The 111,791-nt window shown below is 39.9% G+C and overlaps 2 protein-coding genes across 3 annotated transcripts; one reads left to right on the top strand and one right to left on the bottom strand.

The window, feature by feature from the left end:
* Positions 1-15,408: 15,408 nt before the first annotated feature.
* SYDE2 (synapse defective Rho GTPase homolog 2) lies at positions 15,409-63,887 on the top strand. 2 transcript variants are annotated; one of them, XM_081325854.1, is made up of 8 exons: positions 15,409-17,540; positions 24,849-25,553; positions 36,461-37,548; positions 40,171-40,297; positions 49,251-49,432; positions 54,732-54,963; positions 58,653-58,707; positions 59,127-59,347. In XM_081325854.1, the coding sequence occupies exons 1-7, from the start codon at positions 15,935-15,937 to the stop codon at positions 58,661-58,663; spliced, it is 3,951 nt and encodes a 1,316-aa protein (XP_081181980.1). In that variant the 5' UTR covers positions 15,409-15,934; the 3' UTR covers positions 58,664-58,707; positions 59,127-59,347. The 2 variants fall into 2 exon arrangements, with proteins under 2 accessions (XP_081181980.1, XP_081181979.1); XM_081325853.1 differs by lacking the exon at positions 58,653-58,707 and having other exon boundaries at positions 59,127-63,887.
* A 1,935-nt stretch (positions 63,888-65,822) lies between these two features.
* Positions 65,823-99,972, bottom strand: DNAI3 (dynein axonemal intermediate chain 3; the record flags this gene model as incomplete). The annotated part of the gene is made up of 22 exons (XM_081325880.1): positions 65,823-66,016; positions 68,499-68,621; positions 69,451-69,542; positions 73,122-73,326; positions 73,895-74,025; positions 78,991-79,054; positions 82,435-82,571; positions 83,610-83,697; positions 85,718-85,865; positions 87,499-87,572; positions 89,266-89,394; positions 90,500-90,583; positions 91,548-91,637; positions 91,769-91,893; positions 92,661-92,851; positions 93,436-93,552; positions 94,285-94,484; positions 95,931-96,071; positions 96,232-96,336; positions 96,687-96,868; positions 98,005-98,046; positions 99,702-99,972. The coding sequence occupies 22 exons, from the start codon at positions 99,970-99,972 to the stop codon at positions 65,867-65,869; spliced, it is 2,889 nt and encodes a 962-aa protein (XP_081182006.1). The 3' UTR covers positions 65,823-65,866.
* Positions 99,973-111,791: the final 11,819 nt, after the last annotated feature.

Below are 111,791 nucleotides of genomic sequence, written 5' to 3'. Positions count from 1 at the left end.
CAGAAAAAAAACTGCAATGCAATGCTTGTCCCTTATCACATAGTTTTGACTACAAGCAGAATACAGTAGAATGTGGTATTGTAGGTGTGAAGCTGAATGGAATGAAGGCTAGCCAGGGTGAAGTCGTAAGAATTAGGTTTTCCTTATTGGTCTTTGGATAGCAGGGAATTCTCACATTTCTTAAGACACTTGCATAGGTATTTGTAATCCATTAAAACCTGCCATGTTGCTTTGAAGAGGGTGCCCCCTGCAGGCTTGGGAGTGCAATCAAAGTCTTCATAGGATTGTGTCCTGAAACCAAATTAGTTTCAAATTGTAGAGATGGAGGGTGAAAGTTGTGTAGATGTGCAGTGGAACTCTGTAAATACAACTATAAAGATAAATCCTAGCCCCAACTAATTTCTCTCCTGGATGAAAACTGTGTTACATACATTTAAGTTAAGCTTTTCAGCCCATTCTATTCCCCCTGTGCTTAATGTGTAAAATTAATCCCTCTGGTAGGGACGCGGTGGCTCAGTGGGTTAGGACGCTGAGCTTGTCGATCAGATGGTCGGCAGTTTGGCGGGTTGAATCCCGAGTGCTGCGTAACAGAGTGAGCGCCTGTTACTCGTCCCAGCTTCTGCCAACCTAGCAGTTCGAAAGCACGTAAAAATGCAAGTAGAAAAATAAGGACCACTATGGTGGGAAGGTAACAGTGTTCCATGCGCCTTTGGCGTCTAGTCATGCCGGCCACATGACCACGGAGACGTCCTCGGACAAGCGCTGACTCTTTGGCTTTGAAATGGAGATGAGCACTGGCCCCCAGAGTTCGAAACGACTAGCACACATGTGCGGGGGAACCTTTACCTTTACCACTCAAGAGAATACCTGAATATATTGTGGGACCAAGTTTTCTTTATAGAACCTTAATAGTCCTCCTCTTCAGCTCTGCAGTAAGAGGACTTTTTAACAAAAAAGAAGAGGACAGCAGAGGATGAGATGGTTAGATAGGGTCATTGATGCAATGAACTTGAATTTGGGCCAAGTCTGGGAGACAATGGAGGACGGGGGTGGGGGTGGCATGGTGTGCTATGGTCCATGGGTGCTGTGAAGAGTTGGACACAATCCCACTGAACAACACATTTACATTTTAAACAAACTGATTTTTTTGACTATTTCTTTGACTATTCTATTAACTTTCTTCTCTTTAGAAGGCCAGATCCTGAAGTTGAAACTCAGATACTTTGGCCACCTAATGAGAAGGAAGGACTCACTGGAGAAGAGCCTAATGGTAGGAAAGATTGAGGGCAAGAGAAGAAGGGGACGACAGAGAATGAGGTGGCTGGATGGAGTCACTGAAGCAGTAGGCGTGAGCTTAAATGGACTCCAGAAGATGGTAGAGGACAGGAAGGCCTGGAGGAACGTTGTCCATGGGGTCGCATGACTTTGCAACTAACAACAACAACAACAACATTAACTTTCTTTTGCCTAACTTATCGACTATCTACCTACCCTACCTATTGATTTGTCTTGGCCTCACCCATTTATTGAAATGCAACCCCCACTTTGTTTCTCAAGTCAAATTTGTGCTGTATCAGTCAACAATTTCAGTATTATGCAAAATGAATAGTATTTCCTGAGCTATTCCTAGACATCTCTGTGCAATTTATGAAACAGATTTTAATTATTAGGCTTAACAGCAGTTCTACAAATATGCAAGCTTGAAACAAGCTATTCACCAATGAAGCCATCTGGATTATTTGTAGTTAGTGGTTTCTGGATTGCAGCCATTAACCTTAAAATGGCACTAGTTATAAATATTGAATTACTACATAACCTGGGCTACACAGCACAACCCCTTTAAAAAATTATACCAAAGTGTTGCAGGTTTTTTTAGGAATGAATAGGAAAGATTATGCTGAAAGAGGACTGTGAAATCAAACTCTGCTAGAAACAACATTAGAATAAACCAGTGTTTCTATTCATAGGGGAAATAAAAATATTTTGAATATCCTTGACCTTTCAAACACTGAATCCTCACCAGCAGAGCAGGTTTAGTGTGACAATCCTAGGGGGTGGTGAGTAGAGAATCATACACTTGGTTTTCTATATATGGCTATTTGTGTGTGAATATATATTGGGGCTTAAATAATGATCTAAATGACCTTCCTCCTGTTTAAATGTTTTATGAAGACCAAATGAAAAGTAATGCCTCCAATGTTATAAATTGCCAACAGATGGCAGTACTGATGTGCTAAAATATCTGACATGTTCTTTAGCATCTGTTCTTTCATTTGAGATGATGAGGAGTTGTTACAAGAAAAGATTGTGTAGCTATTGTTTGTGAAACAGAAGCCTGCAATAACTTGTCACAATGCTTTAAGCAACATGCCATGATTGATTTTTTTTTAAAACTCTGGGAGTCTTTCCAGCTGAAATTTACCACACATTGCATGCTACTTATGGTGATGGCAGCAGACATGAAAGCTTCAGAAGCTGAAATTTGCCAGTTGTCATGCTATGAGAATCAAGGTATGGATTGGGACAGCTAGTGAAACATAGGCTCCTCATTATGACCCAGAAATAAAGTGGCAGTCCATGGAATATTATCACAAAGCTTCTCCTACAAAATCAAATTCAAAACCCAGGCTTTAGCAGAAGAGTCAAATCTTCTGAGACATGGATATTATTCATAAGGATTTTCTTGAATCTGGCACCATTATCAGTCAGGGTGCTACATGCAGCTGTGAAAACTTTGAAAACATGATTAAGTAGATTTTAGAAAACACAACAAGAAAATTTTGCTATGACATGACAAAGTTAAGCCTCACACCCCACAAGCCACCCAGGAGGCAATTGCAAAATTGACTCTCATTATCTTACTCCATTCACCTTTTAGTGCAGACTTGGTGCTGTGTGACTTCCACTTTTCCAGAATTGAAAGAATCACGGATGCCTGTTTGTGACTCAAACGAAAAAGTGGAAATGACTGTCGGGACTTGGCTGAAGGGACACAATGTGTGGAGTTCTTTCATCACAGCTTTAAGTACCTCGTCCATTGTTGCAGAAGTATGTTGCAAAAGGTGGCGATTATGTGGAAAAATAAATATAAGAGCACATTTCAAGGGCAATTTTCTGATTCATTTATTAAAATACACATTGGAAATCTTTCTGCACAGTCTTCAACTGGTGCAGAATGCAGCCGCGTGAGTTGTGATGGGAGTCTCCCGATACTCCTGTGTAACACCTCTTCTCCGTGAGCTGCATTGGCTTCCGGTTGCCTTCCGAGTGAGATTCAAGGTGCTGGTGATGACCTATAAAGCCCTAAATGGCTTGGGTCCGGATTATCTGAGGGAACACCTGCTGCCAGCATCAACTTCCCATCGTCCTGTGCGCGCCCACAGGGAGGGCCTTCTTAGGGTACCACTGGTGAAGGATTGCCGGCGGGTGACTCCCAGAGAGAGGGCCTTCTCTGTGAGTGCGCCTGCCCTTTGGAACCGACTTCCGATGGAACTTAGGACTGCCTCCGACCTCCACTCATTCTGCCGGGGACCTGAAAACTTGGCTCTTTGAGCTGTCAGGCCTAGACTGAGGGGTTTTAATGTTTTAACTTTTTAAATTTTGGGCTTAAATTTAGTTAATTGTTTTAAATTTTTTAACTTTTGTATGGTATGATTTTAATTGCCCTGTAAACTGCCCTGAGTCCTACAGAAATAGGGCAGTATATAAGTCAAAATAATAAATAAATAAATAAATAAATAAATAAATAAATAAATAAATAAATAAATAACAAACAAACAGTTTGAAGTTAATGAGCCTTGCATATGCTGTGTTTCAATCCCAATGACTTTGCTTGAGCTCTCAGAGGAAAAAAAAATAAAAGGCAAACTTTCATGACTTCAGGAAGACATGCATACAATTTTGTTTGCAACAAGAGGGAAGTGATTTACCATTCCCCTCTGGGATATCTTTTGTTGTTCCAGACTAGCTTACAGCAGTTGTATTTCATAGTGATCTGCTCTCCGACTATTAATCATTCCACTAACTTCACCTAGTTTACTAATGAAGATGATGACCATCAACACACATTTTTTATTATTAACCTTCTAGCCATATCATAGTTATGGCTATGAGAGGTCCACTGTTAAAACATGAAAGACATTTGACATAATCATACAGTATGTTAATGGACAGATTCAGCTTTTGCACAGAAGCAGCACTGCCTACAGTCAAGGAATGAATAAGGTCTTCTGCTTTCAGTGAAAGAATAGCTTTAAAAAAAAAGAACCTGTGTGTGTAACTTAGGGGTGACTCACATGTAAAATATTTCATTTGTTTAATTGCACAGCAGAGTAAACAGACCTAGAATTCCACATGCCTCCAGGCAGATGAAGTTGAAGCTTTGGACTTTGCTAGCTGGCTTTGTAATTCTCTGTCTGGTTTAGCATCCTTGTGTGTGTGGGCTGCTGAAATTGCCTCTAAACCAGCCCTGATTGAAAACGTTCCCTATTTAATAAAATGGTGAAATATAGAAACAGAAATACGGTAAAGGAGGCATTAGACACTTCAGGTGTCACCTTAAACCTAGCTGACCAGTGTTAACATAAACAAGGTAGGGAAAAGAAAAAAAGAAAGGAGCAAGCTATTACAACACAACACTGATCCCTAAATTGACTTCACTTCCAAAAGCCTTCCCAGAGCAAAGTACGTATTAAACATAACAAGGTGTCTGACCTATGTCACCTCTCAATCACAGAGGACATTTCTTGTTTTTATGAACAAAGCCTTTTAAAGGGCCATTTACAAAGTGCCTCTCTCATATCCCAAACAGCAGCACTTTTGTTGGCTCAAGCTCAGATTAAGGCACTAATGCATTAATCCTGTCTTTTGAAAATTTACAACATTAGACTTTTCTAGATTGGATCTTTGTTCTAAGCCTCTTCTGGTAAAATTGGATTACTATTTTTTCCCCCCAATTCATTTATTATCTAGGAAACTCTAGGACCATGTTGGCGAACCTATGGCACGTGGCACGCAGAGCCCTCTCTGTGGGCATGCGTGCCGCCCCAATCCTGGGCCTTCAGCTGGCTTTTATAAAACCTTTTTGCTTTAGGCCTCCGCCACTGTGTGGGGGGGAAAAAAGGTTCAATCAATCAATTTCAACTTCTTGCAGGGGAAAAAAAAAGATCTCGCAAAGTTGGAATTGATTGATTGAACTTTTTAGTCCCACCCAGTCTGCCGTTACCACCGCAGCCACGCCCACCCAATTGGCCACACCCACCCAATGGGCCACACCAACCCGGCACCCGACAATACATAAGTGGGTTTTGGGTTGCACTTTGGGCACTCGGACTCTAAAAGGTTCGCCATCGGATCACTTTCAGGTCCAATGAAAAAGGTCAGGGTTTGCTATCCCATAGAATCCTCAACAAAATTATTGTATTTACTAATAAGAAATGCAGTCCCTGAATGCTAATCTTCCTATACCAGGAATACCAGCATCCACATAAAAAAATAAAATAAAATGAAACAGGCGTCAGGACAGGTAGTTACAACAGTTCATTTAGTGACCATTCAAAGTTACGACGGCACTGAAAAAAGTGACTTATGATTGTTTTTCACACTTACAACCATTGCAGCATCCCCATGGTCACATGACCAAAATTCAGACTCTTGGCAACTGATGTATATTTATGATTACGGTTGCAATATCCAGGGGTCATGTGATCAGCTTTTGCGACCTTTCGACAAGCAAAGTCAATGGGGAAACCGGAATCACTTAATAATCCTGTTACTTAACAACGCAGTGGTTCACTTAATAAGAAAGGTCGTAAAATGGGACAAAATTCACTTAACAAAGGTTTCACTTAGCAACAGAAATTTTGGACTCAATTATGGTCATAAGTTGAGGACCATCTTTATGCATTTTATTTTAAAAGACGTATATAGCAGCCCATATTATAACAATAAATCTAGGCAGCACACAAAATAATAAAAACAACAGAACAAAACAGGGTGGGAGTCCCCAAAATTAGGACTGAACATGCTTGGCACTTATACCACAGTGAACACTTGTTAGGCATGGGGAACAGAGTCCAACAGAAGGCATAGCTGTTGGGTTGGCATACTAACAGGAGGATGGGGAGTAGTAATCCATGCTGCAATATCTTGGACAATCCTTAATGGCCTATCACTATTTATCATGGAACCTACACTATTCAACTCATCTATGTTGGAATGAACTCCATTGGATCACATTTGGACTGAACATGGACAAGCTTGTTCAGTAAGCAAGGAAGAACATTTGTTTTGGTCATGGTCGTTACAAACCCTGAATAACCATGTTAACATTTGGATATGAGAGAGTAAAATAAATGAGTTAAAGCCATCAAAATTCAACAGATCAAGTTTGTCCTCTGCATCTTTTTGTTAAAGAAATCACAAAAAGCCTACCATGGTCATGTTAAGATGTGATTGAGTTGCTGAGCTAATCCAAGTGTCTATTTGGACCTACCGGTAATTCAAATAAACCACAGTGACTAGATTCATATACAACGAATCTAGCCTAATTTTGGGTAAACTCACTACAGAAAAGAAAAAGCGGGTAACTGCTAGAAGGTGAAAAATACTTTGGTGTATTTTCTCCTGCTCACCCCATTCCCCAAATTTCCTAAGTATAATGTATGCCAAAAGAGAAGAAGAAAAAGCCAAGAGAAGCTAAACCAAAATTTAGCGTTGAGTGGCTGAGTTTCTGCAATGGTGAATAAGTTGCATGCATGGGGGGAAAAAAACACTTTTCTAGGATTTAATTTTGATATTGCCTGGCTTACATCAGAAATCATGGGTAAGACAAGCTGTGATTAGTTAAAGAAGAAACAATCAAAGGTTTATAGGGGTTATTTCATAGTTTTAATTCTACTAATTCTACATATTGATGTGGAAAGTCAGTCATTGTTGTATCCTCTTTTCTTGGCACAGTAGAAAATAAGAAAGAATGGACTAAACCACAATTCAGTATTGGCTTGTGGCTTATGGCTTAGCATGTTTTAGGAATCTAGTTATTATCTTTCTCAACCATACTTTAGGACAGGGGTCTTCAAACATGGCCCTTTTGTGACTTGTGGACTTCAACTCTCAGTATTCCTCAGCCAGGCACTGGTTGAGGAATTCTGGGAGTTGAAGTCCACAAAAGCACCACGTTTGAAGACCCCTGCTTTAGGATTTAACGTGTTGAACCTAGCTAACTTTACCTGATTCAACCAGTCATCATTAGTCCAATTACTGGTTAGCCCAATGGGAGAAGTAGAGGTATACTGAGTGCATGTTGAGCTCTGGTGCATCAATATTTGAAGATATAGAAGCAACTCTTTGGAAAACTGCGGCAAGCCAGCCTGTTTGCTTTATTGGAGTGTAAAGCTGAAGGCACCCATCTCTATAGACAACCCTCAAGCCCTACATCCAATGGCGTTTCTTCATTTTTCCAGTACTGGGGAAAAAAAAGTACAGGAGTTCGATTCTGACTGGCTCAAGGTTGACTCAGCCTTCCATCCTTCTGAGGTTGGTAAAATGAGGACCCAGATTGTTGGGGGACAATATGCTGACACTGTAAACCGCTTAGAGAGGGTTCTAAAGCACTATGAAGCAGTATATAAGTCTAAGTGCTATTGCTATCGTTATATCCAGGATCTCTCCCAAAGCACCCTTTCCCTTTGCAGCAGTGAAGGTCTGCTTGGGACTGCATACCTAACGTATGCAGTCTGTTTCATGTTCCCACTGATGAGAAGTTTCCTGAACTTTTGCCTCTGAAACATCCCCTTCCCCTTCCCCTGGTCTTTAGAGAACCTTTGAAAATGTCAAGTTCAGTCCCCTGTCCCCCTCATCGCCAACAATCACTCAGAGGAGTTTTTGTATTTGGTCAAACAAATGCCTACCACCACATGCTAATTCCACTACATGTCAAACACAAGGCCCGGGGGCCGGATCTGGCCTATTAAGTGGTTTCATGTGGCCCGTGAAGCCATCCTGGAAACAGTGAGGGAACGGCCCCCCACTGCCTTGGCCCTGGCCCAGAGACCCTCCTTCTGCCAGAGACCCTCAGATCTGTCCCACTCCTGCCCAGGGCCCCATAGGCACCCTTGATGCGAATGATGTAGAGCTGGCCACGCCCACCCAGTAGGCCATATGCACTCTAGCCACACCCACCCAGTAGGCCACACCCACCCTGGCCATACCCACCCGGCCCCCTGAGGGCAACCGCAATGCTGATGCGGCCCTCAATGAAATTTCAGTTTGACACCCCTGCACTACATGATACCCTCCTAGGAATTGATCTGCCTTGTTTCCATTTTGCACAACTATTCTCAAGAGGGGACGCAGTGGCTCAGTGGGTTAGGACGTTGAGCTTGTCGATCACATGGTCGGTAGTTTGGCGGATTGAATCCCGAGTGCTGCGTAACAGAGTGAGCGCCTGTTACTCGTCCCAGCTTCTGCCAACCTAGCAGTTCAAAAGCACGTAAAAATGCAAGTAGAAAAATAGGGACCACTATGGTGGGAAGGTAACAGCGTTCCGTGCGCCTTTGGCGTCTAGTCATGCTGGCCACATTACCACGGAGACGTCCTTGGACAAGCGCTGGCTCTTCGGCTTTGAAACGGAGATGAGCACCGGCCCCTAGAGTCGGAAACGACTAGCACGCATGTGCGGGGGAAACTTTACCTTTACCTTTATTCTCAAGAGGGGCTAGATCAGAATTCTATCTCCTCTTTCTGCAGGAGCCATCTGGCTGCAAAACACCAGGCTCGAGGGAGGGAGGGAGGGAGGGAGGGAGGGAGAGAGGGAGGGAGGGAGAGAGGGAGAGGGAGGGAGAGGGAGAGAGAACAAGGGCCAATTACTGCTTTGGGACTGTCTCCCCAGAAAAACAGTAGTTTTAGGGCTTTTATGTAAATGCAAAGAGAGAAATTGTGGCTTGTGTACTTTGTTGCTATACTTTTATAGCAAATGTGTTTGCTTTTTGCAAAAGGTCAGACATACGCACACAGTATGTTCTGGAAATGTGCCATATATTTATTTATTTGCGTGGGAAGGGGTGTGAGCAGATTTTTGTTGCTTCAGGGACCTGCAGTGCGTTTTAGGTGGAATGACTGAATGTTTCCCCCCCCCCCCACACACACACATTTACAGCGAGGACTCTGGCTAATTGCCTGCTTGTCTTCTCTATTCTGAGACTTCGGAATGAAAATGCTTATATAAAGCCAGCTTCAAAATAGCTTGCAGACCTTGGGATGTAGAAATGATGCCACAGGAAGAAAAAAAAACCTAGAAACGAAGAAAATCCCTATTAACTTTTCCTTCTAAAAAAACTGAACTTGGTACACGTAGCTCCTGAAATTTCTCTCTGCTTAGAGTTGCTGGAAGTGCGCAACACTATCAACTTTCCATTCTAAATTAATGTTTACAGTGCTCAACTGCAATTTAAACCTAGTTTGTAAGACTGAGGTGTTGGCTCTGTTTTTAGATGAAACTTTAATAGAATTAGACCCTTGTGTAGCATTTTAAAAGTTTCGTATCTCAAAAGTGTAACCCTAGTATAGTTGGTTTGCTTTGTTTTGTGTCCCAAACAGGCCTATTACAGTCTAACTAACCAAACTTTAGTTACATTAGAGTGCAGAATATCAACCTATTTTACAGTTTGAATCAGATGATATGTAATAGAATATTCATTAGCACTAAAACGGTAGAGAATATACTTTGGGCAACTACAGTATAGTAGCTGCTTGGATCCCAAGTCCTAACATTTGGTCCTCCCATTTGCTAGTTAGTCAAGGTCCAAGGGCATTACTATCGGTATGTAAATTGGGCAATTACTTGTGGAGCATCTCTCTCTGATGTTTTGTTAGGAGAATCTTCATTCAGTTTTATTTTCCTTGGGGTTCAAAAGCCATTGAACGATAGAAATACCCAAATGTAGAGAGGTGATGAGAAAGAAAGCATATTAGCAATCATCCCAAAGAATCATTCCCGAGTGTTTGAGCTGAAATCTTAGGCTGTAATTTGAATGCATGAGTTTAGGTTGCTCCTGTGCGGCTGGAGTTTTGTTTTATGAGGGAATGTTATCTATCACTCACGTGTCTTGAATCTCTTGCCTATGGGCAGTCATTAGTATTCCCACTTGATTACTGCATATCTGGTAGCTGAGACACTTAATAAATGCAAGCTGAGATTCTGGTTGAATCTGGCAAGGCTCGATCTGCAACTTCTTACAAAAATATGTGACTGAATATGCATTTAGATTTTTAGCATTGCTGTGTTAATGTATGAGCGAATTCAGTCCAAGCTCCAAACAGTGTTTTTCAAACAGCATCCAATTTGCCTTTCAGGATATTAAGCTTTTTTGTTTGCACAAGCTCTATCAAATATGTAACAATAAGATTCTGGATTATTTCATTCAAATCAATTTAAGACTAGTTTTCGGTATGATCTGATTTCTATAAAACATCTGCAAAAAAAGCAAAGTAAAACAAAGTAGTAATTTTATTTTATGTACTGTTTTTCCTGTGAGCAATCTATTGAAAGAGAATAGAATAGAATAGAATAGAATAGAATAGAATAGAATAGAATAGAATAGAATAGAAGAGAATAGAAGAGAAGAGAAGAGAAGAGAAGAGAAGAGAAGAGAAGAGAAGCTGGAAGGGACCTTGGAGGTCTTCCAGTCCAGCCCCCTGCTCAAGCAGGAGAACCTATACCATCTCAGACAAGTGACTGTCTAGTCTCTTCTTAAAAATCTCCACTGATGGAGCATTCATGATTTCTGGGGGAAGCTGTTCCACTGGTTAATTTGTTAATCAATCTAAAGTTAATTTTTTTATGATCGATAGATAGATATTACCATCACAAATCAGAGGGTTTTTTTTAAGGCTGAGTCGAAATAATTTAAACGTGCTGAACTTTCTTACTGGAATCAAGCAAAAATGCTTAACTTTACCTGGATCATGTTCTTTTTTCCCCCCAGACAGCAATTCCTTCTCAAGCTGTATTCTGTCAATGTAAAAAAAAAAAAAACAATCTAACTTTCTGTTTAGTTGAGGCAGCCTAGAATCATTTTTAATTGTTCTGGTTTGGAAAGAATGTTTTTCTTCTTCTCCCAGCACAAAACGTCCTATCAGGGCAATCTAATGAGTTTTCAGGATAAGCTTGAGATACTCTGGCTATCCTGGCCCTTTAGAACAGCTTCTTCCCCTGAGATTCAGAGTCCTCCTCTATTTCACTTTCAGAGGGTTGTGAAGACCTAGGATAGAAATGAACCCAGCAAATGTAAGAGCATGACTGTATGATGTTCCAGTGCTGAGCTTTGAGGTAAGTGAGGTTGCTGGATTAGTTTGCTGTTTTTATTTAATGTTATTGTGAGCTGCCATGAATTATCTGTTGTAAGACAGTTGGCCATATACATTTTTAAATACCGGTAAGTAAATGATGGGACAATAATCTACTGAGCTCCAGTTGGCCCAGCAAGTATTTTTTTTTTGGAAACATCCCTCCATGAGTATTTTGATTGCAAGACATACCATTCTGTTTACACTGGCCTATCAAAATCCCAGAAGACTGAGATCTGTCAGCTTGAAATCCCATGCTGATTTTGTGTGTGTGTGTTTGTGTGTGTTGGGAAGACCCTAAAGCAGGGGTCTTCAAACTTGGCCCTTTTATGACTTGTGAACTTCAACTCCCACAATTCCTCGGCCAGGCACGCTGGCTGAGGAATTCTGGGAATTGAAGTCCACAAGTCACAAAAGGGCCAAGTTTGAAAACCCCTGCCCTAAAGTATGGAAAGTACATAGGACATACACTCACAAGCAAAACACACATGAGGAAAAATGAATCCCAGGGAAATTGACTTCAAGAGGAAGATGAAAAAAGAAAAGAAAAGGACATAGGGCAGAATAATATTGCAGGATCTCTGTTTTGGGTTCCTCTGCTTTCTGAGGTTTTCTGATAATTCAGGCAGATTTTTTTCCTGGAGGGGGCCTCTTTAATATGGGTTTATCAATCTATTTATTTATTTAAGAGAACTATCAAACTCCCAGGCCCTGCAATAATCTTGATAATCTGTAGATTTCAGTTTCCAGAAAGTAATTTCATAGGACCCTCAGTCTTATGAGAGATCAATAGTTGTGTCAAAATAAGCATGCAAAAGTAAAAATTAAGGCTTGGAAGCCCAATCCTGCTGTAGCACATATTCAGAAAAACCAATTCTTACATTTGGTGACATTCTGTGAGTAGGTGAAAAAATTGGCAGAGAATCCACTAATTGCAATCCTGACCTTCCCCACATTAAATTGGGTGAGACCAGCCACACTGCCTACTTTCATTGTGCAGGCATGGTAAAGACAGGCTCTTGGACCAGCACAATTTATATTTATATATTTCCTATGACAGGAGAGAAACACCTTCAGGTGGCCACCAAAAACATCAGCTTCAGCTTGTAGGTCTGCATGATTGCTACTCATTCAAATTATCATTCTTTCACATACATATGCATAACTATTTTTCCATGTACTGTATAGGGTTAAAAATAAGTTATCCGATCTCATGATTCCTCAGTGCAATTTGCAGTGGTTTATTTTCTCATTTGCACTTTCTATGTTTTTTTAAAAAAAATCCCATTCAAGAAGCATTCAATGAACTCAGGCAAGTGAATTGTTCTTTGTAGCTGGCACTTTAGCTTATATTAAAAGTTCCAATCAGATGAAGATAAATCAGCAGGCTACAGGGTCTTCTGTGAAGATGTTGTGTTTATAAATGGCTTCTATAGCCATCCATTTCAAATAGGGGACATCTGGTACCCTGGTTCAAAGTTGTTTTCAATCAAATGATCTCCCATGATGAAGTTGTGTCAGTGGGAGACAACTGACAGAATTTTTAAGATAGTTTGTGAAGCCTGTTCAAAAGGTTTTTCTTCCAAACCACATTGTGATCAATTCCATGGCACATTTGCTGCTACACAAGGCCAGCTGTTGCATCTGTTTGTCTTCTTTGTTAGTATCCTCACACAAAAGCAAACAAAAAAAGCGCACACATTCTGAAACTCCATGATCACCTGATGATTCTTTCTTTTGTGCAGTTGTGGGAGGGAAAAGCTGGCTTGAAAGTTAAATACCAGGAAGAACTAATTGTTGCATCATGTTTATAGTACACTGTGTACTAGGTTTAATTCGTTACATTATATTGCAACAGGTTTACCAGCATTTATGGATATCTATGCATAGTGCATTAATGAATATGCCACTAAAGAAAGGAGAAAATATTGGGGGGAAAACCAATCTCAGCTCCTTTGCAACATTCTTTGTAGATGTTAAAAGAGTATAAGACTAGTCATATATTTTTCTTGATGTATGTTGTTTTTTGTTTATTTATTTTTCCGGATATGCTGTTTCCCCACAAAAACAACATTCCAAATAGAAAAAAAAATCAAAAATACATGTCTGTACATAATTTTATAGCCCTGACAATTGCCAGATAACTGTTTCATTCTAATCTTTTCGTAATTTTTGAGGTCAACTGGAAAACAGTTTTAATTTAATGAGAGCAGCGTAGCTTCTGAACCTTTTTTTTTGGAGCCTGGTCCTCATAAAATGACCTGTTAACATTTGGGAGTAATGATTTTCCCCTAATTTGGCATAGGAAAACAACAAAGCAGTAACAATTACTGCAAAATAAGAGGTTTTTACTGTAAATAGTCTTCCATTTCAACCCTACACACACACACACACATATCACAAAAGCCTTGTCCTGCCCACTCCTACTATTGTATAATTCACTTCCTTTTGTAACTCAGTTCAGTCCTTACCTTGCAGTTTCCTCTGGCACAAGGATCCCAGTCTTTTGAGATGCTGTCTAATCAACACAGTGTCCTTACTTAACCTAGGAAGGGCCAGGAGACAGTAACTGCCCCAGCCAACTCCTCTGGTTGGCCAGCTGCTTTATCAATATGAAAAAAGGCTTTCTGGCAGAACCAAAGGCAGTTGAGACCCTTTTCCTGATAGTGATTAATGAGAAGAGGATGTTGCAGATTCGCAGTGGATTCCAAAGTATGAGACCGAATATAGACTATGTTTAGGAGCAAAAAAGGTGATTTCAAAAGCTGGCTGTTTTTTTAAAAAAAATTGGAAATGTAAGAACTATGATTCTATTCTGATTTGAGCAGCTGGGTGGGAGAGAGAAATCTGGCTTCCTCTTTCTCTATATTTACATTCCTTCTTCAGATGTATTATGTGAAGATCCAGCTGTCTGGAAAAGGGTCCCCGGCTGGAAAATGTGAAAGGAAAGAGAACAGGACAACCAACAGCAAGTGGATGGACACAAGAGTGGCGATCCCCATCGAGAAACTTGCAAGAACAGGTTAGGGATAGATTGTCACAGAGAAAATCCATATGGAAGTTAGGAATCGAAACTGATGGGACGCAATCAAATCTCTGTAGTTGGAAGAAACCATCCCCACTTTCTGAACCGTACCTCTTTATTTCCTGCATAACGCAAGTCCAGAAATCTTCTGGGTCGCTCCAAGCAAGCTGAATAAAATGGTCGGGAAACAAATGTCCCATTTCTTAATTGCAGTAGCGGGAGTCTCATTGGAGCACATAGATGGGTTGTGTGAGGGAGGGTACATGTAAGGTCTTATCCATGGAACAAGTTGCCTTCTCCAAGACACTTTGGCTGTTTTAACGATCTCTTGCCCTGATCCTCTAACTCTCATTCCCTGCCGTATAAGAGGCAGGTATTTCGTCAGCTTGCACATTTCAACTTTGAGAACTTTTTTTATTATTATTAAATTTATTATTTAAAACATTGGACACGGTACAAACGGACTGACATACCTTCTTGTCTACCATATTCATATATGTATGTGTACACCTAAAATACACTTAAGATACAAACCAATGATATATATAATACAATACTTAGAACAATCAACCAATCTATAAATTCTAACAGAGACCTTCCTTTTGTTCCCGGCCAAAGATAAAATTTATTCCAAATTTTGTAGTAACCCGATTGGTCTTTATTTTTAATTTCCAAACTTTGAGAACTTTTGAGTGCCGGCAAGGGGGGGGGGGAGGGGGAAGAAGCTTCTCGAACCGAAAAGAACCGGGTTTAATCCAACTGGCTTCTCTCGGGGGTTTCAAGAGCCGGCTTTAATCCAACTTGGCTTCTCTCGGGGTTCAGCACCCATGGCTTTATTTCAGGGGTCTTCAAACTTGGCCCTTTTGTGACTTGTGGACTTCAACTCCCAGAATTCCTCAGCCAGCATGGCTGGCTGAGGAATTCTGGGAGTTGAAGTCCACAAGTCACAAAAGGGCCAAGTTTGAAGACCCCTGCTTTATTTGATTATTCGAGGGCCGAGGAAAGGGTTAAGTTTGGAAAAAGGGAAGCGAGAGAGGGGCGAAGGCTGGAAGAGTCGTCTCAGCGCCCCGCCCCCCCCCCCAACCCGCGCGCGCGCGCGTGTGTGTAGAAGTCGCGCGCGCGTGCGCGCGCGTGCGGGGAGCCGGGCAAACCTGGTCTCTCCTGTTGTTCTCCGACGTCTCGACTCCGGCTGGACAGCCTCGGGGGCTGGAAGGCAAGGCCGCGTGCGCTCCGGTAAAAAAGCGCTCCAGCCCAGCTGCTGGCCGTCGGACATGCGCATTGCAGAGCGCCCTCTCACCCCGCTCAGTTATGCCAAGTATGTGAGCCCCAGCAGCAGCAGCAGCAGCAGCAACAGCAACTGCAAAGAGCGAGAGGCGCTCAAGGACCAACTACTAGATCATGGCGTGCTTTAGCCAGCCGCGCACCAAGCTGTTGCTCTTGTCGTTGCCGCCGCCGCCGCCGCCGCCTCCGCTTTGCTCAAGGCGCCACCAAGCAGCAGCAGCAGCAGCAGCAGCCCTAGCAGCCCTGCGCTCGACGGCAGTGAACTGAAGGAGACGACCAGGCATGGCTGACCCTCTGCGTAGGACTTTCTCCAAGCTGCGGAGTAGGAGGTCGCAGCGACTAGGAGCCACGGGCGCCGGGGAAGCTGCCGGGGAGAGCGGTGGCCCGGGCGTCGGAGCCCTTCGAGGGAAAGCCCAGCGGAACCTGCCCCTCCATCACTCCTCCCGGGAAAACGGAGCGGCGAGCGAAGCCTGCCCTGGGCTGGGAAGCCAGGTGGGCGGTTGTGAGGTGCTCCTCGTGTCCCCGCTGGAAGAGCCGGGCTTGCGGGAGTCGGCTGCCTGGTCCCGGCGGGGCAAAGCGGAGATGCCTGGAGTAAAGTTCCCGGGAGCCGCCGTGGCCCGCGCTTGCCCTCCGAGAAAGCCCGCGGAAGGCACGGCGCTGCAGCCGCCGCAGCAGCCGCCGAGCCCCCCGGAACTCCGCGCGCCTCCGCTGGCCGCCGAACTCTGCTTCTCCTCGTCTTCCTTTTTCCCGAGGGGCGCGGAGCCTCGGCCGGCCCTGGAGTGCTCTGGCGGGAGCGAAGACGACGACTATTACGATAACCAGAGGCTGCCTGGCTGGGGCTGCCAAGTTACGGCCCGAACGGCCGAAGAAGCAGCGCGGGGGAACAAGCAAGGCAGCGCGGCCGCCGTTTCGGGTGCAGGCGGCGGCGGCGGTAGCAGCAGGGCCAACAGAGCGAGAGAGAGCACCGGCAAACTGCGAAGCCAGCTCCAGGAGGCCTACTACCTGTTGATCCACGCCATGCACGACCTGCCTCCGGCCAGCCCCACCGCTGGAGGTCCCTCGGCCCAGCCTGCTAGCCATCACCTGCCCGCCTCTGAGGTTGCCGGGAGTGATGCTTTACGCTGGTCTTTCTCTTGCGGGGACGGATGCTCCCAGTTGCAAAGATCCGATCCCGGCGGGGCCCGAGGCTCAGCCAAGCATCCCATCTGGCGCCAGGGCATCAGCAAGAGCCTGGAGAGCCTCTGCTTTGCCCAGCCTTCCACTTCCAAACTGCTGCTCCTGCCCAGATGTCGGAGTGAAGGTGCGCTCCAGTCTCTGCCTCAAGAGCCGCTGGAGCCCCTTGGCCACCTGCTGCTCGAACCTCAAGAACTTGGCCAAGAACTTGGCCAAGAACTTGGCGCCAGCCGGGAAACCTGCTTCCTTGCAGCTGCCGCACACGGCTCTGGTGACAGCAGCTGTGAGAAGAGCCTCAGCAGCCAAGAAGCTCATCCCTCAGGGCTCCGAGAAGACCTGGAGGAGCTTTTGGCTCCTGAGCTGTATGCTGCCCAGGGCAAAATGGTGGATCCAGCAAGAGCAACCAGGTGTAGCCATGAGGGAAGTCCCCAGCACCCCCCAGCAGATGCCTCCCCAGGCCCCTTCAAGCCACCTGCTGTGACTGTTCGGAAGCTACAGAAGTGGATGTACAAAGGACGCCTGCTCTCCTTGGGCATGAAAGGCCGGGGTGGAACAGCTGGGATGTCCCCCCCATCTTCCTGCACCAAGGTCACTGGGAGCTGCAGGCCACTTCTTAGCAGAGGAGAGGGGCTCACACTTTCGCCCCCTGCTCACTTGAATGGCCCAGGGTCCAAGGCCCGAGTATCACCTTCAGACCAAAGAATCTTGCTGGCAGGTAATATTTCTGTGGGCTCTTGTTTTCCTTTCAAGGGCCTTGGAGCCTAAGGGCTTTGTCTCACTTTTACTGTTAAGATGTTTTTCCCACTGTCTTGCTTCTCCATGGTTGTGAAAGACTTAGCTTGTTGAATGTCTGCTACGTCTAGGAAACCAGCCGTTTTGAAAGCTGATAACCATATCAAAGCCTCATGTACCTGTGGTCTTTTTTCCAATTGGCTTATCTCTTCAGTAGCTTCCAGAGGCAAAAGATAGCTTCACTTTTCCAGCCTGGAATACAGGATTTATGCAGTGAAAGTGATTGAATCTTGTTTACACAATATTATACAATCCTCCTAATTTTTAACCTAGAAGGCATGCAAAATCCTATGCCAAATCCTAAAATGTAAATAGCAGGCTATGTTTGCAGGAGAGAAGAAGTCTCTGTCCATGTTTGTAGAGCACAGCTAGACATTTTCCATAGGGAACATACCACAGTTGAGTTCCTTTTGGCATAACCTGCTGCATTATACAGTCTGGTTAAATGTTGATACTTGTATAAACCTCTGTTCAATTTTGACAGTTTAAATGTGTGTCTTTTTTGTTGCATTATTATAGATTGAAACATATGGTGTCATGCTTCTGGAACTCCTATTGTTAAGAGTGCAAGTGAGGATGAGAAATCAGCATATTTGACAATCTTTATGTAGTTAGTATCATAACCTGTGAAAAATTGCCATGACAACAATGTATACTAACATGTTACATGTAATATAGAAGTTGCTGTTTAAGGAATTTGGATACCAGGTGGAGGGAGTTAGGGGTTTCCACATGGTATTTGCTATGCACCTACTTCTTATTTCCCCCAATTAATATGAGTTCACCAATCAATATGGATATTTCGACTTTCTCTATTTGAATGATCTCTAGATTGAGCATACTGTAGTTAAATGTGACCAGTAGCCAAAGTGGCTAGGAATTCTCTGAGCTGCCATCCAACACACTTAGGACAGTAAATTTAAAAATGGATGAAGCTAATAAAATTGGACGGGGTAATGAGCATGATAGTCCAACACAGCTAGACTGTATTTGATACATAATTAGGGAATTGGTTTCAGAAGTTGAAATAAAGGCTGTGTGAATATTTGATTTGCAGAGTCAGTTCAAAAAGCTGATTTGGGTAAACTGATTTGAATTGGTTTTGGTTATTTTGGATATTTTGCATACCCACATAGGAACTTTTAAAAAACTGAATTGACTATTTGATTTTCATAGACTCCTGGAAATATCTGACATATAAATACTTTTCTCATCTCTTTCAAACCCCCTGCTTTCAAGCAGGAGCAGAAGTTGTATGTCTGGTGAAATGTGTCTGGTGAAGCCCTGTGACCTCATTTTATTCTGTCTATTCTGAGGGGTGAAATATTCTAGGAAGAGCTGCCAACTCAGCATGGCCATTTCTAGAAAATGGCTTCCTTTGTATATTAATTGTGCATGTGTGGCTAAAGTGAGTTAATAACTCACTTATTTCAAGTACCCATATGTGAAGCAATCTTTCTAAGTCTCATTCCGTTTATTTCTTTTTCCCAGCATTACAATAATTCAGCATCAGCCTGAATCTCACTAAATATTAATAAAGGGGTCAGGGAGGAAGATGGGGCAAAGTAGAATGAACTCTCTGTCATCTTTTAATGACAAAATTACAATGCAGGGGAAAAAATTGGGGGAGAGCTAACTATGCCTTGGCTCCAGACCTGGTCTACTCTTATGTGCGGAAATTAGAAATTGTAGATTTTTAAAATGGCAATCTGGTTAATTACTTGTTGGGATAATGATTTTTTTAAAAAGAATTGTGCATGTCTATCTTATCATCGTCCTGAATCAGTTCATTACAATATGAAAGCATCTTCATTAAACATTATGGACCAAATCTATTGGTCTGTTTCAGTTTTTTTAGATTTTATAGGCTAGGTTTGAGAGAGAGTGACTACCCCAAATCACCCAATCAGCTCCTGTACCTAAGGAAGGACTAGAACCTACACCTCCATGCTCCCAACACCTTAAGCACTGTACCACATTGCTTTTACATGCCTATATAGTAGGCAAGAAGGGTTATCTCAGAAATATGTGGCTTTACCAAATCTTTAATTCGATCACTTGCATTATTGAATGATTCTGGATCGGGTAAATTATTTTTGTTCTTTAATAACTAAACACAGTCTTTTTACATGAATGGTTAGTGTGAATGGTTATGGAAACAAGTTATGTGTTCAGAATCCACTCTTCAGAATCACAGGTATTGTAGGTATAATGTAAGAATAACCATCTTCTGTTTTAATACCTTCTGATTTGTAGATTGAGAGTTAGTTTGGTACAGTCCCACATTAGGAAGGAAGCACTGGGTGACCTTGAGCCAGTCACTTTTTCTCAGCCCTAGAAAGGAAGGAATGCCAAACCACTTTTGAAGGACCTTGCCAAGAAAACTGCAGTGACTTAACCAGGCAGTGTTCGAGAATTGGACAGAATTGAACTGTAATAAAAAAGGATGATTTCTATTGCTACGTTAGCCTTCAAAAACAGAGATATTTATCATACTATAGAATTAGGCAGTTTGGTGGCTTCCTTGTATCTTGAACTTCAATTCCCATGAGTTAGCATAGGTAATAGTCAGGTTTATGCATTTGTGGAGTTTATGCATTTGTTAGATATGTCTCCTGTCTTTCATTCAGGAGCTCAGAGTGAAATAGTATTCTCTTCTCCCCTTTTTTCTACAGCAGTCTATCTGTGATATAGGGTGGGCTAAGCAAGATGGAGTGGCCCAGAGTTATTTAGAAAATTTCCATAGCTAAGGGTAGACTTTAACATGGGTCTTCCTAGTGCCAATCCGGCACATTACCACAACACGATGCACGCAGAATTATATGCCCACACTGAATTTCACAAATTCAAAATACCTGGAGGACATCAGGTTGATTGTCCACATCTCAGAAGCATTCAAAGTTGCATTTGTTTAATCTACCATGCTTAATCATAAAATTGGATAAGTGCTGCATGGGTGTTCCATATCCACCCTCTGATTCCTTCTTTGAGTGAAAAAATATGGCTTCCAAGCTACCTTATCTTGAGTTGATTAAGCGCTTTATTAATGGTGTGGGTGTGGGACAATACAAATATTTGCTTAGCCTCCCCAGATTATGCATACTTTCTTCATAGATGAATTGGAATCAATACCCAATGATTTCAGCGAGGTCTTCCAAATAAAGGTGCTTAAAGTTCTTGCTATAGGGTTATTGCACTGACTTTAGCCTCTGTATAAAAATTAATAATTTTATTTAGGTGAGCAGCTAGAAAAAGAGGCTAGGGACAAAAAATTCAGCTAGTACAACTGCCTACAAAGTATCTTGAATTTCCAGGAATTTTACATGTCTTTGTATAAATTCTCTCTGGGTATTGCTGGAAAATCCAAGAAGGTCCCATCCCCCAACATTACTGTGTTCAGGAGAAAAGGCTCTTTACAGGTGTTTATGCTTTTCATAATGTTTGAAGAGAGACTAAATTACATTAATAGGCATTCCTTATCTTGCCCTTTTAGCAGTGTGTGGTCTCTCGTTAACTGTAGAATCAGTTACATTTTAGTATGGTTTCTCTTTCTTTCATGTTACCACTTTTCCATGTAAGTACATACTAAATTACTGTAGTAGAAAATGCTTTTCAAATGTGTAGCTACATTTTGTTTTATGTTCTGTTTTAGGATTATACCAGGTTTAAAGTTTCATTGCTTTAAATCCTCCTAGATTTATTACAAAACACTTCTTCAGAAAAATATAATTAGTAAAAGCATTCTAAGTATTGGTTGCAAAATATTATTATATTTCACGTATTGTTTTACAGGAGTAGGGAGGTTACAGTGTATATAATTATAATGTACCTTTTAATTGTACAGAGTTGAGTAGGCACAGTAAGAAAAGCAGATATGTTGAAGAAGTAAGATTCGCTGTGCTGTGAATGATTTTTAGCCTATAACATCTTTTTTGGAATTACAGTTTAAAGCAAAATATAAAAACTAGCACAGTGAGGTATTCAATGATAGCAAATTCAATTTAGAATGAATTGTATTTAAAAACAAGGATTCCTCCACCTTTAAAGGAGACGTAGAAGAGCCTATTATGAGAATAAAAGCAGAAAGTGAAAAATCTGTGTTAATTTTAAATACAAAGAAGATAAGGTAATATCAGCATACACAAGTTTACACTTGACAGTGAAGATAAGAAATAATGTTTTCTTAAACTGAAGAATAAAGATGGGCATTGTGCTTGAAACATAACGATGGGTTTAATCTTAAAACCAATGCAGTACAAATGTGGGCAAGATCATAAAGGATCAGGTCATTTTAGTAAAGAGTACTGGTTAAAGCAGGGGTCTTAGAGTGGTACTGTACAATTGTGAAAGCTGTTTACTGTGTACTTCAAATTATGAGTTTGGAATTGGCTACTACAAGTGATCAAGAAACAGCAATCAGTCCCAGACCAAATAATGTCAAACTCATCTCTTGAAACCAGCAAGCAGAAACTTATACTGTATATTGGATGTATAATTCTGCCTCTATCATATGCCCAAAGTCATCCTGATAAATGGAATTTGAAGACAGAGATAGAACTATAAATTACTAAAAACAGCCTTAGCTTTCATTGAATAGTGTTAACTATTACTTGAATTTTCTCTTAAGTAAGTGTAATATCATGAAACCTTAAACTTTGCAGTTAACTTAAAGGAGCTCATTGAATTAAATATCTAAACAAGAGGTGAGCTCCCCATTTCTTGTTTAAGATATTGAACTTGGAAGATGCAGATTCAAGTCCTTGACAAATTATAGAGTTCACTTGTTCGTTCTCTGCCTATCCTTTCAAGGAGATAAAAGTACAGATGATCCATCATGTATGCCGTCTTATCCTTCCAGAGGACATGGTAATTCAGTTAAGTATGATTCTTGGTCATTTCATGGACTTTTCAAGTATTCTTGCCAAGAAGGTAGAAGGGATTTGCCAGTACTTTCTTCTGAGATTTTCTTTTTCTGGTCTAGACCAAATACTTGAGATTTTTCTTATGGTTTCCCTTTGGAGTCCTAATCAGGTCTGAACTTGCTTAATTTTAAGATCAGCTGGGACCCACCTAATTAAGCCCAGAATTGTGTGCACTAGCTCAAAAAAGGTTGTCTAACCCTGCTGTAAGTGATTATACAATTGTCTTGTTTTTCTATGTTTTGTGTGACTAAAACTGATTTTTAAATAATTCTAAAAGGGATATGTCCCCATATTTGTTTGATTAGAAGCAGGAGGAATAGTTTTATTTAAAAATCCATAGTAAATAGGACTTGTTAGGTAGGAATATCTTACTTCCAGAAAAGCAAGGGTCGTTCCATTCAAGAGCCTTGCTGCTCTTCTACTGGTTGAAGCAAAACATCCTTACTAAGTGAGCATTTATTGAGCATTTATTAAAGGATGCAATGGACAAGTGATATGTATTGTTGTTAGCAGAGGGAGAAAGGGTTTGTCCTCTCTTTTTTGGCATTATCAGTATTCTTGGAAAATGATACAAATTCTGATATTAGCATAATAACATTTGTTGAGTGGTTATATCATGTCTGTTACTGCTGCCAATATATCAGATTACATCGTTTATACATAATGTAGTTTCTCTTAAGAGATTGCCTGACTCTTGAGTCAAGCTTGTCCTTTCTCATCTTGATGCCTTCCATAAGCAAATGAAATTACCAGCCAGTTTGAATTTAGTCTTTTATATGTGAAAGTGGCATTTTTAGCATTTTTAGGTAGATGTGTGTTGTGCTGTTTCTCTTAACATTGCCTGCTCCTCACTACTTTAAAAAAAATCCTTTCCAGCCTGTGTAATCAATTTAGTGGCATTTATTTTAAACCTTGAAGTGAAACACAAACTCACATGCATTAATGAAATGTATCCATAGTGACCTCAATGGTAACTAGATATAATGCATGAAAAACATGCCATACACAATGTAAAGGTGTGACATGTTGATTCTAGTATTCATTGGCTTCTAATACAACAAAAATCATGTTGATTTCTAACTAAATATACAGTGGTTTGGGCAATCTGTTTTTCCAGATAGTTTTTGAAATACATTTCCCAGTAACTTCAGCCATCATATGCAGGATATGTATGTAGGGTATGTATGTTTTGTGGTTTTCCAACATCATTCAGTCCGTACATATTTCACTCTTGCTTTACAGATGTATGCGTCCAGATCTTACTTAACATTTCCTTGGAATTAAATCCCAGTAAGTTTAATGGGATTTGAAGGGCTATTAAGGAAGCTGAACTGCCTTCAGCTATAAACGTATTTTGAGATTGCTCATAATATTCATGAATGAAGACAAACATACGTGTCCCAGGATAATGTTGCAGGATCCAATCTGGGTCGGTCACTGGGAGCAGAGGTTCCGAGATTTGGGACTCGTGCTGGAGCTCATCTTCAGGGAATTGCTCTCTGACACACTCTGCCAGAGAGAGGTTTCCTGAGGATGGTCTCCAGCACGAATCCCAAATCTTGGAAGACAAAACCTCTGCTCCCAGTGACCGACCCAGATTGGATCCTGCTCACAGGATAGGGAGAAAGAGAAGTAAATCTACATAATCTTGAGGACATAATCCTACAGTTTATGAAATATATTATCAGGCAGTTGAGTAAAAGCTAAATTTATTTATTGGGTTTAGTGCACTAAATAAAATTTGCCAGCGACTCATTAAAATAGATAGATATAAGGGTAGTCATGGTTAAGACTGAATCCGATGTATTATGTTGACCATGTTCTGAAAAAAATACTGTAATTCTGTACCAAATATGTAAGCCATGCTTAATGAAGTACTTGAGATTTAATAACCAGTCTTACAAAGTTGCATGGATGGCAGTAGAGAAAACGTTATCAAGATTTTGGTAATAATTTGGCCATCATCTTGATGGACGACTAGCTTTGCAAGTTCTTTTTCTGTGGTAGTTTATATTTGATAGGTGCCTGTGGTTCATCTGGACTGTTATCTTTAAAACAGATTGCTGTATTTCTTTCCGCACATTTTATTGTATAGTATTTAATCATATCACCCTTGATGCTATTACACAGACAGAATAAGTTTTGCCATTTTGCAACTGGACTATTATTATCTTCATGGATGAAATCTGATTGCATTGTGTCATTTTATGGCTCTTTTTAATATTACAACATTCTATGTGCAACTGAGACGAATAATGACGACTTGATGGCATCTAACACACTCTTCTGTTCCCTCTTCCATTTTATAGAGCTGATCGAAAATGTTTACATACCTTCTGCGAGCAGAAGAGAACTTAAGAACTTGAAATCCAGTGAAGTTTCCGAGTGCAGGCCTCAGATTGCTAGCATTACTGTGTCCAAGAAGCGGAACTGGTTACATCAAAGTTCTCTGAGAGTACCTAGTTTGGAAAGAGGAAACTCTTACAAGAAAATTTCAGGAAAAAATTACCAGGTACTGAAATCTTCCAGTCCTTTCTTTGAGCCAAAAATGCCTCAGACTTTTTCCAAATTTCTAGGTCAGGAAAACCCTAGAGGAAGAGTCAATTCTGTACATGCTGCTGAGAATGGAACAAGACCTTTGGCATTACCAAACTGTACTTTAGATTTTGGTGAAGATAACGATGCAGATGATGAAGGAGAAATATGGTACAATCCTATCCCTGAAGATGATGAGCCCGAGTTCCCCTGTTTCCTAAGTAGCCATAATAATCACTTGGACCCCCAAGCCTTGAATTACAAAATAGCACCTGGGAATGATTTAATCAAAGTCATAGGGCATAATGAAGGCCTTCCTCAATTCTTAGACTGTTCTGGAAATGGTCAGCCTAAAGAAACGAATCAAATAGAAAATGTGCATTCCATGGAATATTTGCAAACACAAAAGCCAAAGCCTGTATGCGATACTCTGACTGGCTCTGCAATGGATGAAGGTCTTCTTAAAGCTACTACAGGAGGTAAGAGCAATGTAAACATTTAACTTATAGTACAATTATGTCTGGCACCCCTACCAATGTAGTACAGTCATGTTTTAGACAGGTGAAAATTCAAAACTTAGCTTGGGACTAATTATGCATAACCTACTTAGAGGCATAGATGTTTGTTTCACTTGAGTAGCATGTTGAGCTGAAATAATTATTTGTACATATAATATATGCATCTCCTAATAATGTGTGTGCATCAGAGTACATTTTTATAAGATTTCACCATATCTCAGGCCTGTGGGAAATCTTGGTGTTCTACTCTGTCAGATTGGTTAGGAAGCAAATCTGTGAATCACAGCTGGTTTTTTAGGCTTCACAATAACTCTTGGCTTCATTTTTTTAAAATTTAAGTCACACATGTGCTAAGGTGGCAATTTATTGTTTAATCTGGTAAGATTATAAAATCATTAAAATGTAACTATTCTATAGAGCCGGAAAGAAATTTATTTGGCGTCATTCTGTGAAATGGTCCATTAAGAATCAATAACTGCTACAAAAATGTTGATTTTTTTTTCTCCTGCGGAAAGGTAAATTGCACTTCTAAAATAGGTGGTCCTCCTCAATTATCAATGCTAATTGGAACCAGGAAGTCTATCACTAAGACGCAATGTGATATGACTGCATTAACTTACAGCAACAGATCTAGCAGTCTCAGTTGCTATTGTTAGGTGAATCCTGCATGGTTACAGACTCCCATGGTTATGTGTTCACTATATGTGACTTGCCAGCTTCCCCACTAATTTACTCGTCAGAAGCCAGCAATGAAAATTGCAAATGGTAATCGTGTCTTCATGGGTAACTTGGAGTATTGACAGCTTCCCTCCAAAATTAAGCTGGATTTCATGTTACCTACATTTACTTTTTAAAAAAATATATTTAATATGATTATTCTCTAATCATTTATGGGGTCTCTAACCAATACTTTCTGAGCCTACATGGTGCAATCTTTTCTGAAAAAAAGTAGGCTGAGAAAAAGACTTAGAGTACATATTTTATCTCATTAAATACCAACTAATTAATTTTGCTTTTTGAATCTTAACTACTATAGGAAGCTCTACTTCTGTTGATTTATTTTAACATTTTCATAGCTTGACAGTTTATCTGCTTTGAGATAATTTGTATATCCTTTTACATTTTAATTTTAATGCTTATTTATTACTCAAGTTTGAACATAAATGCTGTGTTCATCATAATTTATTTTAAACTGTGTCTTTGGAGATCACATCTTAGTAAAGTTTCAATCACATGCCTAAATGTTATTCCTGTAAGTTATATTAAGCCTGAAGGACTGGATATGTCAATGAAATTTTGGCTTGAAGTATGAAAGTTCATGGACTTTACATTTTATCGTATAATATTAAAGAGAGGATGTCCATGGAAAAATATCAGGATAATTTACATGATTTTCTACGTGTTATCCTCATTTCCAAATGTCAGAAGGAAAATTGCTTAATATAGTCTAGTATGCATCATAATTGTATAAAGTATTAAACCACTCCATCAATTTTAGCTGACTTCTGAATGATTCATATAATCTTGAACATACATCTCTGCAGATGTTTCATCAAAGATGCTTTGGAATGCTTATATACAGCCATGACTTTTTCCAGGCTTATACGATTGTTTTTAAAATTTGGAAACTTCACACGTGTGTATGAATTGCCCCTTCATTTTTTTCCCTTAGTAAAGTATCTATGTATGCACTTGTGTGCACAGCCAGCCAGGGTGGTTTCCATGAATTGGAAAAAAATGTGGCACCTTGAATGAATGAATGAATGAATGAATGAATGAATGAATGAAGAGTAGAATCCTTCTTGTTCTAAAATACCTCTTTCAATAAGTAGTTAAATCAATTAGGTAAAGGTAAAGGTTCCCCCGCACATGTGTGCTAGTCGTTTCCGACTCTAGGGGACGGTGCTCATCTCCGTTTCAAAGCCGAAGAGCCAGCGCTTGTCCGAGGACATCTCTGTGGTCATGTGGCCGGCATGACTAGACGCCAAAGGCGCACGGAATGCTGTTACCTTCCCACCGTAGTGGTCCCTATTTTTCTACTTGCATTTTTACGTGCTTTCGAACTGCTAGGTTGGCAGAAGCTGGGACGAGTAACAGGTGCTCACTCTGTTACGTGGCACTCGGGATTCAACCCGCCAAACTGCTGACCTTCTGATCGACAAGCTCAGTGTCCTAACCCACTGAGCCACCGCGTCCCTTGTTAAATCAATTATAACTGGTAAAATTGAACTAGTTTTGGGGGGGGCATCATATTTCTGTTTCTCTTATTCATTCTAAATGCTTATGTCATCGCTTTGTAGTCACATAGCGGTCTGTGAGCTTTATCTTTACACATCTCCTGTTACAGAAAGGCAAAAGCAATTCTCAAATTATGTTTTTATTTCCATTGGTTTGAAAATAAATGTCTTTTAATTAATCTTTGAATTCCTTTAGAGGAGATATCGTATCTTTCGTCATACATTGGAACAACAACGGTTATAATAACTTAATGTTATTACCTAAAAATATATTTCTTCATAAGATGGAAAATAAGTATGTCCTGTGTGTGTGTGTGTGTGTGTGTGTGTGTGTGTGTATTCCCAGAAGCAGGTCTCATGAAGCTCAGGAAGACTTTACTCCTAATGTATGAACATAGCACTGTAATCTCAAGGTTGATGTGTTTGAGGAGAGATGATTAACATTAAGAGGGTTTACATCTTCTGTAAAGGTAAAGGTAAAGGTTCCCCCGCACACGCGTGCTAGTCGTTTCCGACTCTAGGGGCCGGTGCTCATCTCCGTTTCAAAGCCGAAGAGCCAGCGCTTGTCCAAGGACGTCTCCGTGGTCATGTGGCCGGCATGACTAGACGCCAAAGGCGCACGGAACGCTGTTACCTTCCCACTGTAGTGGTCCCTATTTTTCTACTTGCATTTTTACATGCTTTCGAACTGCTAGGTTGGCAGAAGCTGGGACGAGTAACAGGCGCTCACTCTGCTACACGGCACTCGGGATTCGACCCGCCAAACTGCCGACCTTCTGATCAACAAGCTCAGCGTCCTAACCCACTGAGCCACCGCGTCCCTCTTACATCTTCTGTAGCAGCACTATTTATGAGGCGTTTTTTGGTACATTCTTATTTTTATGGCTTTTGCTAAAATGTTAATAATGGATTTTATTTACTAACTGGAATATTGTAAACTGTATTTGTACTGCAGTGTAATTCAATGGATTTTTTACTAGTTTTTGTTGAAGTTTGTAACATCTCCTTTACTAGAGAAAAAAATAGGAACTTTCGTATCATAGGCAAAAAGTCATTGCTTTATTGAATGTGTTGATTATGAGATTATAATGAACTCTGGTGACATTGTTTCTGAGTTTATCCTACACTGTCTCTTGTGTATGGACTTAATGAATCTATTTTAAGTATAGTTTTGCCTCTTGGGGTTTTGTGTGCATTGAATGAGGATATCTTTGAATGAAATAATTGATGAGGAGACTCCCTACTGCTAAGTAATTGAGTCTATTGCTAAAGAATATTTAAGATTTCATTTAATCCTGTTAAGGTATCTATAATAACTATTAATTTTAGTTAAACTGAAGGTGACACTTTACCTAGTCAAAATGACTACATAAAGGACAGTAGGCCAAAGGAAGCTTACACTGTGTGACTGTGAAGCAGTAAGCAAAATGTGTTAGGCTTATATGGATTTAAGGTGGAATTGATCATTCTTTTGCTACGGTGATATTTTAAACACAATAAGATAGAATCATTCTAATATCTACATTTTGTTTGCTAGATTTCTGTAATCTATCAATTTTGTAATCCTGCTTCACTATTCTAGTAACATACATGTATGTAAGTTAGGTTTATATGTAAGTTATGTTAGAGATACATGTATCTCTCTCACTCTCTCTCTCCTTTACTGCAGTTTAATAAACCAGCTAAAGAAAATTGTATTCAAATATCCAAAATTAAATTGATGCTATCAGAGAAAAGTACATACAGGCAATAAACATTTTAAATCAAAATGATTATAAAGGGCCTGATCAGGCCTCTCTCTCTCTCTCTCTCTCTCTCTCTCTCTCTCTCTCTCTCTCTCTCTCTCTCTCTCTCTCTCTCACTAGAATTCATGGTCTCCCAGTTCCTACCTAGACCAATGTCTTAGCACTACACCAAACTGGCTCCCGAAAGTAATAAATGCTGATAACTATATTACTTTCTTCAAATTTAATCATCAGCAAAAGCCTATGTCCTGTGGTTGACGAGGAGCAATAAATATGTTTATAAGTACATGTAGTCCTTGGCTTATGACATCAACTGCAATTGTTGTTCCAAAGAAACATGGTTGTAAAGTGTGACATCATGTGACCCATACTGCTTAATAAAAGGAATTACTGCAATCCTGGTTGCCATTTTTAAGTGAGAACTGCACAGATCATTAAGCAATGACCTCATATGAGTGCTGACTTCCTGCTGGCTTCTTCATTGACTTTGCTTGTGGAAAGCCAGACAGGAACATTGGAATTGTGATCATGTGACCATCCGACCCTGTGACAGATGGAATTTCAAGGATCCGTTATAAGTTCCTCTCGTTGAATGCCATTGTAACATTGATAGGCCACTGAACGAATGGTTGTAAGCTGAAGGCTCTTTGTAATGGTCCTTCTTACGGCTTACTGCTTTTCTGTAGATGAGATAGCATAAAAAATGATCTGGTTTTCTTCCATCCTATGCAGAAACTTACATACATTGGGCATAACAATTCTGCCTGTGTTATATGCCCAAAGTTGTTCTGATAAAGGAAAGTTGAAGGAAGGGGAAGAACTTTGAGCTATTACTAAAACAATTCAGGACAATGAGCATTTATCTATACAGGCATCAGAAAACAACCCATGCTCGGGCAAAGGAAGAGTTACTATATTGGAATGATAACCAATGGAAAATATATTAAAATGGATTGAAGTTTTACAGACAAAACATCTGCAAGAAAACTACCATCAAGGGCTCCACAGTTCAACCTTGAACTACATATATTCCCTTCGGTTGAATTGAATTAAGATCCCATTGTTCAATATAACCTTAACTTTGATTGTGTGATGAAAACTATTGCTTGAATTTTTTGCTTAGGCAAACTAATAATATAAAATTATGTGCTGTATTTGTTTTATCGTCCAGTGCCACATATAGATAAGCCAAACCCAGTTCTCATACAGTACGTTTGCATGTCTTGGTTGTTGGTAGAGAAGTGAGGGGAAAATGCACTGTGGAGATGTTAAAAAAGATTTAATGCAGGTAGTCCTCATTTACTGACCATTCACAGTTACAACACAAATGAAAAAGCAACTTTAAAAGTGACTCCTTTTTTGACTTTATGACTAATCTTCACATTTGCCACCTTTGCAAGTCTTTAAGCAAAGGAAAGCTGAAGTAAGATCATAAGCATATTTGTGCTTTCGCTTAGCGACCGCTTTGCTATTAACAAGAGTTGTTGGTCCCAATTATAGTTGCTAAATGAGGACTACCTGTATTATAGAACAATGAATGCTTTCATCATGCGTTATCCACTTACTCTGTTCCAACTTTGGCAACATGGCTGGCTGAGGAATTCTGGGAATTGAAGTCTAGACATCTTAAGCTTGCCAATGTTGAGAAGCACTACTCTATTCCATTTCCCCCATCTCTCTCTTACCCTATGCCCCATCCACAGCCCATTATAATAATGACTAACAAAAGCTGCAGTGGTAACATCATGATGCAAGCTCTGTATTTTTTAAACTTAGGTTGTAGCATTACACACAAGTCCCAAAGGGCATATGCTTTGTAACGTAACAGTGCATGTTTCATCACTTGTTCTCTTTTACCCCTTCTGTGCTGGTGTCGATTCTGCACCACCAGCATTACCTTCAAAGTTCTGGATACAAAGGTGACTTACTGACTCCTCTGTATAAAAAAAAAAGTATCGTAGATTTTTCTTTCAATGCTGTGACTTTATTCAGATATCTAAATCTGGCCCCAGAACTGTTCCTCTTCAAGGATGACTAAAAACAGTCTTAAACTACGTGGCACAGAAGTGCTTCCGGATTTGCATTCCCAGAATATGGCATGGTGCTTAAATTGCTACAGACTCTTAAATCCCTTAGAATTTATTGTTTTATTTTCCCTAATGCAGCAGCTTGTCATTCCTCTTGCCATTAAAACACATTCTAGAGCAAAAGAGCAGCTTTTTCTTATCACAAAGTATAAGCACTGCTTGTCCTAGCGGGGGAAAAAAACCCTTTTTAGGCAATTGCAAGCTTCTCAAAATAAGTTGTCTTTTCATTGCAATTGCTATTTCCATCTTAACTATAGTGTTTAATGGTGAGGATTTTGGAGACAATGTTTATAGAACTATGGCTAGTTCCTTTCAGGCTTCTTTTAGAAAATTAGAGCAGGTACTATTTTAAGCTAAGGGAGAGACTGAAATGAACTAGAATCTGTATTGAACTTCCTGAACTCTAGTAGTCTATATTGCTTGTAATTTTTATCATACCGTTTCCCTTTTTTTGCACAAGAGTTGTGGTCCTTTTGAATTGTTAAGGCTTTTGAAGCAGGTGTAGAAACATAGCTTTGGCCTTCTGAAATAATGGGAAAACATTTCTGGCCACATTACCTCAGGAGCTACTTGTTCAGGAGCTACTGTACTTGTTCACTGTGAGGACTGCCAAAGCTTATAACTACTACATAAAAATAGATGCACATGGGGATAGACAACTAGTGTTTACATATGATTCAGGTGATTGGAGGTAAAGGCTTCTGATGGAACTGCTTATAGGAAAGGCAAAAAAGCCCTTTCTCAAAGCATCTTTCCAGTTACGTCTTGAAATTAGGACTTTGCAGTATTTTGGATCATGGTAAAAGGTTGTACTGTACTTTGTGTGGGAGTCATGCCATCTGTCTGGATATCCTTAGCAGAGGTGTCTTTGCCTGGAATTGTATGTCTGTCTTCTGCAACAGCAACTCAATTCTATAATGAGGATTTTATAAAATTCTTGCATGTACATACACACATACACAGGCAAAAAAGCTGTGCACTGCTTTAGAAATAATTTGGAAGAGGTGCTTCAGGTGCTTGCACAACTGCTTTGTGCAGCTGCCAGACATTTCAGGAGAAAATGTGGCTGCTTAAAGAGTTGTAGACCAGTGCTACATTTGTCTTTTTGGAACAGATTCTGAAGTATTGCAGATAGACAGATAATTAAGACAGGCAGGTAGATTATGGATATCACTTATATAGACTTCTGATTTAGGATCAATACATTGGATAAATTGGGAGTTGCTTGGTAATAAAGTTATAGTTACATGACTTTTCATAATTTTCTTTTTGTAGAAAAATTTCAACAGTGAGATGGTGGAATATAAATTTAATAAATATCTACTAATACAAACATTATATTACAAAATATTACAAAAAGGAGTACTATGAATATTGGACCATTTCATAAGTCTACATTGCATAATTAATTATTGAATGTGTTAATCATAAACACTTTTGGCTTTTAGAAACTCTGGTGGATTTAAATCCTTAAAAAAAATAGGGCTTTTATTGAATAAGTGAAATCATAAGTTTGTACAGAAAGAACAGGCATACCTGTTGCATAATTTTTAATATACTGTGTTCGAAACTGTTTATGCTGAAAGGAGATTTTCTGATTTGATCAATCATATGACCTAATGGAGAAAACACCCATTTTCCTTTTAGTAGGATTTAAAAATAATTTGTAAAATGGAATACAAAGTTAGAAATACCAACTGCTGACAGCCTATATCACTTACAATTATCAGTTGGTAAAATAGTTTTAGTGGATTTCAAAAAGTTGTCTGTGCCCTTTCTGTGTATGTAATATGTGGTTACTATAATGGCAAGAAAGGTTCAAGTGTCCTTTTGACATTATTTACCATTCCAACAATTAAAGAATAGGAATTCTTTATAATTCTTCATGAAGCCACTGGAAGTTTGAGATAAAATGTCAGGAATGTTAGATTGACTTCTCAGTTTTTTATATTTTGGCTTGCTTTTCTAAGCCTTTGCCAGAGGCTTCTGACAGAGATAGATTAATGTGAATTAATTAAAACTTTGCCCTGATTACTATGGAATGCCTCAGTGCAACCCACTAGTGAGGCTGTGTGGTGATTTGCAGTACAAGAGAGACCTTTGTCCAGTTTTATCAAATACCACATTTTTTATGAGCTGTTGCCAGAAAAGCACAGCGGGTATGCTAGAAATAGTCTATTCCATGTAAGGAAATAGCCTCAATACAAGTAAAGCAGCTGAGCAAAACAAGAACTTTCACTGAGGCTCTGGAAACATACTTTGTGCAGTATAAACTTCCTCATTTTTAAAAAACAAGGCCTAATTGTCAATTTCCAGCAAGAAAGAGAGTTATTTAGCTCTTGTTTAAAGAAAATAACGGGCTTTGTAGAAGGTGGATAGGTGCTATTTATTTGAGCCTCAGTTTCTAATTGGGTGGGCTGCAGAAAAAAATGGAATGATTTGTGTGATGATGTAGAAACACAGTGCCTACTTGGTCACTAAGCAACAGGGCTGCAATCCGCAGCATCCTAAAATTTGTTTATTTGTTTATTTAACGCTTATGTTGCCCAGGTTTCTTATAAGGGGACCCCAGACCATAATATAGGTATCTGAGTAGTGATAGGGGGATTTGATAATGTTTTTATAAGCATCTGCTTAGTTTTTGCTTGGTTATTTTTCCTTTGGAATGTCTAACTAGGCAGTCAGACCTGGTTGCCTATTTGGATGGGAAAGCAAAATTAAATTAAGGGTCAGATGCACATTTGCTTTACTTTTTAGTGAGTAAATATGCTCTCTGTAGTATTTATGGTACAAATGAGCAAAAGATGATCTGGAGGCCCATTCTGGTCCCTTTGATGATTTTGGTTAGGCTAGGTTTTGTGCTTTCCAGATGTTATTTCTTGTCTCTTTGAGTATATTTTAGAATGCTAGAGGAAAAATTAAAGAATAAATTCTTTTTATTGTCTCCCAGTTCTATAGGAAAAATGGTTTTGTATTTTGTGGTGTAAGGTAAAATGTGTCCATAAAGCTTTCCAAAATCCCTTTATTTTTGAAATACATACAGAAGAATACCAACTTGACAAACTGCATGGCTGAAAGTCAGCATTTCCCCCCCTTCATATTCTGGCAGTATGATCTAGTGATGTCCTGTTGTCTCACAAGGTAGGCCCCTCCACCCAATTATATTGAATTACAGTTGACAGTCTGTACTGAACATCTGCTTTTAACTCTTAGGTATATGAAATTGCTGAATTTAGAACACAGTAGAGTTATTGAATATTTGAATATTCTAGAAATAGAATATTTCTATTACGTCTATCATAGATTTAGACCAGGGGTTCCCAGCCAGGGGTGCTTGCGCCCCCTGGGGGTGCGAGACGATATTCCAGGGGGTGCGAAAACTTGGGTTTTCAAAATTGTAGTGTATATGCATAATTTTTTGCCGTTATTTCGATCTTTTGTAAGAGAGTGCGAGAGTATATCAGAAGCATTCTAGGGGTACGGGGTATAGAAAAGGTTTGGGAACCACTGAATTAGACAGACTTATTGGACAGTAAACATGGTTATGATGTGAAGATGTTTAGGTGAGCTTTCCACTCCCATGAGGTAAAAGCCATGAACAAAAGGTTATGGAGGCTCATCTTTCACTATGAAAAACTATGGTGTATAAATTGCTACTATTATATGCTGTGTTCCAGTTTTATATTTTTATTTATTTCCTCCTGTTAAATGGTTTTTTTTTCTTACAAAATACTTTGAATAAGCAAATAACTAATTATGAATCTAATGTTGATTAACTTATTTCATTGGTTGTTTATGATAGTCAGATTTCTTTGATAAATGTAATAAACATTGTTTAAGAAAGGATTTACTAGTGGATTCAAAGAGATAAGTTCATGTTGGAACTTTCTGGAGAATTGATTCCAAATATATCGTACGTTCACTCTGCCATAATGAGAAGAGTCATATGTGTTTGTTTGCAAAGAAAAAAAAACAACCCATAAAAAAGCAATTCACTGTGAAATAGCAGTACCTTTGAACCTATCTTTGAAATGCACAGGAGCCCTAAAGCAAAGTAGTTCCATTTTTCCCCCTCCAATCTTTTTCCGAACTTCAGAGCGTAGACAAAACATAGAATTTTATTTTCAGAAGAGTTGCTGAAAAAAAACCCCAGCTGCATTCAGCTTCTCCTTTGAAAGACATCGATTTTAACATATGCAAGACAGCAGAACAAGCGGAAATGGTCCATCAGCAGAGGGATGGTCTTGGTAGCATCTGTCTCCTTTGTCTCTTTTAAGGAAAGGGGGACACATGTTCTTGGTTGTTCTGGCACACAGGAAGGCGTATTTATGGGAATAATGTAGACCAGGCGTCCCCAACCCCTGGGCTACAGCCCACTACAGGGCCTTGAGCCCTTCGGGACTGGGCCGCAGGCCACAGAGGTAGTGGACAAGTGCAAATGGAGCTGTGCATGCATGCTTGCTGTTCGCGCAGAACCATCTCCTTTCTTCCTTCCTCCCCCCCCTACCCAGTCCGCAAATCCAGGAAGGTTGGGGAACTCTGATGTAGGTGATGCTCAGCATCTGTCTAAATCAGGGGTAGGCAATCTCGGCTGTTTTATGACTCATGGACTTCAACTCCCAGAATTCCTGAGTCAGCTATGCTGACTCAGGAATTCTGGGAGTTGAAGTCCATGAGTCATAAAAGAGCTGAGGTTGCCTACCCCTGGTCTAAATAGACTTTTCCAGACCACAACAAGGAAGTAGTTTTTTTTATTTCCGAGTATTCTTTTTTTATCTTTTCTTTTCTTTTTTTCAAAGGTCCTGGAATCACGTCTGCAAACAAGGCAGAGACAGGAACTGCAGAATATTCTCCTCCAAGCCCAAGCCCATTGAAAAAAGGTGGCTCCATAAACTGGACTTTCCCTGATAAAATAAAATCCCCAAGAACCGTCAGGAAACTTTCCATGAAGATGAAAAAATTGCCTGAGCTCAGCAGGAAGCTCAGTGTCAAAGTCAATTCAAGCCATAATAGCTCAGACAATTCTTTGTTGCTTAAAAATAATTGCCAGGAAGTAAGCCATGCACCGTTAGCTTCTTCTGGAAATGTAACAGCAGCTGCTAGCAGGAATGTCATAAGCCGGTATCATCTTGATAGCAGTGTATCCTCTCAACACAGCTATAAAAAGAAAAACAGGGGGACTTCCAAATCCTCCAGTAAAGGGGGCTACCTCAGTGATGGAGACTCTCCTGAGCTTATAGCAAAATCAGGGAAATATGCAGCTGAAAGGAAAGGAAAGGAAGTATTTGCAGGTAACATGGGTAATAAATCAGAAATAGACATTGATGCTTTTCGACACTACACTTTTGCTGACCAACCCAAATGTTCCCAGTACATATCTGGACTCATGAACATTCATTTCTATGGTGCAGAGGATCTGAAACCACCAAGAATGGACTCAAAAGATGTCTTCTGTGCAATTCAGGTAGATTCAGTAAATAAAGCAAGGACCGCTTTGCTGACTTGCAGAACAACATTTTTGGACATGGATCACACTTTCAACATAGAGATAGAAAACGCTCAGCATTTAAAATTAGTGGTTTTTAGCTGGGAGCCCATGCCAAGGAAAAACCGGGTTTGCTGCCATGGTACGGTAGTTCTTCCTGCTCTTTTTCGTGTGACAAAGACTCATCAGTTGGCAGTAAAACTGGAGCCCAGAGGTCTTATCTATGTCAAGCTAACTCTTCTGGAACAGTGGGAGAATTCTCTTGGTGGAACAAATGGAGAACGAGAACCGATACTCTTTGGAATTGATGCTCGGAAAGTTGTTGAGAAGGAAAATGAAGGTTTGATGGTTCCTCTTTTGATGAAAAAGTGCATTACAGAGATTGAAAAAAGAGGTTGCCAGGTAAAGAAGTAAAGTTTTGCTCTGTCAATATTTCATTGTCATTGCACTATATACGTTGTCGTTTAAATCCAAAGAATACAACATCCTATAGCCCTTCATCTTCTTCATTTGGATAGCTGGCCATCATTACGGTCTTCTTAACATTAGGGTACAAGATGAGATGAATAAAAAGAATCATCTTTTGAGAAGCCTACAATCCTTTTGTGTTTGTCAAATTTTAGGTGACTAGCCTTTAGGATTTCCAGATGGTGGCATTTGTATTTATAAGGGCAGAAAAATCTCAAACAGGATGTAGGGTTCGGAAATTGTAATTAAACAAAACTGAGGGTAGAGGGTTTTTCTTGTAGGGTAACTTTATATGTTGCTTCTGTGGGAATTGTAGACACTGCCCTACAGTGTTGCTAGTATCACAGGACTGTTGCATCATTCAGTCATAATAGTATTTTTTTACCTTCAGTTCAGGCAACCTATATCTGATTTTCCCCCATCTCAAAAGCTTAGAAATCAGGAAGCCCATTAAAATGATTTCTTCCTGCCTTCCTGAAATTTGTGGGAAGCCAAATTATTTTAAAAAGTTGTCTAACATGACTATAGCAAATGTTTGGCATGAGCTGTAGGGAATTTTATTTTTCAGTATAACAGGTAGCCTATCAGCCACCATGCCTTTAAAATCACAGTGTGGATGTTTGACAGGGTTAAGAAGATGGTCCAGGGCAGCCTTAATACATGTAGAATATGTACTTGCGGGTTAAAAACATAAGTGGGTAATAAGAGTCCAGGAACACCCACAAACCTCACCCCAGTATTCAGTAAATGGGTGTCACTGGAAGTCTTTACTCACTGAGAGCAAGATTTCCTATTATGGGAAAGCTAAATGCCTTGTGTTTAAGCCTTTATATCTCAGGTTGTAAATGCGGCCATGTGCTTTACCTTGTCCCTTAGCCCACAAGAATGTAGTGCTTTTAAAGACCATTAATCTAGAAATTTCCAAAAGGGGATTGAAAAAAATAAGACTAGCAAATATATTGTGGTTGAAGTTTTTGTGGTCTAGGTTCTAGGGAAAAATGTAATAAATGAGTTAATATTTAAAGTACCATAATACTCTTTGGTATTTAATGTTGATGACTAAAGCTTTTTTATACTGCTTTAGTTTATATTATAAAACAATTGTTTATCCAAATTCTCCATTTGTTAGAGAAAATGTAATCCTGAATTTCAAGTAGCATGTAAACATTTAGTTCTGGTTTGGACTGTATAACTGTAACAGGATGTATTTAGATGAGAAATATTTTCTCATCTAATATTGTATTATATTCAGTGTCTCACTCTCTTACATTGCATCGTACAGTAACAATGCTTCATCCTACAACTGAAATAACATTCATTTGTAATAATGATGCATCTAAAAGAGTGAGTGTTACACATAGTTTCTACATGAGGTGCCGCGGTTATTAGTTAAACTTGTATTCCACCTTCCATTAAAAATGCTAAGACAATGCATCTTTTTTGCTGTATTTTTATGTTACCTTTAATGGAAGTGCCTTTTGAAAAAACTCTTAGAGATTAATTATACTTTTGCTAGGAAAGAAGCAATCTTTCACGGTATGATTTAGATTTTTGTTTTGTTTTGTGCTGAAACTATGTTGGTCCATTCCTTGAGGCATACATACCGTATTCGTAATTAGAAGAGTTCCTAATCTGAGGAGCCTTTTAAGCTTGTAAGCCGCCCTGAGTCTTCGGAGAAGGGCGGGATATAAATGGAATTAAAATAAAATAAATAAATAATAAATAAATAAATAAATAAGTTATACTGCTAGCAAATTGCCTGCATACAATTTCTTGAGAGTTACATGATATTTGGCCATACTGTGCAGAAAGAAATGCTTCTCTAAAAATAGACAAAATTTCTTTGTCAAAGCTGCAGTAAATGCATGTAATTAATTTATTATAAAAAAGACAATGATAACAGTGTTTTGTTTTGTTTTTCATTTTCTCCCCGTAACAATAATAACCATGGCAGGTGTGCTGCATCAAGGGCTAAAGACTGGTTTTGCATATTATGGTAACCAATGGTTTATTTAACCTTATTTTAATTAGATATTTAACCTAAATATCTGGTTTTCCATAGCACTTTCATCTATAAATCTTACTTTACAGCTCAAATTCAGTGAAGACAACCTTTGAGGAAGAATTCTAATAGAGTAGGCAGGTAAAATCTATTAGGTTAGACAGTGATGAGGTTGTGGACTTAAGCCATCAGGTTGATGATTAGGACTGAATGTAAAGTCACACTGTAAGCGTACAAGCTGTAAGCTTTTGTGACCGAATATGGATGGACTTGAGTCTCCCCTATCCTATTATACCACTGCATTCATTACAATTAAAATAGCTCTTTCCTCTCTCTTGCTTAGTGCAGTCAATATACTTAATGCAACATGGATAATCTTGTTTTTCCCCCTGATAGGCTTTATTTCATACAGGGTTTCTTTCTAGTCCTCTTAGGGTCTTTCATGGATATCTTGGTATCTTGAGCCTGTTTAAAATCCCATTTCTGTTGGATATTTGATTTGATTCGTTAAACTAAATGAGGTTGCTCTGGTAAAATTTATATTTTATTTCTAGGTTGTAGGGCTGTACCGTTTATGTGGGTCGGCAGCTGTGAAGAAAGAACTCCGAGAGGCATTTGAGAAGGATAGCAAAGCAGTTACTCTGTGTGAAACTCAGTACCCAGATATAAATGTGATAACAGGTAACAAATTTGCTTTTTTCATAGAAGGACAAATAAATGCTCAGAATGTCATCAGGGTTTTATTGTGCAGTGTATCGTATAAGTAAATATTAAAAGATGTTTTTAACAAATGATGTCCTAAAACTGAGCCTTTTGAACTGACATCTGCCCACTCTGGAAACCTTGTCACTAAACACAAGTTGAGGGTATTTTTAACTTTCTAAAAACAATATTGTCAGTTTTTATCTAGATTCCTTTTTGTTCTGGATTCTGGAATAATTTTGGCTCCAGATGAGTGCTGGCTGGAGAATTCTGGAAGTTGAAGTCCACATGTCTTAAAATTGCCAAGGTTGAGAAATCCTGTTCTAGATTCTAGTCAGTAGGTATGAATGGAACCTAAGCATAGGCACATTAAAGAAAGTATGGAAAGTGATTTATGGTATCCACTGTCAGTATATTCAAAGCTTAATTAAAAAAAGGTGTAACAATTACTATTCAATGGCTGTCACATCTTAATATAAAGGCTAAATCAGCTGTAAGAATCTTATGAAACCCATTTTTAATGAAGAAAGTGAGGATTTGTTCATATTTCAATGAAAGCAGAAATTCTAAAGGCATGAATCAATGAGTTATCTGATTTCAGTTGCCAACCCCAGTATACTGATGGGAAATTTGGCTGAACATAGCTTGTCTATGATATATGCTGTTGATCCTGTCAAAGAATTTGGGCTGGCGGAATCCAGGAGAAAGCCGCCTCTGCCATGACTCCGGCCCTTTGGAGTATCTAGCACTCTGAGGTGACATTGGCTTCCACCCTCCTGATTTTTTAAAAGTTATTTATTAGTTTTTTTATGTTTACAGTTCATAAGTGCTTAATAAACAACGTGTTGTCTGGGTCTTAGCTTAATAATATATATTAAAATCCTAATCTCTACCCCATTTTTCCAGCCACTGGTAAAATACATCCCATGTTTGAAAGTATTCTGTATCTCATTTTTCTTTAATCTTCAATGTAAGTCTATCCATTTCTGCACAATCCAGTATTTTCTTAAGTATGTCATCTTCAGATGGCATTTCTTCATTTTTCCAATGCTGCGCAAAAACAATTCTTGCTGCTGTTAATACATGTACCATTATGTATCCATTTTCTTTTCTCATATTTTCCTGAAATTATACCTTATAGAAATAGTTCCGGCTTAAAATCTACATTTTAGTGCCACCCTCATGATTTTCTACAAGAGCCTGGAGACCTGGCTCTACCAGTTGGCTTGGGGTCCCAATGGGCAAATTTCACACTGGAGGTGATTGATCAACTAATAGCAGTTCCCACCTCACTCCCTATATATTCTCCTCTCTTCCTCTTCCTGTTTAGTTATATTTTATTCCAATTTCAATGTGATTTTATGTATTTATGGTTTCAGTTTAATGTTGTAAGTCACCCAGGTGGGTGGCAAGCAAATTTAATATATAATAATATATATGTATAATCTTTGCTTTTTTTCACCCAAGGTTCTGATCTTGGATTGCTTAAAGCGTGCATAGTAGACAAAGCTATAGAGGAGAAAAGATGGCTTCTTTAGGGCTCCTGTTAGGTGCTGTGGCTGTTTCCTTCTCCCCAGTTTTCTCTCCCCAGTTCTACATTGTCTGAGAGTGGTAGCTGAACATGTAGGTTTCTTCAATTTTCTTTTTGTAACAAGGAAATAAGCTTGCTCTAGTGAACAAATAAACCAGTGTACATTTTTTCCATTCTCTTCTTTTGAAACCAATGCAAGCTTTGTATAAATCCAAATTATTTTTTTGGTCAAGAAGTTCTGGAGCTATGAATCTTTTGAGAACTTCTTTTACATCTGGCAATAAGGATGGAAAATTATTATTTCCGAGATAATTAACGTATCAGCTACACGCACACTGAAAATTATACATGTTCATATTATCTACTGTCTTATAAATCAGAAGGGGAAAATGTAAATAATCATATTCCATATTATGCCCCAAATAGCTTCCCTGCTCTTTGCCATAGGTTTGCACGAGTCTTTCTTAAATATTTATTGTACTTGAGTCTGTGCAGTCGTACATTTGTTTCAAAAAACTGTACCTTCTTGGTTTCTTATGCAAGAAAGTTAATTATTTCTTTCATTTGAAATGTTTGGACTGTGAATAGCATTGCTTATGCACCTCAAAAAATATTCAATAGAGCATTCGTAGGTGTGCAGAGAGTCAAAAGGCTTTGGTGGTAGAAACATCTCAATAGGATTTTGCCTCCAAAAAGTAAGGACTGAGTTTGCACGGTACAAATCAATAGTGTGTATTTTTGCAGGCAAGAAACAGGTGGAGGATCTGCACCCTTAAGGAGAGAACTCTACCCAACAACATTTTCTTACAATCTAAAGCAGGGGTGTCAAACTGCTGGCCTGCGGGCCAGATGCATCATAGCGAAACCGCACCCACACCATTGCCAGCAATGGCAAAAAAAGTCGTGATATGTTGCTACACGTCATGTGATGTTGTGAGTTTGACAACCCTGTTCTAAAGTATCATCATCCCCAGTATAAATGATTAGAAATTCATTCTTGGGATACCATCTTGAATCATCGGCTAAATTTTCTCACTGTTTTTACATTGTTGCACAGTTGAATAAAATGTTCACAACTTCCTTTTTAAGTAAAATTTCTGTTTTACTCTTCTTGGAGGACATGAAGCTCTCCAGAGTGGAATTTCCTGTGGGGATGGACAGTTTCAAGCAACATTGTTTGAATTACAGCTGTTTTGGAATTAGAAAGTCTCTTGTCATCTTGTCTCTTTTCTTTTGAGCGGTCGCAGCTGCTTTTATTTATATGCACGGACTCTGAATTATAGTGTTCCCCATAAAGAGTTTTGCTGTCTTAGAACAAGCATCCATCCTTAGAACTAGTATCCTGTTTTCATCAGAGATCAGCCAATTGTTGTGGGAAGTCTACACACAACACTTCTGAGGAATAGACCACACTTCTTGCATGTCAGAGTTACATAACAGATAGCAACTTTTGATATATAAGTCTTTGAAGAAAAAGCCTTGTAGTCTAATGGTTGTATTGTAATCTGTGAGGTTGTAGGCAATTATTTTCGTGCTTTAAAACTGCAGCCCTTGGCCCAATCTAGTGACATCAAAAAGTCCTTGCAGTCCTCAGAGGTCAATAGTCTGTGCAGATGGTCTCCTGTCCCTAGAGCAAAATAGAATTTTGTACTCAAGAATTGTAAAAATAGCACATGTTTTCTGCCTGCCACATATATTCAAGTGCTTGAATGTTTAATATGAGACTACTGAATTGTTAATCTTGTCTTGTAAATCGTCAAAGCCCTTACGTATGATTTATTTGGGGCATGTAGCAATGCAGGGATAGTTTTATGTCTTATAGTAGCAAGAATAGAAACTGGAACCAGCTGCTGAGTTTCATGTCCTAAAAACCCCAGCTTTCAAGTTTAAAAAGATACCTCTCAGTCATGATTAATCTTAGTTTACCAAACAGCACCTGTTGAAAGTTCAGGAACTGGAATGAGTTGATTTGATTATTTATTTCTCATAGCAAGTGAAGCTCTTCTCTTTGGAGAGAATGCCAAGCAATCAGACTTTTCTCAACTTCAAAGCTGCAGTGATTCCCCCCCCCACAAACACACAGACAGTTCCCATCATTCCTTACTATCAGACCTGAAAAAAAGGATATTGATTGTTCAGCGGCTGCTTGGCTAATGTAGAAGGGTACTTCTACCTTAGGGGGCAAACTTGATAAATTCCTCATCCAACCAATTCTGCTTTGGATCATTAGAAATGAAATTTATTTGAGTTCTGTGGTGGGTAGCAGAACTGTTGCTGGTATTGCTCATATGGGGCTCTCTGTTTCCAGTCAGAAAAGCTCATTACAACTATTAGCTTGATTGAAATCCCTCAACTCCCAGCTGTTCAACTCAAAACTCAACTTCCTTTGTCTAGTCATGAGGAGCAGCTGTCCTGAGTTTAAGTGGGTGATCTCACAATCTCTCTCTTTATCTGGATAGACCAGAGGTAGGCAACCTCGGCTCTTTTATGACTCATGGACTTCAACTCCCAGAATTCCTGAGCCAGCCAAGCTGGCTCAGGAATTCTGGGAGTTGAAGTCCATGAGTCATAAAAGAGCCGAGGTTGCCTACCCCTGAGATAGACCGAGCCAGCCAGAATTCACCTCTGGCTCTCAGTCTCCACCGCAGTGTCTAGTTTATTATGAATCCTCAACAGGGAGAAGATTGCAGGTGATACCAAAGTATGAATCCTGTTCTTAGAATATGGACAAGTAAAAGGGAGGAAAATATCTCTTCCTGATCTAATTAAAATGAGCACTGCTGTGGAATGGACACATCAGTGTTTCCATTTGTAAAGGTTAGGCTGGAGCATAGTATTAGAGTTTTTTGGGGGGGGGGTGTCTGCTCTCCTAGGAGGGTTTTGAATCAGATCAAGGAGTGGCTTCTGGATATTGAGAAAGGTCTTTCAAAGGGCACTTTGTTGAAAGAGAAGCACTTGTTAAGAGACTTGTGCATCCCTAATAAAGTAGTAAGCATGGCTCTCGATACTAGTAATTTGCCAATCTTCAGAATTCCTCTTCAGTGAAAAACCACTTTGCATTTTCCTTTTTATTTATTTATTTATTTATTTATTTATTTATTTATTTATTTATTTATTTATTTATTTATTTGATTTGTATACCGCCCTTCTCCCCAAGGACTTTTGACTTTTAAAGTCAAATGCCACGGAAGATCACTTTTTCAAGTCTCAGAGCTCTCTTGTGTGGCTCTTTTGAAGAACTGTTCTGTTGGTCAGGAAATGCACATTTAATTATTAAACCTTGACTCAGAATTTTTTTGTATGGCTGGCACTGGCTTACAGTGAAATGCACATGTCATTCAGAATATTGTGCCTTAGCAAATTTAGCAGCTGGCTAATTTCTGATATTTCTGCCTCATGTCTGCTTCCAGCCATGTGAACTCTCTTGTAGTAAAGCACACCACATAGTTGACAGTTCAGTGGGTTAGAAAAATGAGAAATTAATGAGGTGGACTGGAGAAGTATGCATTTTCTCTGGTTACTGCCTATATTCTGTGCCAGCGATGGTTGGAACAAGAAAAATAAAGCTGTCAGGAGATGCTAGTCCATAAAAATAACTGCCTTCTCTTAAAAGTCTCTAAAAGGAGAGAGTGTAGGGGGGTCAGAGGGCTGATAACTTCTTTGGAGAAGAATGAAGCAAGAGAAAGTGTTTTGAAAAGGAAAGACCAGGTGACTTGATTGCAGAGCTCAGTGTGAATCCTTTGAAAAAACATTCCAAAAGTGCCTTCCCGTTGAGCACTTTCAAAAAGGCGTAGCAGACTCCTTTCCCACTACTTAAGTATTTTGGGCTGTCTGTAGAGCAGCTTTTTTGCTAGAAAGATAGCAAAACTCTTTCGTGATTAGTTTCCCCTACTCCTAAACTTCAATATATACCCGGCCCAGAAGTGTTACTTACAAACATTTGATCCTGCTGTTGATTTAAGCCTTTCCTAAACTGGGATTATCTAAAGCAGAGATGTCCAACCGTGGCAACTTTTAAGACTTGTAGACTTCAACTTCCACAATTCCCCAGCCAGCATTCTGGGAGTTCAAGTCCATATGTCTCAAAGGTTGCCAAGGTTTGGACACCTCTGATCTAAATTTTTGGATTATAGTATGTTTGGAGAAGGGACGCGGTGGCTCAGTGGGTTAGGACACTGAGCTTGTTGATCAGAAAGTCGGCAGTTTGGCGGGTCGAATCCCGGGTGCTGCGTAACAGAGTGAGCGCCTGTTACTCATCCCAGCTTCTGCCAACCTAGCAGTTTGAAAGCACGTAAAAATGCAAGTAGAAAAATAGGGACCACTACGGTGGGAAGGTAACAGCGTTCCGTGCGCGTTTGGTGTCTAGTGATGCCGGCCACATGAGCACATAGACATCCTCGGACAAGCGCTGGCTCTTCGGCTTTGAAACGGAGATGAGCACTGGCCCCTAGAGTTGGAAATGACTAGCATGCATGTGCGGGGGAACCTTTACCTTTACCTTTTATGTCTGGAGATTATAGCAAAGTTACTTGAAACTACCTGCACAGCATCAGGTTGAGGAAAGGTTGGTTTAGATTGCTAATTTGTGGACAACCTTTACTTGAAACATTTAGACAAAAAACAGCCCTTTAACCTGGAAGATTCTGAGGGTGGCAGTGAAATTATGTAGTCCCAGAAACTTTCTGAATTCCCCTCTATGAAGAGTAGAAATGGAGCCCCTTTACTTTACTCTTAAACATTCTGTTCTCTTAACAAAGTCTTCGATTAACACAGTTCACATTACAGTTGGGTCATAGGGTAAGATTTGTGGTAGGCACACTGAGACTTGCAACAAGTTTTGCTTTGTTAAGAAAAATTCAGCTGTGGTATTTCTGTCATGGTTTGGGGATTAACGAGGCCTTTATTTGGCAGATACTTAAATTGGTATCTCAGCTTCCTACTTTCAGCTCTTTGTTTTCATTGTGCATTAAACAGTACTATTAATTAAGGCACAGCTTATGTTCAAGTGGCATGCATGAACAAAATGGGGAGCAAAGCAATTAATATCTGAGTTTAGATTTTAATAGTTTGGGGAAATGATGCATCTGTTTTTGGGCCTTGATATTTTATAGCCCAAAATGTAGTGTGGGATTAGAGAGATTCCTGAAATAAACAGGATGTTGTGTTTCAGCTGCACAAGCATAGAGATTGTGTTGTTTTGCCTAAGATAGTGGTGGGCAATGTTGAAGAGGGTGAAGAGGTGCAAATAAGCTTTTCAGCCTTTTAAGTAAACATAGGATGCCATCTAGTCATAGGGAAGAAGCAATCAATTAATTCAATTTATTTTATCTAAATCAGATTATATTTTTTTAAAAAAAGATAAAGGAAGACTTAACAATGTAAAAAGTAGCCTGAGGAGACCTCAGGGACCATATTGCTCATAGGACCTGAAGGCATTTACCTAGTGATGGTATCATATCTTTCAAAACATCTGTGTAATAAAAGGGCTATTGTCTGATTTAAAAAAAGTAAAATAACTTTTGCATTGTGATAGCCAAGAAGAAATGAGACTGCTTCCACTCTCAGAATAAAAGGAAAGGTTGGATTCAGCAGGACCAGTATTATGGTGAAACTCTGTTCCTATTCTAACTGATTTTTCTGAATTAAAAGGCTGTGATTGAATTCAGTTTTGAATTCTCCCCTAATTCAATCATTATTTTCAAAAAAAAAGAATAGACAATAGACAAAGAGACAGACCATTTTTAAAAACCTAGCTTGGTATTTTTGTTTCCACCAAGAACTATTTTTAATCTTAAGAGAACAATCAAACTAACATGGCAAATTTTTCACTTGATAAGATCTGTTTTGCAGTGTTTAGCCTTTGGAGGAGGTAGTTGTGGTGTATATGTATGTGTGTATTTACTCAGTTTGTACAGCTGCCCATCTCAAATACGTAACTCAGGTGGCTAGCAATGTTTCAAAGCAACACATAATAAATCAATATATAACATGCTGCAACTGAGGTAAAAAAAACAATCAACCATAATTAACATAACCATGATATGGGTTCAGCTATGCCTTCTTTTATTTTCAGCTACTTTGCTGTTTTACTTTTAGGAACTCTGCTGCTTGGGCTTGAATGTCTTAGTATAACATCTATTTATTTATCCAATTTATATAGCCATCCATCTCATAAACATGTGACTTTAGGCAGTGTACAACAAATAAAACAAATACCTAAAAAATTGTCATAAATATAAGCCCACCTTCAGCTAAGGGTTACACATGGCATTTGAGTGTCCTCCTCCAAAGAAAACTTAATTTAATGGACATTAGATTAAGTTTAGCCAGTACACATGACTATTCCCCATGTAGTTAATAATTTCAAACTTCTGTTTAATTAAAATTTGTAATTAGCTGCAACTGCTGGAAATGATGCCCATGATCTGGGAGGGACTGCACCTGTTTCAGGAATTGTGGATTATGCATTAGAATGGCCTGCACAATTTGTAGAGAAGACGGGGCCAGGCTGGTAAATTAAAAATAAAGGTGGGCCACAAAGGAATAGCTGGGGCACTGATCAGCTGTTTGGCATCTAGTAGAGCAGCAGCAGCAGCAGCAGCGGAGCTGGCAATGCTGGTGAGTGTAAGGCAGGGGTCTTCAAATTTGGCCCTTTTATGACTTGTGGACTGAGGACTTCTGGGAGTTGAAGTCCTCAAGTCATAAAAGGGCTAAGTTTGAAGACCCCTGGTGTAAGGGAACAATCAAAACAGCAGCGGCAGAGCTTTACTGGGGCAGTGGCATTTGGCAGCAGTGTATGTGTTGAGTTTTTTTAAAAAATGCCACTGACCTGCATATGGCCGGAACTAGAGTGGATGGTGTATGTGTGAAGGAAGGGTAGTTAAGACATTGCAACAGCTTTGTTAGCAGCTTTGTCCTGAATGTCCAGTTCTGAAATTTGGTTTTAAATGAGATGAGACACAGTGGAATTAACATATGTAAATAAGAGTCAATCAAACATTTGCAACAGTTCTGAGCCCGGGACAGAACAACCTGTATTCACTTGTGGTTATGACTACTATGAAGCATTGTATTTAAAAAATATTCTAATAAAATATTAAGTGTATTAAAATAAGTGATTTAATGCTATGACTGCTATCCCCAATTAAGAGCATTGTTAAATTAATGTTGGCATTTCCTTTAAGGAGCACACAGTATATAGATAGAATAAAAGAAATAAGAATTAACATTCAGAGATGTAAATGATTTTCAGAATTGAGAATCAGCATAATTTGATATATATGTATTACCAAGATACCCAATTTTGAGATAATTTCTGCTTGAGCACTACTGATTGTCCTGCTTTAATGTGACTTTCTAGTAAATTCATTACACTTTGTTTACTCTGCATGCCTTGTTTAGGTATCCTCAAAGATTATTTAAGGGAGTTGCCTTCTCCGTTGATAACCAAGCAACTTTATGAAGCAGTGTTGGATGCCATGGTAAAAAGACCTTTGAAAATGACAGCAAATGGATGTGAAAATGATTTGAATGATTCAGAATATACAATGGCTCTTTTGGATTGCCTGCCAGAAGTTGAGAAAGTAAGTATTATTAACCCATCAAACTTAGTACATGGCTTAAGGCGGGGGTAGGCAATCTTGGCTCTTTTGTGACTCGTGGACTTCAACTCCCAGAATTCCTGAGCCAGCATGGGAGTTGAAGTCCACGAGTCATAAAAGAGTCAAGGTTGTCTACCCCTGCCTTAAGGAGTAGGTAGTCCTTGCCTTACCACCATTCATTTGGTGACTGCTTGAAGTTACAACAGCACTGAAAAAAGTGACTTATGAGCAGTGTTCACACTTATGATTGTTGCAGCATCCCCATGATCATGTGATCAAAATACAGGTGCTTGGCATGTATTTATGACGGTTGCACTGTCCCAGGGTCATGTGATCAACATTTGTAACCTTCCCAGCCAGCTTCTGACAAGCAAAGTCAATGGGGGAAGCCAGATTTGCTTAAGGATTGCATGATTTGCTTAACATCTGCAGTGATTTGCTTAACAGCTGTGGCATAAAGGTCATAAAATGGGGCAAAACTCATTTAACAACTGTCTTGGGCTCATTTGTGGTCCTAAGTCAAGGACTACCTGTATCCCTTCACTTTCTCCCTCCCTCCCTCCCAAGGTGCTGGTAATGACCTATAGAGCCCTACATGGCATGGGTCTGGATTACCTATGGCAGCACCTGCTGCCGGCATCAACCTCCCTCCGTCCAGTGCGCTCCCACAGAGTGGGCCTCCTCAGGGTGCCTCCGATCAGAGAATGTCGATTGGTAGCCCCCAGGGGGAGGGCGTTCTCTGTGGGCACGCCAGACCTATGGAACTGCTTGCCGGTTGAGCTCCGGATGGCCCCCGACCTTCGCTCCTTCCGGCACGATTTAAAAACTTATTTATTTGAACAATCTGACCTGGTTTGATGGGTTTGGGGTTGGATCTAATTTTAACATAGTTTTAATCATTGTATTATAATGGGCATGATTATTTAATTCTTTTAACTTTTTTTAACTTTTGTATTTATATTCTGATATTTATTGCCCTGTACACCGCCCTGAGTCCTTCGGGAGAAGGGCGGTATAAAAATTTAATAAAACTAAACTAAACTAAACTTTTCTCCTCTTTCAGAATAAAACTTTGACTTGACTTTCATTGACTTCAGCTAAGTCGGCTCAGTGAATTAATTCACAAGATATTAGACCACATCAAGGATTCTCAATATTTGTGATACCACGATCTCAAATAAATACATTTGTGTAGCCTCCCCCTCCCCCCAATAATACTAGTGATTTCATTATTTTTTAATCATTACCATTTAATCTCTATATCAGATAAAAGGACAATAGAACCTTGCAACTTTTATCAGTTTTTACTGAAATAATAAATGAATGACATGTAAAGTCCTGTTTTTAATAGGAAAGATGAATTTCATTTCTGTTGCAAATCTGGACTTTATTTTTGACAAGGCGACTCTCAGTTGTATTCTACATTTATTTTGGATTGATTTTTGCTTTTTATAGCAGCAGTTGGAGAAAATGAGGATTACGCTGCCAGCTTGTTGATGGAGCCAATTCTGAGCTGGACTTGCATGCCTCTTGCTGGAGATTGTCAGAATCTGCTTTGATGTTGCTTGTACAAAGCAGCTGTTGGTTTGTCCAGGCAGAATCACCAGAGGTGATCCAGCTTTGTAAATGAAAACCATTAGACCATATTCAATTTGCTCTATGCCCACTGGGCAGGTTGGCTGCCGGCTTGTCCAGGCAGAATAGGAGCAAGTTCTGGCAGTAACTCAGCTTTGCCATTAGGTTTGCAAAGTCACTTTTTAAGAAGATTTGTTGGAATTATTGTATAATCAAGCCACTCTATATGTTAAAGCAGGATAGATCCAGCACGAAACCTGCATGCAGTTGCATTCAAAGGACTACTTAAGCATTCCTTTAAAAAGATTCACCAGTCTGCCTAACCTTAATCCTTCCAAACCCCTCAGTAAGTTGTTTAATTCCCTTCTCCCTAACAAGTATGAGGAAGCGATGTGAACAGTGACTTCGGGGGCTTTCCCTTGCTGCTATTGTCTGATGCCAGCTAAAGGTAGACAGTTATATAACCATTCCTCTCCTTGAACTGTTTGCTGCTGCAACTTCCAGGAAAAAAATATATGATATAGATCAACAGTAAAACATTGCCTGAAGCTATTCAAGGTTGATAATAGCAGATTGGCCAGCAGCTCACTAACACAGTTGTCCAATTATTGAGGCAAGTTGGATTTTGCTGGTAAATTAGAACAAGGGTTGTGAAATCCACAAAGATCAAGATATCCTTGATATGGCATAAAACTAACTTGCTTTGTTTTATTTTTGGCTTTTGGAGACTGTGTTTTATAGCCCAGATCAGACAGCTTCAGGTAAAACAGATTGTGAGCTGATTATCTAGGTAATAGGTATGTGTAAAAAACCCCAAGAAAATAAAGTTCTGTTTGAGAGATGAAGTGAACAGTGGCTGTCAAGCAAATACGACCCAGTATTATTTTGGTAAGCAATCTTATTTTGGAGGCACTTCATTCAACTTCTTTTGATGTTAGAAAAGTGTAGATATGCTGGAGATGGGGGAAAGAGGCATCATTATGGCTCAGGACACCAATAATTAATATAGGCATGGGGTTATTCCCCCAGATTATAGAGCAGTGGTGGCGAACCTATGGCACGTGTGCCAGAGGTGGCACTCAGAGCCCTCTCTGTGGGCACATGAGCTGCCGCTGCCAGCAGCTTGCACAGGTCCATTAGGCTGCCACCGCTGCCCAGAGTAGCAGCCCCACCCAGCACAAGGGAGGCGAAGCAGCCAGCTAGCAAGCTCGAGTAGAAGTGGTAGAGCACGCCTACACCCAGCAAGCCAAAGGCCACCCCGTGCAGGGAAAGCTGGATCCCCATCGGCACAATGCCCCCCCCCCAGTCCCAGCTAGGATTGCGTGCCTCCCCCCATCTATGCTGGGCCTCCTGCCCACCACCCCACCTCCCAGAGACCCCCTGGATCTCCCCCGGCCCGGCCCCCACAAACGTTCCTCCCCATGAGCAACATTGAGGTGGCCATGCCCACCCCAGCCACGTCCACCCAGTCTGCCGTGACAACCGCAGCCATGCCCACCCAGTGGGCCACGCCCCCATGCCCCCCTGAGGGCACCACAATGCTTATGCAGCCCTGGCACTTTGCGATAAATAAGTGGGTTTTGGGTTGTGGTTCGGGCACTCGGTCTCTAAAAGGTTCACCATCACTGTTATAGAGGTTTAATGTTTTATATGCTTTGGAAGTTAGGCTGAGTATGGGAAGTGCCCATACTTACCTACACTAAGGGACACAACCACCTGGAGCCCTTTGCTCCTTTAGCCTGATTGTGCAGGTGCCGCTGTTTGTGCAGCCTCTTTTAGCTTTGTTGCTAAGCGTATCCACTGCCAGAAATCAGAGTTTTTCCTCTGTGTTTCCATTATTCCACACAGCAGGTCCCATATAATAAGCAAAGAGAAGCACATGAAAGGGAACTTGTGCCTTTAAGGGCTCCCACTTGGCAATTCTCATCAGGAGTCCAAGCTGGGGCAAGCATTATGGATTTGGACTGGGGAAACATTTATCCTGGACAGTGTGGGGAGGAGAGAGACTTGTTTATGCATGTGCAAAGCAATGAACTAATCAGATCAGTTTGGAGGTAATAATTTGATCTAATGGTTTCCTTAAATCGGATCTTCAAATCACATTTTTTGCACTGTCAGATAATACTGAATAATTCAGAGTTATTGGTAGAAACAAATGGTTTTCAAGCAAAGTTGAACACAGTGAATACTTAATGAATATTAACAATACCGCTAGTCCTCAACAACCATTTGTTTAGTGACTGTTCAAAGAAAAACGTGATTTACAATAGGTACTCATGCTTAACAACTGCCTTGCTTAGCAAGGGAAATTGTGGTCCCAATTGTCACTGAGGACTACCTGTAATGGTTTTGATTTGCTAATAATAATTTATTAAACTCCCAGCAACTCTGGGCAATAAGGTACTATACACAAGGTACTATACACAAGGCAAGCTACCATTTTTGGACACCTGTGCCTAAAACATGCTCCTTAATTAATTTTATATGCTGCCATATGCTGAACTACAACGTGGAAACTTAACCATCTGTTGAAGAGAACCTAATGAAAGAAACCAGCTGTGGCCTTTTATGGGCAGGAAGCTAGACAAAACATTTTTCTCACTAGAGTTGCTTCCCTCAGATGTTACAAAAATATGGTTTTATTTATCATCAGCATCTCTCCCCTTCTTTTTGACTATGCTTTGTATTTAACCCTAGACATGTTACTTGACAATACATTCCCTTTCCTGAGTAAGTTTGTTCATGATAGGGCATTTCATAAACTATTGCTTTCAGCTGATAAAGAAATAGCAACAAACCCCCCCCACAACCCCCAAATTTTGATTAAATTATCTTCTGTCTTTGCAATGGAATGCCAACATTGATTTTATATCTGCTTTCACTAGTATGGTACCTTTTTTAAAAAAGAGATAATTTATTCACCTGACGATCTGCAATAGCTGTTGCAAATAAAGAGCTATAAATCACAATAAAGCCAAAACAAAACAAAATCCAATTAGGCTAGGAAAGACATTTTTCTGAAACTTCAGAGGGTCTAATCAGATAATAATTATGAGCTGGATTGTGTGGTATTCCAATTTTGGTAATGCAACTTCCTGTGTTCTTAATGAAGCAGTGGGAATATCTTACTATGTTTGTTGGTTTCGGCACAGGAAAAAATTATAGTTTCATACAAAGTTTGCCTGTGACCCCAAAGGGCAAACAAATCAGGGGAAAAGGATCTTTTTGCAAGAGAAATGAGCCCCAACAAAAAATTTCCGGCCATTTAATTTAGTACCAATTATGGGGCAGAATTTCTGTGTTATTTAGTTTTATTTAAATGCAGTACTATTAAATTAATTCACGAGACCAGGCTGATCGTTAAAGCCTTTCTTCAGGCTGAAGATCGGTGTTTTGTGTGGCTTATTTCCAAGTAAGTATGCAGAAAATTACAGTTCATTGGCCTTTGCAAAATATTTCCTTAAGGGCATCTATAGGATAGTGAGCAGCTGCAAAATCCTCAGATCTGTGTGCTCTTCTGCTTTACAAAAAGGTATACCGGTAATTGAAATGTTATCTTAAGTGGACACCGCTAGTGGGCATGAATGACAATGTTGTGATGGAATTAAAGGAACAAGGCCTTCAATAACATTGCCACTGTCTCTCTTAATTACATTTCCCCCCCCCCTGTGGTTAATGAACTAATACTGTTCCTCTTTTTCTTTAGGCAACCCTAAAGATGCTCTTGGACCATCTGAAACTGGTGGCCTCATACCATGAAGTAAACAGAATGACTTGCCAGAATTTAGCGGTGTGTTTTGGGCCTGTATTACTTAGTCAGTGGCAGGAAACTATGAGCCACAACAACAGAGTGTTCACTGATTCAGAAGAACTGGCCAGTGCCTTGGATTTCAAAAAACATATAGAAGTTTTACATTATCTGCTCCAGTTGTGGACAGGTAAAAAAAATCATCTCATTAATGGAGAATATTTAATTTCTTTCAAAACAATGTGTTATTCTGTTGCAGTAAAAGCAGTGGAATCCCTTGCATTGTTCAAACCTTTTTTGTAGCATAAACTTACAAAGACACATGTATTATGCCATATTACTTATACTTGTTACTGTGGCTTATCAATTATATAACTTTATGCTATTGTAACCATTTTCTCACTTCATTAGTTATATAAAGTAATACTTTGCTAATGTATCCTTTTACTTTTGCATCCCTTCCAGGCTTGTGTATTTTGTCCTTAAATTTCTTTAAAATAAAGATGAATGAGAATTTTTTTTTGTACCCATAGTAAGAAGATAAGAACTGTGTGTTTATTACCAGTCCCCTTGCCACAATTTAGCTGTGTGTTTTGGGCCTGTGAGGGATGCAGTGGCTCAGTGGGTTAGGACACTGAGCTTGTCGATCAGAAGGTCGGCAGTTTGGCGGGTCGAATCCCGAGTGCCGCATAACAGAGTGAGCACCTGTTACTCGTCCCAGCTTCTGCCAACCTAGCAGTTCGAAAGCACATAAAAATGCAAGTAGGAAAATAGGGACCGCTACGGTGGGAAGGTAACAGCGTTCCGTGCACCTTTGGTGTCTAGTCATGCTGGCCACATGACCACGTAGACGTCCTCAGACAAGCGCTGGCTCTTCGGCTTTGAAACGGAGATGTGCACCGGCCCCTAGAGTCGGAAACGACTAGCACGCATGTGCGGGGAAAACTTTACCTTTACCTTACCTTTAGGCCTGTATTACTTAGTCCAGGGGTGTCAAACTGGCGGCCTGTGGGCTGGATGCATCATAGCGAAACCGTGCCCACCTCATTACCGGCAATGGAAAAAAAGTCACTATACGTCGTGACACGTCATGTGATGTTGCAAGTTTGACACCCCTGGCTTAGTCAATGGCAGGAAACTACAAAGTAAGAAGATAGTCGTCCCCATTGACTTGGCTCATAGATTATACTCAGGGCCACTGTCTCTATGTCCAAAGAGCATCTCTTTTTCATGAGACTGACTTCCTTCCTTCCTTCCTTCCTTCCTTCCTTCCTTCCTTCCTTCCTTCCTTCCTTCTTTCTTTCTTTCTTTCTTTCTTTCTTTCTTTCTTTCTTTCTTTCTTTCTTTCTTTCTTTCTTTCTTTCTTTCTGGGACTTCTGCCATTTCCTTCTTTCTCTATGCTTATTATTTGATAACCTTGGTATAGCTTCTCTCAGGCAGATATTCAGGGACTTAGCTTTTGGCCTTGGTTTAACTTTAGCAGCTATTTTTTTTAAAAAAAACCCCAGATATGAATAGGTTACACTACACAGTCCAAAGTGTTTTTGGAGCAGCTGATCTCTGCTTTAGCAATAGCATATTCTGGTGGTCACATGTATAACTTTTCACTTTTTGGAAAGACAAAAGTTATTTTCAATTTTACTTTGAAGGCTCATTGCTACCACGATGGTCAGGTTGTCAGTTGAACGAAAGCCAAGATTTTTTTTGTTTCCTCTGAATGTGGACAACTGATATTATCTGCTCAGGCAAAACATATGGAAATAAGCAATATAGCTGCTTGACTGGTTATTCAAAATTGAGTTATTAACAGTCAGATTCTTGAAGAAGGATTTCTTTGTAAAGATATCTCCTGGATGACTGGGTATATATATGTTGTCAAAGAAGTGAACTAACATAAGCTTAAGAATTTCATCGTCTTCTGTAACTACCAGATACCATGCCGAGTTCTTTGGCTTTTCAAAAATGTAACTAAACATTGTCAAGTGAGCTGTGTTCCTGTGAAGGAGTGAAGCCAAACATTAATCCACGGATGTATATGAAAAACTTGATAACTATGCTTGTGACCCATTTCAGCTTTTCATTTACGTATCTCTTTGTTTATTGAAAAACCATGGCCCTTGTTTATTCAGAAAACTTAATAATGCTTCCACTTAAGGTTTAACACACGAGCCCTTTGTTTCAAAGAAAAAAATCCTAATCAGAAGAGCTTTTGTTGATGTACATGTTTTCTCATCTTTTTAAAACAAAACAAAAAGAGTTGTTAGACAAGTAAGATATACTACTTCCAGGGAGATATTTGAACCGGATTGAAAGTTTACTCATGTGATCAAGTAAGTGGCAGGTTGCATTTGTTAGCTTCTTGTTATGTGCTGGAGTTAGCTTTTTAATATCACAACAAGCTCCCTTTCCTTCTAAAGCAGAGGTCACCAATCTTTTGCAGTTGGCGGACCAGAGGGAAAGGGAGGGGGAAGCATTTTACACGTGTGTGTGAGCACGCGCACGTGGGGCCGCAAGCATGTGCGCAACACAAACAGGGTGGGACTAATGCCCACATGATACTCACTAGCCCTGCTCCGTTCTTGTGTGGTGCAGCACCCCGTTTCCATGCCCCGCGGTACAGTGGCAGCCCCGTTTTGCGCCTTGAGGTGCGGCAGAGGCCCATTTTTGCGCCCCGCAGCTGCAGCACTAAAACGAGTAGGGGTGTGTGCGCGCACTGTCCCGCAGCCCGGTGGATGGTAGGCCATGACCCATAGGTTGGGGACCCTTGTTCTAAAGGGAAAATCATGATTAAATATAACAAATACATAAATAATATAACCCCTGGCAGATACTGTTGGAAATTGCAGAGCCACTGCAGTTCATGATGGGCTTTGAAGAAAGATATCCCATAAAGCCTCCGAGGACAGAAATGCCAACCCAGCAGGAAAGATATGCTTGGTGTTTACCAAAATGTTTTCCATCTGTAACTTGAAGAGGCTGAATATATAGGTAGTCCTCAACTTATGACAATAAGGGACCAGATAATTTGTCACGCCCCATTTTACGACCTTTTCTGCCATGATCGTTAAGCAAGACATCATATGATCCTGAATTGCGACCTTCATGGCTGGTTTGCCCCATTGACTTTGCTTGTCAGAAGCCACCTGGGAAGGTTACAGATGGTGATCACATGACCACCATTGTATATGCACCACAGTTGCCAAGCACTAGAAATAACATCACATCACTGCAGGAATGCTGCAATGGCAGAAGTTGGCCGTAAGTCCCATTTTTTCAGCACTGTTGTAAACAAAAATGAAATGAAGGTTCATAAGTTGAGGACTACTCGTTTAAGTCTTGAAAGTGCACTTTTCTTTTCCTAACTGTTCACCCACTATGATGGCATTTAATCCTCACTCAGTGGCTTTCCTGGTCATAACAAGATCCCTTCACGCTACCTTCCTTCTACATTCTTTACAACAAGCTTCCACTGCACATTCATCAGTTTTTGCATCTTCTGACAAGACTAGCTAGGGAGATACAAACTCCATCCATCTGTTGAGACAATTCAAAGCTCCCCCAGCTTCTTTTGGACCTAATTCCCATTAGACTGTGCTGCCGTTTTCTCGCCATTCCTTTTATCAAGTGTTACTGAGAGAGTTCAGCCTTCTTGGTAGGAATAATGTCTCTTCTGTGTTCCATTGTCAACCAGAATATTGTTATAAGCAAAAATAACAATAGAACCCATAATAGTAATAGTAGAACCAAAAATCATAATTGTAGAACAAATATTATTAATAACAGAACCAATACTACAGAGAGATGCTTGGAAGAGAAACTTTTACAGTTGAATTATGTAGCAGTTGTTGGTGAATAAAACATTTGTACTGTTTATCATAGGAAGGCGATAACAAGAGGAGACTTAGTTTCTAGAGCGGTAAAACCGTGAGTTCAGGTAACAAAAGTGCCAAATGTGTGTCTGTTCTGCCTGCTTTTTCTTACATAGTTGATTGTAGATCGCATTTGGAAGCTCTTCTTTGAACTGTACTGTGATTTTGGACTGCGATTAACTTGCAAAATTAACTTGCAGAGTTAATCAGGTTAATAGATTAAACAGTTTTAATAGATTCCTCCAGCGGCATTAGGCATGGTAGTTTTAAGATGAAATATTTACTAGTTGGCTTTTTCTTTTCAATATAACTTGAATGGCTGGTACCAAAATTAGTACAATAGAATTATTGGCTGTTCAGTGTGCATGCATAAATGCATGTTCCAAGTCATAGACCAGTGGGGAAAAAAACCAATGTAATATTACTGCTTCCTTTTAAGACGTACTGTTAAGCTAACATGAGTTCCAATTATGCTTTATCATAGTGCAACATCCATCAGCTGAAGAGTCAGCCTTGCTGGAGCAGCAGTCCTCTCTGAACTATCTGAGGCCTAAGAAACAGCGGCCTCAAATGTTAAATTTAAGCGAAGTGTCTGGGATCTTGCGATCCAGGCCAGCCAGACTGGACAGCCCTTCAAGCAACCGCTATGCTGGAGACTGGACAGCTTGTGGAGAGAACTATTTTGTCAGTCCCAAAGAAGCTCTGAGCGAAGCAGACTATGATGATGTCCCTTCAGAAGAGGCAGAAAGTGGGGATGATGGCAGCAAAGCAGATGCTTCCAGAACACTGCTCCGGCGGCCCATTTGTGTATCCAAAGAACATACCTTTCAGGCCTATCTGACAATGCAAACAATGGATTCTGCAGTGAACCATCAAGTTAACCTCAAAAACTTGCAAGAAAGCATTGATACTCTGATAGGCAACCTGGAAAGGGAACTCAATAAAAACAAGCTCAACGTTAGTTATTGATCACTTTGCTTTGCCATATCTCCAGTTTTGTATGTCCCATCTGTTGTATTCTACCAAGAGAGAACAAGGAAGAGTTTTGGATGGGGATCTGTATTATAATTGCATTGGGCAATGTTGAAGATCGCTGTGTAAGTTAAACATTCATATTACAGTCTTGCTTTCTCCATTTGAAAGTGTTACTTTTTATAAAACAATGCAACAATATTCCTTGTCAAGGTACTATGCACTTAGGAAATTTGAACAGTTTATCCAAGATGTATAATGCACCATCTCTATCTTTGTTACACTGGAACAGTACAGTTTGTTCCTGAAACCTTAGCCCTGGTACATATGTTCTCCCAGAAGAGAAAAGATTAATATTACTACTTAAGTGTTAATATGCGGCACAAACTGTGTGTAGGTCACGTTCTATTATATTGACACATTCTCACTTGCAATGCAAAAGCTGCTATGGAAAAAAGGCTTTTTGATAGTTAATTTGTATGAATATTGATGTATCCCTGTAGTAACACTTTCAAGCAACTATTTAAAACTGCAAAAATATCTTTCTAACTTTTGTTTTGTAGATATATATATATGTGGAAAAACAGGCATGACTTGGGTCTGTCTAGTTGCAATATGTTTTGTTGCGCAGGATAAGAGTTTCTTCTCTCTTCTCCAGCCTGATGCTCTGAAGATATGTTAAACCAGTTCTCCCCAACTTTTCCAGCTTGGCAGCCCAGCGCCGGGGCGGGGGGGGGGGCAGGCGGGTGAGTGACAGATGCATGCGTGCATGCACAGCTCCATTGGTGTGAGCAGCAGTCTCGCGGCCCTCCACTTATGCAAATGGAGCTTTGTGTGCAAGCGCAAGGGCCCACCGCTCATGCTTGTCCATCGCTTGCATGGCCCGGTTTCAAACAGGCCGCAGCCCGGTAGTGGGCCGCGGCCTGGGGGTTGGGGGACACCTGCAGTAAACTACAATTCTTTCATTTCCCAGCATAGTGATGATGGTGTGTGTGGTGTGCGAGTGTCTGTCTGTGAGAGAGAAAGAAACAGAAATTAAGAGACTAACAGGTGGGGGTAGATTAGCGTAGGAAATATCATATCTTCCTACAGAGCAGCCGCTGATACTGTATTAGATGATTGTGCACTACTTCTATACTTTGCCTAGCTTCCCCCCCGCCCCGTGTCAGTCAAGTAAAATTGCTGATGGGGGAGGTTAGTATTTTTTATGCCCTATAGGAGATGTAGAAAAGAGCACTGTAAAAAAGAGTATGTATAGTTCAGGGTTGAATTGTGGAGTCCTTGGTGCTCTCTGAGTTTGGCTGTTTGTTTGCGAATGTTTATCCAGCTAAGTAACATCAGCATTTTAATGGGTAATGAAATGTCTGCAAGCAAACAAGCTCAGAGAGCACCAAGGACTCCACCTGACGGCACTGTGCCCATCTGGCCTAATCTAAATCTGACTAAAGAGAGCTTGAAAAGAGACTTGCCCATCGTGGTGTCAAACAATCACACATAGGCAGTTGTGTGATATCCTGGACAAGAAAGTGTTGAACACTGAGATATATGAAGGCTGCAACTTGTTGTTGTTAGTTGCGAAGTCGTGTCCGACCCATCGCGACCCTATGGACAACGTTCCTCCAGGCCTTCCTGTCCTCTACCATCTTCTGGAGTCCATTTAAGCTCACGCCTACTGCTTCAGTGACTCCATCCAGCCACCTCATTCTCTGTTGTCCCCTTCTTCTCTTGCCCTCAATCTTTCCCTGCATTAGGCTCTTCTCCAGTGAGTCCTTCCTTCTCATTAGGTGGCCAAAGTATTTGAGTTTTAGCTTCAGGATCTGACCTTCTAAAGAGTAGTCTGGGTTGATCTCCTCTAGGACTGACCGGTTTGATCGCCTTGCAGTCCAAGGGACTCGCAGGAGTCTTCTTCAGCACCATAGTTCAAAGGCCTCAATTCTTTGGTGCTCAGCCTTTCTTATGGTCCAACTTTCACTGCCATACATTGCAAAGGCTGCAACTAAAAGCATACAAATTATCTCTGATAACAAATTGTGCAGGCATGATGGCCTATTTGTCACACCTTTCTGAAATTCTCATTGTGAAACTAAAAATACATGTTTCTAGAGATGCCTGGGAGACTAATTGCTTGGGAGAGACCATAGCAGCTATTCTACCAAATCAAAATAATTTTTTATTGTGGTCCAACAGAGTTATTGTGCCAAATTGTCCACAAATATGCACATTTTTTAAAAAAAATGTAATGACCTTAAATGCAGATCTTTAGCCTGATCGGCCTAATGTTAGCACTGTGTTAATGCAATCAAGGCAGCAGACTTTGTTAAGGCCTTTCCAGATATAGTGAACCATGCTTGGGCATTATCATATCAGCCCAATTGGATTGGAAATGTCTAACTCAGGGGTCTTCAAACTTGGCCCTTTTATGACTTGTGGACTTCAACTCCCAGAATTCCTGGCTGAGGAATTCTGGGAGTTGAAGTCTACAAGTCATAAAAAGGGCCAGGTTTGAAGACCCCTGGTCTAACTCTACATCATTACAGGTAATCCTTGATTTATGAGCATGGAATTTTGGTTGCTAAGCAATGTGGTACTGCAAGTCATCACATGACCAGACCCGATTTTACAACCATTTCACCATGGTCATTAAAAAAATCATTGTGGTCATTAAGTGAATCATGTGGTTGTTAAGTCTGTCACATAATTGTAAAGTCAAGCCAGTTGCCAAGTGCCTAAATGTTGATCACGTTACAGGGTGGGGGGTGGGGTGGGGGCTAGTGAGATGGTTGTAACTTTGAGGATGGATCATGAGTCATTCTTTATAAGGCCTTTGTAATTTTGAACCATCATTAAATTAATGGTCATAAGTTGAGGAGTAACTTAGTGTGTACCTTGTCCAGTTTCATTTCTGAACAGAGACTTTTGCCTTCTGCTGTGCTAATGGGAAGCTCCTTAATTTTGCCAGTTGTGCTGCTTCCTTATTTTGTGATAAGGAACCACTTATTATATACTTTAAGCCTGTCCCCCTAATACATTTCTACATGTTCATCCACTGTAGGGCGACCCCCAAAGAATTCACCTCTTTTTCAGAGGTTGATATGAATGAAGAAAGTGCCTTTTAAGGTGTGTTTCAAATGGCCTGAAACATTTTGAAGGTCTTCATTCCAACTGGTCTAGCTTCTTTAATCCCAAGTATGACATTAAGTGCTAAGACAATCAATCAATCTTGCCAGTTTTCTTAACTGAATATTGGTAGTTCTTTCGGTTTGTTGTAAGCATGGTGAATTTAATAAATGCTGATTGGATTGGTCTGCAGATTTTTTTTGATATTCACTGTGAACCAAAGTAAATAGAAGCCTGATGCAAATTTAAGTTCTGTCTGCAGTCAAGCAATAAGACCCAATGGCAGCAATAAATTACAACCAGGTGCTTATTAAAAAAAGAGATAGCAATGGAGTAGAGCAGGGGTCTTCAAACTTGGCCCTTTTGTGACTTGTGGACTTCAACTCCCAGAATTCCTCAGCTAGCATGCCTGCCTGAGGAATTCTGGAAGTCCACAAGTCATAAAGGGGCCAAGTTTGAAGACCCCTGGAGTATAGTATGTCTTAAATGGGATTCCTTTAAAAATATTAGTTAGCAAGCAGGGGAAGCCAATATTTTTTAAAGACTGTTTTGAACACTTATTTGCTTTACATCAACCTTCACCAACTGATGTCTTCAGTTGTTTGGGGAATCACAACTTCCTCAATTCCAGCTAGGAATTCTGGGAATTATACTCTTAAGATAGTTGGAGGACAAGGAAAGGCTACCCTGTATTATAGGTCTGGTTTTTTTCTCTCTGTTTATTTACATTATCGGTTCTCTTTTTTTTTCTCCTTATGGACCTGGTACAAGTGCTATTTAATTTGTTCCTTGATATTGTCTATTATAATTATTTTAGCTATTTATTGACAATAGGATGACTGAATTTGGTGCATGATTTTTGCCACATTTTCCTTAAAGGAATATTTCAGCATTTTATACAGTCTGGTTAATTTATTATTATGATGATAATGATGATGATGATGATTAGAGTGGCGGTACACAACTACACTCATTTCAATATAGTGGTACAGTTTAAAAATATATATTTTAACCTGAAGCATTTATTGATAAGCTGATGTATTTTTTTAAAGCGTATGTACAGGAAGTGAATTATTTTTGAACTATGTTAATTCTGAATAAAACCCAACACTGAAAATAACTTGATTTTGTAATTTTGTTAAAATGTTATTATGTTAAGAATACATTTTAAAGATAAGACTGTTAAGGTGTGTGAAAAGAGTTTTTATTTCCAGGGTTGTTGGTCTGCTTCCCTGTGAAATGGGAAGAACACAGGCTTAATCTAATGTTTGGGTAATGATTTGGAGGGGCAAACCTTTCACAATTGATAAGAGCAGATGGCCCTTTTATCAGGTCAGAGTCCATCTTCTCCAGAATCCTGTTTCCATGGTAGCCAAGCAGACGCCAGTGGGACAATCATAACCACAACTTAAGTCCCTATTTTCCCTCACTGATTTCTCCAGCAAATGCTATGAGAGGGATAAAAAGTGGGACCAGGATTTTCTTCAGGTCTCCTTAACTTGAGGACACCCATGCTCCTTTGTGACAAACAGTACGAAAGCTGTTTGTCATTGTATTATTTGGTGTTCTGATTGTACAATGTAATCTGTCAGGTCCCAGTGGTTTATATTCGTCAAGGTCACATAGGTGTTCTCTTACCATTTTCTTGCTTATTTTTTGTTTCTAGTATGTCTTTTGCAGTGGTTTTTTGTGTGTGTGCGTGTTGGGCTATAGTTTCTTTTTGTGTGAAGACTGATGCAAAGTACGAATTAAGCAGCTCTGCTTTCTCCCTGTTGCCTGTTATTTCCTTGTCACCTTCTCTCTTTAGTGGACTTACAGTTTCCTTGACTTTTTTCTTCTTGTTGATATGTTGGAAGAATTTTTTTTATTATTATCCATGATTTCTGTTGCAAGTCTTTGTTTGTTCTGAGCCTGTGCTTTCCTGACTTCATCTTTGCATGTTCTGGCTGTCTGCTGATAATTGGCCTTATGTGCCCCTCTTTCCATTTTTTGTATTTGTCCTTTTTGTCTTTCAGTTTGTCAGAGAGATCTTTATGCAGTCATGCTGGTTTCTTCTTGAATTTCTTCTTTTTCTTTTTCAGTGGTATTGTGCTGGTGACAGTCCTTGGTGCCAAATAAGTGCACCTGATGGCCTGAACCAAACTGGCAAATCTACTGTAGATTATTCCAATATTACTGAACATTCTTTAAATAGGATGCTCTTGAATCACTCCTAAGATACTTACATTTTGACCTCTCTAATGTTAGAAACCAGAGTGCAAGCACTATGCACAAATCAAACAAGTGTCATCTTTATATTCGGCAATCCATAACTTTTTATAGATGACCTGGATGAGACAATCACTAGCATGCATATTAATGCAGCATCCCACTTTCCCTGCTGTATGGTGATTAGGACGTGACGTTAGGCATTTAACATACCCAAGAAATGTATTGGCTTTGAAAATTTCTGTCCCCATGTACAAATGTGCAGTAAATTCTTTAGTGTATCGTTCGTTCATGTGATGTGTAGCAGCTGCATTACAAAAAGAAGTGCAGCACACTGATGCAAAAGTGGCTCCATTCTTTATCCTGCAGTAGCCCCACTGCAATATTGTGCAGGACTTTACCTCCTGCTACATTTTCAAACATGGAAACTATAACATGAGCATGGCTGTGTATGAACTCAGAATGTTGACCTGAGTGAAAGGTGAGACTCGCTTGTAAGATGATGATGATGATGAAGAAGAAGAAATGATGATGATGATGTTGGAAGGGACCTTGGAGGTCATCTAGTCGTCCTAATACAAAATGCACTCTTGAGTTACCTTTATTTTTGTTTTCTTTTAACACGACAGCTTCCACAACCCCGTATTTTACAAAGAAACAGGAGTTTATTAAATCTGCCTTATGACACTAGAGCGAATTAACAATAAATGTTGCTTGAGTATACATTTATTATACATAATATAGGGATAGGGAAGAACAGCACATACATGTTTGCTATCTTTGGCCATTCTCACTGACGAAGGCACAAGTAGCGGTGAAATAAAAATAGCTGGGTGTCTGTTTTGTGAAAGAACTTGCAGCAGTATAAATTATATATGTTGGAGTCACAGCTATTCTGAAGTTTTTCATTATTGTTAAGTAGTAAAACTACATGTTTCTCGAGGGGGTAAATTTATCTGGTCCCTTGAGTAATCCAAGCCGAACCAATATGGTTTTCTCCAAATCCAAATATTCTACATAATTTTGACTGGTCTGTTCTTCCATTAATTCTCTTGATCGCTGGCCACCAACCACTTTCTGCAAAGAGAAGAAAAGAATGGGGGAGGAGGGGGAGGGAAGGAATAATAAGCTACCCTACAAAACAAGCATTTTTTCCAAGTCTCACCAGATTCCATCTTTACATTCCTGAGACGATATCTACTTTCAAAATAGCCAGCAAGATCATATGCTAAATGTTATTTTTAAAGTAACTTAGTACTCAAGAGAAGTCCTATGGGGCTGGGCGGCTGTAATAATTTAAGTTAATAGTTACGTATATTTTTTTAGAACAGCCTTCCCAGCTTGATTTCCCAGAATGTTGGGCATACAACTTCCAGAATTCCTAATCAGCATGGTTATGGGATAGCTGGGAATTCTGAGATCATAGTTCCACTTTGGCTGGAGGGCATCGTGCAGGTAGTCCTTGACTTACAACCATTTGTTTAGCAACTGTTTGAAGTTGCAACTGCACTGAAAAAAAGTGACTTGCAACTGGTCCTCACACTTACAACCATTAAAGCAACCCAACGGTCATGTGATCAAAATTCAGGCACTTGGCAACTGGCATGTATTTATGACAGTTGTGACATCCCAGGGTCATGGGATCGCCATTTGCGATCTTCCCAGCTGACTTCTGACAAGCAAAGCTGATGGGGGAAACTGGATTTATTTAACGACTGTGTTATTCACTTAACAACCGCAGTGATTCTCTTAACAGCTGGCAAAAAAGGATGTCAGACCTGGCACAATTCACTTAATGATCACCTTGCTAAGCAATGAAAATTCTGATCCCAATTGGGGTTGTAAGTCAAGGACTCCTTGCCCTGGGGAAGATCACTCCACTGAATTTCCTCTCTTCAAAAGTTGCACAATTGTCTGAAAGGATATGAAGGTTGAGACTATGGAAATAGAAAATCATTTGCTAACTCATGCAGGCAACAGAACCTCATAACCATTTTATGTCTATGAGGACCCAGATTGTTGGGGGCAATAAGCTGACTTTGTAATAATGCCGCTTGGGGTGTGTGTGAAAGCCCTAATAAGCAGGCATATACATAGAATGAAGGCTACTGCTAAGCTTGTAAGCCGCCCTGAGTCTTCGGAGAAGGGCGGGATATAAATGGAATTAAAATAAAATAAATAAATAAATTATATTTAATATGCCAGCAGTCACATGCTGGTATAACAACGTGCCAAAACCCAAATAACAGGGTCGACAGTCAGCTTTTCAAAGCATATCCCATATATTATGTCTGAGTCTATATATCATAGACTCAAATATTATATAAAGATAAAAAGCACATGTGGCAAATAAAAACCAACTGATGTCCACTCACGCCAATCCAGGTAGGAAAAGTTGATGTTTTATTTTAATGTATGAATGCAAGCCACTTTTTATAGGTTTCCAAAATATTTGCAAACATCTGCACTATGTAATAGGATTTAATTTGTGTACTATGACTATTGTTCTACCAGCCAGGAGTACAATGTGATAGAGACAATTATAGGGGCAAAATAAGAAAAGAAAGCAGACTAGAGACTCAGCCCATTTTTGGCTTTTCTGCTTCCAGAAGTGCAAAGCAAAGTATGGATTAACTGCAATTAGCCCAAACCATCATTTGATTTTGGATCTATTAACTAAAATATAGTATTGTGGCTATTTAATTTTTTTTATAAAAAACTTCTCGTTGCTGAAGGGAAGTTAAAATAAAGTAAAAACTTGCATTTTATATTTTTTCCCCTTTCCTTATAATTTTTTTCCACAGATTGTAAATCTAAGAGTAAGGAATGTTTAAGTTTGTATTGGTTTGTAAGTTACTTTGAGAAAGTTGTTGGCTGAAGAGAAGAATAGAAAATAACAACAACAACAACAACAACAACAACAACAACAACAACAATAATAATAATAATAATAATAATAATAATAATAATAATAATAATGATACAGTTGATTGATATCGCTTTACCAGAAGATGCCAAAGTCGAAGAAAAACAACTGGGGAAAATTACGAAATACCGCAACCTGGCCATCAAAACTGCGCGATTATGGATGAAATGTGTAACAGTGATAACCATTGTCATCGGGGCACTGGGAACTATGTCCAAAAGCCTTCCAAAATACATCAAGAAATTGCAGCTTCCTGCAATAACTCCAGCAAAGCTACAAGAAACTGCGTTACTCGGAACATCTTACATTTTAAGGAGATACCAGGTTGATACCTAGGATGTTGGCAGCAACCCGTGTCAACTGTTAGTGTCAGTCAATTTGAGTGTTCAGTTGACTGAGTTTCATGTTTTATGAATAAAAGTTTTATAATAATGTAAAAATAATAATTAAGGAGTAGACCAATGAAAATATTATTTGTTACAGAAAACATGGGTCCTGAGATATTCAATTGGACATAATCCTCTATACCATAAACCTACTTACTTTAACTGTACTTTTTCATAGTTCATTTGCCCAAGACGTTTGTAAATTAAATAACATCCATAACAGCCACATCTTAACTTTTGATCTTACCGTTCTCTTCATCAGCTTTTCATGCTCAAGTGCCACCCTTTCTTGTTCTCTGAATTCCTGCCGCTGCTCAAAATACTCCAGATGTTTGACTTCTCGCTCAAAGTAATGGAGAACACTGGAATGCTGACATTTCCAATGTATGTTTAATTATGATGAGCATGGTTTGTCCATTCATAAAACATGCTTATCTTTATACAGCTACAAGAACTGAAGAAACCTGAATACTACCTGCCCTGCATTTCACAGTGGAAGAGTAGGATATAAATGTAAGAAATAAAAATGAATGAATATTTTTCTTAGGCTTGGAGAATAGGCAAGCCAGTGCCATCCAGATGTTTTCAACAAAAATCTTGCTAGTAATTGTTAATGGATGCTGAAATCCAGAATATCTGGAGAACACCATTTGCCAAACCCAAGTGTAATTGTTCACCAGTATAAAAACCAGGAGATGGTGAATTCTAGTCCTGCCTTAGGCATGGAAGGTGATTTGGGTGACTTTGGGCCAATCACTCTCTCTCAGCCCAGCCCATCTCACAGAGTTGTTGTTTTGGAGAAAATGGAAGGAGGAAAAATTATTAGGTATATTTTCTGCCTTGAGTGATTTATAAAAAGAATAAAGGTGGGATATAAATAAAAAATTAAAATTCAGTTGCTGCAAATGTGATAATTTTACTGATCATTTGGAGCTCTTAAGATGCTATCCAGGCACTTTCTTACTGTATAGCTGACTGATACTATAATTTATACATAATTAAATTCTTCATCTTTTCTGACCTTAGCAATTGATCTGTGGGATAGCAGATTCGCTGATGGGGGATGCAAAGTTTCATTTGCACCATCCTATTGCCTTTCTTGAATTGGATGTCTCTTGCCTAAAGTGCCACAAGTTGGCCAACTCCATTCTGCAATTTTTAATACCCACCCACAAAAATTTATGAAATGGGTTACAAACCTCATTGCTGGAAGGGTGAATTAATGACCATGAGATTTCTAAAATATGCAAGGTGCCAAAATCATCAGCAACTGCTAGGAAGTGTTGCTTTGCTGTAGGAGAAGACAGAAAATATTACTGAGGGTGTAAACATACAACTTCTAACCACTGATAGAATATTTGCTTCCATTATTTATGTTGGCGAATTGGTGTGAAATGCTCATTTCCAGAATACATTCTTGGAAAGCATTCACAATTGATGTCTGACATGATGGATGAAAAGTTGAAAAAGCTGGAGGAGAAAATGGAGGAGAAAATGGAGAAATTGGAGAAGAAGATGGAAGAGAAGTTTAGAGCAATGAGGGTGGACATGTTGTCTATGATTGAATCTGTAGCTGAATGTGTGCAACAGCTGGATGTAAAAGTGAAGGATCTCAGTCAAAAGAACTCTATATTAGAAGCAAAGGTATTAGAAAATGAAAATATAAGGGATAAAACGGACGGAGAATTGAGCCTTGTTCAGTATCATCAGATGCAGTATGCTATTAGAATCAGGGGTTTAAATGAGAATTGTAAAGAAGATTTAAAGCAGCTGATTTCTGAGGCTCTGGAAGGGCTATTGGGCCAGCCAGCATCTGAAATTGAGGGAAATATGGACAAAATTTTTCGTGTAAATTCATGGATTGCAAGACAGAGGAAGTTACCCAGAGATGTGGTGGTTTATTTTACAAAGAGAGTAATTAGAGATGAAGTTATTCAAGCTGCTTATGATACTAAACTGGTAGTGGCTGAGCAAGAAGTCTTGGTTTTAAAAGAGATTCCTCCGAAGATTTTAAGGAGAAGGAAAGATTTTGCATTTCTAGTACAGGAACTTAAGAAATGTGATATTAAGTTTAGATGGGAGATTCCAGTTGGACTGGTGGTGACGCACGAAGGTAAAAGATATCGTCTGGTTACTGTGGCCCAGGCACATGATTTTTATAGCAATGTGTTAAAAGCAACCCCCCTATCATTTTTGGAAGCTGTAAAGGGATACGGCGAGGGAAAGCTTCAAGATGTTGCAGATAGACAGACAGAGGACAATGGTGTTGGTGGGGATCAAGATACAGTCTCATCGGTTGTTGCAGGAGGCTAGAGGATGACGCATGCCGCCCTAAGAAGAGCGAGACGAGAGCAAGAGCAAGACCAGCAGAAAGTTATGGAATCTCCAAAGTGTACTTACAGTGAAGCTGTGGGAGGGGCGCGGTCCAAAGAAGTTTTGGGGGTCATGACAGATGTGCTCCAAAAGCTTTGGAGCGTCAAGATTGGTGATTAAATTTTTAAATTAGAATGTCAATGGATTAAATTTATCATAGAGGAGAAAGAAAGTTTTTTTTTTAATATTTAACACAATTTAAGATTGATGTTATTTGCTTGTTAGAAAAGTATATTAGGGTTATGGACTAAAAGTATGTGTTGAACTAAGAATGGGTATGCAAGCTCCTAATTAACAAAAAGTTGTCTTACAGATTGCTTAAACCTTTTATTTTACTCTTTTTATTTGAACTCAAGGATGATTTGGAACTGCGAGACATTTGGCGTGATACATGCAAGAACTATTTTTGATCATAGTTTAGTTTGGTTGGAGATTATTAAGGTTAATAGAGATAGGCGCTTTTGGCGCTTAACTGAGAATTTGTTTAGAAATTAGAGAAAGGTTGGAGAATGTAAATAGTAGGTGAAAGTTTTTTTTTTCTTTTTTTTTTGAAATTAATATGAATAAGGACTGGGATTAAGAAAATCTATTCTGAGTAAAGCTCTTTTTCTGTTTTCCTCTTTTTCTTTTTTACTTTATTTGTAATATTAATATTGTTTGTATTCATTTTATATGAGCTAGAGGGAGATAGAATTAATAGTTTATTGTTGATAACATAGGGGTGCTTATGTTTGTTTTTTGAATTTATACCCTGTATTTAGCTCTGGGAAGTCGGGGGGGGGAGGAGGGAATGGGGGAGAGGGTTAGGGAGGGTTAGATAGGGATGGGGAGGGGGGGATTAAAGTCAAAATGTATTGTAAAACTTTTTAAATTAAAAAAAAATACATTCTACCTTGTTCCACAAGCAAATGGTACTAAAACCTGTTAGACAGATATAACTTGCTAAAATATATCAGTTCATGACTTTGGAATAGATTTGACAGATTTTTGCTCCTAGTTAAAACTCTTACATAGAATCCCAATGATAAGTAAATCTGACATATACTCTATAGCAGGGGTAGGCAACCTTGGCTCTTTTATGACTCATGGACTTCAACTCCCAGAATTCCTGAGCCAGCTGGCTCAGGAATTCTGGGAGTTGAAGTCCACGAGTCATAAAAGAGCCAAGGTTGCCTACCTCTGCTCTATAGCATATTTCTCCACCTTGGGAACTTGTAAGAGTTGAAGTCCACCCATCTTAAAGTTCTCAAGTTTGAGAAATACAGCTATAGACCAATAAATTGAGAGCAAATATTTTATTGTGAATACAGAGCATATACTGTATAATGGTGGGGCCAGAAACCTAGGTTTTAGTTGTTAGAAAGTGGCAGAGGCTAACTCACAGAATAAATTACAGGTAGTCCTGTAGATAGCAATTGGGACTGGAATTTTCATTGTTAAATGTTGCGGTCGTAAGTCCTGCAGCTGCATCGCTTAACGATGGCAACCCCGGTACCCTATTGCAACTCTGTCCTGTACTCTGCCTTGTGGGGCAGCAAGCAGCACCACAATGTGTGGTTCTGGATCTGCTTGCAATACTATTATTTCATTAATTAAATTTTTATGCTGCTCATCTCCTTTGAAAGGTGACTCTGGGAGTTTCTGGGGTTGTATAAAAAAACATGGCAGCTGCCCCAGCCCATCAGCGCTAAGCACAAGGCCCCTGTCCCTCCAAGCCTTGCTCAGTCCAACAGCATAGGGTGATGCTCCAGTCACAGCTCGCTTGCCAACCTAACACTTCAAGGCCCATGCAGCCTCGTATTTACCCGCCTTCACTGTCTAGCAGTGCTTGTCCTCAGAGGGAGATTCAACCTGGAAATAAAGAGGAATTTTCTGATAGTGAGGATGGTTAATCAGTGGAACCATTTGCCTCCTGAAGTTGCAGATGTTCCATTGCTGGATGTTTTCAAGAAAAGATTGGACAACCATTTGTCCAGGATGATATAAGGACTTCTTCCTTGGGCAGGAAGTTGGACTAGATAGAAGACCTCCAAAGCCCCTTCTAGATCTTAAGATCGTATGATTCTATGATCTTGTTTCCGGTGCTGACGAGGTGTGCCTAGCCTGACCCTTTGCAAGGCAGCTGTGGCAGCGCAAGGCCTCCTTGCCCAGGTCTGGTAAGGAAACTGCTGCATGCCATCTTGGGAGGAGATGTTTGCCTGACAGAAGACCAGGCCAGGTATGCCTTGGTCAGCAGCAGGAGCAAGAAGAGGGCAAAGGTCAGCTGGGGGAAGTGGAGTGCAAGGGCAGTAAGGGCTGCAGAGTGCAGGAGTAAAAAAGACAGTGATGGAGGGGGGAGATAGGGAATGCCCCTGCGGCTTTAAGTGCACGGGCTGCCAACGGTCTGAATTTTGATCACATGACCATGGGGGTGCTGCAATGGCCATTTACTAAAGAAAGATTGCAAAATTATATTTTAAATAGAGAAGTAGAATTATAGCAAACCGTACTGACGTACAAGAATAAATCCAGGGCTTAATGTAAGTAATATGTGCAATGCTGATATTTTGGGTCTGAGATGCTTCATGGGTTTTCTCCAACAGGTCCCAAATGTCAACATTTCCATCTTCTCTTCCAATAAAGAAAACTCCTGGTCTTGATAAAGACCAATGTCCAACAGTATACCTCTTTGCTGCACAGTTTGACTTAAGGAGCGGTCCACCCTGAGTTGAAAGCAACAGAAATGTTTAATATTTTCTCAACTATTTCCCATCACAGGTCACAAAAACCTTACACTGTACGCTCAGATGGAATTCCATACACATTCTACAGTTTTGCTCATCTAATTATAACACCTTAAGTTCTACAAATTTTGGTCTATTTTTATGACAGCAAGTTTCTAAAAGTTAATTTAGCGAGAAAGGCAAAATGTGCCCAAAACCACTATTAACACACAAAGCTGCTCACTTCTACATTACACACACACTACACTACACTACACTACAATACACACACACACACACACACACACACACACACAAGAAAATTAAGCCCTAGTAAGAAGCAATATTTATTTTTAAAAAATCTCAATGGATTTAATCACCAGCAATTTTGCCACATCCTCTGTAAGGATTGTACTATAGTGAAAAGTTTAACTAAGTTTTTGAGGTGCAGAGCTACTCCTAAATTCAAAAGAGGCTGCAACATGTTTGTACACCTCTGAGTTGCCTTCCATTAAAAATTTTGATCTGCAACTTCTTTTGCGAGATTTCTAATTCCAGAAATCTTTACCGTAACACCTTCTTTCCATATTGCAAAATTCCAACCTCCGATTGTGAGAATGATATCTTTGAAAAATGGTGATCTTTGCACAGTGTGAACAAGTCCATCATGGATGCTGTGTATGTTAGATGGTTTCTGACCTGAAGCAGAAGAAAAGAAAAGGTAAGCTTTTGTACATGAATACAAAATTTTATTATTTGTATTTACTTGCTAACATTTGATTTTTTTCCCCTCACAGATTTGGGCTAAGAGGCTGGCATAATTTACTTAGTGAGTCTCCTGGCTAAGGGTGGATGTTAACCCTTATCTCCTTATTCCTAATCCAGTACCTGAAACACTGACATTATACTCTGGTCGACTCAATTCATCTTCCTAGTTCACATGGCTGTTGTGAAATGCTCAACTTAGTTGAGGCACCAATAGAAGGGAATATTTGTAGTTCAGGGTTGAACTGCGGAATCTGTGATCTCCAGTGCTAGCACTGATGATATTAGGTATTTGGGTAATGAAATATCTGCAAGAAAACAACCAAGCTCAGAGAGCACCAAGAACCCCATAATCAACTCATTTCCCTATCAAGGGAAATCAGGATGAGGAGTTCTCATCCAAATTAGCCTCTAGTAACTTTATACTTATTTTAATTGATAATTAAGTATTGAAAAAAATGGATTATCAATTCCTTCTAGTCTTGACCATCTAATTGTCTTAAAAAGAGATACTATACTGAATGTTCTCTGCACTACTATTTTCCACTCCTTCCATGGGATTCATGGTGATTTGAAGGCTGTTTAATTGTTTTAAGTCAGCCTTTGTGAAATTGTGCTCTCAGTTTGAATTTCAAGTCTATGCTGACTGTGAGATTATGTGGATTGAAATCCACCACTTTTAAAACAAACCAGGCTGGGAGAAGCTGCTATAAGAAGTATTTTAACTATTCTTCTATCTTTCTAGATCACCCTGTAACTTTATTCTATCATATCTCTATCTTTCATTCATCTACCCATCCATCCATCTTTGATCTGTCTTTGATCTGTCTTTGATCTATCTATCTATCTATCTATCTATCTATCTATCTATCTATCTATCTATCTATCTATCTATCTTTCTATCTATCTATCTATCTATCTATCTATCTATCTATCTATCTATCTATCTATCTATCTATCTATCTATCTATCTATCTATTATCTATCTATCTATCTATCTATCTATCTATCTATCTATCTATCTATCTATCTATCTATCTATCTTATTTACCGTATATACTTGAGTATAAGCCGACTCGAGTATAAGCCGAGACCCCTAATCTTACCCCCAAAAACTGGAAAAAGTTATTGACTCAAGTATAAGCCGAGGCTGGGATCCGCCGTTCTGCAAGCCTCCGCCGCCGGCAGAGGCTCGATCCGCCGTTCTGCAAGCCTCCGCTGCCCCATTCTCTCAATGGGAGGCTTGCTTCGGCTGCTTTTCTTTTGGCAGAGCCATCCATACTGGAGGTGGATGGGGGCAGGGCTGGTGCACGTTTTGCCTCTCTCGCCCGGTGGAGAAAAGGGGGCAGCGGGAGCCTCTGGGTGCCCAAGCCACGTTGGAGGGTCTCCAACCTGTGTGTGTGTGTGTGTGTGTGGCGGGGGGGGGAAATCAAATTGGATCTTTTTATTGATGTATCGTACTTTTATTCGGTATTAGGTTTTTATGGATCAATTATGAACACCCGGGGTCCCTCTGCGACTTACGGGCGGAATATCTAACTTCAGAGCCGTCCTCTCCGGCTGCGGTGGCCTGGGGGAGGGCAGCGCGGGGCTCTAGGAGGTACTCAAGATAGTTGGGGGGGATCCAACCTGCCGCGGGGGGTGAGCGTGGGACTTTAGTCACCGACGGCGAGAGGAACCTTCGGAAGGGGAAGCGGGAACGAAGAGAAGATGAGGGTGGAGCGATCGGGGAGCCGGTAACTCAAGTTCCCCGAGTGGCTTTCAGCACTGGAGAAAATGCAAAATCGCTCGAGACCAAACTCGAAGGAATCAGCTGCCGGTGGGAGCGAGGCGATCCGTGCGGTCCCGTGACAGCCAGTCGGGCAAGCAACGCGAAGAGCGGCAGGGCTTTATTTTTGCACCGTGGAGCTCCCCCTCCCCCTCCTCCCAAACTGCCCCTCTCTCCCCCTTCCCCCCACTTCCCAGAGCTGAATACAGAGTATTAACCGGCAGCGGAGGCTTGCAGAACGGCGGATCGAGCCTCTGTCGGCGGCGGAGGCTGGATCCGCGCTCCGCAAGCCTCTGCCGCCGGCGGAGGCTGGATCCGCGCTCCGCAAGCCTCTGCCGCCGGCGGAGGCTGGATCCGCGCTCCGCAAGCCTCTGCCGCCGGCGGAGGCTGGATCCGCGCTCCGCAAGCCTCTGCCGCCGGCGGAGGCTGGATCCGCGCTCCGCAAGCCTCTGCCGCCGGCTGGATCCGCGCTCCGCAAGCCTCTGCCGCCGGCGGAGGCTGGATCCACGCTCCGCAAGCCTCTGCCTCCTCTTCTCCAAAAAGGCCTGTTGGAAAACTGCACAGAGCAGAAGCGGCAGCCAGGAGCCCACCATCTCTCCTCTGCCGCTCGCTCTCGTCGCTCCAGCCCTGGCGAGCCAAAGAGACGAAAGGCCCCGAGCGATAGGAAGGGGATCTCTGCCCTAGAGCGGGAGGGGGGAGGAAAGGCCCGATCGCTTTGTGTTGAGCTGGTTCAGCTCAGCTGGACTAGGCGGGGCTGCGGCTCCCAGCTGAGGCCGCTGCCGCCATCCAAGTCCGGCCGGCAAGAACTTTTTTTCTCCCCCCCCCCGCAGCGACGAGTAAAGCGCGACTTACTTCCTCCTCCGTGCCCACGTCGCCTTCTCGACCAACAATCCCAAGTAAGGGGTGGCCTCGGAAAGGGGCTCTAACTTTCCCCTACCGCTCGAACTTATCTTGGAGAGGAAGGCAAAATTGGGAGAGGGAAGAAGAGCGAGGACTGGAGCAGCGCTTGCCCGGCTTCTCTCCCCTGCAGGGAGTGGCGGGGTCGGTTCCGCCTCCACCATGTTCTCTCTCGAGAGCCTTGTCCCACCCGCAAAGCGCCAGTGCCGCCACCGCCGCCCCCTTCCTAGCCAGCCCTCAGCCGCTTCACAAGCACCCGTTGCCGGCCCAGTTCTATCAGACCCGTGCGGCGCCGCACGTACTCCGTTTACACGGCCCCCGTACTTCCCCCACACGTCTCTTCTCCCGCCTCCTTCCCATAACGGCCTCTACCTACCGGACGGCGCCTCAGCTCCCCGCGTCCGCCGCCGCCGCCCCCTTCCTAGCCAGCCCTCAGCTGCTTCACAAGCACCCGTTGCCGGCCCAGTTCTATCAGACCCGCGCGGCGCCGCACGTACTCCGTTTACACGGCCCCCGTACTTCCCCCACACGTCCATCGTAGGGCAGCCAGGCAGCGGAAAGAAGCAGGCAGGCAGGGCGCGGAGGTCCGGAGACCTGCCGACGTTTGGGGAGGTTTGGGGAGGTGCGCGCACACCTCCCCAAACCTCCCCAAACTTCGGCAGGTCTCCGGACGGCGGCGGCTTGGGAGAGGTGCGCGCGATCCTGGAAGCACCGAAGCCTCGGCCGCGCACAAGTCCTCGGTAAGTTCTCTTTTTTTTGTTCACTGGAATATAAGCCGAAGTGGATTTTTTCAGCCCAAAATGTGGGCTGAAAAATTCGGCTTATACTCAAGTATATACGGTATCTATTATCTATCTATCTATCTATCTATCTATCTATCTATCTATCTATCTATCTATCTATCATCTATCTTATTTATCTATTATCTATCTATCTCTTATTTATCTATTATCTATCTATCTATCTATCTATCTATCATCTATCTTATTTATCTATTATCTATCTATCTCTTATTTCTCTATTATCTATCAATCTATCTATCTATCTATCTATCTATCTATCTATCTATCTATCTATCTATCTATCTATCTATATCTCTCTATTTATCATCTATCTTATTTATCTTCTATCTACTATCTATCTATCTATCTATCTATCTATCTCTTATTTCTCTATTATCTATCTATCTATCTATCTATCTATCTATCTATCTATCTATCTATCTATCATCTATCTCTATCCTATCATTTATCTACAGTTGTCAACCCTCTTGGCTAAAAGCAGGCATGGAAGAAGACCAGATGAGCTAAATGTACTTCATTTTAAGGCTACATTAACAGAATCTTGCAAGTTTGAAAGTATAGACTTCCCACTGTCATTTTTCACTCCTTGATTCAGTAAGGTAGATTTCTCTAAATTTCTTTTTCTGACTGTTTAGCCACTGGGGGTTCCTGCCTCTCTTGTCTGATGGTTTCCAAGAGAGCATCTTTCCCCCCCCCTTTCCCCTAGATCATTCCCATATTCCATTACAATCATCTATGGCTCTGGGCACTTACAAGTACAAAAAGTGATAGGCAGTTCATAAATAGCTCAGAGACAACATATGACCAACTTTCCTCCCACCTCTTCCAGCATAGCTTGGGAGAAAAACCCGGTTTTTAATAACTTTAATGTCACTGGGAGCACCAGTTTGGTGTAGCGTTAAGGAACCAGGCTAGAACCCAGAAGATTATAAGTTCCGGTCTGTCAGCCTACTGAGTGATTTTGGGCCAGACATTCACTCTCAGCTGTAGAAGAAGGTAACATTGCTGAGTAAACTGAAGAACTAGTCCAGACAGTCTGGAGGAGTAAAAAAAACACAAAAAAACTGTCTTGATCAGTCCCACCACTCAAAAAAGAAGTTAATGTGGGGAGGGAAACCATGAGAATCTCTGGAGAGAGATCATTCCATAAGGAAAGCTTGCTTCTAGTCCCACTAGCTGACACTGGCTGACCTAAAGTGTGTCTAGATGACGGATATCACTGAATATCACCTAATGGCAGAAACCAAAGGGACAGATGGTTCCTCAAATGATAATTGCCAATTACTAGTGTATTCAGACAATCAATTTTTCATACTAATTCAGAACAACAAGTTGATCAATATTTAAGGAAATCCAATGTATGTTGTGCTTTAAAACTCACTATCTGGGTCCTACAGCAGTTTTAGAAACCTTGAGAAATTTAAGACATACTAAGCAGTCTTCCTGAGTCACCATCCCTTTCCATCTTCCAGTCTGAATAAAGAACTTCGCCGTCCTGCAATGCCACAAAAAAATGTAATTAGCAAGGAGAGCAGGAGTTCAGATGAAATATTGGTTACAGAATCTGATCGCCTTTGAAGTTTACAGAACTCCGTGCAAATGGAAAGTATTTCCATCATTATCTTGACATTTAGATCTTTGCAGTCTGAAAGCTACCACGATTCAGTGCTGATACTTTAAAAAGCATTTTGAAAATATGCTTTATAATACGACCCCTTTTTAAAAAAGAATTTTTGGCAAGGTACTTGTATTTATGGCCAAAATAACAAAGCCTTAATCTGTTCTATAGACATCTGAAAGCTCAGTTTTCTTAAATCTGACAAAAAGCTCTTTTCATCTTGCATACATCCTCACCAACTCTTTAATGTGCTCCATTATATTTCTAAAACATCATACTTTCAGAATAGTGAATTTTGCTATTGTTTGTTTAAATGGGTTTAAAAAAACAGCATGATAAAAAAATTACAGGATAATAATCTATTTTAGTTATATTTACAGTACTGTATGATGTTTTTCATGTTCATATGGAAGTCAATGACACCGTGTTCTGCAAAAAACATATGCAGGGGTTGACACAGTGAGATTTATAGCTAGAAATTAGTGAAAGACTTCACGGAAGGGATAGCTTTAAAAGAAGAGAGGATTGTCTTACTTACATTTTATTAAAAAAATAAGACAACATTCTTCTTTATTAATTCTCTGCATTGTGATAATGAAAATGTAGATTACACTTACGACAAAAGTTGTATCATTTCAGAGAATATGAACATATTTAATGCTCAGGACTAAAGGCTTTTAAACTTGAACACTCACAAAATGTTTTGTACATTTCTTATCATTACACACAATGGATACAACTAGGATGGTTAGTCTCTATTTTCATGCAGAAAACCACTGATGGAATTCCAAATATCTAATCTAGTCTACTAAATTAGTAGTAAATTTATTTATTTATTTATTTTATTAGATTTATATACCGCCCTTCTCCCAAAGGACTCGGGGCGGTGTACAGGGCAATTAAAACATGGCATACAAAGTTAAAAATAAATTAAATTAAATTTAGCCCCAAACCAAGTAAATCAGATTCTAAAATTTAAAATCTCAATCCCTCAGTCCAGGCCGGCAAGCTCGAATAACCAGGTTTTCAGGTCACGGCGAAAAGAGCAAAGGTCGGGAGCCATCTGGAGCTCAACAGGGAGCTGATTCCAGAGGGCAGGCGTACCCACAGAGAATGCTCTCCCCCTGGGGGCCGCCAGCCGGCACTCCTTGACCGACGGCACCCTGAGGAAGCCCTCTCTGTGGGAGCGCACAGGACGATGGGAAGTTGACGCCGGCAGAAGGTGCTCCCGTAAATAATCCGGACCCATGTCATTTAGGGCTTTGAAGGTCATCACCAGCACCTTGAATCTCACCCGGAGGGCAACTGGGAGCCAATGCAGCTCGCGGAGAAGAGTTGTTACATGGCAGTATCGGGAGACCCCCATCACAACTCGCGCGGCCGCATTCTGCACCAGCTGGAGTCTCTGAGTGGTCCTCAAGGGCAGCCCCATGTAAAAAGCATTGCAGTAGTCTATTCGAGAGGTCACGAGCGCATGAGTGACTGTACGTAGGGCATCTCGGTCCAGATAGGGCCGCAACTGGTGCACCAGGCGAACCTGGGCAAAAGCCCCCCTGGTCACAGCTCCTATGTGATCTTCCAAACTGAGCTGTGAGTCAAGGAGGACGCCCAAGTTGCGAGCCCTATCTACGGGGGGGGGTAACACCTCACCCCCCCATAGTTAAAGATGGAATAGGCTGGATTACTTGAGATGCCGGTATGTACAACCACTCGGTCTTATCGAGATTAAGTCGAAGCCTGTTTCTCCCCATCCAGACCCAAACCGCCTCCAGGCAATGGGACATCACGTCGAGGGCATCACTGGGTTGATTTGGGGTGGAGATGAAAAGCTGGGTATCATCAGCATACTGATGATACCCCACCCCAAAACCACGAATGATCTCACCCAGCGGCTTCATATAGATGTTGAACAGGAGGGGCGAGAGGACCGACCCCTGAGGAACTCTGCAAACGAGAGGCCTCGAGGCCGACCTCTGCCCTCCTGCCAACACCGACTGCGAACGACCCAGGAGGTAGGAGGAGAACCACTGTAAAACAGTGCCAACCACACCCAACCCCCTGAGGCGCCGCAATAAGATACCATGGTCGATGGTATCAAAAGCTGCTGAGAGGTCTAATAGGACTAGGACAGAGGAACAACCTCTGTCCCGAGCCCGCCAGAGATCATTCACCAGCGCGACCAATGCCGTCTCCGTGCTGTACCCAGGCCTAAAACCCGATTGGTACGGGTCCAGATAGTCAGTTTCCTCCAGGAACAGAGGGAGCTGATGAGCCACCATGCTCTCAACAACCTTCGCAAGAAAGCGAAGGTTGGAGACCGGACGATAGTTGTTCAAAATAGCCGGGTCCAGGGCAGGTTTCTTGAGGAGGGGCCTCACCACCGCCTCCTTCAAGGCGGCAGGGAAGCTACCCTCCCTCAAAGAAGCAGTTATTTCTGCCTGGAGCCAGCCTCGTGTCCCCTCCCAAGCTGCATACACCAAATTAATTACAACAGTCTAAGTAAGGTAGACTAAAATTAAGTTTCCTATGCGAACATGCCAGAGAGGCCAAGTTTCAAAAAATAACAAAGATATTTCAGAAAGAGAAAGAGAAAGAAAGAGATAGATAGATCATACCTGCTACAAATAATCCCATATCTGTCTAGAGTCTAGACAGATTTGATTGATCTAAAACAATATTCCTCTTGCCCCAGTGTTTTCATGTGAAAGATGTGATCCAGTGTGACTACAAGCTGATTCTTAGTGACTACTTATAAAAACCATTTCCACAAATTTCCAGCTGTAGAGGCCTAACCAGAAAAGTCCAAATGAACCATCATTTTTTCCTCTTGCCTTCTTTGCTAATTAGTGTATTTGTTGATGCTTTCTCAATTAAATGCATGTCCTAAACGGGAGTTGTTTTATAAGCTCCATAACAACATCACCTGCCTTAGATTTTCCAATAGCATTACAATGGCAGCAATTACTTTTATTCAGGGTAACTTTTTTGAGCTGGGCTATTGAACACAACTCTTCTGTTTATAGGAAAAAAACAACAGCCAAACAGAATCTAACCCCATGTTGAATTCTAGCAATGGTAATCAAACCCATATATGGGCCAATGTAAATAGATTCACAATAACTCATTTTTCTAATGATGCTGCTTTGTAATAGGAATTTCACTGATCAGCTTACAATTACCGGCATTCTGTCCAGCATTCTCCAGTTCTCCCATCTTTCTGAAGGTAAACAATATTTGCACCCCAAAGAAAAACTTACTTCGGTTCCAACAAAAAAACTGGTGTTTATATGTTCTAGCAGCTTAAGAGGTTTCATCGTTGTGCCCTGAATCTCCGCATATGAAATTTTTTCTATAGGTGCCTCTTTGCTTTGCTTGCTTGGGAGGGCCGTTTTGTCTAAAAATAATTGGAATAAGGTTATTGTGAATAAAACTTACATAATCAATTATTTTTTCTCATTCGTCAAAGCAGGCTAGATGACTGGAGGGGGGGCGAGATATGTTTTAAAAATGACAAAGGTGAATGGGAAACTAGTCAACTTTCTTATTGTACTACATAAATAGCTCTGAGTCCTTACTAACTGAATGCTTTAGGTTCCTGGCCCTGACAGAAAACAGAAATGAAGACACTTCACGATCTTCAATTTAGAAAAGTTGTAAAATACTTCTGATTGATTGATTGATTGATTGATTGATTGATTGATTTGATTTATACAGCTACCTATCTCTGGGGTATGTGACTCTGGGCAGCATACAATTAATGACTCTGGGTGTGGTACAATAATGAACCATTAGGTATAAAACTGTAGGAATATAAATTATACCGGTACTTAATATTATTTACTAGATTTAAGCTTAATGAAACCAAAGTTCATAATCAAGATCCAATTGAGTTCAATCCTTTATTTTCTTAGATCTAGTGGACATTTAGAATCTTGCTAAACTCAAGCTATAAGCTGAATTTTAATTTATAATTTAATTTATAATTTACTAGATACAGTATATCCTGAGAGATGCTAGGGTATGGCTACTCTGAACCAATTCCCTACTTCCCCATCCAGCTCAGGACTGTGCAGTCTCTTAATCTGAGCCTCTATCTGGGAAAGTTCTATCATGCCAAAAGTCTTCCCAACTTCTTCCGCAGGTACACTTTCCATCATACCTTACAAATGTACAAAAACTACTCAGATTATTTATTAGGAAATGGAAGCATCCACAGAGGGAATCGAGGGGTCAAATGATAAATATGGAATTGCATTGATGCAACACAAGCTCTGCATCTTTTGTACCTCTGTCATGTTGCAGCAGATGTCTCTCTATTACGAACCCATATTGATCATTTGGGTAAGATTTTTCTCTTTTGCTATTCTCTCTGCCACACATTTCTTTTATGCGAATTGTTGATATACTTTCCCAAAACATAAAAATTATTTACCTTGAATTTTGGTATGATAGTGCTCTTCTCTGAAGCTAAATCTTATTGGACTATATTCAGCACTTGTATCTGCCTTGGGCAGATTGATCTGTTTTAGGATTTTAGAAAAGGCATTAAACAAGATGCACAATGGGGAAAAACTGAGTTATGTTCTTTGAAAAACAATGCCAGAAACCTATTTAGGCTACTACAGTTCTCTTAAAAACACAGTGCTTGGGTTGCAAATATAGAATACAAATCAACCAATATTTTTCTAAGATAATTTATGGTTCCTAATCCTAATTCATAATAATTATAGACACACTATTAATTGATGCTGTAATTAGTGTCTGACTGCTTGATTCGTTTCCATTTTTAAAAATACATTTTAAAACAATATGAAAGACAAACTCAGAAGAATTTGATGCTATTAAATCTTCTAAGATCAATATCAGTTTAATTATTTTTTCTTTCAATAAAATTTGGCTATTTCCTGTTAAGATAAAACTATTTTTGGCATATTGCATTTAAAGATATTACAGTACTGTTAATTTTTTTAAAAAGACATTTCACATTAGTAAAAGGTAGTCATAAATATATATGTATTATATAACTCATATAAAAATATTATTGGCTTTGAAAGCAAGACATGAACTTATATTAAACAAAACAAATAAAGCTTTAACATAGGTAACAACTTGAAACCAAAATAGTCATGCAATACCAACACACAAAACTTGTTATTCGAATCTTCTTAAAACATCATTTAAGGAGCTCGATAAACATGGTACGAGATTTTCTAATGATTAACTTTATCCTGGTAGATTGGTTTTAACTTCATCATTAGTGAACTGATTTAAAAAAGAAATGGAGAAATAGCTCAGAGAAAGAATAATAGAAAGGAAAGAAACCTAATCCCAAATATATATATATTTTTAATTCATAGCTCCCTTTATATTAGATAAATGTTATAACTGCAATACTAGAATGACATTCCTATCATTCTAACTGAGGTAAAGATTAGGGAGCAATTTGGGAAAATACAAGAAAAATGTTTATTTTAAGGCTGTTCACTGGATGTATACCCAGTTGGCATGTTGATAATTTAATTTTATAAACAACATTTATTTTTCTAACTGCTTTCCTGGCATGGAAGCTGGGAGGCACAGTATCAGGGGAATTAAGATCCCCTCTTGAATTCTGTTAACTCTTATTTAGCACCAATTTATTGTTGACCATTTGTTGACTTAGATTCTTGTGCACAGGCATCAGCAATAAATCAAGTTTAGCTAGTACTTATTGTGTGGTCTTGATCTTTTGTGCCTGAGGATATCACACCACAATATCCCAAGCAGGACAGGCTTAGAATCCAGCTGGCACAACCATGGGACAGAAGTAGTTTAAGGATAGAATGTAGAATTGCCCTGATGTCTTCCAAAAAAGGAGGGCTAAAACACCACTTCCAATAATTGTAATTTCCCCTCCCCTTTTGCTGTTGGATAATGACAATTTAAAATTGCACCATTTCTCAAACAAAATACCCATCAACTGAGATATTGAAGAATAATCTAGTCTCGTGCCATGTGGATTAGATGGGAAATGTGTCCTTTTGCATATTTTAAATTGACAATTAAATTAAATTGTGTTCATATCTCTATTAGGTTACATTTCTGGTGATACGCATGGTGAACATTTGGGGGCGGTTGAACTTTTTCCATCAAGTTTTATTCCAATTTGGTTCTAGATTTAAACTGACAACAACAATTATCTGGGGGACCTGATATCCTCAGGTTTTATAAAACAATTATATAAAACTCTTTAATTGCTTTATAAAAATTTATGCACACTATCTGGCAATTTCCTTTTTTTTAAGACTAAACTTGCATTGCCTTTTCTTTCTCAATGCCTCTGAGGAAGTAAGATTGAGCTTCCAGGTTTCTGACATATGGAGGTCACACACGATCTTCCATTGTAGCAATGTTTCAATATGAAACAAATTTCATCTTGAGAGGAAAGGAGAGGAGAGGGGGAGGGGAGGGGAGAAGAAAGGACTAAAAATTAGGTTGAAAATATGCATTTTCCCTCCATCTTAGTCTTTCTTTAAAGTTCTCTGTAGATCTCTGCTGTACCTTAATGAGAGGTTTCCAGGCAAGGTCTAGGTGTTTAAAGGTAGTGGGAACATCAGGTGGAACAGTAATAATGCCCTCTTCCTTTTTCTTCTCAGCTGAAGATTGTAAGGTAGGCCTGTAAACTCGGAGATCCCAAATATATATTGTGCTAGATAGATGGAAATAATATCAATAGCCTTCATTATGGCCTGCCATTATGGTCTTCAATGCACTCTCTAGGCTGTTGTCTCAAGACCTAGAACCACCAATAATTCATTTCCTCCTCACATTATACGATCATGTCTAGTAGCACTATTTAACGGGTCAGTACAGTAGTAGCATTTCTGAAAAGAAGCTGTGCTCATCCTCAGCTGCTTCACGTGTAGCCATCTTGGTAGTTCCTTCAACATTTAATACTTAAGGCAACATTGGTATCAAATGACCAGCACATGAATAGGCAGGCCAGGCTGAGCACTGCTTTGTGTGCTTTCAGCAGTGTCTTGACTGCTTCCAGGAACATTTGTCAGAATGGGTAAGTGAAGCGAGCAACTACTATGGCAAGAGATGTCAGTAGCAGCAAGTGACAGCCATGGATAGTGGCTATGACAGGCTCAATGGCAGCAGTGCATCAGAACTATGAATGGGTCTTTCTGAGGTCCTGGCCTTCAGAAGCTAATGGTCAGGCTGACCTCTTGACACTGGGGTTGCTGCTGCTTCTGTGGCTCTAAGCAGGACCTAGAACCCCAAAGGCTACCAGGTCCCTGGTGACTTGCCATCAATGACATATGAAATGCCGTCAACTTGGAGCAGACATAATTTTGGAAAGTGGAACAAAGTGAGAGTAAACCAGCCTTGAAAGTTTCTTCACTTAGGAAGCCATTTTGATACAGAAGGGTGAAGCACTAACCAATCACTAGATCTCCATTTTTAAGATTTTTTTAAAATACCCTGCTCATATGTTTAGAAAACAAAACACTTTCAGGCAGTAACAGAAGTTGAAAATCAGATCCCAAGGGGCAGATGCTCCTACTGTAGTTGAGTAGAGCCTGAAAAGTCATCTGTCATGGGTGCTTCAGTTACCCAGAATAGGGGTTGGGTTTAAACAATTCTTTTGAACATTGGCTCTGTAAGACTCAAAGTTACACAACATTCTAAACTCAGCTGCAAGGCGGCTCTTGGGTGCAAGTGTTTCTGCCCCCTAAAAACCATGTTCCATAACTAGGATGTCTGCAGGGAAGGATCAAAAAAGTCATGATCACCATGACTAGGTGACAGATCCTCTGCTCCTCTTTTATATGACCCATGTAAAAAAGGAGTAGGACTTCATCACATTTGCTCAGTCAGTATCCTGGGTTTCGGGTTTTTTTTTACCACCGTACACTGGCTGTTCTCATTTTCTATACAGCTGAACTTTGCAAGTGACAATTCTTAGAACTGTTCAAATGGCAATTCAGAACATCAGGATGGTCACTGGTTCTACCTGTATCGAATTGGAATCGGTATCTGCTTAACAAAAGAATGGTAATGGACTGGGAAAAATATGAAAAGAACAAGAAAAGGGTTGTGAAATCAAAGAAATAATGGAGATTATTTATATCCTGCCAATTTTGACATTATGATTCAATAAATTACAATCCTGGTTCGAAGATATATTTAAATCATACCTCCCTGACTGAATCACTGGAAACAGTCATATAAGAATCTAGAATATTTTTGCTAATTTGGGCACATAAGAACTAATAGGAGGAGGGAACACAGAGGTATATAACTGCATCTTGATATAATAAGTTTTTGAATGTTACCAGTCTGGTGAACAGGTCATAAGCTGCACACAAATTCCAGCTCTGTTTTCAAAAACAGTACCCATCCTGTTCACCTAAGAAAGATCAACCAAAATGACATTTCACATTAGAAGCAGGAATAACAACAACAACATAACAACACAAAGAGACAAATGTTCCAGGATGGGCAAACTCAGAAGTTGGAGAAGACAGTGGTCAAATGTGGAGATTGTGTTTTTTGTTCTTTTGGCCAGGAATTACATTCTCCCAGATTTATTCAAGGTTGCATGATGTTTCCAATTAAAAGAAAGCAGAAGTCCTTACACAGATATTCTAGAAATGTTCATGTTTATTTACCATATTTAAAAACACCAGTTTTGTAAGAGGCTTGCTAATTTGTTACAGCCAATTGTTCTTGGTTCACCTGTACCCTGTACTTGATTTTTACTTTAGTACAGTAGAAAATACAATAAAAGTAACATCAATATCTGAGGGAACACCTGCTGTCGGCATCAAGCTCCCTTCGTCCAGTGCGCTTCCACAGTGAGGGTCTTCTCAGGGTGCCACCGGTAAGAGATTGCCGGCGGACGACACCCAGGGATAGGGCCTTCTCAGTGGGTGCGCCTGCCCTTTGGAACCAGCTGCCAGTGGAGCTTAGGACTGCCCCCGACCTCCGTTCATTCCGCCGGGACCTGAAGACCTGGCTCTTCGAGCTCTCTGGCCGAGGCTGAGAATTTTAATTTTAATTTTAACTGGGGTTTTACTTATTCAGGGACGGATATAATTTTTTTAAATTTGTTTTTAACTTTTGTATTTTTGTTTTTAATCACCCTGTAAACCGCCCTGAGTCCTTCGAGAAAGGGCGGTATATAAATGTAAAAAAATAAATAAATAAATAAATAAATAAATTCCCAGTTGAGAAAATAAAAAGTGAACATACTGTACATTAGTTAGTGAGCACTGTAGTTGGGCACAAATGATGATCTTCTGAATGATTTACAATATTTTTCTGAAATTATACATATGTAAATTTCTTCCACACCATGTGGAAGAAATGTTCTTGGGAATCAGCTCTTAAATTCTACAGGAATAAATAATGCTGGGTTTGTTGTTTATTGCAAATTGAGACACAGAGATTGTATTTTAAGTATTTATTTGTTAACCCACCTTTTGTTTCAAGAATCTGAAGAGGCAGAGAGAACACTATGTCCTCTAGTTGATCTCAAAACCTATGCAAGCTGTTTGTAGGAGGGGTCAGCTAGTGATGATTTTGAAGATACAAAGAGAGCTTCTATGACAATTTGTGGAAGTTCGGTTTCTCTGACCTAGTACTGCAGTCTAGGAATTCCCTGGGACCACCATAGTGATAAGTGAATTTGTGCAAATCCCACACCATAAAATTAAAGAAAAATAGGCAAATACTGCCTCGATCTGTATATGTACCATTGTTTAAGCTTCTCTTAAAACTAGCTTAGGCTTGTCCAAACAAATCAAGACCAAGTTTTGATGGTCCTTTTCCTGCACAGGTCCAACAGGGTTTGCAACTTGCCCTTCCAAGTTGCTCATGATACCCCGGGGGGGGGTGTCATACCGATAATCTGCAAACCCTTTTATATAGACTACATTTATATCCAATACTTCCTCAAAACAACACATAGCTGGATCTTCTCTTATCTTGCTTTCACAACAACCACCTCTTGAAGTAAGAAGAGCAGAAAAGTCTGGTGGTGTCTGGATTTTTTTCCCCCTTTAGTGGCCCAAGAGGAAAGAGTAATGTCTGAATCTTACCTCAAAAAAATCTGGCAACCAGTGTATGTCAGTTATTATAGATTTATGGCCGTATTCTATAGATGAGACTGCGCAGTACCTCACCAAGTGTGGTTCCTTCCCCATTTGTTGTTCCAGCATGAAACTGGGCTAAAATTGAACATGACTTGTTAATACTTAAGAAGAAACCAGCTATCACTTTTTTAAAAACCAAAACTAAGCCCATACGCGAGATGGGTGACATACTGTATAAGTTTAATAAAGAAACAAATAAATAAATCCTTTCTTTAAAGTATAAGGATCCTCTAAAATTCACAGAAATTGACGGTGTATATGCCATCATCAATGGGAGGAAATAAGGAAAATATATTGGTTTGTGGGAGGCCCAAAGTCATCATTTCTTGTAACATGTATATATGTAACATGTATATTTCTTGTAACAGCTATACAAACCTCACATTTTCCTTTTCACTTTCCTGTCCAAGAGCCATAAGGTTTGAAACATTCAGTTTTAAATAAAACACAGTTTTCTCTTGTGTCAAACTGAGATTTGTTTAAACAACAGTACCGTTGAACCGACTCTTGATTTTTTTGGCTCATTCTGAAACCACAGTTGAAACAGAAGTTTTCAGCCAATTTTGGATTTAATATGGAACTTGTGTTTGTTTAAAAGTGCAAGTGAAAATTTCTAATCTCTACATAGCTCTATAGGAGGAGGTGGAGGAGACCCACAAATCCAAGACTCTTGCAAGCTTATTCACATAGAGCAGGGGTGTCAAACTGCCGGCCTGCGGGCCAGTTGCATCGTATGGAGGCCGCACCCACCCCAGCTCCGGCAATGCAAAAAAAGTCGCGATATGTCACGACACGTCATGTGACGCGGTGAGTTTGACACCCGTGACATAGAGGTATTTAGATATCTAGGAGTAAATGCCATTCATTTCATTTCATTTTACTGTTATACTACCCAAATGATACAACTCCATTTAACTCAACAGAGTTTAGAGAATACCAGGGTTCCATTGTTAATGTACGCACAGAATATACAATTTTTCCAGTTGTCTTAAAAGCAGGGATTCTGGTGCTTATATTTGTTGACTTATTTTAACCTTACAGGTAGATTTGTTCAAGTAAATGTGCTATGGGACACATAATATTCATGTGCAGAAGGGCCAGATCCCAGGGCTATCAGTCTTAAATCAAAAATCATTAGGCAATTGACAGCATGTAAGAAGAATAAGTATGCAATACTCACCATATTAATTGCTGTGCCAGCAGCAATGCCTGACTTTGCGCTTTTTAACCTTTCTTCATATTCTGAAATGTCCCACAACACAACCTGGCATTGGAGCAGAACAACAGATCTGATAAATCTAGTGCAGCAGAGGTGTTCAAAACATGCTTGGCAACTGGTCCATATTTATGACAGCTGCAGTGTCCTGGGTTCATGGGATCACCTTCTATGACTTTCTGAGAACCAAAATCAATGGGGAAAACCAGATTCACTTGACAGCCATGCTACTAACTTAGCAACTGCAGTGATTCACTTAACAACTGTGGCAAAAAAAGGTTGTGAAATGGGACAAAATTCACATAGCAAATGTCTCACTTAGCAACCAAAATTTTGGGCTCAGTTATGGTCGTAAGTCGAGAACTATCTGTATTCCTCCCATGATGAATGTGTCCCTTCCAATTATGCTTGGACTATTAAATCTCCCAAATTCTAGTGAGATTAAGAAAGAGCCTTTCCTGACTCTGTTGCAAATGACAATGCTGGGATTATATTTTTAGGTATAGAAATGAAGGATTTTTTTGTTTCAATTTCAGAAAAGTAGAAGTTATAAAAGTTGAAAAGTAGCAGACTGAACTTCGGATGTGGAAATACAGTAGTGACATTCACAGTTCTATTATCTAGACCAGGGGTCTTCAAACTTGGCCCTTTTATGACTTGTGGACTTCAACTCCCAGAATTCCTCAGTCAGGCACGCTGGCTGAGGAATTCTGGGAGTTGAAGTCCACAAGTCATAAAAGGGCCAAGTTTGAAAACCCCTGGTCTAGACCATGTGCTTTGGAAGTTTGAGAGTAGGATTGGTCATTTGCAGCCCCAGATTCTCTCAATCTTTTAAAAATGCCTTTAAACATTATTAGAAAAAATTGGGGGAGGCGGGTGTAACTTATTACACAATGCAAAAAAGATACAAGATGCATACAAACATATAGTTCAATGCTCACTTTAAAGAAGCGAGAGAAAGAGAGAAAGGGAGAGGGAGAGAGAAATGAAGTGTGCAAATCTAGTTGCTAACCTGTCCATTCAGACAGCCTCCAACAATGATGTTGGGATCACTTGGAGAAAACTCAAAGCAATAAATATCTTCAGGGCACTCCAGCATTAGCTAGAAATAACATTAGGAAGGAGGGAGAGATCCATCAATTTTGAGCTCCATTTTCCACAAACTAAAGTGATTGTGTCTTTGTTGGTTAAGCAATGTTCAGAAATAGTCAAGTCGTCAAAAACAGAGAATACCTGAGGGTGAATTGGGTCAGCAAAACTCCAGAACAGAATTGGGGCTTTCCATAAGAGCAGTTTCCCAGACTGGGCTACTCGTTCCTCATAAGTGAGCCGCTCGGTCACTGCCACGACAATTATCCCTGAATGAGGACAAAATACTTATTTCTTCAGTACAGCAGAAAAGAGAAATCTTTATGTAGCTGAAGGCTGCATTTCCCCTATCCTTCCCTTCCCTTCATTTCCCTTCTCATTTTTTTCAATTCTTCAACAGTCAAGGTTGATAGGCTTGGGCAGGGGTAGGCAACCTCAGCTCTTTTATGACTCATGGACTTCAACTCCCAGAATTCCTCAGTCAGCATAGCTGACTCAGGAATTCTGGGAGTTGAAGTCCATGAGTCATAAAAGAGCCAAGGTTGCGTATCCCTGGGCTTGGGGATACGATGACACCCTTGGTGCACAGGCATGAGGCAGTGTTAGACTTTTCAGTCACAGGCACTAACTTTTGGGAAGGTCAAGATGCATCCATCTTGCTCTCTTTTTTCTCTCTTTTTCTGATTTTTTTTTAGAACAACAAAAATGGTGTTACTTTTGCTTGTCATCCCAAGTTTAAAGTTTTCCACTCTTTTAGAAAAAGCTATCTGCAGATTTTACCCAATAACTGCTTTCAATATCTATCAAATGTTCACACTCAGCCAACACTCCCCGCTAGTTAGGATGGTGATTCCAATTCCACAGTATTATAAATTATCTGATAAGCATTTCAAATGCCTTTCTTGCTGTACTTCCTGCTTGTTTTTATTTTCAGAGAGGGCAAAATAGATAAAATACAAGAGCCGCTGCCTTTTGAAGGCCTCCAGATGCCTATCACAATTATTGTAAAGCTGAACCAATTTTTTGTAAGCCTTACCATAAATGGTCGGGTGCCAGCAGATGCAGCTAACAGTTCTGTCCTTGAGGTAATGCAGATCTGTAAAGGACTGATATTCCTTCATGGTGACATCAGATTTACCTGCAAAACCACTTTCCTCTTCTGCAAGAGCTTTCCAGTCATCGAAAAAAACATTCATTATTTCATTTTGTTGCAGTGCCACTTCAACTCTGCAGCAGAGGAAAATGAGAGAGAGAGGGTGGGTGGGTGGGGAGAGAGAGGGATTAAAATACTTAAGGGGTTATCTACATTAGGCATCAATGGGTTCTGATGAAAATTTACAGGGTAAGGGCCATCCTTCCAGCCATGTGGGTCCCCTGCAAATGCCCTCTTTTGGACTGCTGGTGTTATTGCCTGCAGCTGGTCAAGGAGTGTCCCCATCTGACGTCTCCCTTCCAATAACTTCACTACTAAATGATCAGTACTAATGGGTCCAAATCAACCAATGCTTGCTGTAAGCCAGAAGCAGAGTTCATCCCATCTGACTTATTGGCAGAGCCATGTAGAGATCCTTTTTTTTTCTTTCAGAGGATATCAGGGGATGCCTCTTCGGTTTAATAACTGCAAATCACGCTAAAGTGACACTGCTCAAATCAGGTATAAAGTTAGGGAATTAATTTTGAAAAGTTGCATCTGTCACCAAAGCAGGGTAGAATGTGGATGGGGAGGGCTGTGTGTGTGGGGGGGGGCGTTGTTTGTTTGCGTATTATTGCTTGTATCTCAGAACATTACATTAGTGGAGCACGATACTAACCGTAAAGCCACAGATACGATAAAGTTTTTCAGCTCTTCTGATGACAAGTAAGCCTCTTTTTCATGTTCTGAAAATTCTCTCGGGTAATATTGTGTCGTTGCATTTTTGGGATAGGTCCTAAAGCACATGAATTCCATTGTTTAAAAAAAACGGAGAGTGGGAGAAAAAGTTCTTCCCAACGCTAGATATCATAATTTAAATGATGTTTGTCCTATAGCATTTACTAATTCCACAGAATTTTGGCAACCATTCCACAGTATTGGCTGATGCTGTAGAGTTGAGGAAACATAGGTGACTATAACTGAAAAAGACAGAGAAATATGGGAGCCGTTTTTTTTTTGAAGCACAATCAGGTGTGGTTTCATTGGTACGCGTTTTGTTTACGATGATGTATGATTTCTGAAGCAAGGTTTTGGTTTTAGTGCTAAATGCGTATGGGAGCTCTATGGCTTATCCAATAAAATCCATTGGTTTGATATTTCCCTGATTGGTTAGATTTCAATTTCCATAATCCCCAGCTGCAGACTCATGATCTATTATTTCCTGGGCATGAGGCCAGACCCTGAACTCACAGTAAAGTAAAGTAAATCTGAGTCTGATCAGTAACCACTGAATGGACAGCCACCAGACCTCCATGTATATTGTTCTGAATTCTATCAAAGGCAAAAGACAGAATACAGATGAAATTAGTATATCTGAAATCTCTCACCTACATTCTTTCAAGGTCAAAGAAAGTAGAAGTTGTTATTCTCTCCCCCCTTCCCAAAAAAATCCCCTCCCCCCCAAAAAAAACCCACACACAGTTTTTCTTCCCTTTTTAAAACAAAAAATAAATTATGAGTTTTATACCATTTTGTCTGAGTTCCGGTGTTTTCTTCTTCTGGAACTACCTGGATGCCAACATGTTTCTCTAGCTGCCGAATGGTGAAGTTCTTGTCTTGATAGGGCATACACTCCACATATGCATTTTTATCAAGGGTCACATTTCTGTTTTGGAACCTAACCCGAATTCCAAATTCTTTGTGTGGCCGAGAAATCATATATTTTATCTGAAAGTCCAATAAAAATATTTCTTAATGAAAGGATTGCTTTGGAGCAATGTCAGTCCTAGGCGTCAGGATCTGACAGTTATATGGCTTGGCTTTTTGTGCTTCCTTTTAACCTGGTATTATGTTTAAAATGCTGCATTGATACGACAGCTCCAAAGACATAAGAGGTCATCTTTATAGTAGGTCCATATGATCAGGAATCCTAGAGGAGATCAACCCTGACTGCTCTTTAGAAGGCCAGATCCTGAAGTTGAAACTCAAATACTTTGGCCACCTAATGAGAAGGAAGGACTCACTGGAGAAGAGCCTAATGCTGGGAAAGATTGAAGGCAAGAGAAGAAGGGCATGACAGAGAATGAGGTGGTTGGATGGAGTCACTGAAGCAGTAGGCGTGAGCTTAAATGGACTCCAGAAGTTGGTAGAGGACAGGAAGGCCTGGAGGAACGTTGTCCATGGGGTCGCGATGAGTTAGACACGACTTTGCAGCTAACAACAAAATGATCAGGAAGGTAGTATCATTTGATGGGAATTTTAAAAAGAATCACACTGATTTTTTTTTTCTTATCTCCCACGGGGAGAACAACTGAACTTTCTGATCATATAGGACAACACATTCCTTGTAACAGAAGAAATACTTGCTATCTGTATTTAAAAATTATTTTAATACTAACCGTACATAAGGGTACGCTTATAATTTTTTCTGTGAGGTAAACTCTAACTATAATAATATATTGCACATTGTTTCCTATGTTATACACAATACAACTAACAAGTCTATGCATGTATATTCAGAAATTAATTTATATTCCTAAATTAGCATGTAAAGAAACACAAATGAATTTTGTGATTTTGATTAAACAACTATCCCCAAAATGGCATGCAGTAATCCATATTTGCCCAGATAAATACTGTATCAAATTATCAAAAAAGAGAGAAATAGAGAGAGAAAGAAGGAAGAGAGAGAAGAAAGGAAAGAAAAAAGAAAGAAAGAAGAAAGAAAGAAAAAGAAAGAGAGAGAGAGAGAGAGAAAGAAAGAAAGAAAGAAAGAAAGAAAGAAAGAAAGAAAGAAAGAAAGAAAGAAAGAGAAAATGGAATATGTAAATATAGATAAAAATGCATTTAGTGTTTTCCCTTAATTTCCTCACAATTTGCTTATTATGGAACCAATGTGTTGAGATTTTTAAGAGGCTCATTAAATCTTTTCATAAATACAGTCATATTTATTCCCATAAGGAATAATGTTGTGAGTCACAAGGCAGCCAACACTGACAAATTCTAGCTTGTGCTACTGAGACAAAATGTTCATGTCAAAATGTATTGAGTAGCAAATTTGATGAGTTTCAAAGCAGTTGAGTACCAAGGTACCACTGTATCTGAAATCTACCCCTACAGAGTATTACAAGGTTACTCCCTTAGATTTTGCTGAATAAAATTAATTCTTCTCACCCTCCTAGTTGATTCCCTGACTGATTCTTCTTCAATTTCCTTTTCACTTCCAAGTGAAACCCAAGGTTTTCGCACAGGAGGTTTATAAATTTCTTCAGGCACGCCTTCTTTAATTTCTTCTTCTTCCTCTGGCTCTGGTGGCTATGGAGAGGAAAATAGTAAGGATGTTCATATTTAATTAATTGATTTTTTTAAAAATAAAGGTAAATACAGTATTGTGACACAATTATATTACTCTCTATTCAGAAGACTATTTTGACCCTCTATGATGCACATACCAAATAACTGAGCTATCTCTTACATTTAAAATGTTTTCCTTGGCTTCTTCGCTTGCAACAAGATAAAAGATCTGTCCATATTTTAATTCTCTGTCGAAGACTAGCAGGAGTTCTTCGCCAGGATAATCCTATGTGAATACAGATAAATGGATTTTTGCAATTAGAAAAAATACTAACCTCCAAATAAAATTGAGAAAAGAGAGCGGGAGATTGAATTTATATATCGATCCTATGTTAGTTATTATCCATCATTTAACAGTCCAACTTTTTGGCTTTTTAATTTATATTTTTCATATGCATAACAGAAATAAGACATTCTCTTCTGCAATATGGTGTAGTTTTTTTAACCAGCACCATTACCAAACCCAAGGATCTCAAAAAGCCCAATCCAATGCAATCTAGGATAACTGATATAGTCAAGTTCATCAATTTTCCAACAGAGAATTGCACATACAATATGCCTTGAAGGGTAACTTACTAGTATAACTTTTTTGATAGGGTGGAAGTCAGAAATTGCAGCTCTTGTCTTCATATCGTTAATAATATCTTCCTTTTTAAGAAGCTTGTAAGGATTTTCGGCTGTTACATCTACATCAGCAGAGCAATTAAATATTTCCTGGGTTTTTTCAGTGAGGACCAAGGGAAATATTTCTGGGTGGCCTGAAAAAAAAATTGCAACTTTTTCTTCAATGCGTGTGTTTTTGTGTTTGTGCATGTGTGCGTGTGTGTGTGTGTGTGTGTGAGAGAGAGAGAGAGAGTGAAAGTCTACTGTAATTCACTCAAAAGTTCCACAATGTCACAAACATTCTAAAATGATAGTGTAGTGTTATTTCTCACTAAGCTCAACATCCTTTTTCCCTACATTTTGAAGGACCCTGCCTTCGATGAAATCACATCAAAATGAAATTATGGCTAGTCGCCTGATATTGTAAGCAAATAGCCAAGAAAATGGAAGAGGTTTGTTTTACATTGCAGAAGAACTTTGTATTGTAGGGAAGTGTGCATGTTTGTGTGCATGTTTGTGTGTTTATGTGTGTGTGGACTTCAATGGAAACGAAATGTTGTCTTCCCCTTGGATGATTCTTTTCATGTAAAAATTGAGAGCTCCCAGAGAACATTCTTTAGAAAATGTTGATTAAATTAACTAAGAGGATCATAGTCCCTTAAACTCGGGCTGCAGAAAAACTGCATTTTGATATAAAACGATCAGCTGAATTACTTCAGTCCCAGGGAATTTCAAGCCTTTGAAATAGGCCAAGGTAGTACTACAGGAATACTATTGGTCAGAGTTCTCCCCTGTCCCATCTGACAGCAAATGGAATCAAGGCAAGGTTGTTTGGGGTTTCTTTCTCACGCTATCCCTTGTTTCAGGACTCACATGTCATTTTTCTTCCCTATGGATCTTGCATTCCTTCAGCAAGATTATCTCCACTTTCTTAAAAACTTAAAGAATTTGAAATAAACGGCAAGAAGCCAAATAAGATTCTAATCTAAGAAAATTATAAATGTATCAAGGGTCCGGTTAAATTTGTAAACATTGACTTTTACTATCAGATTGTGGAAGTAACTATAAAGAAAAAAATAGCTTCTTATAAAAACAAGATTTATTTTGCCTATCTTAGGTTGTTGTCTCTTATGACAAAGATAAGCAATGTTATGATTTTTGTGCTTTGTTCACTACAAGCTCCGCTAAGTCTGAGTAAAGAAGATATTTTTTTATTGATCATTCCGGTCATTTCTGGCTGGCACCATTATGCATACTTTATTTATATATTTTTCTTTAGCATTGAACTTACCCATGCTTGCCATAGATAGATCAGGCTCTTCTTCTTTTTTAACTGAAATAAGAGAAAGGGGTTTTAATGTAAATCTTTCTGAATCAGCTAGGCGGGTGTGCGTTGTGTTTTTCATTTCTATATAAAATTCACTTTACAAGTGATAATTATCAGGACTAGCAGCCACTAGTGAGAATTACCCTCTGCCGATGTGCTGTAATTCCTATTAAGGCTAAACTAGTAGGGTGTCACCATGTATTTTATGTACTGTCTTTGACCTGAAATATTATTTGATTTTGTCAATGAATTTTATTTGATGAGTTTGAATATCATGACAGAAAAGGAAGCTGAAACAGTCTTCCAATCTTGATTTTATAAATTTCTAATTCCAGGCCAAGAATAGTCTACCCCCCCCCCATTCCATCGCATAACTAAAAAGTTCCAAACATTTTAAGTTTTCTTTATGCAGAGGATAGACCAGCATCTTGATGTGATCATGATTTACTACACTTGTATGCTGTCTGACTCCCTAGAATTCTGATCACTCTTTTGATGGCCGTATATGTCTTCTAAAAAGTAATGAAATTATATGTATGCAATATATACTAAGAATAAATATATATCTCTTTGTGCGGGTGTATTTGTTATTCCAACAGAGAAAAGCACAAAGGGAAATAAATATGTTAAGTCGTGGGCTCTTGGATGCAGGAATGATGACATGAGGCTGAGTACAGGATAACTCATACTTTATTCTTGCTGGAACTGCACTGAAACTTGGGCTGCAACCAGCCACAATATATAGTCTAGCCCCTAGGCGGCAGCCAATGGGTTTGAACCCACTCTTGCCGCCTGGGGCTAGCCAATTGCAGGACCGGAGACGGCCAGTCTGGGTTGCTGGAGAGCCGTTGGCTGCTCCAGTAACGCACATGGTGTATCACCACAAGCCCAATACATAACAAAATACTTTCTGACTGAAGGAAGACTCTACTCCTCAGGAATGAGCAGAATGGAGCATGAGTAGAGAACGGTTCAAAATCACATAAAAGCACCATGCTTTCGGCTTACAAACATTATTTGTTCTGTGATCAGTTCTTTACTGGCTGATATGGTTACCTTTCCAGTAAATCCTCTGAGTCTTAGTAGCAGCTGCTGTGATCACAGAAAGTAAAGAAAAAAGTCCCTTCCAAAAGCTTTCTTTCATTTCTGAATCTCAGAATTCAACCATTGTACAGTACATTCATTCTGTATGCTGGCTTTATCCATTGTTTCTCAACAATTTGTGGGCCTTTTCCTGCGACTCAGTTAAAATGGTATTTATCTATACTTGAGCCAGACATAATATTTCCAGTCCCTGCTGCTACATGATCTCTATGGTTTCTGGTTTGGTTTGCCATAAGATGTTGGTGTCCTGATTTCAGGTGCGGAGATTGCCTTAAAGCCATTAATTTAAACCTTCTGACTTTTGCCTGCCCCTCTGAAAGTAACCAGCAGGAAGGAAGGAAGGAAGGAAGGAAGGAAGGAAGGAAGGAAGGAAGGAAGGAAGGAAGGAAGGAAGGAAGGAAGGAAGGAAGGAAGGAAGGATATCCAAAAATTTTCAAATAAATACACACAAACATTGGCAAAGCATTAGTTGCATTCATCCATTCTTGAATATTTTTGTGTTCATATTTAGATTAAGGCAAATAACATTCTTCAGTTCTATATAATATTACACTTACCAGGAGATTTTGGTTTTCCTTTGGCTGACCCCTTAGGACTTCCTTTTCCTTTGGCTGACCCCTTAGGACTTCCTTTTCCTTTGGCTGATCCCTTAGGACTTCCTTTTCCTTTGGCTGATCCCTTAGGACTTCCTTTTTCTTTGGCTGACCCCTTAGGACTTCCTTTTTCTTTTGGTGATCCTTTACCTTTGCCTTTGCCTTTACCTTTTTTTGGTGAACCATCACTATCAGGTGAGGTACGCAGTTCAGTAGTTGCTGGACTTTCATCCATCTTTTAAATGCTTCTGAAAAGTGGACAACAACAACAACCCAAAAATCAGATAACGAGACAGAACTCAAATAACCCCTCCCAGTGTCTGTACTTATAACTAAGCTAGTTGATTATGATTAATTCCTATATAATGTCAGGAGCAGAATAGGAGTTACCTAAATAACCTCACCATTGCTTTCAATGGGGATGTGGTTTTGGATCAATTAGAATCGGTTTTGCAAAAATACAAAGAATACTTCAATTTCAACTGAGAAATTCAAGGGCCCATTTGAAACTCTGCAAGATACCTTGAGTGAAATATTGCTGGGACTCCTGAAAATATTATATGCCCAATTGTGCTTTTCATCCCAATTTATCTTTAAATTTTGTTTCTGAAAGTCAAAGCAGAAGAGAATAAATTGTATGAGAAAGGGAAGCAGTATGACATGTAGTGCTAACTGCCAATCAATGCACAAATAGAATATAGTCTTCACCATCACTCTCCATTTAAGGTCCCTGTTTTTAATCACCATTTTCATTTCCCAAGTCTTCAGAAGTATTTAGAAAGTTATCTATGATTATCTTAACTTTTCATTTTTTTTCAATTTTAAAATCCTGGAAAAAAGAGAAAAATCACTGCCTATCCCAACTATTAACCTGCTTCCAGATGTGGAACAACCTGCCTCCAGTTGCGAATGCTCCAACACTGAATGTCTTTAAGAAGAAACTGGACAACCACTTGTCTGAAATGGTATAGATTTCCTGCCTGAGCAGGGGGTTGGACTAGAAGACCTCCATGGTCCCTTCCAACTTTATTATTATCATTTTTTTATTTTTATTTTTTTATTGGTCCCTTTATTCTCACTCTACACAAAAGGGGAAAAATAAACTAATTAACTTAACACTTTGTCTTGTCTAAAACTGAAAACAAGGGGGGATTTAAATGAACATTTCAATTTCAGCTATTTGCTAGAAATAAATTGGGCTAACTTGCCAAGGCTAGTCCTGTTGTGGGAACACATCGTTCTGGAGCTTTTTTTCAAACTGGTGGAGAAACTTTGTGTTAAAAAGTTCCCCAGGTTTCATGCTCTGCAGAGAGGTCTGCAGGGAGAGGGTGTGTGTGTGCGTGTCAAAATCTACAAAATGATGAGCACAGTGTTACAACCCAAGCTCTGTCCTTTGTGTGTGTGTGTGTGTGTGTGTGTGTGTGTGTGTGTGTGTGTGTGTGTGAAGACAGCACAAGTAGTAGTGGCTTTGATCATGGCACAATGCCTGCTATCTTCCTGAAAATGTCAGTGATATGCAAAATATTTTGGAATTAATTATAAAAATATATTCCCATGGAAAAATGCTGTTGTTTTAAAAAAAATTTTTTTAGAAAAATCTTAAGTGGATCTTTGAAGATTGGACCCTAAAGGGAAGTAGATGGAACCAAAGATTACAGTTAATCTTTGGAAAGTCATTTCTTTACGTATTTCTTTTCTGTTTCTTTTCTCCATTCTTAGTTTTCTTGCTTTTGTCCTTTTTTATTTTCTGAGCCTATTTGTTTCTTTTTCTTTCTTTTCTTTTTTAGTTTGCATTAGTATGATAGTATAATTTTTTTAATAAAATTACTATACAACTTAGAAATGTCAGAGGCAAAATAAAATAATGAATTGGGTTCTTGGGGGGTTCCTTAACTGATAGATGAATGCCTCTGTGAAGGAGAGCAGGATGGCTCCTTCTTCAAGATGGCAATTATTAGACCATATCATTTGTGGCACATGCTGGTAGCCTACAAGCTTGATCATTGTAATGCATTCTACGTCAGGGGTCCCACCTGTATGTGGGCCAAGAAGCAACAGTGAGAACTGGACACGGAACCACTGATTGGTTCAAAATTGGGAAAGGAGTCCGGCAAGGCTGTATACTGTCGCCCTGCCTATTTAACTTATATGCAGAGCACATCATGAGAAAGGCAGGGGTAGACGAATCAAAAGTTGCAATTAAGATTGCCAGAAGAAACATCAACAACCTAAGATATGCAGATGATACCACCCTAATGGCAGAAAGTGAAGAAGAAGTAAAGAGCCTCTTGTTGCGGCTGAAGAAGGAGAGTGCAAAACTTGGGTTGAAACTTAACATTAAGAAAACCAAGATCATGGCATCCGGCCCTCTCAATTCCTGGCAAATAGATGGGGAAGAAATGGAGGTAGTGACAGATTTTATTTTCCTGGGCTCCAAGATCATTGCAGATGGGTACTGTAGCCAAGAAATTAAAAGACGCTTGCTCCTGGGGAGGAAAGCCATGGCAAATCTAGACAGCACACTAAAAAGCAGAGACATCACCCTTCAACAAAAATGCGTATAGTCAAGGCTATGGTCTTCCCAGTTGCAATGTATGGCAGTGAAAGTTGGACCATAAAAAAGGCTGAGCGCCAAAGAATTGAGGCCTTTGAACTCTGGTGCTGGAGAAGACTCCTGCGAGTCCCTTGGACTGCAAGGCGATCAAACCGGTCAGTCCTAGAGGAGATCAACCCTGACTGCTCTTTAGAAGGCCAGATCCTGAAGTTGAAACTCAAATACTTTGGCCACCTAATGAGAAGGAAGGACTCACTGGAGAAGACCCTAATGCTGGGAAAGATTGAGGGTAATAGAAGAAGGGGACGACAGAGAATGAGGTGGCTGGATGGAGTCACAGAAGCAGTAGGCGTGAGCTTAAATGGACTCCAGAAGATGGTAGAGGACAGGAAGGCCTGGAGGAACGTTGTCCTTAGGGTCACGATGGGTTGGACACGACTTCGCAGCTAACAACAGTCATTTGTGGCACATGCTGGTAGCCTACAACCTTGATCATTGTAATGCATTCTACGTCAGGGGTCCCACCCCGGGCCGTGGACCGGTACCGGGCCGCAGCATGCCAGCAACCGGGCCGCACAAACAAGCAAAGCCCCATCCATGGGATGCAGGCAGCACACAAAGTACTCTCCGGTCCGTGGAAAAACTTTTCTCCACGGAACCGGTCCCTGGTGCTCAAAAGGTTGGGGACCTCTGTTCTACGTGGATTCTGACTTTACGTCTAATTCGAGCACTCCAGCTGACACAAAGTTGGAGCCATGCTGATTTTGGAAGAACAATGCACGCCCATCTTGCACGTATAATTAAAGCTCTGAAGTGGTTTTCAATTTGTTTTCTAGCAAAATATGTCCAATCAGGCAAAGTGGATATGTTCTGTCTCCCCTCAGTGAAGCAGTTTCTCATCTGGACTACCTCACAGGGCTGACAGATAGGAATGAGGAACAGTGCTTTCTATCCCAAGATACAGTACCTGCTTCACAAAAAGCCTCCCTTTGAAGATTCAGAGAGCATAACAACATAATTTTCCCCCAGGCATGGGGCAGGGATGTTAGTGAAAGCTTGCTTGTATTTCTTATGTAGATAAGATGATTTTTAAGTGACCCTTAAGTATTATAGCCATTTAATACTATTAAAATGTCAGGGTCAGAAATCACAAGTCTGTTGAGATGGTTCTTTTGTTCCTTAGTAAAGCATAAATGGCGAGATTAAAGGGGGGGAGGGGGTAGAGATAATAGTAAAGAATAACTGTAGCACCATCATGTGGAGATGGCCTACATCACATGGCATAATTGGACAGAAACAAGTTTTCTTTCCAAAGTTTCCCAGGAATAGCATTAACTTACTTCAAAATTAGCATTAGTATTCATTTAATTAAAAGACTTTAACTTTGCTTGGATGTCTTCCCTGCAACAGAACAGGCATCCCATTGATGAAGACTTTTCCTTCATCACCATCAAAGTAAATACTAAATCTGATGTAACAGCAGATTTCAGAAAATGGAAGGAACACGCAAGAATGCTCAATGGTCCAAAATAGAAAATAAAAAATGGGTTATTGTAGAAACAAGGACTATTGTTTTGACAATAAGGAACTGAAATAACCCACAGATTGGAAAATATGATCGTTTCTATCAAGTCATCCAGACTTGAGTCACATGAACAACATTGAAGTTTCAGAGATTAATCACCGAGCTATTTTTAGAAAACAATTTACAAAACCATGCAGAAAGTTCCTACTTATTCCTACGGGATTGATCTCACGTAGTTATAATGAATATTTTCAGAATAACTTAAGTTATATATAGAATTTTTACATGAGTAAAAGGTAGCAAGCTAGAATGAATAAATTAACTAGCAGATGATTATGATTTGTAATAAAACCAAGCGAATAAAGTGGAAAAAAGAGGAAAAATAGGATTAACTTTTTGTGTATTGATAACATTCTCGGAGTTAGACTGGAAATTATTGTATATAAAACCAAACAAAAAAAATCCTTACTGTTGCTAAAGCGCTGTTTTTTAATCAAAACAAAAATATATAGTGTTTTATATCACATTTAATGTAATACTTCATTGCTCTATAAAAATCCTACAGTGCCCTTCATACTAATAAGATCCTAAATAATAACTATATTTACTGTAAAATCTCATCTAAGACTGAATCAGTTAGAAATCATCATTTGCGCCCAGCTGCTGGATGGGAGATGCAACTAAATATATTTATACGTTTTAGTTAACCAGTTAATGATGTGTGGCAAAATGGCAAAGTATCACTTATGAGGGAAGGATGCCTAATTTGACCAAAGCAGTGAAACCAGAAAGTGTTGAGTAAAGAATAAAGAGATATTGGATATATTCTGCCCACTCTAGGTCAACAGGTAGATGCTGCCATTACATTTAAGATCAGAAAAATGGAGACCGTAAAAGTATGAAGCCATGAACAAAATAGAAAAACTCATCCAATTAAACTTGAAATGGCCATATATCACTTAGTAACAATATGGGTGTGGTTTTCCAATATCTTTTTTTCTGAGACTTATTATTATATTATTATTATTATTATTATTATTATTATTATTATTATTATTATTATATTATTATTATTATTATTATTATTATTATTATTATTATTATTATTATTATTATTATTATTATTATTATTATTATTATTATTATTATTATTATTATTCTTCCCAATCTAGACTACGGTCCTGGGATTTCTAGCATCCAGTATTAACCAGGTCCTACCTTGCTTACTTTCTAGCTCAAATAATGGTGTTGTGGTGCCATAATTAATTGTTATATCTACTTTGCGCAGGAACTGTTTGCATACTTTTTTAACAAAAAAAAGTGTACCATTATCACAAAGAACACTCTACTGCACCTGGAGTCTGTAAGGCCATTAATGATCATGGACATATGATTTTCAAACATCTGCTACTTCTCCCTCACATATAACACTCCGAATTTGTGTGCAACTTGTGCTCGCCAAGTAAACAGAGCAAGCCTGTACTCATTGTCATGTGCCCATAAGGCAGCAATGGTTTTGAAACAAGTATTGTGTGCAGCAGTGACTCCTTCTCATAGGAAAGGCCTGGAGTGCTTCTTTGCTCTTTTTCTATATTCAGAAAAAAGGGGAAGAAGATGCAGGGAAAACAAAGGAGGCTGAGGTAGAGGAGAGGACAAGAATGTAAAAGGTCAAGAATGCCTTTTAGTGATATGCCCAGGTCACGTAGACAGCAAAGGGCAGATTTCTTTGCAATTAATACACTACTGTCAGACAGTCAGACAGACAGAAAATGAGAATCACAAGAGCCCTATTTGACCAGGCTAAAGGATCCTTTACTCCACCATCATGTTTCCATTAAGGCCAATCAGAAGCCTCTCAATGTAACTTGTAAGCAGAACACAGAAGCAACAGGTCCCATCTGCTGTTATTCTCCAGCAATCCATATTCAAAATTGCACCACTTCTACAGTAATCCTGGAGGTTTTATATAGCCATTACAAAAAGAAATCATTAACTGGCCATATATATAAGGTAAAGGTAAAGGTTCCCCCGCACATGCGTGCTAGTCGTCTCCGACTCTAGGGGCCGGTGCTCATCTCTCTTTCAAAGCCAAAGAGCCAGCGCTTGTCCAAGGACGTCTACGTGGTCATGTGGCCGGCATGACTAGACGCTAAAGGCGCACGGAACGCTGTTACATTCCCACCATAGTGGTCCCTATTTTTCTACTTGCATTTTTACGTGTTTTCAAACTGCTAGGTTGGCAGAAGCTGGGATGAGTAACAGGCGCTCACTCTGTTATGCGGCACTCAGGATTCCACCCGCCAAACTGCCGACCTTCTGATCGACAAGCTCAGTGTCCTAACCCACTGAGCCACTGCGTCCCTGGCCATATATATAGCCTTCTTTTAATTGCCATCTATTTATTCATTATAAAGCTGTCTTTCAAAATTACTCTTTCCAAGGGTGCTCACATCAAAGCACAAAATTCTGAGCAATTACAAACTGATATCATTGCCTCATAATATAAACCCCAACACTGTTTACTACTGATATAAAGATACCAAAGCAGCAGTAGCCTAAGAACAGTGTCCATGAATATTTATTTTTATTTATTTATTTTTATTTTTATTCCATTTATATCCCGCCCTTCTCTGAAGACTCAGGGCGGCTTACAAGCTTAGCAGTAGCCTTCATTCTATGTATATGCCTGCTTATTAGGGCTTTCACACACACCCCCAAGTGGCATTATTACAAAGTCAGCTTAATTGCCCCCAACAATCTGGGTCCTCATTTTACCTACCTCGGAAGGATGGAAGGCTGAGTCAACCTTGAGCCTGGTGGGATGCGAACCTGCACTAATTGCAGGCAGCTGGTGTTACTTAAGGAGGCATTAGCCCACTGCTCCACCAAGGCTCCTATATTAATATTAATTGTGTTATGATTATAGCCTCTAATAGAATATGAAACGGTCTAATAGAATATGAAACGGTCTAATGTCAAACCAGCAAAAAAAGGGACAAAAAAATCGTTAAATAATTTAAGTATTTGATTATTGGCATTGCTAGTCGTTTCCAACTCTAGGGGCCGGTGCTCATCTCCTTTTCAAAACCGAAGAGCCAGCGCTTGTCCGAGGACGTCTCCGTGGTCATGTGGCCGGCATGACTAGACGCCAAAGGCGCACGGAACGCTGTTACCTTCCCACCGTAGTGGTCCCTATTTTTCTACTTGCATTTTTACATGCTTTCGAACTGCTAGGTTGGCAGAAGCTGGGACGAGTAACAGGTGCTCACTGTGCTATGCGGCACTCGGGATTTGACCCGCCAAACTGCTGACCTTCTGATCGACAAGCTCAGCGTCTTAACCCACTGAGCCACCGTGTCCCTTACCACCACCGCGTACCTTTACCTTTCATGGCTTAGGACCACATTATTGAGGGACACCATCTCTTCTCAGTTGTTTCTACCCATCCAATCTGGTCAAGCAGGAGGGTCATGCTTTGGATTCCATCAAAAACTGATGGTTGTCGGGGCCTAGTCCTAGAAGATATTCCTTCTCTGCCATAGCATCCACCTTGTAGACATTCTTCCTTCAGGGATCAGGATGCCCTTAACCTTGCTGGCCTTTCATAAAACCGTGAAGACCTGGTTCCCTGCTTCTTAGTTGGACTAATGATTTGGGTTGGATGTTTTTCAATTGCTTTGTATTTTAATTTCTGTAATTGTTTTTATTTTAATTTTGTACACCACCCAAGGTCACTTGTTGAGATACACAGCTATATAAGCTGAATTAAATAAAAGATCATTAAGCTCATTTAAAGAGAAGTTCCTGGCAGTTTCCACAAACCCGCAACTTCAGCTGTAAGCCAACATTTCATGTTTTGGAACAAAACAAAAATATAATTCCACCTTTCCAATCACCTTTTATTTGACCCAAAGGCATCTATCTTTTGTTTTCTTTGTAAAGTGGTGTGGACTGATTTGTGCATTCGACTCCCCTCATTCCAGTATTAAAAAATGACTGACAGATGGTTGTTGTGCTAGAAAACTAAAAGTTATCTTAGGCCAGAAGGGGGAAAAAAATAGAGTAAGAGCACATTCTTGTAATTAGCTAATGGGGTGAGATATTTAACCTTACCAAACTGAACCAGCATGTTGCTAAGTATGCAAGGATGGGAACATTTAATTAGTTATCAGCAAAAACATGAATGTTATTTGTTCCAGGAAGGAAGAATGATTAATTGGTACTGGGATTGAACTGTTTCAATGTCAAGTGTATGCACTTTACTCATTAAAGATTGCAATTAGTTTGGGGCAAAAACCCTGAATCATCAAAAGACACAGGTGTTAAAAAAAAATCCTGTCTTAACCTAAAAAAGGAGTAACCACAACATGAGCCTTTGGGGTTCCCTGTTTGTTTCATTGGGTAGATGCCTTCTGCTCTTGTGCTAAACATAAAAAGGGTCTAGTATTAAGTTTTTAATTATTGATTTTTTATTTTGTTACATTTACATTTTTTTACTCTTTGACTTTGTTTCTAAATGGTGGCAATTTTGTGAATTTACTCTAACGTTTCTCCCTTACCTCACTTTTCTACTCCCTTTTCCCTTCCCCATCTTTTCCGCTATTTAGTTTGTATTTTGATTGTATTGTATATTAGTAAAGGTAAAGGTAGAGGTTCCCCCGCACATGCGTGCTAGTCGTTTCCGACTAGGGGCCGGTGCTCATCTCCATTTCAAAGCCAAAGAGCCAGCGCTTGTCCGAGGACGTCTCCGTGGTCATGTGGCCGGCATGTCTAGACGCCAAAGGTGCACGGAACGCTGTTACCTTCCCACCGTAGTGGTCTCTATTTTTCTACTTGCATTTTTACGTGCTTTCAAACTGCTAGGTTGGCAGAAGCTGGGACGATTAAAAGGCACTCACTCTGTTACGCGGCACTCGGGATTCGACCCGTCAAACTGCCGACCTTCTGATCGACAAGCTCAGCGTCCTAACCCACTGAGCCACCGCGTCCCATTGTATATTATAAACTACTAAAACTTTGTATAAAAAAACCCCTGTTCTGTAGAGGTTAATAGGGCGTTCAGTAAATACCAAAACATAAATATTATTTTTTTACATGAAAACTAGGTGTATATCTATGGATGCTACTCTAGTCTCCTGTATCAAATTACTGTTCCTGCTGATTATATGTAGCTGTCAATCTGCTATAAAATGCTGCAGAGTTGCTGCCTTTGAATCTGCCTGGCTGTAGCATATCCTTTTTGAGATCCTTCTCTGGAGATCCACCATCTACAGTAGCCTTCTTTGTTCTAGCTGCATTTAGTCTTTCAAATGCTCTCACTAGGGCAGGGGTAGGCAACCTCGGCTCTTTTATGACTCATGGACTTCGACTCCCAGAATTCCTGAGCCAGCATGGCTAGCTCAGGAATTCTGGGAGTCGAAGTCCATGAGTCATAAAAGAGCCGAGGTTGCCTACCCCTGCTCTAGGGGAACTGTCTAGCACCAGTTGCGTTTCTTCTTCTTGCTATGTGCCTTTTTAGTTATCCATTCTTTTGAATATATTTCATTCATAAGATTATAGTTTTTACTTGGCCTTCTTAGTTTTTATGATTATTTGTTCTTGTAGCTGTTGATTTTTATTGTAGTTTTTTTTAATGGTTCCTGATTTATATCCATTTGAAAATTTCATTCCAGTGAATAACATGCAGAGCTAAGCTTTCTTAGTTTACGGCTGTTGTGAAAAAGCTACATACCATACCGAAGGTTAGGGCTCCATAGGTCCAAGGATCTGATGGATAGGGACCCTGAGGTGGGGGCCGCCAAGGCAGCGGGCGCCAAGATGATCTGGGTTGTGTTGGTGGCCTTCAACAAATCCTAATGCCTCCTGGCAAGTGAAGTGGTTCCAAGAGGCTTTGGCCCATTTGTCCTCCAGGAGGGAAGCCCGTGGCTTTGTGGTATCCTCCCTTCTTACTGGGCAGGAGCTTTTGGTTGTCAGTTCCAAGTTGCCACATATTATACAAATCTGGAATGGCTACATCTTGGATTACTCCTGTTATTGCACTAGAATATTGCAGAGCTGTAAAAAGGTACAATGCACTTTTTCCCATGAGAAAATATTGTTTGAGCCTTTATTTTAAAAATTGAGTATGAAAGAATAAATATAGGTACAGGAGTATGGTAGGGAGAAAATGGATGAAGAGGACTTTTTCTTCCTATCTGAGAGCATTTGAACCTATGTTATTCCAGTGAAGTTGAATGTTAGTAGATTCATTATAGCTAAAGGGAGTTGGTTTTTAATAAAACATATATGATAATGTTCACTGCCACAAGATACTTGCTTGTTTTACAGTATTTGCAGACTGTCCAATCAGTGAAGACATTAGATTGTGATTAACAAAATAGAGATAAAACCAAAACCACAAGAAGCAAAGTAGTAAAAATTGTAAACACATGCATACTCTTGATGGGTGACCACAATCAGCTTAGACCATGATGGAACAATACAGTTTTTACTCCCTTGTAAAATGCAAGGAGAGAGAGTGAGAGTTTAATATATCTCTGGAGGAAATGTGTTCTAAAGCTCTGGTCTACTATAGAAAAAGCAGTCACTTAATCCATGTTCTTCCTCCTTTAGAATCAAAATAGAGCTGGGGAGAGACCTTGGAGGTCTTCTAGTCCAGCCCCCTGCTCAAGCAGGAGATCCTACACCATTTCAGACTAGTGGCTGTCCAGTCTCTTCCTAAAAACCTCCAGTGATGAAGCACTCACAATGTCTGACAGCATGCTGTTCCACTGGTTAATTGTCCTCACTGTTAGAAAGTTTCTCCATAATTCCAGGTTGCTTGTCTCCTTGATTAGTTTTCATCCATTGTTTCTTGTCTTGCCTTCTGGTGGTTTCAAAAATAAATTAATCCCCTCCTCCTTGTGGCAGCTTCTCAAATATACTGGAATATTGCTATCATGTCACCCCTAGTCCTTCTTTTCTCTAGACTGGCCATACCCAAATCCTGCAACCGTTCTTCATATGAGTCCTTCGGGAGAAGGGCGGTATACAAATTAAATTAAATTAAATTAAATATGTTTTAGTCTCCAGGCCTTTAATCATCTTAGTTGCTCTTCTTCACACTTTTTCCAAACTCTCAACATCTTTTTTGTAATGTGCACATTGATTTGTGCTTCTTAGATTGTAAGCCGCCCTGAGTCTTCGGAGAAGGGTGGGATATAAATGGGATTAAAAAAAACACTGGATGCAGTATTCCAGGTGTGGCCTTACTAAGGGTTTATAAAGTGGTACTAATGCTTCATGTGATCTTGATTCTATGCCTTGTTTATACAATCAAGGATTGTATTAGCTTTTTTGAGTGCTGCTGGATGCTGCTGGCTCATATTTAAGTGATTGTCCACTAGGACTCCAAGGTCCCTGTCACAATTACTGTTTTTGAGCCAGGTTTCGCCTAATCTGTACTTGTACCTTTGGTTTTTCCTGCCCAGGTGTAAAACTTTGCTTTTCCCCACATTAAATTTTATTTTTTTTGGATAGGGCCCATTGTTCAAGTCTGTCAAGGTCTTTTTGGATCCTGAGCTTGTCTTCTGGGGTGTTGGCTATTCCTGCCAGCTTAATGCCATCTGCAAATTTGATGATTTCTTCTTCTATACCCTCATCTAAGTCATTTATGAAGATATTGAAGAGCACTGGACCTAAGACAGAACCTTGTGGTACCCCACTGCTTACTTCCCTCCATGTACCATTAAGGACTACACATTGAACATGGTTTGTCAGATAGTTACAAATCCATCTGATGGTGATGCTTTTCTAGCTTACCATGAAGTAGGTTGTGATCTACTTTGTCAAAATGCCTTGCTGAAATCTAACTATACTATGTCCACAGCATTTCACTGGTCTACTAACTTAATCACTTTGTCAAAGAATGAAATAAGATTGGTTTGGCATGATCTATTTTTAACAAACCTTTGCTGGCTGCTAGTTATAACTTTGT

Source organism: Vipera berus, assembly GCF_964194415.1.
Source record: "Vipera berus genome assembly, chromosome: 3".
Taxonomy (NCBI): Eukaryota; Metazoa; Chordata; class Lepidosauria; order Squamata; family Viperidae; genus Vipera; species Vipera berus.
Note: the sequence above shows the minus strand (reverse complement) of the source record. Positions and strands in the feature narration are given on the sequence as shown.

Bases quoted from the DNA above. Each gene is read 5' to 3' on its own strand.
- SYDE2 (XM_081325853.1), top strand. From the start codon at position 15,935: ATGGCTGACCCTCTGCGTAGGACTTTCTCCAAGCTGCGGAGTAGGAGG. The intron at 25,554-36,460 runs GTAAGAGCAATG...TTTTTTTCAAAG, and splicing joins TCTTAAAGCTACTACAGGAG to GTCCTGGAATCACGTCTGCA. The intron at 37,549-40,170 runs GTAAAGAAGTAA...TTTTATTTCTAG, and splicing joins TTGAAAAAAGAGGTTGCCAG to GTTGTAGGGCTGTACCGTTT.